The following is a 144,179-nucleotide window of genomic DNA, read 5'->3' as shown; positions in this document are numbered from 1 at the left end:
GTCTTACAGTAGGGGAGAGCGGGGTATGTTGAGAATTTTTTACATTTAGCATCACTACGTCAAATTAAATATAGTTTTCTTTCTAATAAAGATATATGCATATATTTCCGGATGTTGTGACATAATCAGAATTCACGTAACCATAATAATTTTGAAAACATAGTTTGTCCTAAAACAGTGTTCTCTTGGCACAACTGGCGTAAATGGCGTAAATTGAGCATAGGAACAGGGTAAGCATAGGAACAGGGTAAGCATAGGGACAGGGTAAGCATAGGAACAGGGTAAGCATAGGGACAGGGTAAGCATAGGAACAGGGTAAGCATAGGAACAGGGTAAGCATAGGAACAGGGTAAGCATAGGGACAGGGTAAGCATAGGAACAGGGTAAGCATAGGGACAGGGGAAGCATAGGAACAGGGTAAGCATAGGAACAGGGTAAGCATAGGAACAGGGTAAGCATAGGGACAGGGTAAGCATAGGAACAGGGTAAGCATAGGAACAGGGTAAGCATAGGAACAGGGTAAGCATAGGAACAGGGTAAGCATAGGAACAGGGTAAGCATAGGGACAGGGTAAGCATAGGAACAGGGTAAGCATAGGAACAGGGTAAGCATAGGAACAGGGTAAGCATAGGGACAGGGTAAGCATAGGAACAGGGTAAGCATAGGAACAGGGTAAGCATAGGGACAGGGTAAGCATAGGAACAGGGTAAGCATAGGAACAGGGTAAGCATAGGGACATATTTCTTGGTACGACACTTGGTACTTTTTAAAGCACTTTTAACATAGGCTCAGACCCTGGTGTAACCTCATACGCCTTGCATTACGCCTGAGAAGAAAACACTTCAATTGTGGCCTAGAGGTGGCCGAACCCAACTGATGAAGGCATTTTTCATCATTTGAAAATCACATGAATATGAAGTGTCTTCAAAATACTATGCATATTATGCATAAAACTTACAAAATGTAATCATCATTTGTATTCGCTCAACTTGCCCCTGGTAAAATGGAACAATGTACCCCAAAGCAACACTTTTTACTATATTGGCTCACATTGCTAGCACTTTCATGCTAAATATAGGACCACATATTGTAGCTTCTTTAGACCCCAACTGATGTATAAAACAGTCTTAAAATGATCTACTTTGGTTTAGATACAAGCATCATGAAACCTGTAGGACAATACATTTGACTTTGTGAAAATCAGTTTTTTTGGGGGACCTAACTTGCTTACCACTTTTTCCATGTGGTTTCTTCCTTCACAGACTTCCTACATATTTAGTAACATGATTTATTTTGTGTATGGTTTCCTAGAAACAAGGGGTGGCATGACATACCCCACTCTCCCCTACAGTGCAGCTTCCTGAGAATTGGCTGCCACCTAATAACATAGGCATTTAGCTTCTCAATTTACAACAACTCTGTCCAGTGTAGCAAGGATTATGGACAAGTACACGTGTAGTTCTTCACTAGATGCCTTTTTTTTTTTTTTTAAGTTGGTAGAAATTCTGCCTCTACATAGATGATGATTTTTCCCAGTATTCTTTCCCCATTGTGGGGTTAACAGGTTAAATCCACACAGGCCCAGTGCGTGTTGGTCACTGCAATGTGCAGTAGAAAGCCTGTTAGGATGGTGTGGTGGAGACGTGGAGACCTGTGGCCCCAGTATCTCGGTGCTGAGGGACCTGAGGGGAATGCAGCATACAGGGCTTCCTTCTGAGAGGACTAATATCTCAAATATATTTTCCTGACATCTACTGTATCTAGTGTACCAGATCATTTATTTAGCTTACCCTGTTTCAGATGAATCATTTATTTAGTCTACCGTGTTTTAGGTTAATCATTTATGACACTACCCTGTTTCAGGTGAATCATTTATTTAGTCTACCCTGTTTCAGGTGAATCATGTATTTAGTCTACCCTGTTTCAGGTGAATCATTTATTTAGTCTACCATGTTTCAGGTGAATCATTTCTTTAGCTTACCCTGTTTCAGGTGAATCATTTATTACACTACCCTGTTTCAGGTGAATCATTTATTTAGTCTACCCTGTTTCTTAAGTATACCCTGTTTCAGATGAATCATTTCTTTAGTCTAACCTGTTTCAGGTGAATCATTTCTTTTAGCCTACCCTGTTTCAGGTGAATAATTTATTTAGTCTACCCTGTTTCTTTAGTCTACCCCGTTTCTTTCGTCTACCCTGTTTCAGATTAATAATTTATTTAGCCTACCCTGTTTCAGATGAATCATATCTTTAGCCTACCCTGTTTCAGATGAATCATTTCAGAAAATATTCTCTACTTTTAATTGATTGACAGTAAATACCTTAAAAAAGACTCCAAACGCTTCAGTTTTATGGGATCTATTAAATGTTTACCAAATATTTGTTTTGTTCTGCTTTATTCTACTTTTCGTACTCAAATCATTATGCAAAGGGTAGAAATACACTGAACAACATTTCCATTGAAGGGTTATATTGTTTGCTGCTCATTGTACCGTTCCAAATATATACATTGCCTTGTATGTACAGTATCTACATTCCCAGAGAGGTCTATTTCTGTAAAGCTGCAAAGTATAGTTCCATTTGGACACATTTTATTTACAAATATTGTCTCTTTTTTTTTAAAGTATTTTTAATGCACTTTACAACATAATACTATGTAAAATATAGTTTCTCCCAGTTTTATATTACAGAATGCTGTACATGTGGTCTGCGCATGGAGCCAGGTTGGATATTAGCCTGATGACTGGATGAGAGGGAGTAGAGGAGAGGGGTGTCATCCAAGGCAAGGATCCCCTCAGAGGGGGGTCAACCAAGGCAGCAATCCTCTAAGAGGGGGGTCAATCAAAGCAGGGATCCTCTAAGAGGGGGGTCAATCAAAGCAGGGATCCTCTAAGAGGGGGGTAATCCAAGGCAAGGAACCTCTAAGAGGGGGGTCATCCAAGGCAAGGATCCGCTCAGAGGGGGGTCATCCAAGGCAAGGATCCGCTCAGAGGGGGGTCATCCAAGGCAAGGATCTGCTCAGAGGGGGTTCATCCAAGGCAAGGATCCGCTCCGAGGGGGGTCATCCAAGGCAAGGATCCGCTCAGAGGGGGGTCATCCAAGGCAAGGATCCGCTCAGAGGGGGGTCATCCAAGGCAAGGAGCTCCTCAGTGGAACCTCTGGACTGCAACATACCTTGGGTCGCGTCTTCTGTCCCGGACCTCAATCTAAAGGCAAGAAAAAAGTATCCCAGCAGTACATCATGTAAGGATATTGAAATAATACACATTATATATAAACCTTTTACAATAAACAACGAGACAGTGCTTGTAGCTTATTCTGACAAACATATATTGTAGAAGATGGGAGTAACGGGGCTAAGACACTTATCCATAGAGACAAACACTGCCAAGGATGCCTCAACAACACTACAAAACAGCCCTGCACAACAACCACAGACCACGGTGCACAAAGTCATGACACTGTTAACTGTTCACTTACAAAGTCACTTACCCTGGACACAGCGAAATCTGCAAGAACAAAGTCAAATATTATTGTATGCAGGATGTAATTAATTGTACAGAACTCAAAAATATTACACATGGTATAATATCTATCAGTGAGTTAGTGCAAGGTTAATCAGATGAGCGGTGAGAGAGACACGGCAGAGTAGGCTATATCCCACTGGAATCTGGTGAGTAACCATGGAAACCACTATAGAGAGTATGGTACAAAGAAATCCTATTTTCCAACCAAACGATGTAATCCTCTGATCTGACAGTTGACAACATCATGAGGGGTCTAGTACATTTCTGTAAGAATGAGTTAGAAGACTTCTAACAATGTTCTGACGTCAGTCTCTTCAAAAGTCCCCTGAATGAAAATCCCTATTCCGATCAGTCAATATGGACAGCGATCCAGTCTGATGCAATCCTGTGCAAACAGTGAGAACAGACTTTGGTGGACATTCCTTACCTCTTTCATGCAGTTCCATGGTGAGTGCAATAGGCTACACTAACTGAATTACAATACCAGATCCTATTTTATCATTATCATCATTATCATTTATCACGAAAATATGTCAACTACGAGGGCCGATTGTGCAATCTATCTCTTGTCTATATAGAGGAAAACACATTTGACTTTGGAAATCACCGTCCATCTAGTGTTGATTAATTATAGATGGGTTTTGGTGATTGCTTGTGTGCGTCTGAAACGACACCATATTCCTGAGTGCACTGCTTTTGACCAGAAACCAATGTATAGAGAAAAGAGAGCCATTTCACATACAGACTTGGTCTAAACCATCCCTTACCTTTATTGTTGTCAGCCTTGAGTTCCTTCAGGAACATGTCGTTCTGTCTGTTCCCCAAAACGAAGGCCAGGAAGGACAGGATCAGGGCGTCCAGGATGCCCATAATAGCCAGGATGTAAGCCCAGCGGACAGAGCAGTTACCCAGCGTATACTTCCCCGTCTCCTCCCCACACAGGTCCCGCACCACCTCCGCATCCCAGCCGTTCGGAAAGATTATACAGCCCAACACCAAGCATACAGCTGGGGGAGACAGAAGAGAGAGAGTACGTTGGAAGCTGTAGTCTATGAAAAACAAAGATGCATGATTCAAATGAAGGTAAGTTAAACTTTATTCTATAATTGAAATCAAAAGGCCAGTCACAGCAAGTACAAATACAGTGTAGGCAATGGGTGTTGGATAACAAAATGCAACTGTAATTGCAATAAATGTTTTATAACAGACATGGTGGAGACATAGTAGAGACATGGTGGAGACATGGTGGAGACATGGTGGAGACATGGTGGAGACATGGTGGAGACGGTGGAGACATGGTGGAGACATGGTGGAGACATGGTGGAGACGGTGGAGACATGGTGGAGACATGGTGGAGGTGGAGACATGGTGGAGACATAGTAGAGACATGGTGGAGACATAGTAGAGACATGGTGGAGACATGGTGGAGGCATGGTGGAGACATGGTGGAGACATGGTGGAGACGGTGGAGACATGGTGGAGACATGGTGGAGACATGGTGGAGACATGGTGGAGACATGGTGGAGACATGGTGGAGGTGGAGACATGGTGGAGACATGGTGGAGATGGTGGAGACATGGTGGAGACATGGTGGAGACATGGTGGAGGTGGAGACATGGTGGAGACATGGTGGAGGTGGAGACATGGTGGAGACATGGTGGAGGTGGAGACATGGTGGAGACATGGTGGAGACATGGTGGAGACATGGTGGAGGTGGAGACATGGTGGAGACATGGTGGAGGTGGAGACATGGTGGAGACATGGTGGAGACGGTGGAGACATGGTGGAGACATGGTGGAGACATGGTGGAGACGGTGGTGACATGGTGGAGACATGGTGGAGGTGGAGACATGGTGGAGACATGGTGGAGGTGGAGACATGGTGGAGACATGGTGGAGACATGGTGGAGACGGAGACATGGTGGAGACATGGTGGAGGTGGAGACATGGTAGAGACATGGTGGAGACATGGTGGAGACATGGTAGAGACATGGTGGAGACATGGTGGAGACATGGTGGAGACATGGTGGAGACATGGTGGAGACATGGTGGAGACGGTGGAGACATGGTGGAGACATGGTGGAGACATGGTGGAGGTGGAGACATGGTGGAGACATGGTGGAGATGGAGACATGGTGGAGACATGGTGGAGACGGAGACATGGTGGAGACATGGTGGAGACGGAGACATGGTGGAGACATGGTGGAGACATGGTGGAGGTGGAGACGGTGGAGACATAGTAGAGACATGGTGGAGACGGTGGAGACATGGTGGAGACATGGTGGAGACATGGTGGAGACGGAGACATGGTAGAGACATGGTGGAGACATGGTAGAGACATGGTATAGACATGGTGGAGGTGGAGACATGGTGGAGACGGTGGAGACATGGTGGAGACGGTGGAGACATGGTGTAGACATGGTGGAGGTGGAGACATGGTGGAGGTGGAGACATGGTGGAGACATGGTAGAGACATGGTGGAGACATGGTGGAGGTGGAAATGGTGGAGACATGACCATCCACATCGCTCCAGCCAAATGCCAAGCCCACTAACATTTCTTCTCCACCATGATTCTGGATTTGCCTCCTTCCCTGACGACTTCTAGAATCCGAACACATTCTGACCATTCTGATTGGTCCCAGAAACCGATGACGTTATCAGATTCAAAACTCTGATTGGTTAGATTTGTTAGAGACAATCCAATCGCTGATTAATTTGTGTTGTACAACGCCCGTTAGTTTGATGTCACGCAAATGACTTCTAAGAAAACAGATTTAGACTGAATGTATGCACCTATCGATAGAGCAGCGGATTCAGGATGAGTCGTCAGAAAATAAGACATAAGCCTTGCCATTATGAAGTCCTGAGTCACTATTCCTTGAGTGAGAGAGTAAATAAGATCCCTGTTCCTGGCTCTCAGGGAGTTGGTAGGGGTGGAACAGAATATTTTCTGCTGATGTTACTACTGCTTCTTATCTTTCAGCTCTGGGCCTCTGTGTCTCTCTGAGTCCCCACCTCTCTCTCATTCTCCTATCCCTCAGTCCCTGAATCGCCCGCCCCTGCCTTGCTGCTGCTTCCACTGCTGAGCTCACTCCAATCTCTCTGCTGATGTCATAGTAGTGAGCCTGTAAGACAGCCTCCCATATGCACAATACTGCTGAGCAGAGCCAAACACTGGGCCTCCCATCATTACCAAACACACGGCCTCCCGTCATTACCAAACACACGGCCTCCCGTCATTACCAAACACACGGCCTCCCGTCATTACCAAACACATGGCCTCCCATCATTACCAAACACACGGCCTCCCGTCATTACCAAACACACGGCCTCCCGTCATTACCAAACACATGGCCTCCCATCATTACCAAACACACGGCCTCCCGTCATTACCAAACACATGGCCTCCCATCATTACCAAACACACGGCCTCCCGTCATTACCAAACACTGGGCCTCCCGTCATTACCAAACACATGGCCTCCCATCATTACCAAACACACGGCCTCCCGTCATTAGCTCCCGAGTGGCGCAGTGGTCTAAGACACTGCATCTCAGTGCAAGAGGCGTCACTGCAGTACCTGGTTTGAATCCAGGCTGCATCAAATCTGGCTGTGATTGGGAGTCCCATAGGGTGGCGCACAATTGGCCCAGTGTCGTCTGGGTTTGACCGAGGTAGGCCGTCATTGTGAATAAGAATTTGTTCTTAACTGACTTGCCTGGTTAAATAAAATGACCAAACAGCTCATCCATCAATGGAAAATTCTGGTTGATAAAGATGGCATTATGCAACCGCAGACAAATGCACAGAAAGACAAACAGACAGTGAGATGAAAAGACACACGACTGAAACTCTCCAATAATAACTTTGCTAAATGTAGACAAGCCTGTCCTAAATTTTGACTATAATAGATATTCTAATTTACACCCCCTCCCCTCTCCCGGTGTGCATCCTCAAGGGCTCTTGTTTTCCCAACATGTTTGGATAACAGTCATTTGTTGCCTGTAGAGAGGATGCCATTGAGGTGAAACGATACCCTTTTTCTCTGATGCTGTTGTGTTACTAGGGCTTGGTGTGTTGCTAGGGCTTGGTGTGTTGCCAGGGCTTGGTGTGTTACTAGGGCTTGGTGTGTTACTAGGGCTTGGTGTGTTACTAGGGCTTGGTGTGTTTCTAGGGCTTGGTGTGTTACTAGGACTTGGTGTGTTACTAGGGCTTGGTGTGTTTCCAGGGCTTGGTGTGTTACTAGGGCTTCATGTGTTTCTAGGACATGGTGTGTTTTGGGGGCTTGGTGTGTTACTAGGGCTTGGTGTGTTACTAGAGCTTGGTGTGTTACTAGGACATGGTGTGTTTATAGGGCTGGTGTGTTACTCGGACATGGTGTGTTTCTAGGGCTTGGTGTGTTACTAGGGCTTGGTGTGTTTCTAGGGCTTGGTGTGTTTCTAGGGCTTGGTGTGTTTCTAGGGCTTGGTGTGTTTCTAGGGCTTGGTGTGTTACTAGGGCTTCATGTGTTTCTAGGACATGGTGTGTTTTGGGGGCTTGGTGTGTTACTAGGGCTTGGTGTGTTACTAGAGCTTGGTGTGTTACTAGGACATGGTGTGTTTATAGGGCTGGTGTGTTACTCGGACATGGTGTGTTTATAGGGCTGGTGTGTTACTAGGACATGGTGTGTTACTAGGACATGGTGTGTTTTGGGGGCTTGGTGTGTTACTAGGGCTTGGTGTGTTTCTAGAGCTTGGTGTGTTACTAGAGCTTGGTGTGTTACTAGGGCCTGGTGTGTTACTAGGGCTTGGTGTGTTACAAGGGTCTCTGGCTCCCAAGCCTGGCTCCCTGGCCTCCCCAGCCCCCCCCGGCCACTCTGGCCTCCCCAGCCCCCCCGGCCACTCTGGCCTCCCCAGCCCCCCCCCCCCCCCCCCCCTCCCCCAGCCTCCATGGCCCGCTGGTCTCCCCAGCCTCCCTGGGAAATGTTGAGTGATTTGAATGTTAAGTAAATGAGCTAGTTTGGACTTAAATCAACTTGAAAATCAAATGGCAAGACTTTAAAATGGCTTGTATAATTTGCAAGTATTGAACAATCCAGATGTGCAAAGCTCTTAGAGACTTACCCAGAAAGATTCACAACTGTAATCACTGCCAAAGGTGATTCTAACAGGTATTGACTCAGGGGTGAGATATGAGATATTTCTGTGTTTCATTTTCAATAAATATGCTAACATTTCTAAAAACATGTTTTCACTTTGTCATTATGGGGTATTGTGTGTAGAGGGGTATTAATCATTTCTAAATGCATTGTAAAATGCTCTGGATAAGAGTGTCTGCTAAATGACTCAAATTTAAATGTTATCCCCCGGCATAAACTCTCCTCTTTATTTCTATGTAAACCCACTCTTACAACAACTCCCTTTGCAACCTTATGGAAAACACTTTCACCTGCATGCACTTATACAGAGCAAACCTTCCATAACAAAACCATCAGCTAAAGAGAGATTAACCTGGAGAAGAGTCCCCTAAGCAAGCTGGTGCTGTGGCTCTGTTCACAAACACAAACAGACCGCCGTAGGCAGACTTGGCTCTCAAGAGAAGACGGGCTATGTGCACACTGCCCACAAAATGCGGTGGAAACTGAGCTGCACTTCCACACCTCCTGCCAAATGTATGACCATATTAGAAACACACATTTCCTCAGATTACACAGACCCACAAAGAATTAGAAAACAAATCACATTTTGAGAAACTCCTATACTTATTGGGTGAAATACCTTCACAGCAGCAAGACTGGTGACCTGTTGCCACAAGAAAAGAGCAACCAGTATTTATTTTCCCTTTTGCACTTTAACTATTAGCACATATGACATTTGAAATGTCTTTATTCTTTTGGAACTTCTGTGAGTGTAATGCTTACTGTTAATTGTTTTATTCTTTATTTCACTTTGTTTATTATCTACTTCACTTGCTTTGCCAATGTAAAATATGTTTCCCATGCTAATAGAGCCCTTAAATTGAAATTGAAAGACAGCAAGAGAGAGGATAAGAAAAAGAGAGATAGATGGGGAGAGAAAGAGAGAGAGAGCGGGAGAGAGAGGATAAGAAAAAGAGAGATAGATGGGGAGAGAAAGAGAGAGAGAGCGGGAGAGAGAGGATAAGAAAAAGAGAGATAGATGGGGAGAGAAAGAGAGAGAGCGGGAGAGAGAGGATAAGAAAAAGAGAGATAGATGGGGAGAGAAAGAGAGAGAGAGCGGGAGAGAGAAGATAAGAAAAAGAGAGATAGATGGGGAGAGAAAGAGAGAGAGAGCGGGAGAGAGGATAAGAAAAAGAGAGATAGATGGGGAGAGAAAGAGAGAGAGAGCGAGAGAGAGAGGATAAGAAAAAGAGAGATAGATGGGGAGAGAAAGAGAGAGCGAGCGAGAGAGAGAGGATAAGAAAAAGAGAGATAAATGGGGAGAGAAAGAGAGAGCGAGCGAGAGAGAGAGGTTAAGAAAAAGAGAGATAGATGGGGAGAGAAAGAGAGAGAGAGCGGGAGAGAGAGGATAAGAAAAAGAGAGATAGATGGGGAGAGAAAGAGAGAGAGAGCAGGAGAGAGAGGATAAGAAAAAGAGAGATAGATGGGGAGAGAAAGAGAGAGAGCGGGAGAGAGAGGATAAGAAAAAGAGAGCGATGGGAGAGAAAGAGAGAGAGCGGGAGAGAGAGGCTAAGAAAAAGAGAGAGATGGGGATAGAAAGAGAGAGAGTGGGAGAGAGAGGAACAGGCGGAACGGGAGATACACGTGGACCATGTTGCTAACGCAGTGGCACAGCGTCATTCTCAAACACACACCCCTTGGGAGCATACAGCTCTTGTCCGTGAAGAAAGGGTCCACGGGTGAAGGGAATCCCATTGTACAGCAAGCTATGTTGGTTCAGAGCTTCTCCTCTCATCCAGGGTATGTGAAAGCTGATCCACATTTAGTTTCATTTTGTTCCATTCTCCATTGTGTCAACTTGGACTTGTTTTCTATCTGATTAGAGGTCAACCCAAACATGAAACTATTTTCACAGCTCTGCCATCTTCGCCTTAAAGTTTGATAATCCCCTGTCTATTGTCAGGCCTTGTGTGATCAATAAAATACACGTCATGCAGAAACTGCTGCTTCCTTTTCTCTTCTCTCTCTGAAGGCCATGATATATTGGCAACTTTGAGAGGCAATATTGCTGAGCAATGTTGCCAGCAATGGTCAATAGTGTGCAACTGCAGCCCACAATTCGTGGCGTTCCTGCATGTGGGTATTCCTGCATCTTCAGGAACACACCCCCCTAAAGCATCCCATTGGTTCCTTCACGAACAATCCCTCCTCGAGAATCCCATTGGTTCCTGCATGAACGACCCCTCGAGCACCCCATTGGTTCCTATATATGAACGCTAGTTAGTGACTCCGTGTGCTAACTTGCTAGTTAGCTAGCACACGGTGTCGACCCCCGCCTGCCGTCTGTTGTGTCCCAGAGAACTCCTCAGGACTAGACGGCTAAGCTAGCACACAGTGTGCTTTGCTCCCACCTTATCCCTTGTATACGTCTAACAATAATCACTCTGTGTGATCCTGATTTAGCCCACTGCAGTAAAATGTTATTTACTGCCGAAATTATCCGTGGTGGTGCGCATGTTAATCTATTAGCATGCTAGCCGCAACCTATGCTAAGTCAATGGGACAAACAGGCTAATTCGCTAGATAGCTAGCCATGTAGATTTTACATTAGGTTTTAGATTGTTTTTGTATGTTTAACTAGCTGGCTAGCTTGATGAATACCATTTATACTTCCTAGATTAGATTTGTGATGTAAAACGTTTTCTAAATCTAGTTATCTTTATGTCTGCGTTGCCATTGACTTGACTGGCAGTAGGTTGAGTGGATGCCCAGGGCAGCGGCAACACCTCTTTGTTGCTTGTTTGTTAGCTGATAAATCTCAGTACAGATGTGTCAGTCAACTGGCAACAACAAGCTATAGTAGATTAGTAAATAAATAGGGGAATTGATATGTGCTTCTTCATGTGAAATCTATTATTCATGTCCATGTGCTCATTGCTCATCATTGCTACAGTGTCTCACCCCACTCCGTTGCCAGCAACATTGCTCATAAATATTACCTCAATGAATTGCCAGTGTATCATGGCCTTAGATGTCAGTTTCAGGACCTTGTTCAGTGCCAGAAACAGTAGTAAAACCCTGAGGTAACTGAACGGGCATATGGTATGCTGCTACATGAATAGCTAGTAGTACACCGAGCAGAGTTGAATTTTTTAGAGAAACAGGGTCAGGAAATCAGTGGAGAGATGAGTTGGAGGACATGTGGGAGATGGGGAATAGAGTTGGAAACCACCGGCCCATAGAAATCAGGCTATTCTTTTGTAATTATGTACTGTAGTAGAAATGTTATTTCTACTACACAAATGTTTTACTACACTTTCATGGCCCTATGACTTTGTCTGTTTCTATTTCTGTCAGTATGCTCTCCATCCCTCTCTCGATGTGTTTGGAATGGAATGTGTGATTTCTCCTGCTGCCGTCTAATACAGTTGCAGGGCACCAGTGAAAAGACTTAAGGGAGCGGTCGCCGGGTCTGCTGTCTAGAAGCACTGCTAGGAGAGCGAGAGAGTGGAGCAGGACAAACAGTGCAGAGATCATGTCATATCAACTCACTGAGAAAGAGAGAAAGAAAAGCTGCGTCATTATGTTCTGTCTTGTCATCTAACTTCTCTGTCCATGATGTAGCTGCAAAGGGAGAATGGGAGAACAGTACAGTTTATGGTTTTGTATAAACAGTACAACATTGACCTCTCCTGACTAAAGAGGAGAATCATGGGGTATGATGGTCGTCCCCATGGACACCGGGAGGAGAATCATGGGGTATGATGGTCGTCCCCATGGACACTGGGAGGAGCAGGTGGTCCTCTTAGTCCGCTGCCCAGCTCCAGCCCGCTGTTGGCACCACACACTGCCACGGCTCTCCGCCACGGCCCAGGATACAGCAGCTTATTAAACTAGCATCTCCTCAGTAGTGAGAGAGCATTAGGCCCATAGCCAACATCATCAGGCCTCTCATAGCCAACACTATGAGGGCTCTCATAGCCAACACCATCAGGCCTCCCATAGCCAACACCATCAGGCCTCCCATAGCCAACACTATCAGGCCTCCCATAGCCAACACTATCAGGCTTCCAAAAGCCAACACTATCAGGCCTCTTAGCTGTACACAAGGCAGCCTCATCACAAGGCCTGTACCGAAATGGAGTTGATCCATCAGCAACTGGGAAAGGGACTCAATCGCAAACACAGAGATGGTCAGATAAATAGACCCAGGTGTGTGCACTTGCTTTGTGAATACCAGCATTGATATCTTCATGCATGTTTTTTTTGTCTCATTTCATAAGAGTGCATACAGTGTTCCGGCATCCTAAGAGGAAAGAGTATGTCATGGAAACTCTGTTTCTTGCTGATTGATCGTTCCTCCAACCTGTGAAACTGACTCTGCGGATCAGAAAGGAGAGTGGGCAGATAAAGACAACAACAGTAGAAAGTGAATAAACTGCTGATATTTTTCTTCTCTCCGTTTGCTGACTGTTGTGGTAATCTTACTCCCACACGTTGGTGTATATCACCTGCCCTGGAAGCTCCTAGACGTATAGATCTGAGTGGGAGTGAGTGAATTTAGTTCCATATAGACACGCCCAATTTTCATATCCCAGAAAATGAGAACTCTCATTTTGTTTTTTCCCCTTCTATTTATCAGAAGGGCAGCTCTCTGTGTGGTTAGGTTCTCGTTGAAGGAATACATCCACCCCAACACAAGGAGGCCTTTTGTTGTGTGTTGCCTGTTTTTGAGATTGATTTGTTGAGCAAATGAATGCTTCATCTGCAATCTCATGAGCTCAATGTGGGTGATTGTGGCAGCCTATAGGATATCTGTCTTCCTCCCACAGCTCCATGACTCATGACTGCGAGACAATGGTACCACAGACGGATTCTACATGATGAGACAACTTCCACTGCCAGTAAGCCAGCTGAGCCTGGAATCTGTGTAGAAATGTGAAGTAAAAACATTTTTTTGTGGCGAGGTGAATCTAACCTGCCTCTAGATCCAACCCAACATCCTTAGCAATAGTAACAGTACAAGCAGCATGTTTTGACAAGGTTGTTTGCATGTAACATGTAACCAGTGTTGCAGATCCATGTGTTTGCAGTCATCTGGACTGGACATACCAGTGAAAATCATATTCCCAAATATAATTTAAAAACACATGAACACATTGTAATCTCATCAACCCAAATCCCCCACAATCCAATAGGTCACCTGGAGATTTGGCACTACAACACTATCTAACTGATTGAATTGATGAATGAATCAAACATAGCCTACATCTTATCTGCAGATACCGATAATCCTCTTTAGAACGCAACGAAAATGTCATAAATATCCAAGTGCAGGGGCAGTTTATCATCAGGCAATGATATTTCCTTAAATTAAATCAGTGCCTGCATGAATGTCTGTGATTAAATGCGCTGGAACAAGATTTGTAAGTCGCTCTGGATAAGAGCGTCTGCTAAATGACTTAAATGTAAATGTAAATGTAATGTAAATGTTTTATACATACCACATAGGAGCTGCATCCAGGCACAGGTCTTGTAGACGCTGGCGGTGTTGCAGAAGAAGAAGAGCGCCATACAGGCGATGCAGCCCAGAATCAGAATCATGGACAGCAGTACAAAGAACGAGGCCGCTTTGAAGGCACCGGAGGGGATGGAGCTGAACTCAATAAAGCTGCCCGTGCAGTCGAGCTCTCGGTTGGGCGGTCCACTCCCAACGCACTGGTGAAACAAACCGAAGTAACCCACCTGCGGCGTGCTCACGCTGTCCCCGATCCAGTAGGGCTGAATGAAGACAACCACGTTGATGATGGCAAAGCATATGGTGAATATCGCCCAGAGTACTCCGATGGCACGGGAGTTCCGCATGTAGTTGTCATGGTAAATCTTGGCGGCTTCTTGTGAAGGCAACATGTTTTCCACTATAGGTTTCTTAAGTTTATTTCAGTGACTCACTCACAGTTTTTGCTCGTCTCTGGTTGTTTCCACGAGTTGCCAAAGGTGTGCTTGTAATTTGGTAGCAATGTAGCTATTCAGAAGAAATCCATTTCAAAGACGTTGATTTATTATTATTATTGTGGTTGTTATTATTATTAACTAGCCTTTATTTTAATTTACCAAAACATTGTACATTCAACCTGCGAACCTACATGGTTACACATTGTTGAAAAGAGACACGAATAGATACACTGTTAATTAATAATTTATAATGCCTAACATTTCCTTTTTGGAAAAAACAAGTGGAGTCCAAAATACAATATTTCACAGTAAAACGGTCAATGGGTTTGTAATCTACTCAACCAATGCTACCTTCAAAATATGTCCTTTAGTATTCTAACTCAAGCCCACCAGAATTGATAAACCGTTGCCTAGTGCCAGTGGTGGATCCCCCGTTTGCGTGTAGCATTTGCTGCAGCCGTGGAGGGCTTCTTGAGCTAGGTGAGCTAGGCTACTGGAGATATCGGCGCACAGCCCGTTAAGACAGAATGTAGATCCAATTTACAGAAAATGAAAATGTCAAATATGAAGAGTCCGAGCTCTTCCGCCGCCACTCCATTATTGTGATTTCCCCTGTTTGTCTTGCGCCTTCTCCCCGTCTCTCCCCCTCTTCCTCCTCTCTCCCTCGCGCAGCTCTCAGAAGATGCTGAGCACTGTTGATGACGGCGCGTGCACAATATATCGATTTGCATGAAAACATTCCCCACTCCTACTTATTAATTTAATATAATTGTAACGGTTGTTTGTATGTGGAAAGAAGCGTAATTGTATTTTATTTCAGGTTTAGGTTGACCATTTTTGATTAGACATAGGCCGGACTACAGAAGGCAAAATATGTATTTTTCTAATGATGGTAATCAAGACGATCCATTGTCAGGTGTCCATCAGCAAGTAGAATGGGAAGTGGTTGGATTTAATATGTTGTTTGAATCTTGTTAAGTATTGTTAGGGAGATGAGAAAGGGGGATAACCTAGTCAGTTGTACAACTGAATGCATTCAACTGAAATGTGTCATTTAACCCAACCACTGAATCAGAGAGGTGGGGGTGGGGGGGGGGGGCTGCCTTAATGAGATCCACATCATCGGTGCCCTGGGAGCAGTTGTTGTTGGGCTTGTTTCTCCTCTCAAAGCTATTAAGGAAAATTCATCTGGCACTGCCATTTCCATGAATATCTAGGACAAGAGGTCATGCCTCAGTAGGCCTACATATTGTTTTACGAATGTTTTACGAATTCATATATGTTGATAAGAGAATCACAGGAGGATCAGAATGATCAGTGCATTAGGAAAAGCCTAGAACGTCTAAAATCGGTCAGAGGCTTCCACCTGAGACTGCACACACGTTTTATCCACATGGTTTAACAAACAAACAGGACAGGCCAATGGAGCTCCACTGCACCCCCACCATGTTGTCTGACATACACACACACACACACACACACACACACACACACACACACACACACACACACACACACACACACACACACACACACACACACACACACACAGAGAAAGAGAGGCTATACATACACACAGACACATGCACACAGACACTCTCTCATTCTCTCTCTCTCACACACTAAACTTTGATTTGATTTGACACACACCACACACACACACACAAACACACTGGGGAATAGCAGGGGAGTTTCCAGCGTGATGCAGCACAGCCAGTTTGAGAGAGGCATGCAGTGCAGCAGTTGACATAAGGACAGGATACATACAGTGGTGGGATGCCTTCAGCCTTCACAGACACATTCAGTGGTGGGATACCTTCAGCCTTCAGCCTTCACAGATACATACAGTGGTGGGATGCCTTCAGCTTTCAGCCTTCAGCTTTCACAGACACATACAGTGGTGGGATGCCTTCAGTCTTCAGCCTTCACAGATACATACAGTGGTGGGATGCCTTCAGCCTTCACAGATACATACAGTGGTGGGATGCCTTCAGCCTTCAGCTTTCACAGACACATATAGTAGTGGGATACCTTCAGCCTTCACAGACACATTCAGTGGTGGGATGCCTTCAGCCTTCACAGACACATTAAGTGGTGGGATGCCTTCAGCCTTCACAGATACATACAGTGGTGGGGTGCCTTCAGCCTCCAGCCTTCACAGACACATTCAGTGGTGGGATGCCTTCAGCCTTCACAGACATACAGTGGTGGGATGCCTTCAGCCTTCACAGACACATAGAGTGGTGGGATGCATTCAGCTTTCAGACACATAGTGGTGGGATACATTCAGCCTTCACAGACACATAGTGGTGGGATACATTCAGCCTTCACAGAGGCTGTTACTATTTCTGTGCTCAGCATGCACCGAGAGATGCAACTGCAACACCCACTTGTGTTTCTATGCCACAGAGTGTATATCTGTATGTTGTGCTCAGGTTTCTGTCTAGTGTTAGTGTTAAATAATATGTATATGTTAGTGTTAATATGTTAATATGTATGTGTTAGTGTTAATATTTATATGTTAGTGTTAATATGTATGTGTTAGTGTTAATATGTATGTGTTAGTGTTAATATGTTTGTGTTATTGTTAATATGTGTTAATATGTATATGTTAGTGTTAATATGTTAATATGTATGTGTTAGTGTTAATATTTATATGTTAGTGTTAATATGTATGTGTTAGTGTTAATATGTATGTGTTAGTGTTAATATGTTTGTGTTATTGTTAATATGTGTTAATATGTATATGTTAGTGTTAATATGTTAATATGTATGTGTTAGTGTTAATATTTATATGTTAGTGTTAATATGTATGTGTTAGTGTTAATATGTATGTGTTAAATAATATGTATATGTTAGTGTTAATATGTATGTGTTAGTGTTAATATGTTTGTGTTATTGTTAATATGTGTTAATATGTATATGTTAGTGTTAATATGTATGTGTTATTGTTAATATGTGTTAATATGTATATGTTAGTGTTAATATGTATGTGTTAGTGTTAATATGTGTTAATATGTTTGTGTTATTGTTAATATGTGTTAATATGTTTGTGTTAGTGTTAATATGTTTGTGTTATTGTTAATATGTGTTAATATGTTTGTGTTATTGTTAATATGTGTTAATATGTTTGTGTTATTGTTAATATGTGTTAATATGTATATGTTAGTGTTAATATGTATGTGTTAGTGTTAATATGTGTTAATATGTTTGTGTTAGTGTTAATATGTATGTGTTAGTGTTAATATGTGTTAATATGTTTGTGTTAGTGTTAATATGTATGTGTTAGTGTTAATATTGTAATGAAACAGCAGGGAGCAGGTCTCGAACCCTCGACCTTCTAGCCCGAGGTCCGGCGCGCTATCGACTGTGCCGCAAAAGCATGCTCGAGCGGCAGAGTCGATTTCCACGCTTATAAACCCAGGGTCGTTACACTATGTATGTGTAGTGTTAGTGTTAATATGTGTTAATATGTATGTGTTAGTGTTAATATGTGTTAATATGTATGTGTTAGTGTTAATATGTGTTAATATGTATGTGTTAACATGTATGTTAGTGTTAAATAATATGTATATGTTAGTGTTAATATTAATATTTATATGTTAGTGTTAATATTTATTTATATGTTAGTGTTAATATGTGTTAATATGTATATGTTAGTGTTAATATGTATGTGTTAGTGTTAATATGTGTTAATATTTATATGTTAGTGTTAATATGTGTTAATATGTATGTGTTAGTGTTAATATTTATTTATATGTTAGTGTTAATATGTGTTAATATGTATATGTTAGTGTTAATATGTGTTAATATGTATGTGTTAGTGTTAATATGTATATGTTAGTGTTAATATTTATTTATATGTTAGTGTTAATATGTGTTAATATGTATGTGTTAGTGTTAATATGTATGTGCACAGTTATGCTTGACCCTTTTGAGTGGCTTTATGTTTATCTGGTCTGTGGCTACTCTTGGGACTAATTTAACATATTTTCGTTCTAAAACTAGCTACATCTGAAACCACGGTTCCCTCTGTGTGAATTCACACTAGTCTTATCATATGCTTCCACCTGCTGGATAGAGAAGGAACTGCAAGAATATTGTGTCTGCTAGAGATACAAAAAAGGGGCACTTCTGTTTAGTAAAACCAGAGGGCAGTATTTCATTACATCTATTTCAGGCCATGTCTGGAAACAATTTGTCTAATCTCAGCACAAAGAACCAAATCAGCAACTCGGCAGTGGTAGAATAAGTGCCAAATTGTCATACTTGAGTAAAAGTAAGTCTCAAAGTATCTGGTTTTAAATATACTTAGGTATCAAAATTAATATTAAATGTTAAAATATACTTAAGTATCAAAAGTAAATGCTATAAATCCATAAGTACACCAGAAAGCATGATTTCCTTGTTTTTTTATTTATTGACGGGATAGCCATGGGCACACTAACACTAAGACATCAATTACAAACAATGCCTTTGTGTTAAAGACATCCTCCAGCGTTGTTTTTACTTTTAATGTTGGAAAGCGACATCCCAAGTATAAACAGAGTAAAGTACATATTATTTTTTTTGACACAACTGCACACTTCAAGGAGTTGGTTTGATGGGAATTTGTGATGTCATCGTTCTCCCCTCTTGCTTGAGGAGCAACAGAGAACAAAAGAGTAAAGGCCCCTTCCCCACTTGTGCTATGTCATAACATACCTGGACCACCTATTGAGATGTCCGTTTTGTTAAGTAAATCAGGTGTTAAATGAGGTGTAAAGGAGACTGGAGTACCACTTTAAGTGGGTCCACCAGATCAGTAGGGAAGACCACATGTTCTTTTGATAAGTGTGTGAAATGGGCCATTTTCCTGTCCTGCTAAGCATTCAAAATGTAACAAGTACTTTTGGGTGTCAGGGAAAATGTATGGAGTAAAAAGTACATATTTTCTTTAGGAATGTAGTGAAGTAAAAGTAAAATAGTAAAGAAAAGTACAGACACCCCAAAAAAACTACTTAATTCCTTCTTAGACATTAGTCTTAGACATTATTTGATAAAATATTGATTTTGGCCTTTAATACTAAGTCCATAGAAACACATTGAATAACACATTCATAAATAGCAAAATGGAAAGTAAAAAAATGTATCATAAGTTTTGAAGTTTCTGTCCTAAATCTAGGAGCTATTTTTAAAAAATTACACATATTTAACCCCTTTTTTTCGGTAGGCACAAAACTACCTTCATACTTCAATTATTATTATTTTTACCTGTACAGGTTACCTTCAGACGAGGCCCGACACTTGTGGGGGTCGTAACAGTCAAACCGTTTTTGTGAGAAGACCGAATTTCGAGATGTCTTATGGTCTGACAAACACCGCTCTAGCTCTGCCACCTTTCACCGCAGATGCGGAGGTGCGACCCTGGCGGATGTGCTGGATTGAGACGCATCCAATGCATATAGACAGATATCTCTAGCTTAAACTGACGGATGTGGTGGATTGAGACGCATCCAATGCATATAGACAGATATCTCTAGCTTAAACTGGCGGATGTGCTGGATTGAGACACATCCAATGCATATAGACAGATATCTCTAGCTTAAACTGACGGATGTGGTGGGTTGAGACGCATCCAATGCATATAGACAGATATCTCTAGCTTAAACTGACGGATGTGGTGGATTGAGACACATCCAATGCATATAGACAGATATCTCTAGCTTAAACTGACGGATATGGTGGATTGAGACGCATCCAATGCATATAGACAGATATCTCTAGCTTAAACTGACGGATGTGGTGGGTTGAGACGCATCCAATGCATATAGACAGATATCTCTAGCTTAAACTGACGGATTTTGATGGGGATTTTTTTGTTATGTAACATAGATTGACGCACAAGGGCATCAATCGACTTTAGGGGTTAAGTAGTACTTGAAAGGCCCAGTGCAGTATTTATATTTATTTACACACTATGAGGTTGGATTAATATTGTGAAATATTGTGAAACGATGATAATGCCCTTTTAGTGTAAGAGCTGTTTGAAAAGACCAGCTAAATTTCAGCCTGTTTTGGCGGGATGGAGTTTTGGCCTGCCTGGTGACATCAACAGGCAGTACATTAGTTAATAGACCAATAATAAAAAGACTACCAAACCTCTCAGCCAATAACAGCTAGTTTTCAGTTGACGTAGGCAACCGGGAACTCTTGGCTGTTAAGCTGGCTCTTGAGGAGTGGCGTTACTGGTTAGAGGGTTCAGTACTTACCTTCATTGTGTGGACGGATCATAAAAATCTAGCCTACATCCAGACCGCCAAACGTCTCAACTCTCCGGCAGGCCAGGTGGGAATTGTTTTTTGGAAGATTCAACTTCACACTCACTTATCGCCCCCGATCTAAGAATACCAAGCCTGATGCCCTCTCTCGTCAGTTCACCGCAGACAAAAGTTCAGAGCCTGAGACCATTATGCCATCCTCCTGCATCGTTGCTGCTGTCTCCTGGGAGATTGAGTCTTGTGTTCGTCAGGCTCAGCTGAACCAGCCTGATCCTAGAAACGGCCCTTGTAAGGCTCTGTTTGTGCCAGATTCAGTTCGTTCTGATGTTCTTCAATGGGCCCAATCTACTCACCTCACCTGTCACCCTGGCATGAACCGGACAGTCGCCTTCCTGCGTCAGCAATTTTGGTAGCCCACCATGGAGAGAGACACTCGGGAATTCATATCAGCTTGCTCAGTCTGTGCCCGGAATTAAACCTCCACCAAACCTACATCTGGTCGGCTTCATCCTCTTCCCATACCTAGTCGCCCCTGGTCACACATAGCTTTGGACTTCGTCACTGGGCTTCCCCCATCAAATGGTAACTCAGTCATCCTCACTATTATTGACCGATTTTCTAAAGCGGCTCACTTCATTCCCCTCTCCAAGCTTCCGTCCTCCAGGGAGACTGCGGACCTTCTGGTATTCCATGTTTTGCGGCTGCATGGAATCCCCAGTGACATTGTTTCTGACAGAGGACCCCAGTTCACATCCCAGGTATGGAGCGCCTTCTCCACAGCTCTGGGTATTAAGGTCAGCCTTTCGTCTGGATATCACCCCCAGACCAACGGTCAGACCGAGCGGGCCAACCAGGAGTTGGAAACTGCTATACGCTGTGTTATTTCAGTTAACCCTTCCTCCTGGAGTGCCCAGCTATCCTGGGTGGAATATGCCCACAACACCCTCATCAACGCCTCGTCAGGTATGTCTCCCTTTGAGTGTGCTCTGGGTTACCAACCTCCCTTGTTCCCTGTCGTTGTTGTCACACCTGGAGGAGGGCCCGGGCTGCCCTTCTTCGTGCCTCCGCCAGGACCCAATCCAAGGCGAACAGTCATCGTGCTGCAGCTCCAGTCTACACTCCAGGCCAAAGACGATGGCCTTCTTCGAAGGACTTGCCTCTGAAAGTTGTTTCGAAAAAACTAGTAACCCGACTCATTGGCCCCTTTGAGATTGATCATGTCATAAACCCCTCTACTGTTCATCTAAAACTCCCTGACTCTCAAAATTCACCCCACGTTCCATGTATCATTAATCAAACCAGTCTGCTCCAGTCCCTTGTCCCCTCCTGCAGCTCCTCCACCCCCTCGTCTTATCGACGACCATCCTGCCTATACGGCCCGGCGACTTTTGGATGTGCGCCGTCGGGGCCGTGGGTGGCAGCATCTAGTGGACTGGGAAGGATATGGGCCAGAGGAGCGTAGCTGGGTGCCCCGTCACATTCTGGATCCCTCCCTCTTACAGGATTTTTACACCTCACACCCAGACAAGCCGGGTCGTGCGCCAGGTGGCGTCTGTAGAGAGGGGGGGGGGGGGGGGGGGTACTGTCACATCTGCTCCCACTACGCCCTCTGGTGTCCATCCGGTGTCGTCCTAACCTGCAGTTCTCCCCTGTATACACTCTGTGTGATTGGAGACAGGTGTGCTGGAGTCAGAGCAGATCCCTACCAGCTGCAAATCGTCCCATAAATCAAGACCTCTACATATACTCATTCCTGCCACCTCCACTCTGCCAGATCGTAATCTCTGCTCAGTCAGTTGTTATCCTAGCCTTTTGTCAGTCCACAAGATCCTGTTACCCTGCTGTGCTTGTTTCCCTGCCTTACACCGTTTTGTCCTCTCGTTGCAGTACCGCTCTGTCTCTGTCTCCTGTACCACATCTCACCACCAACCACCTTGCTCTGGACTTCTCACCATCACCTTGGATTCCTCTCAGGACCTGTTTACCCTGTTCAACTCAGTCAACTACAACCTTACTCTACACTTCGGGTTTTCCTGCAACTCATCTGAGCTACCCCGGTTCTGCACTCCTTATCTCTGTGTACAATAAACATGTTGGTTCATTCATCCCTGCTTCTGCATCTGAGTCCGCTCTTGGGTTCCCCTGTGTTCGCTCCACGTAACCTACACCACTAACTCGGTTTTGTTAAGACTGTGACCAGAGACTACAATTGTTTAGGTGTCTTTTAGACTCAACTCCTTGATGGGAAAAAAAGTGGGCAACACTATTTGGTTATTCCATCTGTAGTTGCTCTACAAACTATCAGTAACATTTCAACTACAGTTGAAGTCGGAAGTTTACATACATTTCGGTTGGAGTCATTAAAACTTGTTTTTCAACCACTCCACAAATTTCTTGTTAACTATAGTTTTGGCAAGTTGGTTAGAACATCTACTTGGTGCATGACAAGTCAGTGTTCCAACAATTGTTTACAGACAGATTATTTCACTTATTATTCACTGTATCATAATTCCAGTGGGTCAGGAGTTTAAAGGCAATCAACTTAGTGTATGTAAACAGCTTGGAAAATTCCAGAAAATGATGTCATGGCTTTAGAAGCTTCTGATAGTCAATTGGAGGTGTACCTGTGGATGTATTTCAAGGCCTACCGTCGAACTCAGTGCCTCCTTGCTTGACATCATGGGAAAATCAAAAGAAATTAGCCAAGACCTCCCCCCAAAAAATGTAGTCTGGTTCATCTTTGGGAGCAATTTCCAAACGCCCGAAGGTACCACGTTCATCTGTACAAACAATAGTACGCAAGTATAAACACCATGGGACCACGCAGCCGTCATACCGCTCAGGAAGGTGACGCATTCTGTCTCCTAGAGATGAACGTACTTTGGTGCGAAAAGTGCAAATCAATCCCAGAACAACAGCAAAGGACCTTGTGAAGATGCTGGTGGAAACAGTTACAGAAGTATCTATATCCACAGTTAAACGAGTCCTATATCGACATAACCTGAAAGGCCGCTCAGCAAGGAAGAAGCCACTGCTCCAAAACCGCCATAAACTACGGTTTACAACTGCACATGGGGACAAAGATTGTACTTTTTGGAGAAATGTCCTCTCATCTGATGAAACAAAAATAGAACTGTTTGGCCATAATGACCATCGTTATGTTTGGAGGAAAAAGGGGGAGGCTTGCAAGCCGAAGAACACCATCTCAACCGTGAAGCACAAGGGTGGCAGCATCATGTTGTGGGGGTGCTTTGCTGCAGGAGGGACTGGTGCACATCACAAAATAGATGGCATCATGAGGTAGGAAAATTATGTGGATATTGAAGCAACATCTCAAGACATCAGTCAGGAAGTTAAAGCTTGGTCGCAAATGGGTCTTCCAAATGGACAATGACCCCAAGCATACTTCCAAAGTTGTGGTAAAATGGCTTAAGGACAGCAATGTCAAGATATTGGAGTGGCCATCACAAAGCCCTGACCTCATCCTATAGAACATTTGTGGGCAGAAATGAAAAAGCGTGTGTGAGCATGGAGGCCTACATACCTGACTCAGTTACACCAGCTCTGTCAGGAGGAATGGGCCAAAATTAAATGTCAGGAATTGTGAAAAACTGAGTTTAAATGTATTTGGCTAAAGTGTATGTAAACGACCGACTTCAACTGTATCTATTAACCCTAACCCTAACCCTAACTCTAACATTATGTAGTGTAACAAGTTCAATTAAACATTTTTGCAGTAAAAAGTATGTTTGATTTGCGCTACTGTTTGATGGAGCAGTAACCTATTTCCTCATATCTCTTCTGACCTTTAGCTCTGAAACCAGTAAACAGCCATGAAAATATTGCTTCGGGCAGTGTTTGTTTCCATCCTAATAATGTTTCATACAAAGGGCGTAACATTGTGTTTCATATTGGGGTTCTGGGCCAACACCCTTCTAGTGGTGGTCCATGCCTCCCTGGGAGATAAAAAAATAGCTGTGAAATGGTTGTTTGTGGTGAATTTCTAAGAGATAATATATCCAAAACTGTTCTGATGTATTTGATCAATATATCCCAACAACTGAAATACCAATTATTTCCATATTACTTTCAACTGTTGGTCTAACTGTATCAGTTCAGAAAGTAACCATGCTTGCCAATTTTTTTTGTAGCACGACTATGAGAAAGTCAGTTCTGGGGTGCATTCAGTTCGATTGAACGTTTGCTACATTTCATAACGACTTGTACTGAGTGACACTTTTCCCCCCAAAACATTTTTCAACATTCTTGAACAGACTTTGAGGTAGCCTACGTTTGGTGGGTGTGGTTTGAAGCAACGAGTGACAGGGGTTGGGTTGTTTGAAGGGCAGTGGTGCATTTTCAACCCACAACCCCTCCCCGGTTTTAAACTGGTCCTTCAGAACTGTTTCTGTTTAATTGAACATTGCATTACTTTTTGTTGTTGTACTGAGATCAGCTCTTTGTGACATTTCTACTAGAAAATGAATACAATAACAGGGACACCATTAAAATAGAACTTTCCCCTCCAAAAATGAGCCTAACAACATTAGTTCAATATTATCAGTCTGGTGTGTTATTTAGCAATATACATTATTACCGGTAGCCTAACTGATTCTTGCAGAATAGTGGATATAAATAAATAGTCTGGAAGCATGGGGTTTTGCTAATCATTTGCTAGACCAATGCTTCCCAAATCTTTTCTGTCCGGTGCCCCTTTTACCATGGGGGAAAATCATATGCCCCCAAACCTCCCCACAAAAATACTCCTATATGGTATAAGAATACATTTGGTTTCCCTTCTATATTGAAATCAAGACTAAATAAATGATGAAGGAGAAATAAAGCATCTTACTGTTGTGCAACGTCACATGCCTGCGTATATATGAAGACTGGGACAATTTATTTTGTCGATTTTCTAAATTGAAATAAAATATAAAGGTGATTCTGGAAGTAGTCTTAGGGGATGATTATTAGGTTGCATAAACATGAGGAGTACTCCCCCCCCCCCCCCCCTACTGCCTGAGATTCAGAGAAACAGCCTTTCTCTAATTCCTTGGCCTGCCTGAAATCAGTTGGTGCAAAGTTTATATACTACCAAAGTTGTCTTTGAACTCACAAAATTGAGCCCGGTATAACCGTTACCGTTATCACTCGTTTTGAGAGATACCACTCACCACTCCTGCGAGATGCAGGTAACACTTTACTTGACACCCCACGGTCATAACCATGTCATAATATGACAACCTGTCATAATATGGTCGTAACACTGTCATGACATATATTTAGACCTGTAGTGACATATATTGTGTTATTTTATGGATGGTTATGACACCTACATAAGGGTGTCAAAACCCCCAAAACCTACCACACAAGGCAAAACATTCCATTACACCGTAACCTCTGTCAACAGTATGTTTATGTTATAAAACATTTTGTTTATTGACCATATTCAATTATCATTGTAATTGCGCACACATTGATGTCAGTCATGCACCTACCCCAATGTTCTGTTTCTGATCACTAGGATGAATGAGGAGCAGACTTCAGGAGCAGGACAAGACACCCTCTTTTTGCCTGATGACTGACATAAGGGTACTGTATGTACGTGATGGTTATGATGGTCATAATGCTTCTTGACAGTGTCATAAAGTCTATTTTCCTTAAGTTATTTGAAATATGATGAAAAAAAAGGTGTAAATCATTCATTACAACAGCAAAAGATTTAAGAAACAAACTTTCAAACGAAAGGAAACTTCTTGTGGGTTTTGACACTTATGTAGGTGTCATAAACAGCTATAACATAACACAATATATGTCACAACAGGTGTAAACATAAGGGTCATGACAGTGTTATGACCATATTATGACAGGTTATGACAAGAATGTCAGATGTTATGACATGGTTATGACATGGTTATGACATGGTTATGACATGGTTATGACATGGTTATGACATGTTATGACATGGTTATGACATGGTTATGACTGTGTCATAACAGGGTGTCGAGTAAAGTGTTACCGAGATGCGCATATCCTCACTTTGAAAAACATAAATTTCTATATAATTCTTATTCGTTGATGAATTGACCATGTTAAATGTGACTACTTCTTTATTTGTTACAAGTTAGCTCACAGAATGAAGGGTTTATTATGAAGAGAGAGGAGAGAAAGACAGAAGATATTGCTCCGTTCTCCTTACAAGCCCTGCACAACTTTTTTTCCCTTCACAAACCACGGCCTCTGAGGACCGGGCCAAACAAAAGCATAATTGGCAGCGGGTGGATCAAATCATAAAATGAGGAATTTAATAGACCTGTGTAGTTTAAAGCCACATGAAGCCAGTAGCTACGGTTGGAAAATAATTTCTAATCCCACAAATTCATCATGGTATATTATTGAGGGGGTAAAATTGGCCTGTCTCTTCCACTGTAAGTTACACGCCTGCATCATACACTGCCAACTTTCCTCAATATCACAGTGAATTTTTAAAGTTTGCCCTAAAGGAGCCATGGTAATTCTTTGTTATCCCTGTGTTTGACTTTGCCAGTCCAGGGCACGTATTCACAAGGCATAACAGAGTAGGAGTTCTGATCTAGAATCAGTTTAGTCTTTTAAAACATAATGAATAAGATTATATGGACAGATCCTAGATCAGCAATCCTACTCTGAGAGGCTTTGTGGATATGAGCCCAGGTGTTGTCTGCGAGGATGTTAATACTGGTGATACAGAATCTGAAGATGTAAGCACACTATCAGAGACGTATTTTGTTTTTTTATGTATTATTTCTTACATTGTTAGCCTAGAAAATCTTAAGTGTTACTACAAACAGCTGGGAAGAACTATTGGATATCAGAGCGACATAAATTTACCAGCACTACATCCAGGAATACGACTTTCCCGAAGCGGATCCTTTGTCCGCACCACCCAGGGCATTTGAACTGATCCCAGAGGCAGACCCAAAACAACGCCGCCGGTGAAGAGGTAGACGGAGCGGTCTTCTGGTCAGGCTTTGGCGGCTCGCACACCACCCACTTCTGCTTCTGAGTATATTACTCGCTAATGTCCAGTCCCTAGATAACAAGGTTGACGAAATTAGGGCAAGGGAGACATCAGGGATTGTAACATACTCTGATTCACAGAAACATGGCTCTCTCGGGATATGCTGTCGGAGTCGATAAAGCCACCTGGAATCTTGGTGCGTCGCACCGACAGGAATACACATCTCTCCGGGAAGAAGGGCGGGGGTGTATGTTTCATGATTAATGACTCATGTTGTAATTGTAACATACAGGAACTCAAGTTCTTTTGTTCACCTGACCTAGAGGTCCTCACAATCAAATGCCAACCATATTATATTCTAAGAGAATTCTCTTCCCATATTGTCACAGCCGTGTATATCTCCCCTCAAAGCGATACCACAACGGCCCTCAAGGAACTTCACTGGACTTTATGCAAACTGGAAACCATATATCCTGAGGTTGCATTTATTGTAGCTGGAGACTTTAACAAAGCTAATTTGAGAACAAGGCTACCTAAATTCTATCAGCATATCGTCTGTAGCACTCACACTGGACCACTATTACCTCCCCCGCCCTCCTTTCGGCAAATCTGACCACGACTCCATTTTGCTCCTCCCTTCCTATAGGCAGAAACTCACAGGTAGCACCCATTCTAAGGACTATTCAACGCTGGTCTGACCAATCAGAATCCACACTTCAAGATTGTTTTGATCACACGTATTGGGATATGTTCTGGGTAGCCTCAAGGAATAATATCGACGTATATGCTGATTCGGTGGGTGAGTTTATAAGGAAGTCTATAAGAGATGTTGCACCCACTGTGACTATTAAAACCTACCCTAACCAGAAACAGTGGATAGATGGCGGCATTCGCGCAAAACTGAAAGCATGAACCACCGCATTTAACCATGGAAAGGCGACTAGGAATATGGCCGAATACAAACAAGCAAAATGTGAGTATAGAGACAAAGTGGAGTCACAATTCAACGGCTCAGACACGAGATGCATGTGGCAGGATTTACAGACAATCACGGACTACAAAACGAAAACCAGTCACTTCACGGACACCGACGTCTTGCTCCAAGACAAACTAAACACCTTCTTTAACCGCTTTGAGGATAATACAGTGCCACCGACGTGGCCCGCTACCAAGGACTGTGGGCTCTCCTTCTCCGTGGCCGGGGTGAGTAAGACATTGAAACGTGTTAACCCTCGCAAAGCTGCCGGCCCAGATGGCATCCCTAGCTGCATCTTCAGAGCATGTGCAGACCAGCTGGCTGGTGTGTTTACGGATATATTCAATCTTTCCTTATCCCAGTCTGTTGTCCCCACATGCTTCAATATGGCCACAATTGATCCTGTACCCAAGAATGCAAAGATAACTGAACTAAATGACTATCGCCAAGTGCTTTGAGAGACTAGTCAAGGATCATATCACCTCCACCTTACCTGTCACCCTAGACCCACTTCAATTTGCTTACCGCCCCAATAGATCCACAGACGATGCAATCGCCATCACACTTCCCTATCCCATCTGGACAAGAGGATTACCTATGTAAGAATGCTGCTCATTGACTACAGCTCAGCAGTCAACATCATAGTACCCTCTGTTAGATTCTGGGTTAAACTTGGAACATTGTTATACTAGTGACATGATACATCAGGAGTAATACTATAGTATAAAGAGTGATAGAGACTGGTTTTTACATCAGAAGTTAATGGTTATCTGTAGGAGCCAGATGGCTTTGGAATGTGCTGGGTAGAGGTGAGGCAGTCATGGGAGTGCTATAGCTGATACAGGTGGAGAGCTTTTGATTAGGCACCTTAAGGGAGGAGGAGCAGTTTATTACCCCATCACTTCATCTCGGAGTGTGGTGTCAGGAATTTAACCTCTCACTCAACAAATCAAAGAAGACGATTGTGGACTTCAGGAAACAGCAAAGGGAGCATTTTTTTACATTATAGCCTTATTCTAAATTGGATTACAATTTTAAAAAATCATAAATCTGCACTCAATACCCCATAAAGACAAAGCAAAAACAGGTTTTTAGAAACATTTTGTAAAATGAATAAAAACCTTTACTCAGTACTTTGTTGAAGCACCTTTGGCAGTGATTACAGCCTTGAGTCTTCTTGGGTATGATGCTACAAGCTTGGCACACCTGTAATGGGAGAATTTCTCCCATTCTTCTCTGCAGATCCTCTCAAGCTCTGTCAGGTTGGTTGGGGAGCATCGCTGCACAGCTATTTTCAGGCCTCCCCAGGTTCATGTCTGGGCTCTGGCTGGACCAACTCAAGGAAATTCAGAGACTTGTCCCAAAGCCACTCCTGCATTGTCTTGGCTGTGTGGTTAAGGTCGTTGTCCTGTTGGAGGACCCCAGTCTGAGGTCCTGAGCACTCCGGAGCAGGTTATCAAAATATTTCTGTACTTTGCTCCGTTCCTCTTTCCTTCAATCCTGACTAGTCTCCCAGTCCCTGCCGCTGAAAAGCATTCGTACAGAATGATGCTGGCACCACCATGCTTCACCGTAGAGATGGTGCCAGGTTTCCTCCAGACGTGACGCTTGGCATTCGGGCCAAAGCGTTCAATCTTGGTTTCATCTGACCAGAGAATCTTGTTTTTCTTGGTCTGAGAGTTCTTTAGGTGCCTTTTGGCAAATTCCAAGCGGGCTGTCACGTGCCTTTCACTGAGAAGTGGCTTCCGTCTGGCCACTACCATAAATGCTTGATTGGTGGAGTGCTCCAGAGATGGTTGTCCTTCTGTAAGGTTCTCCCATCTCCACAGAGGAACTCTGGAGCTCTGTCAGAGTGATCATCGGGGTCTTGGACACCTCCCTGACCAAGGCCCTTCTCCCCCAATTGCTCAGTTTGGCCGGGCGGCCAGCTGTAGGAAGAGTCTTGGTGGTTCCAAACTTCTTCCATTTAAGAATGATGGAGGTCATCGTGTTCTTTGGGACATTCAATGCTGCAGCCATTTTTTGGTACACTTCCCCAGATCTGTGCCTCAGCATAATCCTATTTCGGAGTTCTACGGACAATTCCTTCAACCTCATGGCTTGGTTTTTGCTCTGACGTGCACTGTCAACTGTGGGACCTTATATAGACAGGTGTGTGCCTTTCCAAATCATGTCCAATCAATTGAATTTACCACAGGTGGACTTCAAACAAGTTGCAGAAACATCTCAAGGATGATGAATGGAAACACCCGAGCTCAATTTCGAGTTTCATAGCAAATGGTCTGAATACTTATGTAAATAAGGTATTTCTGTTTTTAATACATTTGTAAACATGTCTAAAAACCTCTTTTCACTTTGTCATTATGTGGTATTGTGTGTAGATTGATGAGGATTTTTTCAAATGTAATCCATTTCAGAATAAGGCTGTAACAAAATGTGGAAAAAGATAAGAGGTCTGAATACTTTCTGAATGCACTGTAGATAGATATACCATCAAAGGTTTCCCACTCCAGTATCATGCTGTGAATGGCATCAAATCATTCTATAATGCAATAAATTGCTAACTTATTTCAGCATAGAATACTTGAAAATGTGGGTGTGTGTGTGGGATTGACACTTGATTTAGGAATCGGCGCTAGTTTTCCTTTGCTAAACGCACACAATGTTGTCAGTGATGGGGGTGGGGGGGTTGAGACGGTTCTTAGAGGATTATGGAATCTAGGTTCTGTGTGGGAGTGCCTGTCCCTCTGGGCACAGATGTAATTTCAACGTCTAATTTAGGTTTACATTTGGTTGAGATGTCAACTAACGTGAATTCAACCGACAAATGTCACTGCGTCATTGGATTTCGGTTAGCAGATGGGTGAAAAGCGTAATATTTGTTGTTGAAATGATGTGGAAACTATGATGCAACCAGTTTTTGCCTAGTGGGGTGGCACTGTCTTATGAATAACTAGAGTAAGCCAGAAAGGCCCCCGCCCACCAATAGAACTCAGTGCAGCCAATATAACCCAGTGTAGCCAACAGGACCCAGTGTAGCCAACAGAACCCAGTGCAGCCAACAGAACCCAGTGCAGCCAACAGAACTTTGCATTTGTACATTGCTTCATTAATTCTGACTCACAAGCCCCACTCTCAGTCCTGCTCATTATATACTTCATGCCTGATTGCACCTTACCTTGTTGTGTGGGTGTGTGTGTGTGTGGGGGGTGGGGGGGGTGTGGGTGTGTGTGTGTGTGTACTTCAGTATCTACCCTGTGGAGATTGTAGTGGAGTGCCCTATTTTGAGCATCCAAACTGGCATAATCGGTACTAGACATTTAGCTGGATTGAAGCCCTAAAACATCTGTGGGTTGGTGTTTGGGAACAGATATATGATATAACGTGATGAATAGTGACTTTAACTGATGAGCGCTCCAGGCTATTCTCTGAGCTGACAACTGCCCATGTAGCCAGTATGATATAATTTGACTCCAGCAAGACTTCTGTTATGGACACGGTTGCATTGCAAGAGTGCACAGGATGATGAGGACAATAAGGGCCAGGGATAGTCTTTCTCCCTGCAGTGTTGATGGGGTATTAGGCCACTGTGGAACATTGTTTACCTCCTCTGTCAGGGCTAAGAAGTAGCTGGTGCACTGGCATCTCAGGGGTATAAGAACCCCACCAGCCCTTTGTTTGCAGGTGTACTGACAATAACTTTCAACTCCTGGGTTCTCTTCCCTTGCTAGCCCCTGGTCTGTGAGAGGTCCTGGGTTCTCTTTCCTTGCTAGCCCCTGGTCTGTGAGAGGTCCTGGGTTCTCTTCCCTTGCTAGCCCCTGGTCTGTGAGAGGTCCTGGGTTCTCTTCCCTTGCTAGCCCCTGGTCTGTGAGAGGTCCTGGGTTCTCTTCCCTTGCTAGCCCCTGGTCTGTGAGAGGAAAACTAAACAGGAATCCACCCGGAGGACAATTAAATCTCCCAGCAGACAGATGTAGCCAGTGAGGCCAAAGCAGAGTTTATCATTCTGTCACCCTGCAAGATATAGAGGCTCCCAAAAAAAGAGAAAAAGTGGAAAATGGGCAGGTAACTATGTCCTCTCCCTCTTTTACTACCCTACCCTAATCTGTCATTCTCTCTCTCTCTCTTTCGCTCTCTCCCTCAGTTAATTTTTTTGGCGTGAAGAATTTCAATTTTTGCATGATCAGCTGCCAAATTGAGTGTGCCTCCAGAAAAATGCACACAGCCAGCAGGTATAAATAACATCTATCCGTCTTCATTTGCTCACGTCAGCGACCGGAGCAAAGATACCATCACATTCACTGTCAATTAGAGCTGAAGTGGACTAAGGATGAGGGAGTGTATTATTATTCTATTGAATACAACAATATGTCCTCTTGTTTGTGTATGTCATTAAATGGGTCCGGGTGGTCAGAGGTTTATCTTCAGTCTCTTATTTTCCTATTTTAGTGAGGTCTAATTGATTATGTCTGTCTGATTGCTTGTAGCAGTGAATCATCTCAACAACACTGCTCACTACATCTCTCTGTAATTGATTAAGTGAGAACTAAATTGTTTTCGTGTTCCTTGTTTGAACACTCGGCTACTTCAAAAATAAATAACTCATACAGGGAAACGCATCATCTCTAATGATGGATGTGATTCGTTTTGTCCCCCTCCTGCAGCCAGTGCTTCTGGAAAACCTTATTTTCATCCTCAAACCTTACCTTTATCCTTATCTTTGGGGTGGCAGGTAGCCTAGTGGTTAGAGCTTTGGGCCGGTAACCAAAAGAGTTGCTGCATTGAATCCCCGAGCTGACACAGATAGAAATCTGTCGTTCTGCCCCTGAACAAGGCAGTTAATCCACTGTTCCCCAGTAAGCAGTCATTGTAAATAAGAATTTGTTCTTAACTGACTTTCCTAGTTTAAAAACATTATCCTGAGACTTACCATATATTTTCATCCTCAAACCTTCCCTTTACCTTCATCCTCAAAACCCACTTTAGCTGGGGCGGCAGGTATTCTAGTGGTTAGAGCATTGGACTAATAACCAAAAGTTTGCAAGGTCAAATCCCTGAACTGCCAAGGTAAAAATATGTTAGTTAAATAAAAGGTTAAAAAAACTTCATCCTTTAACTTCATCCTCAGACTTACCCTTTATTTTCACCCTCAAACCTTCCCTTTATCTTCACCCTCAAACCTTCCCTTTATTTTCACCCTCAAACCTTCCCTTTATTTTCATCCTCAAACCTTCCCTTTATTTTCATCCTCAAACCTTCCCTTTATCTTCATCCTCAAACCTTCCCTTTATCTTCATCCTCAAACCTTCCCTTTATTTTCATCCTCAAACCTTCCCTTTGGGTTCCCTTGGGGCAAAGGATTTGGTAAGAACAGAACACACACAACTGGGCCTTCTCTCTGCCAGTCATCCTCTCTCAGTTCAAGCTCCATCCCCTCCCAGTGTCAGTTTACTTAGCATAATGCAACCCAAGTCAAGTAGGGTGGGTTTACATTCTAACGTTTGCTGTCCCTGAGGCAATCTTACCCGATTATAAAAACAACCTACTGTCAAAAAAGTGGCTGGATTCAATTAAACCCATCTTACTGAGACATGTTTATGTATTTGTTTATCAAGGATTTGGTGTGAGCAGCAAAAAGGCAAACATGATTATAGTGAATTCCACTGATCCATAACTCTAACTACCTCTGAGACTAGGTTGCCTTAGCCCAAGAATGTACTCTTAAGGAATGTAGGCAAGCCTTCTGTTAATCCTCAAGGTCCAATGACTTTATATCCCACTGGGCACAGACGTCAATTCAACGTCTATTCCACGTTGGTTCAACTAAAATCTGTTGAAATGACGTGGAAACAACATTGATTCAACCAGTGTGTGCCCAGTGGAATGTTATTTTCAGAGGTAGACTGGCTCTGGGACTCAAAACAGCCAAATACTCCATCTAAACGCGAATCGATTCTCAATTGTGATATGGTTCTAGAAACATACTTTCATATCACATCAAAATAATTTCACAAATGCAAAATAAACATTTACTGTAGACTGTTTTAACAGGTGTTTGGAGCATGCTAGATAGCTAATTAGCACAGGTAGTCAGTCGCCTCTGTCTTTCGTGTGTCTTCTGTCTGTCTTCGGTAAACACGCACTGTATCATGGAGATATGGCCGTGAGTGAACACTAACCCTATACAAACAACCCACTGGGAAAACGCACAGTCTGCATTACTGGGGCTACATTTACACAGGCAGCCTAATTCAGATTTTTTTCTCTCTCACTAGTTGGTCTTTTGACCAACCAGATCAGCTCTGTAAAGGATCTCATGTGAAAAGATCTGATGTGATTGGTCAAAAGACCAATTAGTGGTAAAAAGATCAGAACCGGGCTGCCTGTATAAACACAGACTAGGTGGCCTGTTTTGGTGGAGGGAAATTATAAATAATTCAAGCTACTAAATAATAAGTTCTCAGATGAACAAATGTGTTTCAGAATTAGACTTATTTTAGTTCTGTTTCCAGGACAAAAATAACCAAAATTTTAATATGCCTTTGTTGCTTAATTATACAGGATACAATGACGACTGTCTGTTCGTGTCAATCAATGCAATAATATTAAAATGTGTGAAACAATAAATATATAAAATAAACAAACGCATTCAAGCTTGAAATGATATCGGCGAAAGAAACAAATAATACAATATTTTCCAAAGAAATACCTTCAGCAAAAGTGCATACCGTGCTTCTAACACCACCTGTCGAAAGCACTGGAAGAATATAAATTGAAGGGAATCCATCGGTACCGAGAGGCACGCGCTTCAGTCTTCCTCTAAGCTACACCGTGGCGTAAAGGATAAATTGCTTTTCTCTCCAATGCAATGTATTTTAATCTACGACGCGTTTCTTTCCAAAACTCAATGAAGACAGATATGTCTCTACCGCTAACTTGTGGTCTGATTTAAGTTTTTAATGGTCGATAATATTCTTGAGATATTTCACCAGAATAGCTTGACACGTGCAAATTTAAAGAGAAACTTCAGAGTCGCGATGATGGCATCAATAGGGGATTTCGATCCGCTGAACAACATCGTTCCTGCTACTAAAATAGAAGTTACCGTGTCATGCAGGTAAGGTCATGAATGTATGATGAAATGTAAAATTACAGGACGATGTCTTCTATAAAGTGAAAGGTCTTGTATTGAAATTATTTCACAACATGCAGATGAGATGTGTGCTAATATTTGATTATCATTATTTAGAGCACATTTTATGTGTTAACAAGTTACTTAAGTTTCCATACCAAGTTAGATATCTCTTAATTTAGTCAACATTCTAACATTTTTTGAATCTCAAGCATCCAGTAGAAATATGATAACTATTGTTTCACCTCTTGCATACTTATTATTCTCTTTCCTGATACACCTTCGAAGGTGTGCCAAGATGTGACTGACTGTACATCAGCCCTGTGTAGTCAGTGATAGAGGTGCCAGGCACCAAGACTGGATAATGTTGTGGTGTGGCCATTGATTAATCACCTCAAGCAGGTATAGCCTAAACACAATAGAGCTTGGCTACTCTACATGTGTGGAGTGTATATACCCACATTTTGCACCTAATCGTCTTCATGAACATTTCTGCCATTATGTCCTTCACTAAATACAGTACTTCAATAATAAGCAAGCTCCTCTACGTACCTCTGCACGCAGCCCGCAATAGCACATTTGCCTCTTGTTGCCCCCTTGGCATCCTTTTCACAGTCAAATGTTTAATCACATCAGTTTGCAGTGTGCATAAATGCCCTGGCACTGTATATAATCTGAAATCAGTGGGTTATTTAACATGGCAATCGATGTAGAAATAAATTCATACAACGGCAGGTCCAATATGATCTATACAGGTCAGTACAGTATGTTATAGCTCAGGAAACAAAATGGACTAACTGTTTTTGGGAGACAAAATGTGACAAATGTTCAGCTCTCTAGTTCTCAGCCCATTCCAGTGTTTTCCACAGCAGTATGTGTTTGTTTTCAGACATGTTATTTCCCGGAAAGGTCAGTGGCGAATCACACTGAGACAGATAAATGTTGACGTTGCGTAACCTACGGTACTACTATACAAAACCAACAGCACATATAGAGGTTTCACAAGGCATCTGACAAACTAACTTGAGTTTACAAGGGGCCTCTAACACTTTGACCAGTGATGTGTGTTCATGAACTGTCAAGTAAGTCTATATCCTACATGAAAAAGGGATGTAGACTGTTAGCAGTATTGTCCCTTCAGTCTGTTCAATGGTCCCTGAGACCCCTGTCACTAACCTGTAGCAACTCATCCTACTGGCCAGGTTACAGTCCTCATATCTGATACAGACAGAGAATGTCATACTGCGGTTGTATTTCAAGTCTCACATTTGTTGATCAAAATTGAGAATGTGGATCTGGGATTGTGGTGGCTGTCAGTGTCTCTGTTGAAGAGCGAATTAAGAACATTTCCTCATGCTGTGCAATTATACACTATTGGCTGAGTGGCCTTTGTGTTATCTGTCCTAAAAGAAAATATCTGATGGTCAGAAATCCATGGTCACAACCCCAGCCACCAAACAATAATCCTCCCTGACCCTGAATAATGAATGGATCGGCTGCTGGTGCCTCCTAGGAGATTACTAAGCCTTAATTTTGGATTTCCTCAATGCTTAGAAACAAGAGGATCGTTCTCTGTGAGACACATCTGCAACGTCTCCTCTTATCATATCTAATAGAACATTGCTAGGAGAATACACAATCAGGCACAGCATTGATTTAATTTGTCTGCCTCTCAACAACCCATTTCCTTTATGTGTTTTTTGCACCTGGCAAACTGCCAACCTAAAAGGAAGACCTTTGGAAAACATCCCAGCTGTGGGACAAATGTACCTTAGCTCACTGGTCCAGAGCTCGACAGAGACCCAGTGTCTTTGCCATTTCTTTCATGGGGAATAGTTGTTTCCCCTTTGATATAATATGAACCATGAACCCAATGGCAGTCACTCAAATACTGACAATATAGAAATGATCCCAGGAGACTGTTCTCATCAGCGGAGGAAAGAGTTGGATGTGACAATGTGACAATGTTACAAAACACCAAATGATGGATTTTCTCGTGGGAGAATGGTGTCGCATACCTCCAATAGAGTTCCAGACACTTGGAGAATCTACGATGCCAAGGTGCATTGAGGCTGTTCTGGCAGCACGTGGTGGTCCAATGTCCTATTAAGACACTTTGTTGGTTTTTCCATTCTTTTGGCAGTTACCTGTATGTAATACATTTTGTTTTGATGAGGGAAAATAACAAGTGTTTAATGTCAAGGTGTTTTCCATGAGAAATTATGTACTAACAAGCAAACAAAGACTTCATAGAAAAATATTCAAGTGGGTGCTGCACTGCTGCAGTGACATTGAATTGATGTTGAGAAAAGAAAAGTCTGATTTAAAATAGTTCTCCCCCCCCTTTCTTTCCCCTGTATGTTATTTCCATAGGGATCTTCTGCACGTGGACACATTCTCCAAGTCTGATCCTGGTATGTGTCCATCTCCTGCATCTTTTTCAGTCAATGATAAGAATGTGTGGGATTCCATGCATGCATATGTCCCGTCTTTCCAGAATATACTCCAGTAAATTGATTGGTTTTGTTCAGAGTTCTGTCATTTCTTTCAAAAAAATTCAGGGACTGGATGTTATGAACATTCCATTAAGCACATTCTTTTATAAAGCCGTTTGTTTTATCCAGATACACAGAAATAGGGCTTGTACAGTTACTGTATAACTGTGTAACCAACAGTTATGGATGAAGACTGTCATGAAAATAAAACTTCCATAACCATTTTTAAAAACAGCTGATTGAAGACTGAGGAGCGTCTTTTGCTATTCGAATGGTTACAAACATTTGTCATTTCTGAGATTTGAAATATGATGACATTGGAAAAATTACAGAGATTACACGTCACAGGTTCATAGTCAGTTTTAACATCTGTTTTACTCAGCATTTACTCCTATCTGTTGGTCTTCAAAGTCAGATAGGTTACCTGTAACGGGTGCGTGTTGGTGGCAGGGAAGTCAGGCGCAGAAGAATCGAACTTGGTGTAAACGGAGTTGTTTTAATCAGTGCTTCACAAAACTCCAAAACCAAAATAATAAAAAGTGGGTACAAAACCCGTCGCGCACCAACACATAATACACAAACATACAATCTCCGACAAGGACATGAGGGGAAACGGAGGGTTAAATAAATACACAACATGTAAATGATGGGATTGGAACCAGGTGTGAAGGAAGACCAGACAAAACCAATGAAAAATGGATCAGTGGTCCACGGTCTGTGACGTCGACCGCCAAAACACCGGCCGAACAAGGAGAGGGACCGACTCGGCGGAAGTCGTGACATTATCTTATCTGCTCTCTACATCTTAGTTTTTCACTAGGTTCTGCTTGACTTAAAGATTTGGTCTAAGAAATACAACCACAGTTGCGGTGTTATCTGTTTGACTGAAGAGTTTCTGATCTGATCAAGAGCCATGTATTTAGAGAGTTGGGACCATAGCGATCCCATTGAATTACAATTATTATCGGTAGGACATTGGTGTTTCTGCATTATGATGGATTTACATGACACTACAACAGTCTATGGCCGCCATGTTAGCTCCACTAACATTGCATGGGGGATAGTTAAACAATGCTATGTAACTAAATGTCTAAAATTAGAACAATATTAAAAATTCTACAAGTTGGCCCAACTCTACAATTACATGGCTGTGATCTATTTCATGTTTAGACATTTGTTTTTACTCCTGTTCATGGCCTCTCATTTCACTTTGTTTTGAGTGTCGGATTGCTCTTTGCGGTGGGACTCGACTTATAAACTGTACAGGTCCCTTTGGAACTCAGGAATGAAATAACCCTCTACTTGGGCTATATCTTGTTCCGTTCTTCAAATGCTTGATACAATGCAGAAATGGTTCCTGCTCTAGTGTTGCTTGGTGAACGCTACTACAGGTTGGGGTCAGAACAGAGTGACAGCTTTGAGCTGACAGGACAGGGCTCAGGGGGCTGGATGTCACAACAGCAATCCCACAGAAACAGAGACACCATGGGGCTCTGATGAAGGTGCACATTAGCAACAGGAACAGCCCCGCCAAGGTACTCAGAGATTGGGGTCTTTGATTATGAGTTTAGTGGTCCTTAATTGATTTAGGCCGCTGGTGCAGGTGCACTGCCTAATCTACAACTAGTTGAGAATGTGAAATGTGATATGGATGTTTTTCCTCTTCTAGTTTGTGCTATCAACTAACCAATCACATAGATTACACTTGCTTTGTGTTTGTGTGCATGTGTGTTTGTGCATGTGTGTTTGTGTGCATGTTTTGTGTAAATAGAAGAATATGCTCTGAACTCATAGTAATAGATGGTTCAGACATAATAACTTTGTTCTTGTACCAATTCTTTGCCGGGGCTCTCTTTGCTATGAGAAGTTAAATAGATTGTTGCCTGCGTGTGTCCATGATTGAATTACCTTATGCTTTGTCTATGTACCTGTGCAATTACCCATGTGTGTCTAAGTGCTTTATGTTGTGTGGTGTGTGTGCGTGTGTGTGTGTGTGTTTTTATGCTATTTAAATGTTATGTTCATTAGGGCTGACCCCAATTATTCGACTGGTCGATTGTTTGGTCGACAGGCTGTTGATCGATCAAGTTTTCTTTTAGTCGAGCAGTAGCATATCTACAGTGCATTCGGAAAGTATTCAGACCCCTTGACATTTTGTTACGTTGCAGCCTTATTCTAAAATGGATTAAATAAATAAAACATCCTCATCAATCAATACGCAACACCCCATAATGACAAAGCAAAACAAAGTTTTGGGAAATTTTTGCAAAAGTATATAAAAAACATAAATATCTTTATTTACTTAAGTATTCAGACCCTTTGCTATGAGACTCGAAATTGAGCTCAGGTGCATCTTGTTTCCATTGATCATCCTTGAAATGTTTCTACAACTTGGAGTCCACCTGTGGTAAATTCAATTGATTGGACATGATTTAGACACACCTGTCTATATAAGGTCCCACAGTTGACAGTGCATGTCAGAGCAAAAGCCATGATGTCGAAGGAATTGTCTGTAGAGCTCCGAAATAGGATTATGCTGAGGCACAGATCTGGGGAAGGGTAACTGACAGTTCTTAACTATGTTGACACCATTTACCAGAGTGCAGCAGCCACTACTCTCTTGATGCCATCTCCCATAGTTTTATTACAGGTACAAATATTTGTATTTTATTTTTGTTCGTACTTTCTACCCCTTTTTTCCCCAATATCCAATTGGTAGTTAGTCTTGTCCTAACACTGCAACTCCTGTACGGACTTAGGAGAGGCAGAGGTCGAGATCCATGCATCCTCCGAAACACGACCCTGCCAAGCCGCACTGCTTCTTGACACACTGCTCACTTAACCCGGAAGCCACCCACACCAATGTGTCGGACGAAACACCATATAATTGGCGACCGAAGTCAGCGTGCGTGTGCCCAGACACCGGCCAAACCCTAACCTGGACGATGCGCCGCCTCATGGGTCTCCCGGTCACGGCCAGCTGCGACACAGCCTGGGATCGAACCTGGGTCTGTAGTGTATCCTCTAGCATTGCGATGCAGTGCTTTAGACTGCTGCACCACTCGGGGGGCCTGTGCAGATGTTTTTCATCGGCAGGGACTGGGAGACTAGTCAGGATTGAAGGAAAGATGAATGGAGCAAAGTACAGGGATCCTTGATGAAAACCTGCTCCAGAGCGCCCAGGAACTCGGACTTGGGCGAAGGTTCACCTTCCAACAGAGCAACGACCTTAAGCACACAGCCATGACAACACAGGAGTGGCTTCGGGACAAATCTCTGAATGTCCTTGAGTGGCCCAGCCAAACCCCAGACTTGAACCCAATTGAACATCTCTGGATAGACCTGATGAAAGCTGTGCAGCAATGCACCCCATCCAACCTGACAGAGCTTGAGAGGATCTGTAAAGAAGAATAGGAGAAACTTCCCAAATACAGGTGTACCAAGCTTGTAGCGTCATACAAGAAGACTTGAGGTTGTAATCACTACCAAAGGTGCTTCAACAAAGTACTAAGTAAAGGGTCTGAATACTTATGTAAATGTGATATTTCAGTTTTTTATTTTTAATGCATTTAATAAACCTGTTTTTTGTTTTGTCATTAGGGGTATTGTGTGTAGATTGATGAGGATAAAAAATATATATATATAGAATAAGGCTGTAACGTAGCAAAATGTGGAAAAAGTCAAGGGGTCTGAATACTTTCCGAAAGCCCTGTAAATTGGCGCTCCACACGAGAAAGATTGCCAAATCCTCGCCTATTACCGGTAACTTCAGGAGAGTAACGGTAGAATCTGCTAAAGCCAGCAGGAGCGAGAGGAGGACGGTCAGGTCAGGTTAAGGTTTTTCTCTTCTGATAATCTTAATCTCTGGCTTCCTCTTGAGTCATTTGCGTCTTATTTCATCAAACGGTGTGCTTTAAGCATCAGACAAGCTCATAGTTGATTCTATTATAACACATATGGTGTGTTTTTAAAAAAAACACACCTTATGGGAAAAAAATACACATTTAAAAATGTTGACCAATCGATTGGTCGAAAGAATAGACGACTTTCGGTTGACCAACATTTTTTTGTTGTTGTCGGGGACAGCCCTAGTGTTCATGAGTCTATTTTAGAAACCAGAAACTGTTTCAGTTATTCAGAGTACAGTATGTTATTGGCCATGGCCTTTTGTCTGTCATGGACAGTGCTGTCAAAGTGTTGTATGAATTCCACCAAGATGCACATGAATTTGTATGGAGGTTGATTAACTTAACTAGGGGTTTGGTGGAGAGGACGTTTCCCATTGACTCATAGTCACTCCTTATATCCGTATGATCCAGGCTAACCTAAATATATTCTAGGCATGTGTGACCTTTAACCCAAGCATGGACTACCCTTGAGGAGATGAAAACTGCTCTCACAAATTCCTCTCACTGAAATCCATTCCGTATTGTGATTGCTTCTTAGAATTGGATCCTGAAAAGAAAATTTGAGTTCCGAGCATAATCTCTTTGATTGGCATGCGATATACATAATGTGATGTATGAGATATGTCCTTTGTTTTAGAGCGTACACTGTTCTGTATACTGCACTTCTTTGCATTTTGGAGGTCCCTGTGTGGCTGTTGGTAGAGCATGTTGCTTGCAACTCTAGAGTTGTGGTTTCGATTCCAATGGGGGACTAGTACAAAAATGTAAGCACTCATTACTCTAAGTCGCTCTAGATAAGAGTGTCTACTAAATGTAAAAATTATAGTGCTTTAATCTCTCTCCAAAATAGTTAAACATGACATCAGTCTCATTTTGCATAATAGTAAATTGTCCAGAATGAGACAATTGCTTTCCATAGCTTACAATAGCTGATCTGTATGACTCAAGTAGTTGAACCCCCACACCGATGCAGAACCACCAGACTCCTGAATATGAAGTAGTAAGCGGTTAAGAGCATTGGGCAATAACCGAACGGTCGTTGGTTCGAATCCCCGATTAGTTAACTAATCTGTCAATGTGCCCTTGAGCAAGGCACGTTACTGTAATTTGTACTGTAAGTCGCTCTGGATAAGAGACAAATGTAGGCAGTGTGAAAAACCTATTTCCTCCAATGTGCATAACCTTCTCAGTCCATTTTAGAAAGGAAGCTACCCAAGGACTACTTCCCTGCTGAGATCATTCCCCGAAAAGTAATTTAAGCAGGTCCAATACCTACCACAAACCCATTATTCCATCCATTAAGTTATACTCTCTGATTGAGGCTTGGAAACGCCAGTCCCTGCCGTGGGTGTAATTAAGATCGTAATTTTGTACGTTCATTTATTAAATCTTATTAAGCCACTCAAGGAGCTTTTCAAAAAGGTCATATTTGAATAGGAGTTGTATAGGTCTCCCCAGCAGATGAATATAAAAGCTGCAATTTCACCCACACTAACTATCATTAATCATTGTTAACCATGGCTCTTTTAGGTAAGAATTTCTCCTCTCTTTTAGAATCATGACACAGCTAAAATGTACCCTTTCAAGCCACCTAAGCCACCCTCTCATTGGCAGCCGTATATATGCATACTACACTTAGAACTACCTTACAGGTGACACATAACATTACTGCCATCAGCAATGTGGTTTATGATTTAAAAGAAGTTGGGCTACTGGTTATTTTACTGGTCCTTTACGACAAATGTTATCTAACTGAGGTTTTAAAGAACTGACTGTCCATTGACTGTAGACCAAGATATCCGTCTATACTCCCAGTCCATTTCCAACACAATGCCTTAACCTGGATATTGACCTGTATGTATCTTCTCAGTTGCGCATTTGTTATAAAATTATATAATTTGTATTAATGTTTATTGTTTACGTAATATAACCATATACAATTTCAGTAGCAAATGTCTTAGACTGATGCCATACCCACAGCCTCCACAATGGATCAGTCCACTCAGACAGGCCTCCACAGTGGATCAGATCACTCAGACAGGCCTCCACAGTGGATCAGTCCACTCAGACAGGCCTCCACAATGGATCAGTCCACTCAGACAGGCCTCCACAGTGGATCAGTCCACTCAGACAGGCCTCCACAGGGGATCAGTCCACTCAGACAGGCCTCCACAGTGGATCAATCCACTCAGACAGGCCTCCACAGGGGATCAGTCCACTCAGACAGGCCTCCACAGTGGATCAATCCACTCAGACAGGCCTCCACAGTGGATCAGTCCACTCAGACAGGCCTCCACAATGGATCAGTCCACTCAGACAGGCCTCCACAGTGGATCAGTCCACTCAGACAGGCCTCCACAATGGATCAGTCCACTCAGACAGGCCTCCACAGTGGATCAATCCACTCAGACAGGCCTCCACAGTGGATCAGTCCACTCAGACAGGCCTCCACAGTGGATCAGTCCACTCAGACAGGCCTCCACAGTGGATCAGTCCACTCAGACAGGCCTCCACAATGGATCAGTCCACTCAGACAGGCCTCCACAGTGGATCAATCCACTCAGACAGGCCTCCACAGTGGATCAGTCCACTCAGACAGGCCTCCACAGTGGATCAGTCCACTCAGACAGGCCTCCACAGTGGATCAATCCACTCAGACAGACCTCCACAGTGGATCAGTCCACTCAGACAGGCCTCCACAGTGGATCAGTCCACTCAGACAGGCCTCCACAGTGGATCAGTCCACTCAGACAGGCCTCCACAATGGATCAGTCCACTCAGACAGGCCTCCACAGTGGATCAGTCCACTCAGACAGGCCTCCACAGTGGATCAGTCCACTCAGACAGGAGCCACATCAGACAGGTCTTGTACACCGTGATTTCTATTTTATGCTACTGCCCGACTAAAGAAATCTCAGTCGACCAACAGCCTATCGAACAAACAATGGACCAGTCAACTAAATGGGGTCAGCCCTAGTGTGTGTCTCCTCTGTTTCAAGGTTGCGATGTGTCAACTATAAGGACTCAGAAGTGTCACTCATAGCTGCCATTGTCCCTATGTGTGCAGACTGGTGGTGTTTCTATGTGACCTTGTTAAACCAGATCCCTGCTAGGGTTTAGGGTGTTCCAGACTTATGATTCATTCAGGGTCAGGCCCCCCCCCCCCCCCAATAGATTAGCCGGGATCTAAACCCTATCCTCCCTCTCCTAAATTGCTGTGAGAGAGATTTAGGGGGGATTTCTGCCAGTTGAGTCCTGAAACCTGCAGCGTAGCCCTCAATCCGTGACCGGCTTGATGTGTTTGTGGGTGAATAATTTCTCCCTCTGTATGCCAAGCAAACATATTCCTCCTCTCTTTGGTTCCTCATTCCATCTTCCTGTGTTCCTCATAGCAAGCAGCTTTTATGCAATGCCCACAAGCAAGGAGGTTTTAGGCCTGATCCAGTGTGATTATTTTTGCAATGCAAATCCAAAACCCAGCCTATGGCAATCAACAGTGTAATAAACATCCATGTGACTATGTAAGATCATTCATCATAGACCACAAAAGTACCCTCGACTTATTTCAACTTGATTCTCTGATAAATTAACAGTGTGAAGAATATTGTCTGGTATTTTGCCCTTTTGCATGCATTTTAGACAGGATGCTGTAATGCACTGTCAGCCTAATTAAGCTAGACTTGTGATGGGTGTCTTTTCAGATCTAATAGGAAGTCTGCATGTCTGCATGTATTTTTGTATTACTTTGCCAACCTATTTTATGCACGACAATAAGCTCTGTTGTACAATAGATAGAATTGTGAACTTTTTAAATTTTTATTGGCTACCTCAACACTCAGCATAATGAATTCGATAGTAAGGCTGATTGAATTGAAGTTCTGTTCACCTGGTTACCTGATCCTGAAGCCAAAGGAGAAAAGTTGGCATGCAGCTCCTTTGGATTTGGCTCTGCTGTATCCCACCAGATGGGCTGTCCTCTCACAGTTACCTTCCATAAACCAAACAATCAATCTGCTGCTGGGAGTTAGGTTAAGGGTTGGGCGATATCCAGATGTTCATACTGTTTCTGTACCTACCGGCGGATACGGTATTACCGAATGTGCACACAAGGGGGCACTATTTCTATTTTGTGGAAGCACAAAACAATTTAGTCAACAGGGACCTTGATCCAGGAGGGGGTTTGAATGTCTCTGCTGTAACCAAGAAGCTTCATGTTAACATCTAGCCACTTAGCTGGCAAGTTAACCACATTTTGAAATTATACGGTATAAACGATATATCGTCCAAGCCTACTTATGCTGTGGGTTTCTCATCTTTCCTCAAATGTAGGTTAATCTAAAGGAGTACTAGTTTCTGTCTCATCCTGGAGGAATCCTACGGTATACCACAGGTCAAGGAAGCACTTATTATCTCCTTTGAATGATTCGTTCCATACTGTTGTTCAAAGGCTGTTTCTGCAAGGCACCCACGATAGCTGTTTACTTTGTTGACTGACCAGAGTTATATATTTTAATGGGCTGCACTGCTAGGAGCAAACTATGGCTCCAGCAGATCCTGTTAGCTTTTAGAATTAGACTACAGGGCACTACTGTGAGCTCTCATAGCTCTGCCTTGACTAAGTCTGTCTCAATCTTACTGTCCTCTGACATGCTTACAAACACAGAGGCAACTTGGGTAGACAAATTATTCTTTGCATCTTGACTGGCTGGATCATCCCTTGGTATGGCAAATGCACCGCCCTCGGCCACAAAGCGCTACAGAGGGTGGTGCGGACGGCACAGTACATCACTGGGGCAGAGCTCCCTGCCATCCAGGACCTCTATATATCAGGCGGTGTTAAAGGAAGGCTAAAAAAAATCGCCAAAGACTCCAGCCACCCAAGCCATAGACTGTTCACTCTGCCACGGTCTGACAAACCGTACCGGCGCATAGGCTCTCAGACCAACAGGCTCTGAGACAGCTTCGACCCCCAAGCCATAAGACTGCTAAATAGCCAGACCGTTACCATCTGTACCCAAACCATCTGTACCAACTATCTTGCACTGACCCTACGCACACTCACTAGACTTTATAGACACCATATACTCATACATACATACATACATACATACATACATACATACATACATACATACATACATACATACATACATACATACACACACACACTGACAGTCCCATACAAACAAAACCCACACACATTCACATTTACTACATACACACACACCGACATGACACACACACTTTTACACTCATCATATGCTGCTGCTACTCTGTTCTTTTACTCTTATTATTATCTAGCCTGATGTCTAGTTATTTTACCCTGCCTTCATGTACATACAGTTGAAGTCGGAAGTTTACATACACCTTAGCCAAATACATTTAAACTCAGTTTTTCACAATTCCTGAAATGTAATCCTAGTAAAAATATTTCCCTGTCTTAGGTCAGCTGGATCAGCACTTTATTTTAAGAATGTGAAATGTCAGAATAATAGTAGAGAGAATGATTTATTTCAGATTTTATTTCTTTCATCACATTCCCAGTGGTTCATAAGTTTACTTACACTCAATTAGTATTTGGTAGCATTGCCTTTAAATTGTTTAACTTGGGTCAAACATTTCAGATAGCCTTCCACAAGCTTCCAACAACAAGTTAGGTGCATTTTGGCCCATTCCTCCTGACAGAGCTGGTGTAACTGATTCAGGTTTGTAGGCCTCCTTGCTCGCACACGCTTTTTCAGTTCTGCCCACAAATTGTCTATAGGATGAGGTCAGGGCTTTGTGATGGCCACTCCAATACCTTGACATTGTTGTCCTTAAGCCATTTTGCCACAACTTTGGAAGTATGCTTGGGGTCATTGTCCATTTGGAAGACCCATTTGCGACCAAGCTTTAACCTGACTGATGTCTTGAGATGTTGCTTCAATATATCCATGTAATTGTCCTGCCTCAGGATGCCATCTATTTTGTGAAGTGCACCAGTCCCTCCTGCAGCAAAGCACCCACACAACATGATGCTGCCACCCCCGTGCTTCACGGTTTGATGATGTTCTTTGGCTTGCAAGCCTCCCCCTTTTTCCTCCAAACATAATGATGGTCATTATGGCCAAACAGTTCTATTTTTGTTTCATCAGACCAGAGGACATTTCTCCAAAAAGTATGATCTTTGTCCCCATGTGCAGTTGCAAACCGCAGTCTGGCTTTTTTATGGCAGTTTTGGAGCAGTGGCTTCTTCCTTGCTGAGGGGCCTTTCAGGTTATGTCGGTTATAGGACTAGTTTTACTGTGGATATAGATACTTTTGTACCCGTTTCCTCCAGCATCTTCACAAGGTCCTTTGCTGTTGTTCTGGAATTGATTTGCACTTTTTGCACAAGTATGTTCATCTCTAGGAGACAGAACACGTCTCCTTCCTGAGTGGTATGACGGCTGCGTGGTCCCATGGTGTTTATACTTGCGTACTATTGTTTGTACAGATGAACGTGGTACCTTCAGGCATTTGGAAATTGCTCCCAAAGATGAACCAGACTTGTGGAGGTCTACAAAAAAAAATCTGAGGTCTTGGCTGATTTCTTTTGATTTCCCATGATGTCAAGCAAAGAGGCACTGAGTTTGAAGGTAGGCCTTGAAATACATCCACAGGTACACCTCCAATTGACTCAAATTATGTCAATTAGCCTATCAGAAGCTTCTAGAGCCATGACATGCTGTTTAAAGGCACATTCAATTTTGTGTATGTAAACTTTTGACCCACTGGAATTGTGATACAATGAATTATAAGTGAAATAATCTGTCTGTAAACAATTGTTGGAAAAATTACTTATGTCATGCACAAAGTAGATGTCCTAACCGACTTGCCAACACTATAGTTTGTTAACAAGAAATTTGTGGAGTGGTTGAAAAGAGTTTTAATGACTCCAACCTAAGTGTATGTAAACTTCCGACTTCAATTGTATCTACTCACATACCTTATTATCTATTCTGATGCCTAGTCACTTTACCCTGCCTTCATGTGCATATCTACCTCAAATGCCTTGTACCTCTGCACATTGATCTGGTACTGGTACTCCCTGTATATAGCTCCACATTGATCTGGTACTGGTACTTCCTGTATATAGCTCCACATAGATCTGGTACTGGTACTCCCTGTATATAGCTCCACATTGATCTGGTACTGGTACTCCCTGTATATAGCTCCACATTGATCTGGTACTGGTACTCCCTGTATATAGCTCCACATTGATCTGGTACTGGTACTCCCTGTATATAGCTCCACATTGATCTGGTACTGGTACTCCCTGTATATAGCTCCACATTGATCTGGTACTGGTACTCCCTATATATAGCTCCACATTGATCTGGTACTGGTACTCCCTGTATATAGCTCCACATTGATCTGGTACTGGTACTCCCTGTGTATAGCTCCACATTGATCTGGTACTGGTACTCCCTTTATATAGCTCCACATTGATCTGGTACTGGTACTCCCTGTATATAGCTCCACATTGATCTGGTACTGGTACCCCCTGTATATAGCTCCACATTGATCTGGTACTGGTACCCCCTGTATATAGCTCCACATTGATCTGGTACTGGTACTCCCTGTATATAGCTCCACATTGATCTGGTACTGGTACTCCCTGTATATAGCTCCACATTGATCTGGTACTGGTACTCCCTGTATATAGCTCCACATTGATCTGGTACTGGTACTCCCTGTATATAGCTCCACATTGATCTGGTACTGGTACTCCCTGTATATAGCTCCACATTGATCTGGTACTGGTACCCCCTGTATATAGCTCCACATTGATCTGGTACTGGTACCCCCTGTATATAGCTCCACATTGATCTGGTACTGGTACTCCCTGTATATAGCTCCACATTGATCTGGTACTGGTACTCCCTGTATATAGCTCCACATTGATCTGGTACTGGTACTCCCTGTATATAGCTCCACATTGATCTGGTACTGGTACTCCCTGTATATAGCTCCACATTGATCTGGTACTGGACTCCCTGTATATAGCTCCACATTGATCTGGTACTGGTACTCCCTGTATATAGCTCCATTCTTGTGTTACTATTTTAGATCTGCCATGAGCAGCAACTGCCAATGCAGTAACGTTGCCAAGGTGCCCAGACACTTGCCCCGATGCAGTTTTCTCAACGTTCCTAATTGGTCTTTAGAAGAGAGAACATATTTTTAATTGCCTGCACGAAGCCAGCATTACCGCTGATGCCCAACATTCAACCGCTGTGTTTACATGGCTGTGGCAACGGTTGACCAACCTGAACTGAATCAACAAGTGTTTTTTTTCTTCTGAAATGCTTATTAGAGAAATGTTTTTAGGGAGAATTGAATGACTGTCATATACTATGCTACCAAATTAGTTCTCTATTAGTTTCAATGTTTTGACCTTTTTTAAAGCATTTTTATTTTAATGGTTGCTCTACAATGTAGAGAGCTTAGTGATTTTATGTCTGTAAATGAAAAACACTCTACAAATGCAATGCTCTACAAATGCAACTGGCCCCATGTTCTCCAGTTCTATGGCCTTCTGTCTTCTCTCTTTGTCTCTCTGCAGTGGTTGTGCTGTATGTGCAGGGTATTGGCACCAAAGAGTGGAGGGAGGTGAGTTGAAAAGGAAGTTCTATTTTCAGCCTTTTTTCATTTGCGTCTTGACTCGCTGTTCTGTTAAAGGTACTTATTCATACGATTAGGGGAAACGTAAGAACCTTCCAGACTGAGACTCATGTTGTTCCATCTTCTTCTTGGTTTTTGGAGCTTATCCACCATCACTGAAATTAGGGGGCTGTGACGGTCATGGAATTTTGGATGACGGTTGTTGGTCAGCCAAATGACAAATGAAAACGCACATTCTCTCTTCTCCTCCATTGCTGACTGCATGTGCTGGCATAGAAATAGAATGGTCATCCTCATTCACGTTAATGATAGCAGGATGTAAAAGCAGGAAATGTACCCAACAATATGTGCTGTTATTTTTACAATTCAACTCAATTGAGAGGGAACAAGACAGGATAAGATAGGTTCAGGTAGTAAGATAGTAAACAAGATGAGCCAAAGTTTCCCCAGAGGTCTACAGCTCTAGAGGGATTCATTAAATATTCACACCTACACCATAGCTGATGGGGGATCTCTCTCTTTCGCTCTCTCTCTCGGCCTATTGTCCTTTTCTAGTCTGTCGGCTATCGGCCCTTCTCTGTCGGCTATCGGCCTTTCTCTGTCGGCCATCGGCCCTTCTCTGTCGGCCATCGGCCCTTCTCTGTCGGCCATCGGCCCTTCTCTGTCGGCCATCGGCCCTTCTCTGTCGACTTTGCCGATAGTCCCTCTACATAGCAAAACTGTTGCTATGCCAGCCACCAAGCCTTGAGCACTGCACAATGCCGAGGAATGTCTAGCTGGGAATATCAGCAGCAGCAAGCCAGCTCATTCTCAACGTGCTCTCTCTCTTTCTCTCTCAATCTATATCACTCTCCTTTCTCTCTTTCTCTCTCAATCTATATCACGCTCCTTTCTCTCTTTCTCTCTCAATCTGTATCTCTATCTTTCTGTCTTTTTCTCTCTCTCTCTCTCTCTCTCTCTTTCTTCCCCTCTATCTTTATCTCTCTCGATCTCTATCGCTCCCTCTACCTCTCTTGAATTTCCTCTTCTTGCATTTCTCTTGAGAGAACCTTTATCCTAAAGCGCAGATCCAATTTAATCTCTGCCACGGTGCTGACGGTTTTTGTTTGTTTATATATTTAATAAGTCAACACTGCTTGACTAAAGAATGTCATTAAGGGCTTTGTCTGAGTCGATCCCCTTACAGCAAGACGTCTTCCACTAGCTTGTTCATTGCGACAGGGCTAATCAAAGAGAGGGCATAATTATAGGGTGGTAGGTAGCCTAGCGATCAGTGTTGGGCCAGTAACCGCTGGCTCAAATACCCGAGCCGACAAGGTGAAAAATCCATGTGCTCTTGAGCAAGACACTTAACCCTAATTTGCTCCAGGGGCACTGTCCTATGGCTGACCCTGTAAAACAACACATTGCACAGCAGCTATCTGGTGTATGTGCCAAATAAATACAGTATCAGTAAAAAGTTTGGACAGACCTACTCATTCAAGGGTTTCTCTTTATTTTTACTATTTTCCACATTGTAGAAAAATAGTGAAGACATCTATGAAATAACACATATGGAATCATGTAGTAACAAAAAGTGTTAAACAAATCAAAATATGTTTTAAATTGAGATTCTTCAAAGCAGCCACCCTTTGCCTTGATGACAGCTTTGCAGACTCTTGGCATTCTCTCAACCAGCTTCATGAGGTAGTCACATGGAATGCGTTTCAATTAACGGTTGTGTTAATTTGTGAAATTTCTTTCCTTCTTAATGCGTTTGAGCCAATCAGTTGTGTTGGGATAAAGTAGGGGTGGTATACAGAAGAAAGCCCTATTTGGGCTTTGAAAGTTTCTTCAAGTGCAGTTGCAAAAACCATCAAGCGCTATGATGAAACTGGATCTCGTGAGGACCGCCACAGGAAAGGAAGACCCAGAGTTACCTCTGATGCAGAGGATAAGTTCATTAGAGTTACCAGCCTCAGAAGTTGCACCCCAAATAAATGCTTCAGAGTTCAAGTAACCGACACATCCCAACATCAACTGTTCAGAGGAGACTGAGGGTATCAAGCCTTCAAGGTCGAATTGCTGCAAATAAACCACTACTAAAGGACACCAATAAGAAGAGACTTGCTTGGGCCAAGAAACACGAGCAATGGACACATTAGACCGTTGGAAATCTGTCCTTTGGCCCAAATTTGAGATTTTTGGTTCCGTGTCTTTGTGAGACGCAGAGTAGCTGAACGGATGATCTCCGCATGTGTGGTTCCCACAGTGAAGCATGGAGGAGGAGGTGTGGTTCCCACAGTGAAGCATGGAGGAGGAGGTGTGATGGTGTGCGAGTGCTTTTCAGGTGACTTATTTAGAATTCAAGGCTCACTTAACCAGCATGGCTACCACAGCATTCTGCAGCTATACGTCATCCAAACTGGTTTGCGCTTAGTGGACTGTCATTTGTTTTTCAACAGGACAATGACCTAACACACCTCCAGGCTGTGTAAGGGCTATTTGACCAAGAAGAAGAGTGATGGAGTGCTACATCATGCCCTGGCCTCCACAATCACCTGACCTCAACCCAATTGAGATGGGTTGGGATGAGTTGGACCACAGAGTGAAGGAAAAGCAGCTAACAAGTGCTCAGTGTATGTGGGAAATCCTTCAAGACTGTTGGAAAAGCATTCCAAGTGAAGCTGGTTGAGAGAATGCCAAGAGTGTGCAAAGCTCTCATCAAGGCAAAGGGTGGCTACTTTGAAGATTCTATAATATATTTTGATTTGTTTAACAATTTTTTGGGGGGGTTACTACATGATTCCATATATGTTATTTCATAGTTTTGATGTCTTCACTATTATTCTATAATGTAGAAAATAGTAAGAAACCCTTGAATGAGTAAGTGTGTCCCAACTTTTGACTGGTGCTATATTTTATATAATCAGCACAGTTAACTTTCAATCCCCAACTACAGACATGCGTATGTGTACCATTCATTGAGTGAAGACTCACAAGCCAAATCATATTCCCTCACTCCCCATCTCTCTATTTCTGAGCACCACCACATACACTGAGACAAGGGTTGATAAACGATACGCACTTAAGTGTTGGTGTAAACTAAAAGTAAAATGTTAAAGGTAAATCTATTTGTTTCTAGCTAACTGTAGCATTGACACACTATAGTGCTGTGCCCTCTTAGTTTCAGTCACTTCACAGCAATTTCAATCACTTTCCGTTTTATACAAACATTCCCCACAACGCTCCACTACCCATTAACCAATCGTATCTCAGAGAACGATGCCCCAACATAGAACAGGTGGAAGTGTCTCAGGTGACGACGGATGGTTCCTTAGTCGATGGATGCCAGGTAGGTAGGGTTCCAATAAACCCCCCTCCCAGGATAATGGATTGGGAGGGACAGAGTTGATAGCTGGGATTATGTGCGCTGGGCGTTAAGGTCATGAGCCGGGTATTGAAGCAGTGCAGGGATCAATAGCTCATTACTGTGTGCTGTTGGACCATACCAGCCAGGCCCTCTGCCCAATGGGGATTAGTGTCTGGTAGATACAAATGGAGCTCCAGCCCTGGGGCCGGCCGGCTGTGACAGAATCACTCAGACACTCTCACTCTGTTGGTTCTGTTCTGTCTGAGGAGCCAGCCATTAGAACACAACACTCCCTTGGTTCGGTTCTGGCTGAGGAGCCAGCCATTAGAACACAACACTCCCTTGGTTCGGTTCTGATTAGAACACAACACTCCCTTGCTTCTGTTCTGGCTGAGGAGCCAGCCATTAGAACACACCACTCCCTTGTTTCTGTTCTGGCTGAGGAGCCAGCCATTAGAACACAACACTCCCTTGCTTCTGTTCTGGCTGAGGAGCCAGCCATTAGAACACACCACTCCCTTGGTTCTGTTCTGGCTGAGGAGCCAGCCATTAGAACACAACACTCCCTTGCTTCTGTTCTGGCTGAGGAGCCAGCCATTAGAACACAACACTCCCTTGCTTCTGTTCTGGCTGAGGAGCCAGCCATTAGAACACAACACTCCCTTGGTTCTGTTCTGGCTGAGGAGCCAGCCATTAGAACACACCACTCCCTTGGTTCTGTTCTGGCTGAGGAGCCAGCCATTAGAACACACCACTCCCTTGTTTCTGTTCTGGCTGAGGAGCCAGCCATTAGAACACAACACTCTCTTGGTTCTGTTCTGGCTGAGGAGCCAGGCATTAGAACACACCACTCCCTTGTTTCTGTTCTGGCTGAGGAGCCAGCCATTAGAACACAACACTCTCTTGGTTCTGTTCTGGCTGAGGAGCCAGGCATTAGAACACACCACTCCCTTGTTTCTATTCTGGCTGAGGAGCCAGCCATTAGAACACAACACTCCCTTGCTTCTGTTCTGGCTGAGGAGCCAGCCATTAGAACACAACACTCCCTTGGTTCTGTCTGAGGAGCCAGCCATTAGAACACAACACTCCCTTGGTTCTGTCTGAGGAGCCAGCCATTAGAACACAACACTCCCTTGTTTCTGTTCTGGCTGAGGAGCCAGCCATTAGAACACAACACTCCCTTGGTTCTGTTCTGGCTGAGGAGCCAGCCATTAGAACACAACACTCCCTTGGTTCTGTCTGAGGAGCCAGCCATTAGAACACAACACTCCCTTGGTTTAAACCCAGTGGTGATTCTAACTCACTGAGGGTGTAGAGTAGATCACAGGCTGTATTGGTAATGGCTGTGGTTCTGTGCTGTTTATTTCATTCAGAGTACTCAGGATTTGCTGATCATTGTTTGTGAGTTGATCCCAATGTTACGGTTGATGTATGTGGATAATATTGCTAGTGATGTTAAACTTTCTTATACTTAGATTTAGAGTGACATTGTGTCATTGATTATCATATGGGTCATACTGATATCAATTATGGAGTTGATGTTTCCATAGAGGTTCTGTTAGATTAAGTATCACTCTGTAACCTGTGTTTCCTTTTCCTGACTACTGTTTTAGTTTGGCAGAACAGAGGTTATTGACAACACACTGAATCCAAACTTTGTGCGGAAGTTTTTCCTGGACTTCTTCTTCGAAGAGAAGCAGAACCTCCGCTTTGACGTGTAAGTGACCAACCTATCTGTCTCCAACTGGGAAATACCTACTGCTAGGCTAAAAGCCTAAATAAACTTTTTTAGTTTTATACATAGGACCAATTTATAAGTAGTTTCAAAAATGTTCTTTGCTCCCTTGTTAGTCTTTCGGGTCACAGAGCAGGCCTTCTCTCTCAGAAGAGTGAGGGGGCCACCACCAACTTTTTGAAAGTCACTATTGGCCTCATGGTGAAATCCCTGAGTGGTTTCCTTCCTCTCCGGCAACTGAGATAGAAAGGACTCCTGTATCTTTTTAGAAACTGGGTGTATTGGTACACCATCCAAAGTGTAATTAATAACTTCAACATGTTCAAAGGGATATTCAATATGTGCTTTTGACATTTTTACCCATCTACCAATAGATGCCCTTTGCGAGGCATTGGAAAACCTCCTGGCCTTTGTGGGTAAATCTGTGTTTGAAATGCACTGCTCGACTGAGGGACCTGACAGATAATTGTATGTGTGGGGTACAGAGATGAGGTAGTCATTCTAAAATCATGTTAAACACATGCAACTTATTATGTAACTTTTTTACTCCTGAACTTATTTAGGCTTGCCATAACAAAGGGTTGAATACATATTAACTAAAGACATTTCAGCTTTTCATTTGTAATTCATTTGTAAATATTTAGAAAAACATAATTCCACTTTGACATTTGGGTATTGTGTGTAGGCCAGTGACACACAAAATCTATGTTAAATCAATTTTAAATTCAGGCTGTAACACAACAAAATGTGTAAAATGTCAAGGGGTGTGAATACTTTCTGAAGAACAAGCCTTTTCATTTATCACCGTGATTAAGTGCTGTCGCTACGTCCACTTGGTTATTCTGGTCAGCCACCCCACCTCTTATTCCAGATCAATACTAGAGAAAGATCATTATACCTTTTTAATATAGTCAGTGATATACAGTAGGTTTTGTTGAGCAGTCTGTTATTCATTATGGACTGTTCTATCTGCTCTTCAAAGTCAGGTAATATACAACTGCAAAATTCTAGTGTTGAACTGCGAAAAGTATTTTATTTTAATAACTATTTGTGGCTACATGTTAAACATTTGTATCATAGGGATGTGGGGAGAAAATAACGTTTTACATAACTACTGTTAAAGATTGAATTATGCCCTTTAAATGGTTGTTATCAATCTATTACTGTGTAGAGCCCTTGTTCCGACTGTTTCAGGTGCTATTATTTAAGCTCTGGAAAATCAATCAAGAATCAATTGCAATGGTTTTGCACTGTGACAAAGCTCTTAGACACAATCAGTGTGGTTCAGGTGTTAGCAAGGTCAATATTCATTTTTAACAAACTGCAAATAATCAATCAGTCTACTCCAGCATAACAGGCACCCTACAGACAGACAGAACTCCCAAATGATGGGATAAAATAAATGTTATGAACCAATGAGCTATTGAGTTTGACCAAGGGAAGAGTTAAGCAAGCATCACAGCCCTGAGGCCCGATGTAGAGGATTGGCTTCATATCCAGGGTGAATAGGATTCAGAGACAGTCTGTCAGCGGTATAGTCAGTGGATGTTCTAATGTTAGCAAACAGGAAGTATATTCTCAACCCTTCTACTCTGTTTCCCTCCTCCCTCCTGCAGAAACATCCCTGTTAAATTCAAGGTTAATTTAGAGATAATTAGATTTACTCATTTAGTTCGCAAAGAGGAAACTTATCTAATACCTGAACTGGCTATTCACACTGATATAGTTGGTCATTTGGAGTGATTTATACCTATATAACTATGTTTGGTTTCTTGCAGATACAATGTGGACTCCAGAAGTTCAAATATTTCCAAATTTGTAAGTGTCTCTCATCAGTATATAATGCATCATGTTGTTAATGTTATGTTGTTAATTATGCAATTTTATCCCAATACTGACAGTACAGAGGAAGGATAATTATCAGAAGGAAGCTTGTTGTCTTTGGATGAATGCAATATTGTATTCTAGATTTGACCTCAGACTGTGTTCTATTCCCTTTGTGATCAACAAAATACGGGAGCGCAGAAGGTTAGTATCGATGCACCTAGTAAAGACATTTATTAATTTATGTAATGTCATTATGGCATGTCAACGTCTACTGATTTGTATTTCACAACACCCATTCATGATGTGAGATGTGTTTTTTTTTGCACTCCTGTTTTCACTTGTCCAATGTGATGTCTGTGGGGGGGGGGGGGGGGGGGGGGGTTCTGTTCCAATCAAGGACAAACGTTGGTTCAAAACCAAGCAGTCATGTCAACCATAGTCTCATTCAGCCATTCCCACTATATCAAAATCTCAGGTAAAGCACTTTGAGAGGAGTCTTCAAAGCCAGAGCTACAGTAGGCTAGTTGTTTTTTGAAACAGAATAATGTAGTTCCTGGAGAGCTACCGTCCAGTAGGTTTTCACTCCTACGCTGTTCCGGAAGAGCTACCGTCCAGTAGGTTTTCACTCCTACGCTGTTCCGGAAGAGCTACCGTCCTGTAGGTTTTCACTCCAACCCTCACTATACTGAGAGTATAAAAGGACGTATTTTAATGTTTTTGGAGCATGTGCTAATATTGTATCATTGCCCCGATACTGCAGAATGAGCCTGAGGAAGTCTATTTCTGGTATGTTTCTCACAACTAAGTGAAATCGAGAAAAAGTGTCTGGACACTTCTATAAGATGGCATTTACATAAAAAAATATAGATTTGGTTTAAAAAAAAATAAGTGAACTTGTTCTTTTAGCCTTTTTGATAACGTACCGTATGTCCAGATTTTATAAAATGCAAAGTTTTCATTGTCACAGTGGCTCCCAATGTCTTCAGCCACTTTGAATAACTTTAGGTTTCAATCTGGCATGTGGGATGTCCTAGCTGTATTACACCTTACTCACCACCATCTGAAAGCACTGCACGTACTGTAGTACTGTGAACTGCCTTGCTGTTAGAAACAGGGTTGGGGTCAATTCCATTTCCACTCAGGAAGAACACTGAAATTCTACCTCAAATTCCAATTCTCTTCAATGCTTTTCAATTAGGAAAATTTGGAATTGGAATTTGGTTTACTTCATGAATTGAAATGGATTTGACCCCAACCCTGATCAGACGGGTCATAAGACTGACCCCTGCTCTCTCCACCAGGACTTCCTGGGTCAGACCTTCTGCACTCTGGGGGAGATCATTGGATCCACTGGCGGGCGGCTGGAGAACAGCTTATCGTAAGTCAAACCCTCTCTCTCCCATTATCCATCACACCATTACAGGCCTAATGAAGGGACAACTCTGGAATGAGTCTGACCCATAGGGGACTCTCAATCTAGAGCAATGGTACCTCTCTGGCTGGCTGTATGTGATGAGTCATGTGAATGGTAAAAGGACCTCGCACTTGAGGAGGACTATCTGTTTGTGGATTGGAAATGGAGCACAGCGATGTAGATTAACTGTAAATGAAACAGCGTTGCGATTTTAATATGCTAATCATCCGAGCCTATAGCATCACTAAGAGACAGAAGCATCGATTCCCGAAGTTCCCCTCGTGCTCAACATCAAATCATCTTGTAATCAACTTCTTGATAGGGTAATTTGGCATTTTCTAATGCTTTCAGCAATCAACAATAAGGTGCCGTTTGTGCAGAGTGCATTTATTTTATGAGTTAATCAGATGTAAAAATGGTAATTGCAGATTAGAAGCTGAGTTGTTCACTGCAAATGTCTTTCAGACTGAGCGTTTCTCAGCTCTCTGTCTGTGTAGTCATGTAGAGGTTCTGTATTTTTGGAGGCATTTGGAGAGACGCATACACAACATGTGTAAATACCAATCATGTTTTCTTCATCAGGAACAGACCTCTTAAAAACAGAGGCCAGTTATTGACTTTACTCCATCACAATGAAAGGTCCCTCTGGCCATCTTCACCCAATTCTCTATGTATTTGTTTCAAGCTGATCATCCCTTACAAAAAGAACAAACCACTGTTTTCACATGTTGAGTTTAAATTTAGCACGTGAAACAATTTTTTCACATATGTTCAATTCAGTAGCGGTGCGTGGATAAAATCCCTGAGGAAGACCAGCCAAGCCAGTAAAAAAAAGCCATATTACAACCTATGTTGTGATAATTGTGTTGTTTGCTCTATAACCTGTTAGTTCATACACCACCGTGATGAACAGTCGTGGCCAAAAGTTTTGAGAATGACACAAATATTAATTTTCACAAAGTCTGCTGCCCCAGTTTGTATGATGGCAATTTACATATACTCCAGAATGTTATGAAGAGTGATCAGATAAATTGCAAAGTCCCTCTTTGCCATGCAAATGAACTGAATCCCCCAAAAACATTTCCACTGCATTTCAGCCCTGCCACAAAAGGACCAGCTGACATCATGTCAGTGATTCTCTCGTTAACACAGGTGTGAGTGTTGACGAGGACAAGGCTGGAGATCAATCTGTCATGCTGATTGAGTTTGAATAACAGACTGGAAGCTTCAAAAGGAGGCTGGTGCTTGAAATCATTGTTCTTCCTTTGTCAACCATGGTTACCTGCAAGGAAACACGTGCTGTCATCATTGCTTTGCACAAAAAGGGCTTCACAGGCAAGGATATTGCTGCCAGTAAGATTTCACCTAAATCAACCATTTATCGGATCATCAAGAACTTCAAGGAGAGCGGTTCAATTGTTGTGAAGAAGGCTTCAGGGCGCCCAAGAAAGTCCAGAAAGCGCCAGGACCGTCTCCTAAAGTTGATTCAGCTGCGGGATCGGGGCACCACCAGTACAGAGCTTGCTCAGGAATGGCAGCAGGCAGGTGTGAGTGCATCTGCATGCACAGCGAGGCGAAGACTTTTGGAGGATGGCCTGGTGTCAAGAAGGGCAGTAAAGAAACCACTTCTCTCCAGGAAAAACATCAGGGACAGACTGATATTCTGCAAAAGGTACAGGGATTGGACTGCTGAGGACTGGGGTATTTTCTCTGAATCCCTTTTCCGATTGTTTGGGGCATCCAGAAAAAAGCTTGTCCGGAGAAGACAAGGTGAGCATCCTGAGACCATTCGTGTAGGGAGTGGGCTCACTCACAATTTTGCCTAAGAACACAGCCATGAATAAAGAATGGTACCAACACATCCTCCGAGAGCAACTTCTCCCAACCATCCAGGAACAGTTTGGTGACGAACAATGCCTTTTCCAGCATGATGGAGCACCTTGCCATAAGGCAAAAGTGATAGCTAAGTGGCTCGGGGAGCAAAACATCGATTTTTTGGGGTACATGGCAAGGAAACTCCCCAGACCTTAATCCCATTGAGAACTTGTGGTCAATCCTCAAGAGGCGGGTGGACAAACAAAACCCCACAAATTCTGACAAACTCCAAGCATTGATTATGCAAGAATGGGCTGCCATCAGTCAGGATGTGGCCCAGAAGTTAATTGACAGCATGCCAGTGCGGATTGCAGAGGTCTTGAAAAAGAAGGGTCAACACTGCAAATATTGACTCTTTGCATCAACTTCATGTAATTGTCATAAAAGCCTTTGACACTTATGAAATGCTTGTAATTATACTTCAGTATTCCATAGTAACATTTGACAAAAATATCTAAAGACACTGAAGCAGCAAACTTTGTGGAAATTAATATTTGTGTCATTCTCAAAACTTTTGCCCACGACTGTACAATAAGGCCATGACAACAAAAAGACAACAGTCACACAGTGGCAGAGTAAATTTAACTACACATGCATTTGTTTCATAGAAGAAAACTGAGAGCAACATCTGTCCGGTGAAGTCCACGAAGCAAATATTGCAAGTAAAATAAGAAATGTTGACTTGCGCTACTTGTAGACTAGTTGAATGCCAATGCCATCCTCCTCTCTTTCATTTTGGCAAACCAGTCCATGGCTCTGTCATACAGTACTAGGCTACATATTGAACTTCAGTCATCTCAGGCCAGAGGCACAATATATACATTTATGGCTAGAACAAATCACCATCATAATCCTTGGCCTGTACCAGAGAATTAAGTCAAAACCACAAGTCCAAATCCCCATCTCCGTCCATGTCTTAGGAAAAGTCAGATTTAGCAAGCTATTGATTGGTGTGAAGCCAAAATCCAAACTGGCCTTCCTTGAGGCATTTTGTTGCAACAGGACAAGCCACAGTTGAGCTAAGCTCAACGCTGATTGGCTAATTATTTTATAATTTTGTTTATCATGGGAGGCCAATGCTTGCTGGCATCAATCAGTCAAATGCAACATGCCATACTCTTTTGGTCCAGACATGTTCCAGTACATGGGCAACACGTACTGAGACAGCTCTGATACGTGGGCTACAAGTACTGAGACAGCTCTGATACGTGGGCAACACGTACTGAGACAGCTCTGATACGTGGGCAACACGTACTGAGACAGCTCTGATACGTGGGCAACACGTACTGAGACAGCTCTGATTATTTCTCCGGTGAGATTCAGCCACTTGCGAATTGATGGAAATTATGAAAACACAGAGATAGATGAAAGAAACTATTTGATCATTATTATTGGTAAAATATTTGGCGAACACTGGCTTCCTTTGGCACAATGAATACACACCACTGATTAAATTTAGAGTTCACATGATAACACATCCTTTTGCAAGTTCACATGTGAAAGTCAAATTTGCGGGTTCACATAAGTAAGAACTGCAAATGTGGAAATGGAATTGCAATTTCACATGTGAAAAACCTTTTAAATGTGAAACTTCCACATGTGATTGTTACCTTGTACTTGATTGATGAATTTAGGTCAGCAATTAGTAAGGAACTCTCCTCAACTGGTTGTCTATGTCTTAATCGAAGCCACTAGGCCCTCTGTGGAATGAATATGGTTTTTAATATACTTTTTGCATGAAGTTTCCTTTCCAGCAATGTAGCACCCTGCATCCCACTGCTGGTGTACCTCTGAAGCTAAGCAGGGTTGGCCCTGGATGGGAGACCAGATGTAGCTGAAAGTAGTGAACAAAAAACATGTGAAACTTCATGTGTCCAAAAACCATGTCTGTATGTCTTAAATAAGGGATTCCCATACAGCCATCTGTGTGTGTGAGAGAGAGAGACACACACTCCTGTATGTGTTTTACATGTCTGTTAAAACAGCCTCAAACACACATCCTCCCAGTGTTGCCTTTATGCCATACACTCCCCTCAGTGAGAGGAGGAGAGCCGAAGAGCCTGGCCATGGCCTCTGCGCGGCAGTGGGCGTACTTTTGTAGGTCACTGTTTTTAGAACGGGGTAGCATGCTGTGGAGGAAGAAGCACTTCTCTACCACTTACCTGTTGGTTTCTATGGTAACCGAGGGTGACTGTTAGCTTCCCTAAAAGGATGATTGGACAAATACACCTCATTTTCCCATTTTAGAAGATAAGTGCTTTACAGGTCAATGCAAACTGGTCGTATTTTTATTTGTAAAAAGTGGTGTGGAGAGCAGCATACCCCATGCTTCACACCTGCTGTGAGTTTGCATCGACATGATCACTCGCTCTCGCACACACAATTTTGGAGATAATTGCATGCCAATGCAGACGCATTAGATTAGTGGATATGATGCAGTCCATTTATAGCTAAATAATAATATCCTAATCATGTAGGTGCAGACCTGACCACTGTGATTTGAGGTATCGCTGTGGATTATTATTTATATATTTTACACTTTACTTTGCACCAAGAATAACACTACCCTATGTATTCATTTGGACAGTGAAACTAAAATTTATAATTTGCCTCTAAACTTCAGCATTTGCGATTGAGATTATTAAAATGTTTCATATGAGGCAACAGTACAGAATGTCACCGTTTTTATTTGAGGGTATTTTCCTACATATCTGTTTTACCGTTTAGCACTTTATGTATCTAGTCACCCCATGTGATGGTGTCATAACTATTTTGACAAATTCACTTATTTGTATTAATGTAGTCAAAAGTTTAGTATTTGGTCCCATATTCCTAGCATGCAATGACCACATCAAGCGTGTGACACTACAAACTTGTTGGTTGCATTTGCAGTTTGTTTTGATTGTGTTTCAGATTATTTTGTGCCCAATAGAAATTAATGGTAAATATTGTTTTGTGTCATTTTGGAGTCACTGTTATTGTAAATAAGAATAGAATATGTTTCTGAACACTTACATGAATGTGGATGCTACCATGATTACAGATAATCACGCATTGTGGACGTGTGGAGGGGGTATTGGACGTGTGGAGGGGGTATTGGACGTGTGGAGGGGGTATTGGAAGTGTGGAGGGGGTATTGGAAGTGTGGAGGGGGTATTGGAAGTGTGGAGGGGATAGGAGGTATTGGATGATAAGGGACACCACTTGTTACTAAGAGGACACCACCTGTCTGTCTCATGCACAAACATGCTGAGTCATGCCAGCCAAGTTATTATGTCTACAGCAGATCTTTGTGGCGTACTTTAACTACAGCTCGTCTTTGTCTAATTACTTTGAACATTTTGGGGGATTTCATTTTCAACATTTATGTGGCAGACTTTTCAGGACCGTAAGTCCAGTCTATAAATGCAGACCGTACAATAGTGCCAGGTAAAGTTGGATTGACTTTTCTCATAAATCATTCCTCAGTTGTTAATTGTGTCACGTACTTGGAAGTTAGGGAACTCTGTTCTCCCTAAGTGCGTCAGACATCCCACTGTCTCCTTGTCAGCCACAGAATGCAGGGACCATCTCTGATTCAGTTGGCAGAGAAAAAAGCGGTCTCATAAAGTTGTTCCAGTATTCCGCTTCATCACACCGTCTGAATCTGGGCCATGGTCCTGAAATATTGAGGACTGTTGACTCTAGACGGGCTCACACATCCTAAAGTTTGTATTAGACTCCTTTGGGTAAGGCCAGCTGCAAAGATGGAACAAGGCAGGCAAATACATGCATAATGAACAAGGTGTTCTTTCATCTTTTAATGGCTACCTTGTAATGCGTCCACATCTGTCGTTCTCTACTTCTTCTGGAATGCAATTCAAAATACATAAGGTTTTGTTTTGCCATAATTAGAAGTGTATTGTTAATACAAATACATGTTTTGGACTTTGATCTGCGTAGGACAGTATAGACAACACGTTGCAATAGAAACAGCTCAGAAATAGAAATCTATGGGATCAGTATGAGTATACAGAAGTCCAGAGAGGACATATGAATAAAAAAAAGAATTCCCTTGTTATGTCGATCACAACTTTTTACCTCATGATCACGACATAACAAAATATGTTTTGTCGAGATCACAAGATAAACTCTATAAATAGGAGTGTACGTATTGATGGTAGATTGGCAGTATGGCCCACCATGGATCGGCTCCCACGTTCTTATTGATTGTTACACTAAGGGATGGTACATTTCATGCTGACATAATTAATTCATTCATTTGTGTTTGGAGCTCATTATCCGTTAATAAATTAGAATGTAAGCAAGTTAAATGTCCTTTACCTTGAGCTAAGAGCTCTTGGGAGAGCTAAGAGCTCTTGGGAGAGCTAAGCCCTCGTGGAGCATTTAAGCCCTAAACGATGCCTGACAGGCAGCTCTGTCTCCCAGGCTGTGTGCCACCCCCAAGACCACAGCCAATGACATGCACGCCACAACACAGCTAACTTGTCTGGTCTTGTGAGCGAATGAGCTAGCTAGTTAGCTAGGTAGTCTTGTTAGCTAGCTAGCTTGTTGGCTATGCTGTTTGTTATCTTGCATAACTGATAAATACAGTATAATTGTATGGGACACTTTGTTTTATGGATAATATTTCCATTTACAGAGTGGGTGAGCTCCATTCCTGACAGGGTGATAAGATTCAGTTTTAGCCTCAGACCTGGATCAGATTCAATAGCAGCCTCAGAGGCTGATAAGTAAGGATTGTTTTATAGGAAAAGCTCCTTGCAGGCTGCTAAAGCAGTCAGTGAAGTTTTAAGAAAGTTAAAGCTCATTTACGGGCATTTCTATACTATTAAAAAGCTCTAAAATTGTATTTGTAGAACAGCAAAAACAAGCAAAACTGACCCCAGACATTATCACATTGGTTGCTGTAGCTTCATTCACCTCAGTCGATCTATAAACACATAGCCTATTAGCTATACAATTAGCCACTACACATTTACTCACATTAAATAAGCATTGGAAATTAAAAACTATAATTTAAATCGTGCAGAGGGATCTGTTAGCAGAAAAAGTATTGTAATTAAGGTCCAATGCAGCTGTTTTTATCTCCAATATCAAATCATTTAAATGTTGCTAAGACTGTCTGTGAGTGGTCTGAAAACTAGCTGTTATTGGAAGAGAGGTTTGGAACTCTTTTTCTTATTGGTCTATTGACTAATTTACTGCCTGGTAATGTCACAAGGCAGGCCAAAACTCCATCCCACCAAACAGGTTGAAATTTCAGGCAGCCTTTTCAAACAGCTCTTACACTACAAGAGCATTATCATAAAAACATGAGTTTGCTTTACATAACTTTTGGGGGGTTGCAGTTTAAAACCTCTCTGGGATATGTGGGACTAGCGTCCCACTTGGCCAAACACAAAACGCAGAAATAAAGATATAATTCATGCCTTACCTTTGACGAGCTTCTTCTGTTGGCACTCCAATATGTCCCATAAACATCACAAATGGTCCTTTTGTTCGATTAATTCCGTCGATATATATCCAAAATGTCCATTTATTTGGCGCGTTTGATCCAGAAAAACACTGGTTCCAACTCACGCAAAATGACTACAAAAGTTACCTGTAAGCTTTGTCCAAACATTTCAAACTACTTTTGTAATACAACTTTAGGTACTTTGTAACGTAAATAATCAATAAAATTGAAGACGGGATGTTCTGTGTTCAATACCGGAAGAAAACAAAGTGTATCTAGCTTTCAGGTCACGCGCCTCTGACAAAGAGTACACTTCCCTCGAGCCTCATTCTGAACAGTGCTACTTCTTCATTTTTCAAAGGAAAAACCTCAACCAATTTCTAAAGACTGTTGACATCCAGTGGAAGCGATAGGAACTGCAAGAAGGTCCCTTAGAAATCTGGATTCCCAATGAAATCCCATTGAAAAGAGAGTGACCTCAAAAAAAAAAAAAATCTGAATGGTTTGTCCTCGGGGTTTCGCCTGCCAAATAAGTTATGTTATACTCACAGACATGATTCAAACAGTTTTAAAAACTTCAGAGTGTTTTCTATCCAAATCTACTAATGATATGCATATCTTAGCTTCTGGGCCTGAGTAGCAGGCAGTTTACTTTGGACACGCTTTTCATCCGGACGTGAAAATACTACCCAGAGAAGTTAACAGCTAATTTGCTGCTATTCTACATGTTTTGCCATGGGGTGGGTATGCTAATTTAATGCAATTGTACACATTTTCCTTGCCATGTTAATATAATATCTGAGTAAGAGTGACTAACAAAATCAATGGGGGCCCCCTGGAGGTCAGGGCTCTCGGACATGCCCTGTGTGTCCGGTCGGTAATTCAGCCAAGATTACAACAAGTTGAGATAGCTGGCTAGATTAACTAGACTAATTTTCCAATCTAAAATGTTTTTACTGATATGGGCTAATTGAGTGACAAGAGGAAAACTACTGATGTACAACTATACTCATCATGGTATCTCTGCGCATTTAATCTGCCATCAATAAAATCAGTGGTGTAAAAAGTACCTAGTGTCATACTTGAGTAAATGTAAAGATGCCTTAATAGAAAATGACTCGAGTAAAAGTGAAAATCACACATAAAATATTACTTGAGTAAAAGTATTTGGTTTAAAACATACTTAAGTATCAAAAGTAAAAGTACAACTCTTTTTTTATTTAATTTTTTATTTAAGGATAGCCAGGGGCACACTCCAATACTCAGATTACATTTACAAACAAAGTATGTATCTTTACTGAGTCCTCCAGATCAGAGTCAGTAGGGATGACCAGGGATGTTCTCTTGATAAGTGTGTGAATTGGATAACTTTTCTGTCCTGCTTAGTACTTTTGGGTGTCAGGGAAAATGTATGGAGTAAAAAGTACATTATTTTCTTTAGGAATGTAGTGGAGTAAAAGTAAAAGTTGTACAAAAAAATGTACATATACACCAAATAACTACTTAAGTAGTACTTTAAAGTATTTTTACTTAAGTACTTTACACCACTGGATAAAATGCAATTGTGTTCGTTGTCTGTAGATTATGCCTGCCCAGACCATAACCCCACCGCCACCACGGGGCACTCTGTTCACAACGTTGATATCAGCAAACCGCTCGCCCATACAACGCCATGCACGTGGGGGTAGAGCTTGAGGTAGAGAAATGAACATTAAATTCTCTAGCAACAGCTCTGGTGGACATTCCTGCAGTCAGCATGCCAATTGAATGCTCCCTCAAAACTTGAGACATCCGTGTTATGTGACAAAATTGCACATTTTAGAGTGGCCTTTTATTGTCCCCAGCACAAGGTCCACCTGTGTAATGATCATGCTGTTTAATCAGCTTCTTGATATGCAACACCTGTCAGGTGGATGGGTTATCTTGGCAAAGGAGAAATGCTCACTAACAAGGATGTAAATAAATTTGTGTACACAATTTCAAAGAAAAAAGCTTTTTGTGCATATGGACGTTTTCTGGGATCTTATATTTCAGCTCATGAAACATGGGACTAACACTTGACATGTTGCGTTTGTATTTTTGTTCAGTGTACGTTTCAAAATTGCACCTTGTGTATTTCATTTTTATTTTTTATCACTGATGTCCAGACCTGTGTCCTCATATGTAGTTATGGCGTCTGCCATTAAGGCACTTGAGGCTTGTTAATCTGCCTATAAGGAGCCTTACCTATGAAACAGCATACAAGGCAGTATCCTGATTTTTCAACCTCTGAGGCTGCTATTGAATCTGATTGGCCTGTCAGGAATGGAGCCTCTGTAGATTTAAATATTATCCACAAAACATGAAGTATCCCTTATAATTATACACATACAGTACCAGTCAAAAGTTTGGACACACCTACTCATTCCAGGGTTTTTCTTTATTTGAGTTAACTGCACCTCAGATTGCAGCCCACATAAATGCTTTACAGAGTTAAAGTAACAGACACATCTCAACATCAACTGTTCAGAGGAGACTGCGTGAATCAGGCCCTTATGGTCGAATTGCTGCAAAGAAACCACTACTAAAGGACACCAAGAAGAAGAGACTTGCTTGTGCCAAGAAACAAGAGCAATGGACATTAGACCGGTGGACATCTGTCCTTTGGTCTGATGAGTCCTAATTTGAGATGTTTGGTTCCAACCGCCGTGTCTTGGTGAGACGCAGAGTAGGTGAACGGATTATCTCTGCATGTGTGGTTCGCACTGTGAAGCATGGAGGAGGAGGTGTGATGGTGTGGGGGTGCTTTGCTGTTGGCAGTGTCTGTGATTTATTTAGAATTCAAGGCACACTTAATGAGCATGGCTACCACAGTATTCTGCATCGATACGCCATCCCATCTGGTTTGCGCTTAGTGGGACATCATTTGTTTTTCAACAGGACAATGACCCAAAACACACCTCCAGGCTGTGCAATGGCTATCCACAATCAAACCAATTGAGAGGGTTTGGGATGAGTTGGACCGCAGAGTGAAGGAAAAGCAGCCAACAAGTGCTAAGCATATGAGGGAACTCCTTCAAGCCTGTTGGAAAAGCATTCCGGGTGAAGCTGGTTAAGAGAATGCCAAGAGTGCATAGCTGTCATCAAGGCAAAGTGTGGCTACTTTGAAGAATATAAAATATATTTTGATTTAACACTTTTTTGTTTACTACATGATTCCATGTGTTATTTCATAGTTTTTAATGTCTTCACTATTATTCTACAATGTATAAAATAGTAAAAAATAAAGAAAAACCCTTGATTTAGTATGTGTGTCCAAACTTTTGACTGGTACTGTATCTGTTATGCTAGTTAACAACCAGCATATATAGCAAGCTACACTACATGACTAAAAGTATGTGGACAACTGCTCATTGAACATCTCATTCCAAAATTATGGGCATTAATATGGAGTTGTTTCCCCCTTTGCTGGTATAACAGCCTCCACTCTTCTGGGAAGGCTTTCCGCTTGATGTTGGAACAATGCTGTGGGGACTTGCTTCCATTCTGCCACAAGAGCATTAGTGAGGTTGGGCACTGATGTTGGGCGATTAGCCTTGGCTCGCAGTCGGCGTTCCAATTGATCCCAAAGGTGTTCGATGGGGTTGAGGTCAGGGCTCTGTGCAGGCCAGTCAAGTTCTTCCACATTGATCTCAACAAACCATTTCTGAATGGACTTCGCTTTGTTAACAGGGGCATTGTCATGCTGAAACAGGATCTTCCCCAAACTGTTGCCACAATGTTGGAAGCCTATAATCGTCTAGAACGTCATTGTATGCTGTACCATGACGATTTCCCTTCAATGGAACTAAGGGGCTTAGCCCATGAAAACAGCCCCAGCCTCCTCCACCGAACTTTACAGTTGGCACTATGCATTCGGGCAGGTAGCGTTCTCCTGGCATCCGCTAAACCCAGATTCGTCCGTCGTACTGCCAGATGGCGAAGCGTGATTCATCACTCCTGAGAATGTGTTTCCACTTCTCCATAGTCCAATGGCGGCGAGCTTTACACCACTCCAGCCGATGCTTGGTATTGCGCAAGGTGATCTTAGGCTTGTTTGTGGCTGCTTGGCCATGAAAACCCATTTCATGAAGCTCCCGGTGAACAGTTCTTGTGCTGACGTTGCTTCCAGAGGCAGTTTGTAACTCGGTAGTGAGTATTGCAACCGACAGACAATTATTACTCTTTACGCGCTTCAGCATTCGGCGGTCCCGTTCTGAGAGCTTGTGTGGCTTACCACTTTGCGGCTGAGCCGTTGTTGCTCCTAGACGTTTCCACTTCATAATAACAGCACTTACAGTTGACCGGGGAAGTTCTTGCAGGACAGAAATTTGACAAACTGACTTGTTGGAAAGGTGGCATCCTATGACGATGCCACGTTGAAAGTCACTGAGCTCTTCTGTGAGGTCATTCTACTGCCAATGTTTGTCAATGAAGATTGCATGGCTGTGTGCTCAATTGTATACACCTGTCAGCAATGGGTGTGACTGAAATAGCCGAATCCACTAATTTTGTATAGTGTAGCTTGCTAGCTCATAAGACTAGCCAAGTTAGCTGCGTTTTTCCTTGCATGCGATTGGCTGTGTTCTTTGGGGCGGCACACCGCCTGGGAGACAGAACTGCCTGTCAGCCATCGTTCAGGGCTTAAATGCCCCACGAGGGCATTGCGATCACATGGCTCCTTGATGATGTGGTTATCGTGCATCTGAACAAATGAATGGATTGTACTTTTGACCAAACAACTATTGTTATGTAGTGATCATGAGAAATACTGTAAGTCGTGATCTCGACATAGCGATGCATTTGTATTTATTCATATGTCCTCTCTGGTCTTCCATAATAATAGGTTGCCTACCTGTTGCTACTCTTGTCATTCCATTTGCCTTCAGACTGGGGATGGGAGTGACAGGGAGGAGATTGTTTCTGAAGGACATTCTCTCCCAGGTCTAATCACATTGAGACGTGGTGGGCCTTTAGCTAACAGGATTTCTGCCCCGGGGTTCTGTTGTCTGCTATGACATAGTTAGACGATGTGTCCTGTTTTCTGCTGCTGCTGCTATGACTTCCGTTACCAAGGAAACTTACGGTCATTTGTTATTTCCTCTCCATATCCAGACACCATCAGGATGGTGGAGACAGAACGTTCTGTTTTCCACTAACTGTTCTATTTCTTCCACAATTTACTGCCATTACTCACCATGTGTTATACAGTGCCTTCAGAAATTATGTATACCTCTTGACTTATTCTACATTTTGTTTTGTTACAGTCTAAATTCTAAATGGATTAAATAGATGTTTTTGCTCACCCATCTACACACAATAAATGTTTACAAATACATAGAAAATTAAATACAGAAATATATTTTTTGCACACCTGGATTATACAGTATTTTCCCATTATTCTTTTTTAAATTCTTCAAACTCTGTCATGTTGATTGTTGATCATTCCTAGACAGCCATTTTCAAGTCTTGCCATAGATTTTCAAGCCGATTTAAGTCAAACTGTAACTAGGCCACTCAGGAACATTCAATATCATCTTGGTAAGCAACTCCAGTATAGATTTGGCCTTGTGTTTTTAGGTTATTGTTCTGCTGAAAGGTACATTTTGTCTCCCAGTGTCTTTTGGAAAGCAGACTGAACCAGGCTTCCTCTAAGATTTTGCTTGTGCCTCAGTGGTGTGGATGCCTAGGGAAGCCAGGCTTACCCAAAATATGTTCCAAAAAATGAAAAATACATAATTTCATTACTCTCTCTGTGTTTTATAATTTTCCTGCAATTCGCAAGAGGTTGCATGTAGCTCACCAGAGAAAGCATCAGAGAGAGTGAAACAGCGCCCCTCAGGCCTAGATGGGTTACACATACAGAGACTATCTGATGCTGTCTGGTCAAAAAGAGTATGACATTGTTGCCGCCCGTCTTATTGAATGCAAGGGAAGCCAGCGAGCATTTGGCCTCCCTTGATTAAAAAAAGTATAAAATAATAGCTAATCTGCGTTGAGCTGAACTGGGATTATTTTAGCCAGGTAGCCTATTACAACAAAAAAATAGATCGTTTCGTCAACATGAAGGAGAGGAGGATGGCATTGCTGTTTCCCTACAAGTAGGGTGAGTCAATATGTTTTCTATAGTACTTGCACAAACGCACACAGACACACACACACACACACACACACACACACACACACACACACACACACACACACACACACACACACACACAAAGACACACAAAGACACACAAAGACAGACACAGAGAAATCAGAACCATGGACAGCCAAATCATATTTAGCTTACGTTGGTTGGACTAAATTGTTTTTGGTATCTTTTAGTTTTCAGTGAATTAGACTAAGCAGAGGTGATTTGATGGTGTTGAAATAGTGGAGGCAGCGCCTGTTGTCTTTGTGACTTGTGGTAACTCTCCCTGGTTCTAAATCATAGTTGATAATTAGTCCCAAAAATGTGAAAACATTAACTTGCTTGACCATGATGTAGGTCATGTAACTTTTTGTTACATGCAATATGCTTTGTGGACTACACTGGACAGAGGTTGCTCTCTGGTTTAGGCCCATATATCACGGTCACAAGGCATATGAACTAACAGGTTATAGAGCAAACAATGCAATTATCACATAGGTTGTAATATGGCTTTTTTTTTCTGGCTTGACTTCCCCACTGATAATACCCACACACCGCTGCTGCTATGTTTATAGCGATATTCCGTTTCATTTTATCCTAAAAAACTCCCTCATCCTTGCCAATGACAAGCATACCCATACATGATGCAGCCACCACCATGCTTGAAAATATGAAGAGTGGTACTCAGTGTTTTGGATTTGCCCCAAACATAACACTTTGTATTCAGGACAAAAAGTTAATTTCTTTGCCACATTTCTTGCATTATTCCTTTAAGTGCCTTGTTGCAAACAGGATGCATGTTTTTGAATATTTTGAATCTGTGTTTGAAATTCACTACTCGATTGAGGGACCTTACAGATAATTTCATCTGTGGGGTACAAAGATGGGGTAGTCATTCTAAAATCATGTTAACCACTATTGTTGAACACGGAATGAGTCCATGCAACTTATTATTCGATTTGTCAAGCACATTGTTACTGTTGAACTTATTTAAGCGTACCATAATAAAGGGGTTGAATACTTATTCACTCAAGATATTTCAGCTTTACATTTTTTATTAATAAAAAAAAAAATGTGCTAACAAAATTCCACTTTGACATTTTGGAATATTGTGTGTAGATCAGTAACACAAAATTTCAATTTGATACATTTGAAGTTCAGGCTGTAACACAACATTTGGAAAAATTCTAAAGAGGTGTGAATACTTTCTGAAGGCACTATATAACACCTCATAGTTAAAACAGAGGTTTGTAATTATAATGAGGGGTGTCCATTCTCGGTCAGAATTGCACACTGGAATAGTATTGCACTGTGTCACCTCTTTAACTCAGTGAGGACTCTCTGAGATTGTACATGGTTTGATTGGACAGCGATGTGGTGAGAGGATGAGCTGCACCAGGGGAGAGTCTCAATAGCATGTCCTTAATTCCTCTCATCCTTCTCAAAATCCATTTGATGAGAAAGTCAGAGGTCCCTACTAATGACTGGAGGAGAGGAGTGGAGAGCTGTGGAGTGGAGAGCTGTGGAGTGAGATGCAGCTAGCCCAGAGTGACTCAGGTTTACTCAGCAGTCCACCTCCACTGCACAGTAATTGACCAGCTTGCAGGGTTGACCTTGCAAGCCCCTAACTGTCGCATAAGCCTCTCGCTTATCTTCTCTCACACTCGTTCACGCTTCATCCCATTCTTACACCTCTCTCCTCTCGTCTGCTCTGGCTTTCATTATCCTCGCTCTCATTCACTTTGTGAATCCACTAAGTTGAATGGAAGTAAAAAACAAAGCATTAACCTTGATGTGATGGCAACTGCATTAAAGCAGAACAAAAAAAGAAAATACAGCTGTGTGAATGTGCTATGCAGTATGGGTTGAATGCAGTCAGACTTTTCATCCCAGCCTATGGAATTAAAGTCTGAAGGAGTTCCTTCTAAACTCCTCTGTGGTATTCATGCTCCATACTGTCAACAAACAGTTTCGTTTAAGAAGACCACGAGTCGGGCTTTTATTGCTCAATCTAATTCATACTGATAAAAAAGATCATCCATCGGCACTTTTGATAGACTTAAAACAGCTGCAAATTATTGAGATATTAAACTGTCACCAACACAAACTTAAACAATAGGCCTATAGCAAATGCAGCAAATGGCATTCATTTTCACATGCAAATAGCACAGTATAGTGCTCAAAGCATGCCATTCCATGAGAGCAGCATTTATTTTCCAACTCAACCAATGAGCTCAATCAATGCTCCGTGACCACAAAATGATAAACAACAGCGTAGGCTAATAAGTCTTTCGATTTTGGGTTATGCTCAGGTAAAACAATTTGTCTAATCTATGCTGAACAAAAATATAAACTCCATGTAAAGTGTTAGTCCCATGTTTCATGACCTGAAATAAAATCTCCCAGAAACGTGCTACCTTGTCCCAGACCTGCTGTTTTCAACTCTCTCTCTACCGCACCTGCTGTTTTCAACTCTCTCTCTCTACCGCACCTGCTGTTTTCAACTCTCTCTCTACCGCACCTGCTGTTTTCAACTCTCTCTCTCTACCGCACCTGCTGTTTTCAACTCTCTCTCTCTACCGCACCTGCTGTTTTCAACTCTCTCTCTCTACCGCACCTGCTGTTTTCAACTCTCTCTCTCTACCGCACCTGCTGTTTTCAACTCTCTCTCTCTACCGCACCTGCTGTTTTCAACTCTCTCTCTCTACCGCACCTGCTGTTTTCAACTCTCTCTCTCTACCGCACCTGCTGTTTTCAACTCTCTCTCTCTACCGCACCTGCTGTTTTCAACTCTCTCTCTCTACCGCACCTGCTGTTTTCAACTCTCTCTCTCTACCGCACCTGCTGTTTTCAACTCTCTCTCTCTACCGCACCTGCTGTTTTCAACTCTCTCTCTCTACCGCACCTGCTGTTTTCAACTCTCTCTCTCTACCGCACCTGCTGTTTTCAACTCTCTCTCTCTACCGCACCTGCTGTTTTCAACTCTCTCTCTCTACCGCACCTGCTGTTTTCAACTCTCTCTCTCTACCGCACCTGCTGTTTTCAACTCTCTCTCTCTACCGCACCTGCTGTTTTCAACTCTCTCTCTCTACCGCACCTGCTGTTTTCAACTCTGAATGCTCGACTATGAAAAGCCAACTGACATTTACTCCTGAGGTGCTGACCTGTTGCACCCTCTACAACCACTGTGATTATTATTATTTGACCCTGCTGGTCATCTATAAACATTTGAACACCTTTTGCCACTGTTATAATCTACACCCGACACAGCCAGAAGAGGACTCAGCGTGTTCCAGTTCTTGCCAATATCCAGCAACTTCGCACAGCCATTGAAGAGGAGTGGGACAACATTCCACAGGCCACAATCAACAGCCTGATCAGCTCTTTGCAAAGGAGATGTCACGCTGCATGAGACAAATGGTGGTCACACCAGACACTGGTTTTCGGATCCACGCCCCTACCTTTTTTTAAAGTTACTGTATCTGTGACCAACAGATGCATATCAGTATTCCCAGTCATGTGAAATCCATAGATTAGGGCCTAATGAGTTTATTTAAATTGACTAATTTCCTTATGAACTGTACCTCAATAAAATCTTGCATTATTGCATGTTGCATTTATATTTTTGTTCAGTGTATATTTCCATTTTTCCAAGTCCTATTCTTGAAGATCGAGGGTTATTAAATGCATTGGAATGAGTGAAAATCTGCCAGACTTATATTTTATTTTATGTAAAGATATAGCCTAATCATATTATTATCTGTAGTAGAAAGCAATGGGTTAGAATAAGCCTACCATAGCCTACCATAACCAACCCATAAAATAAAATGAAACATCCATTTATGGCCGGCTATGTAAACTGTAACATTGATTTACCTGCAATAGATGTTGTTCAAATGGTAATATAAATGTTTGTCTTCTAATGCCTCTTAGGGGGAAGTAATCTAAAAATAACTGCAAGTTATCCGATTATGTTACTGAGTTTGGGCAATACAAAAGTTACATTACTGATTACAATTTTGGACAGGTAACTAGTAACTGTAAAGGATTAGATTTATAAAGTAACCTGCCCAACCTGGTTACATTGTTAATGAATGTTGCCTCAGTATTCAGACAAAGAGCGGGCCTGTGACTATGTATGGTAATGTGATTCGTATTAAAACATCTTTCTGTCTCTTTCTCCCTCTCTGTCTTTCACAGCGGGATTCCTGGGAAGAAGTTAGGGGCCATTATCTTCACGGCGGAGGAGCTCAGTAACTGTAGGGTCAGTATCTGTCATGTCACCTATTCCCCTCTGAGCCGGAGGACACGAGTCAGCCATTGTTGTGGAGAAGTGTGCCAGTAAACCCTACCTCAAGAAGCATTATCTGGATCCATAATGTCTAAGATACTTCTTCTTCTGTATCTCTTTGCCATTCACATACTGTAGTTGACTTTCAGGAGGGTGGCAACCTCTTTTTATTTTTTTCCATTTTTTTTTATCCCATCTGTTTATATTTTCTATATTTTCAAAATTGGCTGACGTTCCCTTGTCCCTCTTCTGTTAAAAGTTTCACTTCGTCATTTGAACATTTCCCTTTGTAGTGCTCCCCTCGACCAACACATACACACACACACACACACACACACACACACACACACACACACACACACACACACACACACACACACACACACACATGCGCAACTACCCCCAACTCCCCTGTCAAACCCTCCAGTATTAATAAGATTCCTTCATTCCAACTCTGAGCATCTCATCCATTTGGTGACAAGTTTTAGATTTTTATTTGTATACCCATTAGCTGACACCAATGGCGAAAGCAAATCTTACCGGCGTCCGACACCTAATGAAAAATACGTTACAGACAAAATACTTCACAATGAATTCACATACATTTAAAAACATTAATGTGTGCGTATGTGTGTCATCAGTTACACACACTGTACCAGTCAAAAGTTTGGACACACCTACTCATTCAAGGGTTTTTCTTTATTTTTACTATTTTCTACATTGTAGAATAATAGTGGACATCAAAACTATGAAATATATTTTAACATTTGAGATTTGAAAATAAGGAAACATACATATTTTCAAACATACATTTGAAAATAAAGAAAAACCTTTGAATGAGTAAGTGTGTCCAAACTTTTGACTGGTACTATACATGTCAGTACATACACACAACAAGTAGGTCACATGGAGAAGAGGCGGTGTGCCATGAGGCATCGCTTTTTGTTTTTTGAAACCAGGTTTGCTGTTTACTTGAGCAGTATGAGATGGAAGGGAGTTCCGTGCAATCATGGCTCTGTATAATACTGTACGGTTCCTTGAATTTGTTCTGGACCTGGGGACTTTGGGGGGGGAAACCCTGCTGTCATGTCTGGTGGGGTAATTGTGTGTTTCAGTGCTGTGTGTAATTTGGCTATGAAAATCATTTGGAATTTCCTATACATTGTTGCTTATAAAAACAAGAAGTGATGCAGTCATTCTTTCCTCAACTCTTAGCCAAGAGAGACTGGCATGCACAGTATTGATATTAGCCCTCTGATTACAATGAAGAGCAAGATGCGCCGCTCTGTTCTGGGCCAGCTGCATCTTAACTAGGTCTTTTTTTGCAGCACCTGACCATATCACTGGACAATAATCAAGATAAGATACAATTATAGCCTGCAAGACTTGCTTTGTGGAGTGTGGTGTGAAAAAAGCAGAGCATCTCTTTATCACGGACAGCACTCTCCCCATCTTTACAACCATTGAATCTATATATTTTGACCGTGACAGTTTACAACCTAAGGTAACACCAAGTAATTTAGTCTCCTCAATTTGCTCAAGAGTCACACCATTCACAGATTCAGCTGAGGTCTAGGACTTAGGGAATGATTTGTACCAAATACAAATCTCTTCGTTTTTGAGATTTTCAGGACCAGCTTATTACTGGCCACCCATTCCAAAACTGACTCCAACTCCTTCTTACGAGTTTCAGTGACTTCATTATCTGTGGTTGCTGACCTGTATTGTGTTGACTCATCAGCATACATGGACACACAGGCTTTGTTTAATGCCAGTGGCAGGTCATTTGTAAAAAAATATATATAAAAGAGTAGAGGGCCTAGAGAGCTGCCCTGCGGTACATCAGACTTTAAATGTTTAACATTAGAGAAATTTCCATTAAAGAAAAATGTTCTATTAGATAATTGCCATATCGTGGATTCACGGCTGAAGTTGAAAGCCATAACACTTAAGTTTTATCAACAGTAAGTTATGGTCAATAATATCAAGGGCTGCACTGAAATCTAACAGTACAGCTCCCACAATCTTCTTAGTATACATTTATTTTAACCAATCATCAGTCATTTGTGTCAATGCAGTACATGTTGAGTGCCCTTCTCTATAAGCATGCTGAAAGTCTGTTCATTTGTTTACAGAGAAATAGCATTGTATTTGGTCAAACACAATTTTTTCCAACAGTTTCCTAAGAGCTAGCAGCCAGTTGATTGGTCGGCTGTTAGAACCAATAAAGGCTGCTTTACCATTCTTGGGTTGCGGAATGACTTTGGCTTCCCTCCAGGCCTGAGGACTTACACATTCCTTTAGACTTAGATTAAAGATATGACAGATAGGAGTGGCCATAGTCAGCTACCATCCTCAGTAGATTTCCATCTAAGTTGTCAATGCCAGGAGATTTGTCATTATCGATCGATAACAATAATCGACTCACTGCTCATTGTTGGTATTTCCTGCCTAAGTTTGACCTTGGCTTCATAATACAGTTTCTTCTTGTTTTTGTTGAGTTTAGTCATATCATTTCAAAATTTGCAAAGAGAGACAGAGACAGACTTCTTAGAAATGTAGAGGAGCGTGGGCGGAGCTCACTACTCTGTCACTGAGAAACTGGCTGCTAAGGGATTTCCCACGATGCCCTCTCTTGCTGTCAGGCCCCTCTGCCTCTGCTCATTACGGTGGCTCCACACGTCATGCTTCAGTAGCGTTGCATCTCCCCAGGGACCTGTCCTACTCCCCAAAACAGAGCATTGTACCGATCAACGGATGCACCACCACCGACAGACCATAAACAGCCATACATATTGATGAGCCTCAAGCTAAATAAATAGTCCCCATGCAACGTGATTACTTCTGTACACTCTTAGAAGAAAAGGTTGTTTATAGAAACAAATAAGGGTTCCATCGCTTGTTTCATATATGGAACCCCTAAAGATTCTATATAGATCCCTTTTATACCTAGGGGTTGTTCTTGACTGAACTTGAATGGTTCCATATAGAACCCTGCATGGTGCCATTTATGAATTGTGGCTACTACTATTAAATATTAATACTTTGAACTAATTAAATAATGAACAAAATAATACCAGCATGGTTTTTAGAATGTATTATTATATTATGCAAACATACAGTAATTTAGAAAAATGAACTGGTGGCCAGGGAGGCATCTCCTTGTTTGAATGATAACCCACGTCAACACTGGCTGACTTCTTTACAATACAATCTACTGTCCATTAGTTACAGTGAACAACAAAAGTGTGTCTTCTGCTCTCAACCCCTCCTGACAGCAGACCTCTCACAAACAGTTGGATTCGAACCTGCCACCTTTTGGCCATAGGTCCAACTCCTGCTACAGGTCCAACTGCTAAGCTGTTGGACTACCTGCTTGACTGGTTCCAGATAATAAGAAAAAAGAAGCGATAGATAGCATGAGTTAATCTGCCATAATAAAGACAAAATGCTATGCAGACATTTAATTATTATGTTTAGAAGAACAACTTACATGTAGTCGTTGTCAGCAGCAGCCGAAAGAGATCCTCTGATAGTTACTATAGATAGTGTGTTAAAAGTCATGTAATGATTAACTAGGTTATTGGATCAGACTTATTATACGTAATTTATTATGTCATATATACAAACCTCTCAGTCAGAAACAGTCTTCAAATGGCTTCATGAAACATAGGCTAGTCCCCTCACTTGACTCCACAGTGAAATATTGAAATTAAAGGAAAAATTAGCTAATTTGCAATGTCAGGCTGGGTCTGTAACTCTATTTGCCATATCACATAATAAAAAAAAAAAGTATTTGATAGAGTTAGCTGGCTAGCTTGTAAAGTGGCAAATTAAAGTAGCCTTTTCTGTTTAGCTATCTAAGTTATTCTAATAATGTTTAAACTTTATTTATCTAGCCTATAGTTTATCATATGATTTTGGCTTCGTATATTTGAATAAAATAATCATCTTTGCTGACCTTAAAGTGGAAATGACAGCATTTTAGCAACATGAAATCTTATTCAAATCTGTTCATAAACACCCCCAGGATGAATATCACCCTTTTTTTGTAGACATTTTCTCAGAAGTGAGCGCTTAGATGTGGTCATTTTCACATTTTCATAAATTCATAGAATGTTTGGGAATGACAAAGGAATTTGTGAAAATTCTATAGCAATTTAGAATGGTAAAGCTGCTGTGCGTTTGGACAATTAATAGACACTGCCATAAATAAAACCTAATAAAAACCTCTGTCTTGTCCAAGACACGGGCCAGTGTGCTACAGCCAATCAGAGCTACAATAGGCCTATGTGCACACACGGGCCTGCCATCATTTCTTCATTTTTTACAATTTATTTTACCTTTATTTAACCAGGTAGGCTAGTTGAGAACAAGTTCTCATCATTCACTTTGAACTGGACTGTGTATTTACTGGCAGTAGCCACAGCGCGACTTTAGATCATTACAACACATTCACCAAAAGCCACAACACCTGAATGGATTTCTGTAAGTACCACAGGAGTCCACTTACATTTGGGAACTTCACATTCCTATTGATCAAACAACCATGAAAAGGTAGGTTCTCTCACAGTTGCCTATGCACATCAACAACAACAACATCAACAACTAATGCTAGCCAGAGCAAGATGAGCTAAAATCTAATGAGGGAACATTAGATAGACCCTCTCAAACTTTTTAAGCTAGTTTGCCGTTCAAATTGCACTGAAACAAAAGGGAATAGTAGGCTGCTTGTCCTTCTGCAGCTTGCCTGCCAATGTATGCTTGTCCCCCCCCACTTTTTAACAACTGCATGGGAACTCGCCTGCCCTCCCATGCCAAATACGCAAGCCAAGGGGTGTCAAACTCAATCAACGCACAGACCATTCAACGCCAGACATAGACTATTTAACACATTTTAAAGGGGCAACTGCGACCCAAACTGGTAATTGTTTTATTTTAAAAAATATGGCCCTTTTATAAAGTCCGCTGATGTACATAAGATGCTGTATATAGCATTTTAACATATTAAAACAAAAGATAAGATAAATAATATTTGTCCAGCCTTTGCTGCTATGCTTGCAGATGTGCATAATATGCTGCAACCCCAATCAAAAAGTATTTAGTAACTAACAAACGTAGCTGTAGGTTGTTGTAACATTTAAACGTAAAACATGTTTACATTTGTTTTGCACTGCATGGATTTTTAATTTAATTTATTTCACCTTTATTTAACCAGGTAGGCTAGTTGTGTTACGCCCTGACCTTAGAGATCCTTTTAGTTCTCTATTTGGTTAGGTCAGGGTGTGACTAGGGGGGGCAATCTATGTTTTCTATTTCTTTGTTGGCCGGGTATCAATCGTTGTCTCTGATTGGGGATTATACTTAGGCCTTTTTTCCACCTTAGTTTGTGGGATCTTGTTTTTGTATAGTTGCTGTGTTAGCGCTACAAAACTTTACATTTCGTTTATCTTTCTTGTTTTTTTGGTGTTCATTTATTCAATTAAAAATGTACGCCTACCACGCTGCACCTTGGTCCGATCCTTCCATCAACGGACGTAACAAGTTGAGAACAAGTTCTCATTTGCAACTGCGACCTGGCCAAGATAAAGCATAGCAATTCGACGCATACAACAGCACAGAGTTACACATGGAATAAACAAAACATACAGTCAATATTACAGTAGAAAAAAAGTCTATATACAGTCAGTGCAAATGAGGTAAGATAAGGGAGTTAAGGCAATACATAGGCCATGGTGGCGAAGTAATTACAATATAGCAATTAAACACTGGAATGGTAGATGTGCAGAAGATGAATGTGCAAGTATAGATACTGGGGTGCAAAGGAGCAAGATAAATAAATTAATACAGTGTGGGGATGAGGTAGATAGATGGGCTATTTACAGATGGGCTATGTACAGGTGCAGTGATCTCTGAGCTGCTCTGACAGCTGGTGCTTAAAGCTAGTGAGGGAGATATGAGTCTCCAGCTTCAGTGATTTTTGCAGTTCGTTCCAGTCATTGGCAGCAGAGAACTGGAAGGAAAGGCGGCTGAAGGAGGAATTGGCTTTGGGGGTGACCAGTGAGATATACCTGCTGGAGCACGTGCTACGAGCAGGTGCTGCTATGGTGACCAGTGAGCTGAGATAAGGCGGGGCTTTACCTAACAGAGACTTGTAGATAACTTGTAGCCAGTGGGTTTGGCGACGAGTATGAAGGGAGGGCCAACCAACGAGAGCGTACAGGTCGCAGTGGTGGGTAGTGTATGGGGCTTTGGTGACAAAACGGATGGCACTGTGATAGACTGCATCCAATTTGTTGAGTAGAGTGTTGAAGGCTATTTTATAGATGACATCGCCGAAGTCGAGGATCGGTAGGATGGTCAGTTTTACGAGGGTATGTTTGGCAGCATGAGTGAAGGATGCTTTGTTGCGATATAGGAAGTCGATTCTAGATTTAATTTTGAATTTGAGATGCTTAATGTGAGTCTGGAAGGAGAGTTTACAGTCTAACCAGACACCTAGGTATTTGTAGTTGTCCACGTATTCTAAGTCAGAGCCGTCCAGAGTAGTGATGCTGGACGGGCGGCCAGGTGCGGGCAGTGATCTATTGAAAAGCATGCATTTCGTTTTACTTGCATTTAAGAGCAGTTGGAGGCCCCGGTAGGAGAGTTGTATGGCATTGAAGCTCGTCTGGAGGTTAGTTAACACAGTGTCCAAAGAGGGGCCAGTATACAGAATGGTGTCATCTGCATAGAGGTGGATCAGAGAATCACCAGCAGCAAGAGCGACATCATTGATGTATACAGAGAAAAGAGTCGGCCCGAGAATTGAACCTTGTGGCACCCCCATAGAAACTGCCAGAGGTCCTAACAACAGGCCCTCCGATTTGACACACTGAACTCTATCAGAGAAGTAGTTGGTAAACCAGGTGAGGCAATCATTTGAGAAACTTATTGGCTGTCGAGTCTGCCAATAAGAATGTGGTGATTGACAGAGTCGAAAGCCTTGGCCAGGTCGATGAATATGGCTGCACAGTAATGTCTCTTATCGATGCCGGTTATGATAACGTTTAGAACCTTGAGCGTGGCTGAGGTGCACCCATGACCAGCTCTGAAACCAGATTGCATAGCGGAGAAGGTACGGTGGGATTCGAAATGGTCGGTAATCTGTTTGTTAACTTGGCTTTCGAAGACAGAGAGACAGGGTAGGATAGATATAGGTCTGTAGCAGTTTGGGTCTAGAGTGTCTCCCCCTTTGAAGAGGGGGATGACCGCGGCAGCTTTCCAATCTTTGGGAATCTCAGACGATACGTAAGAGAGGTTGAACAGGCTAGTAATAGGGGTTGCAACAATTTCGGCAGATCATTTTAGAAAGAGAGGGTCCAGATTGTCTAGCCGGCTGATTTGTAGGGGTCACCGGTGCCGTTGAATTCAGCATTGCTGTATGGTGCACTCAAAATATTTTGTAGTTGAGTAGCCAGCCTAGGCTACTGCTCAAATGTTGCTGTAATTGGCCTACATGTTTCTGCTTTGCATGGCGTTTTGTTGCAGATTTAGTCATTTGGTTATTCATTGTCAAGCTTTACAAACTGAAGCCAGACTGCAACATTATAGTAGCCTTTCCCTCGAACACGCAAAAGCAGCGCAATTGAAGTTGAATTCAATGCATTTTTTGTCAATTGTAACATTTTTAACCTCTTATAAAGTTGGTTTTGAAGCGTAAACTGGGAATGTGATATTTTTTACAGATATTATGATTGTCTGTTTGTTTCATATCTGCAAAGTAGATAAAACGCTGTCAGTTCCACTTTAATAGCTTGAAAAATAATGTGCTTATTGGTAGGCTACTTGCAAGTTGGTTCAACCACCGTAATTTTTCCTGCTTCTAGCATTTATTAATTTGCAACAGCACAGGTTTTTATGAACCTTGCTGTTTTCCACTCAGACCATGGCAACAATGTTGAAAAATATGAATTTGATCTTCCCCTGCCATAGAGCGCTAACGGTGTCGGACGTCAGCTAGCTATTTTTATGACCAGGCGAAATCATGCAGCAGCATCATTAATATGGATATAAATATCAAACAAATTAAAAGGGAACGTTAGCTGTCATTTGAGTTTGATGTGACTGGGTTAGCTTTTGTTTGCTGTTGATTTCTAAAATCCCCATTACACTCTGGGGTACACTCTTAGAAAAAAGGGTTCCAAAGAGTGCTTTGGCTGTCCCTATAGGAGAACCCTTTTTGGTTCCAGGTAGAACCCTTTTTGTTTCCATGTAGATCCCTCTGTAAAAATGATTCTACATGGAACCCAAAAGGGTTGTACCTGCAACCAGAAAGGGTTCTTCAAAGGGTTCTCCTATGGGGACAGCCAAAAACCCTTTAAGGTTCTAGATAGAACATTTTTTTTCTAAGAATGTAGGGATTGAACCCTCAAGGTTATTTGGCTTCACTGGGTATGTATACAGTATATACTGTATAAAACCTGTTTTAGTAAAGGGTTCTTTAATCTCACCCAAAGAACCAAAAGGTTCTATATAGAACCCCAAATTAATATTTTTTTCTAAGAGTGTATGGTGTTGCTTTTTCATTTCCACTTAAAGTGGAGGTTGGATCGGAGTCACAATTAAAGCTAAACGTGTTTCCTGTGGTTATTATGCTGTCCGACTAGCTTTAAATGTTGAAGATCAGAACATTTGTTGTACTTTAGAGCTGTTGTCCAGAAGACTATTCTTTAGGGTTATACTTGACCCATGAGTAATATCCCAACGGGCACAGACGTCAATTCAATGTACAGTTGAAGTCGGAAGTTTACATACACTTTGGTTGGAGTCATTAAAACTCGTTTTTCAACCACTCCACAAATGTCTTGTTAACAAACTATAGTTTTGTCAAGGTTAGGGCATCTACTTTGTGCATGACAAGTAATTTTTCCAACAATTGTTTACAGACAGATTATTTCACTTATCATTCACTGTATCACAATTCCACTGGGTCAGAAGTGTACATACACTAAGTTGACCTTTAAACAGCTTGGAAAATTCCAGAAAATTATGTTATGGCTTTAAAAGCTTCAAATAGGCTAATTTACATAATTTGAGTCAATTGGAGGTGTACCTGAGGCATTGAAATACATCCAATCTTCAAACGCAGTGCCTCTTTGCTTGACATCATGGGAAAATCAAAAGAAATCAGCCAAGACCTCCACAAGTCTGGTTCATCCTTGGGAGCAATTTCCAAACGCCTGAAGGTACCACATTCATCTTTACAAACAATAGTACGTAAGTATAAACACCATGGGACCATGCAGCCGTCATACCGCTCAGGAAGGAGAAGTCTCTGTCTCCTAGAGATGAACGTACTTTAATGTGAAAAGTGCAAATCAATCCCAGAACAACAGCAAAGGACCTCGTGAAGATGCTGGAGGAAACAGGTACAAAAGTATCTATATCCACAATAAAACAAGTCCTATATCAACATAACCTGAAAGGCCGCTCAGCAAGGAAGAAGCCACTGCTCCAAAACCGCCATAAAAAAGCCAGACTACGGTTTGCAACTGCACATGGGGACAAAGATCGTACTTTTTGGAGAAATGTCCTTTGGTCTGATGAAACAAAAATAGAACTGTTCATAATGACCATTGTCATGATTGAAGGAAAAAGGGGTAGGCTTGCATGCCGATGAACACCATCCCAACCGTGGAGCATGGGGGTAACAGCATCATGTTGTGGGGGTGCTTTGCTGCAGGAGGGACTGGTGCACTTCACAAAATAGGTGGCATCATGAGGCAGGAAAATTATGTGGATATATTGAAGCAACATCTCAAGACATCAGTCAAGAAGTTAAAGCTTGGTCGTGAATGGGTCTTCCAAATGGACAATGACCCCAAGCATACTTCTAAAGTTGTGGCAACATGGCTTAAGGACAACAATGTCAAGGTATTGTAGTGGCCATCACAAAGCCCTGACCTCAATCCTATAGAACATTTGTGGGCAGAACTGAAAAAGAGTGTGCGAGCAAGGAGGCCTACAAACCTGACTCAGGTACACCAGCTCTGTCAGGAGGAATTGGCCAACATTCACCCAACTTATTGTGGGAAACTTGTGGAAGGCTACCCGTAACATTTGACCCAAGTTAAACAATCTGTAAACTTCTGACCCACTGGGAATGTGATGAAAGAAATAAAAGCTGAAATAAATCATTCTCTCTACTATTATTCTGACATTTCACATTCTTAAAATAAATTGGTGATCCTAACTGACCTAAGACAGGGGATTTTTACTAGGATTAAATGTCAGGAATTGTGAAAAACTAAGTTTAAATGTATTTGGCTAAAGTGTATGTAAACTTCCGACTTCAACTGTATATACAGTGTATGTAAACTTCTGACCCACTGGAATTGTGATTAAGTGAAATAGTCTGTCTGTAAACAATTGTTGTAAAAATGACTTGTGTCATGTACAAAGTAGATGTCCTAACCGACTTGCCAAAACTATAGTTTGTTAACAAGAAATTTGTGGAGTGGTTTTAATGACTCCAACCTAAGTGTATGTAAAACCTGCGGGCTCTCCTTCACTGCAGCCGAGGTGAGTAAAACATTTAAACGTGTTAACCCTCGCAAGGCTGCAGGCCCAGACGGCATTCCCAGCCGCGTCCTCAGAGCATGCGCAGACCAGCTGGCTGGTGTGTTTACGGACATATTCAATCAATCCTTATCCCAGTCTGCTGTTCCCACATGCTTCAAGAGGGCCACCATTGTTCCTGTTCCCAAGAAAGCTAAGGTAACTGAGCTAAACGACTACCGCCCCGTAGCACTCACTTCCGTCATCATGAAGTGCTTTGAGAGACTAGTCAAGGACCATATCACCTCCACCCTACCGGACACCCTAGACCCACTCCAATTTGCTTACCGACCCAATAGGTCCACAGACGACGCAATCGCAACCAGACTGCACACTGCCCTAACCCATCTGGACAAGAGGAATACCCATGTGAGAATGCTGTTCATCGATTACAGCTCAGCATTTAACACCATAGTACCCTCCAAACTCGTCATCAAGCTCGAGACCCTGGGTCTCGACCCCGCCCTGTGCAACTGGGTCCTGGACTTCCTGACGGGCCGCCCCCAGGTGGTGAGGGTAGGTAACAACATCTCCACCCCGCTGATCCTCAACACTGGGGCCCCACAAGGGTGCGTTCTGAGCCCTCTCCTGTACTCCCTGTTCACCCACGACTGCGTGGCCATGCACGCCTCCAACTCAATCATCAAGTTTGCGGATGACACTACAGTGGTAGGCTTGATTACCAACAACGACGAGACGGCCTACAGGGAGGAGGTGAGGGCCCTCGGAGTGTGGTGTCAGGAAAATAACCTCACACTCAACGTCAACAAAACAAAGGAGATGATTGTGGACTTCAGGAAACAGCAGAGGGAGCACCCCCCTATCCACATCGACGGGTCAGTAGTGGAGAAGGTGGAAAGTTTTAAGTTCCTCGGTGTACACATCACGGACAAACTGAATTGGTCCACCCACACAGACAGCGTTGTGAAGAAGGCGCAGCAGCGCCTCTTCAACCTCAGGAGGCTGAAGAAATTCGGCTTGTCACCAAAAGCACTCACAAACTTCTACAGATGCACAATCGAGAGCATCCTGTCGGGCTGTATCACCGCCTGGTACGGCAACTGCTCCGCCCACAACCGTAAGGCTCTCCAGAGGGTAGTGAGGTCTGCAGAACGCATCACCAGGGGCAAACTACCTGCCCTCCAGGACACCTACACCACCCGATGTCACAGGAAGGCCATAAAAATCATCAAGGACAACAACCACCCAAGCCACTGCCTGTTCACCCCGCTATCATCCAGAAGGCGAGGTCAGTACAGGTGCATCAAAGCAGGGACCGAGAGACTGAAAAACAGCTTCTATCTCAAGGCCATCAGACTGTTAAACAGCCACCACTAACATTTAGCGGCCGCTGCCAACATACTGACTCAACTCCAGCCACTTTAAAAATGGGAATTGATGGAAATTATGTAAAAATGTACCACTAGCCACTTTAAACAATGCCACTTAATACAATGTTTACATACCCTACATTACCCATCTCATATGTATATACTGTACTCTATATCATCTACTGCATCTTGCCATCTTTATGTAATACATGTACCACTAGCCACTTTAAACTATGCCACTTTATGTTTACATACCCTACAGTACTCATCTCATATGTATATACCGTACTCTATACCATCTACTGCATCTGCCATGCCGTTCTGTACCACCACTCATTCATATATCTTTATGTACATATTCTTTATCCCTTTACACTTGTGTGTGTGTGTAAGGTAGTAGTTGTGGAATTGTTAGGTTAGATTACTGTTGGTTATTACTGCATTGTCGGAACTAGAAGCACAAGCATTTCGCTACACTCGCATTAACATCTGCTAACCATGTGTATGTGACTAATAAAATTTGATTTGATTTGATTTGATTTGATGTAAACTTCCAACTTCAACTGTAGCCACATTGTTATTTTAATATAGACCATTTTTTACTTTAGTTTATTTAGTAAATATTTTCTTAACTGCATTGTTGGTTAACGTCTTGTAAGTAAGCATTTCACAGTAAGGTCTACACCTGATGTCTTCGGCGCATGTGACAAATCAAATTGTATTTTATTTGATATTCCACGTTGGTTCAATGTAATTTAATTGAAATGACGTGGAAACAACATTGATTCAACAAGTACAGTATGTGCCCAGTTGGCTGTTTATGGTGTGCTACGGTGAGATGCTATGCAAAGGTTCTCTGTTGATGTTCTTCTCCAGGACATTGCTACCATGCAGCTGTGTGCCAACAAGCTGGACAAGAAAGACTTTTTTGGGAAGTCTGACCCCTTCCTGGTCTTCTACAGAAGTAACGAGGATGGAACGTGAGTGTAGCTTCCGAGGAAATGTCCTAGTTTCCTAGTAACGTCTAGTTTCATCTACATCTTCATATTTCCTATGCTTTACCACAGTATGCAATGTAGGTCTGTGGGTTCGGTTCTAGCTCTGGGTATTATATGTCCTCATCTTGGGATTGTCTCTAGTGATTGCTGGTGATTTCACCAAAATACATTGTGAGTTCCTCTCTGTAACTTTCTCTACAACTCTGTTCCAGGTTCACTATCTGTCATAAGACGGAGGTGGTTAAGAACACACTGAATCCTGTGTGGCAGCCCTTCACCATCCCAGTGAGGGCCCTCTGTAATGGGGACTATGACAGGTTAGAGTGGAGAGGACAGAGGGACAGTATGCTTTGGGTTGCATGACCAATGATTGTCCTTCAGGCTGGGGGTGTGACTATCTATGACTATGTTGTGTGAAAGGATTGTGGTCATACGCACGTCCACTAAAAACTTAGGTGCTGGGTTGATGAAGTATACTAGAACAGACAGACAGGCCTGCACACTGACTATGCTCCCAGTTACCTTTATTGACAGCGTTTCGATACGCAAGGACCTTCGTCAGGTATGTTGTATGATCAATAGCGTTGAAACATTGGGACACTGTCTGGGGGAACCAATGGGGAACCTCTACAGTACGAGCAGCAGAATGATGTCTTCCACTGTGAGTCACTGGGGCGATCAGAATAATGCCAGCAGTCGGCCCTGGTTTCCTAGGGGCCAGCACTGGTGTTATTGGGATTGACTCAGAGTATTCACACCACGTTAGCACACCATTCACTGTCAACGATGCTGATGGAGTCTCTGTGAGTCAGTGTTGTGTTGACAGGACAGACAGGACCTCTCATGAACATGTATCAGCATGTCACCTTTTTCTTTAGAAGGAATAGGTCTATGGTGGTTGTGTCCAAGGTCATGTTGAACACATGAAATACTGAGAGCTCTGAAAGTATTGGGACAGTGACACATTTTGTTGTTGTTTTGGCTCTGTACTCCAGCACTTTGGATTTGAAATGATACAATGACTATGAGGTCAAAGTGCAGACTCTCAGCTTTAATTTTAGGGTATTTCCAATCGTTTTTTTTCTGTTTCCCCTCCTAGAACAGTGAAGGTGGATGTGTATGACTGGGACAGAGATGGAAGGTATTTTTTTGTGCGCTTTTTGATTTACACATGAATGTCTAATGCGTTGTGAATGTGACTCATGCCGTCAGTTATTCTTCCCTGCAGCCATGATTTCATTGGTGAGTTCACCACAAGTTACAGAGATTTCTCGCGTGGACAAAACCAGTTTAATGTCTATGAGGTGAGCAACAAATGTTTGTTCATTTTCAGTAGCATACAGTGCATTCGGAAAGTATTCAGACCCCTTGACTTTTCCCACATTGTGTTACATTAGACTTTTTCTAAAATTGATTAAATAAAACAATTTCCTCATCAATCGACACACAATACCCCATAATGACAAATCGAAAACAGGCTTTTTGAATGTTTGGCAAATGTATTAACTTTTAAACAGAAATAACTTATTTACATAAGTATTCAGACCCTTTGCTATGAGACTCGAAATTGTGCTCAGGTGCATCATGTTTCCATTGATCATCCCTGATGTTTCTACAACTTGATTGGAGTCCACCTATTGTAAATTCAATTGATTGGACAAGATTTGGAAAGGCACACTCCTGTATATATAAGGTCCCACAGTTGACAGTGCATGTCAGAGCAAAATCCAAGGCATGAGGTTGAAGGAATTGTGCTCCGAGACAGGATTGTGTTGAGGCACAGATCTGGCGAAGGGTACCAAAAAATGTCTGTAGCATTGACGGTCCCCAAGAACACTGACCTCCATCATTCTTAAATGGAAGAAGTTTGGAACCACCAAGACTCTTCCTAGAGCTGTCTGCCCGGCCAAACTGAGCAATTGGGGGAGAAGGGCCTTGGTCAGGGTGGTGACCAACAATCCGATGGTCACTTTAACGGAGCTCCAGATTTCCTCAGTGGAGCTGGTTGTCCTTCTGGAAGGTTCTCCCATCTCTGCAGCACTCCACCAATCAGGCCTTTATGGTAGAGTGGCCAGACAGAAACCACTCCTCAGTAAAAGGCACATGATAGCCCGCATGGAGTTTGCCAAAAGGTAGCTAAAGACTCTGACCATGAGAAACAAGATTCTCTGGTCTGATGAAACCAAGATTGAACTCTTTGACCTGAATGCCAAGTGTCACGTCTGGAGGAAACCTGGCACCATCCCTACAGTGAAGCATGGTGGTGGCAGCATCATGCTGTGGGGATGTTTTTTAGCAGCAGGGACTGGGAGACTTGTCAGGATTGAGGGAAAGATAAACGGAGCAAAATAGAATGAGATCATTGATGAAAACCTGTTCCAGAGCGCTCAGGACCTCAGACTGGGGCGAAGGTTCACCTACCAACAGGACAACGACTCCAAGCAAACAGCCAAGACAGCGCAGGAGTGGCTTTGGGACAAGTCTCTGAATGTCCTTAACTGGCCCAGCCAGAGCCTGGACTTGACCCCGATCGAACATCTCTGGAGAGACCTGAAAAGCTCTGTCATCCAAACTGACAGAGCTTTGGAGGATCAACAGAGAAAAATGGGAGAAACTCCCCAAATACAGGTGGCCCGAGCTTGTTGCGTCATACCCAAGAAGACTTGAGGCTTTAATCGCTGCCAAAGGTGCTTCAATAAAGTACTGAGAAAAGGGTCTGAATACATATGGAAATGTTATATTTTATTGGAATATTTAAAAATAAATTAGCAAAAATTCATAACCTGTTTTTGCTTTGTCATTATGAGGTATTTTGTGTAGATTGAGGGACAAATACTTTTTAATACATTTTAGAATAAGGCTGTAACGTAAAAAAAAATTTGGAAAAAGTCGAGGGGTCTGATTACTTTTCGAATATGCTGTATACCAGTATATGCATATGTGGTTACTATTGTCATGAATATCCTTTCAGTTTTGTTTATGTTATGGTGTACCTTGAATTTATGTGTACATCCATGTACACATTATGAAAAATATCTACCACAAGCATTTTAAGTTCATATTGCTTTTGAAATAACTACTTACTGTAATTGTTTTCTTATCCATGCTTTTATTTTTCATAAACCAGGTTCTAAATCCGAAAAAGAAGGGCAAGAAGAAGAAATACATCAACTCTGGCACAGTAAGTACCTTCCCCTTCTCTGCCTGTCACCGTTGTATTGATTTATATGGGTCACTATTGTCATCATACTACCCCCCCTGCCCCCATCACTAGGTAACACTGCTGTCCTTCAAAGTGGAGTCGGAATATACGTTTGTGGATTTCATCCGAGGCGGGTGAGTGGAATGTTAATTAGGCCAGGGTCAATTAAGCCTATGCCTGTGTGGATAAACAGCTTGGGAACCCCCGTGATTACAGGCCTTGGACTTACATTGCTTCATCTAACCAGTTAGTCAATTAGGGCCATGGCAAGAGTAATATAACAACTACTCAATAAACTATTGATCAACGTCCTGGTTGAAGAGGTTTGGTCCTCGGAGGGCAGTATTCTAATTTGGATCAAGTTGATCTTTTTAATGTTTTTCAACCCCTTCTTTCCCAACAGGACACAACTCAACTTCACAGTAGCCATCGACTTCACTGCTTCTAATGGTAAGTGGAGCTCAGGGCAGTCATTGGCCATATAAAACATTTACACACACAGTAGAGGAATTTCAAATGCAAATGCATACTAATTACACTACATGACCAAAAGTATGTGGACACCTGCTTGTCAAACATCTCATCCCAAAATCATGGGCATTAATATGGAGTTGGTCCCACCTTTGCTGCTATAACAGCCTCCACTCTTCTGTGAAGGCTTTCCACTAGATGTTGGAACGTTTCTGCAGGGACTTGCTTCCATTGAGCCACAAGAGCATTAGTGAGGTTGGGCACTGATGTTGGACGATTAGTTGGCGTTCATATTCATCCCAAAGGTGTTTGATGGAGTTGAAGTCAGGGCTCTGTGCAGGTCAGTCAAGTTCTTCCACACCAATCTCGACAAACCATTTTTGTATGGACATCGCTTTGTGCACTGGGCATTGTCATGCTGAAACAGGATAGGGCCTTCCCCAAACTGTTGCCACAAAGTTGGAAGCACATATTCGTCTAGAATGTCTGTATGCTGTAGCGTTAAGATTTCCCTTCACTAGAACTAAGGGGCCTGAACCATGAAAAACAGCCCCAGACCTTTATTTCTTCTCCACCAAACTTTACACTATGCATTGGGGCAGGTAATGTCCGTCGCACTGCCAGATGGTAAAGAGTGATTCATCACTCCAGAGAATGCATTTCCACTGCTACAATGACAGTTCTTAGCTTCCAGAGGCAGTTTGGAACTCGATAGTGAGCGTTGCAACATAGGACAGACGATTTTTACGCACTTCAGCACTCGGCGGTCCCGTTCTGTGAGCTTAAAGTGGCCTACCACTTTGCGGCTGAGCCGTTGTTGCTCCAAGATGTTTCCACTTCACAATAACAGCACTTACAGTTGACTGGGACAGTTCTAGCTGGGCAGAAATTTGATGAACTGACTTGTTGGGAAGTTGGCATCCTATGATGGTGCCATGTTGAAAGTCACTGAGCTCTTCAGTAAGGCCATTCTACTGCCAATGTTTGTCAATGGAGATTGCATGGCTGTGTGCTCGAATGTATATGCCTGTCAGTAACGGGTGTGGCTGAAATAGCAGGATCTACTAACTTTAAGTGGTCTCCACATAAGTTTGTGTATACTGTGTATTTAGGTCATTTATGCACATATTAAATAACAGGGGTTTACTGTAGGTCACTACATGCATCAGCAGGGATCAGACATGGATCTAGCTTCATTTCAGTTGTAGCTATGTGTGTGTCTGTTTTACCTAGCCACTGTGGCTTTGTACTGCTTGCTCTTTGGGGTTTTAGCTGGGTATCTGTAAAGCACTATGACAATTGCTGGTGGTAAAAAATGGCTTTATAAAATAATTTTGATTAATTGGAATTTGTGCTGTGTGCCAGGTGACCCGTCTCAGCCCACCTCCCTCCACTACATGAACCCGTACCAGATGAATGCGTATGCTATGGCCCTGAAGGCTGTAGGGGACATCATCCAGGACTATGACAGTGACAAGCTCTTTCCTGCCTACGGCTTCGGAGCCAAGCTACCTCCCGATGGAAAGATTTCCCACGCCTTCCCTCTGGTTAGACACACACACACACTGCTATGATTAGACACACTGTCAGTCCCAAACCCAGAAGGGCGTACACATCATGTATCACATTACAGTAAAACACCTCTAGTATCATGTATCACATTACAGTAAAACACCTCTAGTATCATGTATCACATTGGAGTAAAACACCTCTAGTACCATGTATCAGATTAGAGTAAAACACCTCTAGTATCATGTATCACATTACAGTAAAACACCTCTAGTATCATGTATCACATTACAGTGAAACACCTCTAGTATCATGTATCACATTGGAGTAAAACACCTCTAGTACCATGTATCAGATTAGAGTAAAACACCTCTAGTATCATGTATCAGATTAGAGTAAAACACCTCTAGTATCATGTATCAGATTAGAGTAAAACACCTCTAGTATCATGTATCAGATTAGAGTAAAACACCTCTAGTATCAGATTAGAGTAAAACACCTCTAGTATCATGTATCAGATTAGAGTAAAACACCTCTAGTATCATGAATCATATTAGAGTAAAACACCTCTAGTATCATGTATCAGATTAGAGTAAAACACCTCTAGTATCATATATCCGATTCTAGTATCATATATGGCACCATTTGCGCAGAACTGAAAGCACGAACCACTGCTTTTAATCAGGGCAAGGGGACCGGAAACATGACCGAATACAAACAGTGTAGCTATTCCCTCCACAAGGCAATCAAACAAGCTCAGCGTCAGTATAGAGACAAAGTAGAGTCGTAATTCAACGGCTCAGACACGAGAGGTATGTGGCAGGGTCTACAGTCAATCATGGACTACAAAAGGAAAACCAGCTCCGTCGCGGACCACAATGTCTTGCTCCCAGACAAACTAAACTTTGCTCGCTTTGAGGACAATACAGTACCACTGACACGGCGCGCTACCAAAACATGCGGGCTCTCCTTCACTACAGCCAACGTGAGTAAAACATTTAAATGTGTTAACCCTCGCAAGGCTGCCAGCCCAGACGGCATCCCTAGCCGTGTCCTCATAGCATGCGCAGACCAGCTGGCTGGTGTGTTTACGGACATATTCAATCAATCCTTATCCCAGTCTGCTGTTCCCACATGCTTCAAGAGGGCCACCATTGTTCCTGTTCCCAAGAAAGCGAAGGTAGCTGAGCTAAATGACTACCGCCCCGTAGCACTCACTTCCGTCATCATGAAGTGCTTTGAGAGTCTAGTCAAGGACCATATCACCTCCACCCTACCTAACACCCTAGACCCACTCCAATTTGCTTACTGCCCCAATAGGTCCACAGACGACGCGATCACACTGCACACTGCCCTAACCCATCTGAACAAGAGTAATACCTATGTAAGAATGCTGTTCATCGACTACAGCTCAGCATTTAACGCCATAGTACCCTCCAAACTCGTCATTAAGCTCGAGACCCTGGACTTCAGGTGGTGAGGGTAGGTAACAACATCTCCACCCTGCTGATCCTCAACACTGGGGCCCCACAAGGGTGCGTTCTCAGCCCTCTCCTGTACTCCCTGTTCATCCATGACTGCGTGGCCATGCATGCCTCCAACTCAATCATCAAGTTTGCAGACGACACTACAGTGGTAGGCTTGATTACCAACAACGACGAGACGGCCTACAGGGAGGAGGTGAGGGCCCTGGGAGTGTTGTGTCAGGAAAATAACCTCTCCCTCAATGTCAACAAAACAAAGGAGATGATCGTGGACTTCAGGAAACAGCAGAGGGAGCACCCCCCTATCCACATCGACGGGACAGTAGTGGAGAAGGTGGAAAGTTAAGTTCCTCGGCGTACACATCACAGGCAAACTGAAATGGTCCACCCCCACAGACAGTGTGGTGAAGAAGGCGTAGCAGCTCCTCTTCAACGTCCGGAGGCTGAAGAAATTTGGCTTGTCACCAAAAACACTCACAAACTTTTACAGATGCACAATCGAGAGCATCCTGTCGGGCTGTATCACCGCCTGGTACGGCAACTGCTCCGCCCACAACCGTAAGGCTCTCCAGAGGGTAGTAAGGTCTGCACAACGCATCACCGGGGGCAAACTACCTGCCCTCCAGGACACCTACACCACCCGATGTCACAGGAAGGCCAAAAAGATCATCAAGGACAACAACCACCCGAGCCACTGCCTGTTCACCCCACTATCATCCAGAAGGTCAGTACAGGTGCATCAGAGCGGGGACCGAGAGACAGAAGCTGTTTTTCAATCTCAAGGCCATCAGACTGTTAAACAGCCATCACTAACATTGAGTGGCTGCTGCCAACATACTGACTCATCTCTAGCCACTTTAATAATGAAAAAATTGATGTAATAAATATATCACTAGCCACTTTAAACAATGCCACTTTATATAATGTTTACATACCCTACATTACTCATCTCATATGATGCCATGTACTCTATACCATCTACTGCATCTTGCCTATGCCGTTCGGCCATCGCTCATTCATATATTTTTATGTACATATTCTTATTCATTCCTTTACACTTGTGTGTGTGTATAAGGTAGTTGTTGTGAAATTGTTAGGTTAGATTACTTGTTAGATATTACTGTATGGTCGGAACTAGAAGCACAAGCATTTCACTACACTCGCATTAACATCTGCTAACCATGTATGTGTATGTGACAAATAAAATTTGATTTGATATCAGATTAGAGTAAAACACCTCTAGTATCATGAATCATATTAGAGTAAAACACCTCTAGTATCATGTATCATATTACAGTAAAACACCTCTAGTATCATGAATCATATTAGAGTAAAACACCTCTAGTATCATGTATCATATTAGAGTAAAACACCTCTAGTATCATGTATCACATTAGAGTAAAACACCTCTAGTATCATGTATCATATTAGAGTAAAACACCTCTAGTATCATGTATCATATTAGAGTAAAACACCTCTAGTATCATGTATCAGATTAGAGTAAAACACCTCTAGTATCATGTATCATATTAGAGTAAAACACCTCTAGTATCATGTATCATATTAGAGTAAAACACCTCTAGTATCATGTATCATATTAGAGTAAAACACCTCTAGTATCATGTATCAGATTAGAGTAAAACACCTCTAGTATCATGTATCATATTAGAGTAAAACACCTCTAGTATCATGTATCATATTAGAGTAAAACACCTCTAGTATCATGTATCATAGTAGAGTAAAACACCTCTAGTATCATGTATCAGATTAGAGTAAAACACCTCTAGTATCATGTATCATATTAGAGTAAAACACCTCTAGTATCATGTATCACATTAGAGTAAAACACCTCTAGTATCATGTATCATATTAGAGTAAAACACCTCTAGTATCATGTATCAGATTAGAGTAAAACACCTCTAGTATCATGTATCAGATTAGAGTAAAACACCTCTAGTATCATGTATCACATTAGAGTAAACCACCTCTAGTATCAGATTAGAGTAAAACACCTCTAGTATCATGTATCACATTAGAGTAAACCACCTCTAGTATCAGATTAGAGTAAAACACCTCTGTTATCATGTATCAGATTAGAGTAAAACACCTCTAGTATCATGTATCAGATTAGAGTAAACCACCTCTAGTATCAGATTAGAGTAAAACACCTCTAGTATCATGTATCAGATTAGAGTAAAACACCTCTGTTATCATGTATCAGATTAGAGTAAAACACCTCTTGTATCGTGTATCAGATTCTCATACTGTACTTCTTCTATTAGCACCTTCAATACACCTATAGTAGTAGGTAGGTGTTTGTGTTTTAGTGTCTCTAGGTGTGTGTGTGTGTGGGGGGGGGGCGGGGGTGAGTCAGTGTGTGTGAGTGTGTTAATGTGTGTAGTTGTGAGTGTGTACTATAATCTATGTTTCATGTGTGGGAGAGGCAGGAAAAGGAGGCAGGAAAAGGAGGCAGGAAAAGGAGGCAGGGGAGGAAAGTGGGAGGAAATGCCAGAGAGAACACTGTCTCAGGGCCATATTCAATCAAATTGGCTACTCGGTTTCAGGATAAGAGTGGCGTTTTAAAGGGATGGGGCTGATTGTGCTGCCAATCATGCCCTTGTTTGGCCTAAGAGCCTCAGCTGGGTTCAGTCACGGGCTGGGAAGGTGCTGGAATGTGTCTGTCAGGGCGCAGAGAGGTTTTTGGCCATTGCAGCGCACAGTGAAGTATATGGAGAGAAAAAAGAATGGAGAAAAAACAAATAGAGAGAGACTGGCTGTCACGTTCCTGACCTGTTTTCCTTTGTTTTGTATTTGTTTTAGTTGGTCAGGGCGTGAGTTGGGTGGGTTGGTCTAGGTTTGATTTTCTATGTTGGGATTTTGTGTTCGGCCTGGTATGATTCTCAATCAGAGACAGCTGTCAATCGTTGTCCCTGATTGAGAATCATACTTAGGCAGCCTGGGTTTCACCTGTGTTTTGTGGGTGTTTGTTCCTGTGTCAGCGTTTGGGCCACACAGGACTGTTTCAGGTTAGTCACGTTTGTTGGTTGTTGTATTTTGTAGTGTTTGTTGTTTTCCCATTAAAATATGAATACTTACCAATCCGCATCTTGGTCCGATCCATGCTCCTCCTCGTCTGAGGAGGAGAACGACTACGACAGCCGTTACACTGGCAGACAAATAAAAGTTACTTTGTGCATTTCCGATGTTTGGCTTCAAATACTTTCTCTCCACTTAAACGTTTACATAAAATAAATGATTTCTAAGATGATTCAGAAGAAAAGGACATAGTGACAATATATACTGAACAAAAATCTAAACGCCACATGTAAAGTGCTGCTCCCATGTTTCATGAGCCGAAATAAAAGATCCCAGAAATGTTCCATACGTACAAAAAGCTTATTTCTCTCAAAATTTGTGCACACATTTGTTTACATCCCTGTTAGTGAGCGTTTCTCCTTTGCCAAGATAATCCATCCACCTGACAGGGGTGGAATATCAAGAACCTGATTAAACGGCATGATCATTACACAGGTGCAACTTGTGCTGTGGACAATAAACGGCCACTCTAAAGTGCGTCCCACAACACAAAGCCACAGATGTCTCATGCTTTGAAGCAGCGTGCAATTGGCATGCTGACTGCAGGAATGTCCACCAGAGGTGTTGCCATAGAATTGAATGTTCATTTCTCTATCATAAATTGCCTCCAATTTCATTTTATTTTATTTATAAAAATAAAAAAAATGTTTACCTCTTTTTCTCCCCAATTTCGTGGTATCCAATTGGTAGTTACAGTCTTGTCTCATTGCTGCAACTCCCGGACGGACTCGGGAGAGGCGAAGGTCGAGAGTCATGCGTCCTCCGAAACACAACCCAACCAAGCTGTACTGCTTCTTAACACAGCGCGCATCCAACCCGGAAGCCAGCCGCACCAATGTGTCGGAGGAAACACCGTACACCTGGCGACCGTGTCAGCGTGCACTGTGCCCGGCCCGCCACAGGAGTCACTAGTGCGCGATGGGACAAGGACATCCCTGCCGGCCAAACCCTCTCCTAACCCGGACGACGCTGGGCCAATTGTGCGCCGTCCCATGGGTCTCCCGGTCGCGGTCGGCTGTGACAGAACCTGGACCCAGAATCTCTAGTGGCACAGCTAGCACAGCGATGCAGTGCCTTAGACCACTGTGCCACTCTGGAGGCCCCCTCCAATGTCATTTTAGAGCATTTGGCAGTACGTCCAACCGGTGAGCGGTTTGCTGATGTCAACATTGTGAACAGAGTGCCCCATGGTGGCGGTGGGGTTATGGTATGGGCAGGCATAAGCTATGGACAACAAACACAATTGCATCTTATCAATGGCAATTTTAATGCACAAAAATACCATGACGAGATCCTAAGGCCCATTATGAGGGTATCTGTTACCATGTGGCGTTTATATTTTTGTTCAGTGTACATTGTCACAATGTCTTTTTCTTCTGAAACTGAATTATCTGAGAAATCATTTATTTTAGGTAAACGTTTAAGATGAGGCCCTAATGAATTTATTTCAATGGACTGATTTCCTCATATGAACATTAACCCAGTAAAATCTTTGAAATTGTTGTATGTTGCGTTTATATTTCTGTTCGGTGTATATACTGTAAGTGAACGTCTCAAGGTCACCCCTGAGGGTGTCTGTCTGTAGGATCAGATATCTTCCACAACCAGCGGTAAGCGTGCCCAGACATTGTCTCAATGCAGCTGTGAGAGCGCTCAGCTCGCTGAGAGAGGACCTGAGTGAGGACAGGGTGTGGCGCAGGGGCCGAGCCTCATCGCCTCGGTGACAGCTGGCCACTCGCGCTCAGCAGCCGGCTCATCTCCCAGCCCTGCGGGGGACTCCCAGCATCCTCTCACTTCCTCCTGAGGAGCCTCTCCAATCACAGGCTCTGTTCCGCTGGCTGCTGTTGTCAAGCCAACAGCTTTCTGTCTCGCTCTGACCTGCAGAATTACTTCCCAAACAACAACAATAACAACAACAACAAGCAGAGGAGCTCCGTGAACAGGGCTGGTCGCTCTCCAGTGGCTAGTGGAACATTAACGTCCCATATTAATTATAAATAGAACCTTATTTATTATTTACACATTTTTTTGTGGCAGGCACTTGACTTTTTATTGTTATTACCACATTGCACATTTAGATCTTACTTTTCCTGAGCCTTGTCTTTGAAAGGAGTGGATGTGTAAAAAGTGGGTTGATGGTTGAGGTTTGGATCACCGGTGAAACAATTTACCATAGCGTTATTGATTACTGAATGTCTTGAAGTACGTAAAGGCTGACATGGTGACATGCATCTCTTCCTGTCCCTTGCAGAGTGGTGACAATGAAAACCCTAACTGTGTGGGGATAGAGGGAGTGTTGGAGGCGTACTTCCAGAGCCTCAGGACGGTCCAACTCTACGGACCCACCAACTTCTCTCCAGTCATCAACCAGGTGGCACGGTAAGGAGATTACAATGGGCTAGACCTCTGGTGATCTCTGACCCACTATATATGTTCATTATGATCTCAGGAGACAATACAGAATACATTAGATATAAATGCAAGGTGCAACACTGCTGCCTAATGGTTCACATAGAAGCACATTCATACATGCTAGAGTAGAAACACACATCCCCTGGAGTTGCAAGGCTACACTATGTACTAGAAGCTGTGTTCTGTGCCAGACTCTTTCACCCCTAGTCAACAATGCTCTCCCTCTCTGACTAGCAGACTACCGCTCTCCCTAGCAGCCTGATGTTTTCCCCTCTCTCGCAAGACTGCTGCTCTCCCTCTAGCAGACTGCTGCTCTCCCTCTAGCAGACTGCTGCTCTCCCTCTAGCAGACTGCTGCTCTCCCTCTCTAGCAGACTGCTGCTCTCCCTCTAGCAGACTGCTGCGCTCCCTCTCTGACTAGCAGACTGCTGCTCTCCCTCTCTGACTAGCAGACCGCTGCTCTCTCCCTCTCTGACTAGCAGACCGCTGCTCTCTCCCTCTCTGACTAGCAGACCGCTGCTCTCCCTCTCTGACTAGCAGACTGCTGCTCTCCCTCTCTGACTAGCAGACCGCTGCTCTCCCTCTCTGACTAGCAGACTGCTGCTCTCCCTCTAGCAGACTGCTGCACCAAAAGTACAATGTGGAGACTAGTGATGTTATTCTGTAGCTTCTGCTCAGAGTAGTCTTCATGTGTGCTGAGAGCATTTGATTCCTCATATGTCATTAAGAAGTTTCTGGTAGTTCTGAAACAGGGAGGCAGGGAGTAATTTTATGGGATCTTTTTGGGGGAATAAACAAAACAACTGGTTTAGAAGTTTTTGGTGCTTCTCAAGTCGTGGAAGCAGTCATTTCAAGAAAGCTCTGGCTAAGATTTTTTTTTTTTTATTGCATTCAGGGTACTGACCATGTGATGGGAAATTGAAGACGACATGGCATTGGAAGGCCATTCTAGCAGATGTGTAAATTTACCAGAATAATTACAATTAACCTTTTAGTCATTTGGCTCTGACTTACCAGAGTAACTTACAGCTAGTGCATTCATCTTAAAGGGGCAATCAGCAGTTGCTAAATCCATTTCTGGACTTAGAAATGAAAGGTTCTGAACAGTCATTCTGCAAAATACTTTTTATCTCATGGCTAACTACCAGGACATTTGTAAAGCCAGGCTGAAAGGGTGGGGAGCTTACATTCATGAGCACACTTTGACTGACAGCTGATGATGTCAAGCAACTTGGATGCAGTGAGCAGTGTTGCAGTAACATCATCTCAAGCTCATTTGGTGAAACACAAAGCAACTCAAACATTGACATTTGCGTCAGTGATATCATTTTTTTTTATACAAGCCAATACTTATTTAAATTAGATAAGAGAATATCATGTTACCGTTGGTGTATTAAAATGAGAGGTAAGGTGATGTCACCTTGTCCCCTTAATAATGAATCCAAGTGTTTGACATGGGGGAGATAACCAGACTTGATCAATGTAGAAGCAACAGTCATTTTTCATGCTTTGGTCATCATACTTTGATCTAGGTTTCCTTCATTCAAATATCATCCAATTTCATGAAAAACATGATTTTGATTGTTCATGACCTTTAATGATCTGTACCCATTGATTCTTGAAGATTATAACTTATAAATGCCTCATGAACTTTATTCAACCCAATCAGAACCCAAAATATACGCTTGTTTTACTCCAATGTTTGTTAACAAAGAATATATGGTTAGAACTAACTTATATTGAACCTTTATTTAAGGAGACAAGTCAGTTAAGAACACATTCTATATTTACAATGACGGCCTACCCAGACCAAACCTGGACGACGCTGGGCCAGTTGTGCGCCGCCCTATGGGACTCCCAATCACGGCCAGATGTGAAACAGCCTGGATTTGAACCAGGGACTGTAGTGACGCCTCTTGCACTCTGATGCATTGCCTTAGACCGCTGCGCTACTCAGAAGTCCCCTGAGTTATACTGTGTCATGGATGGTCAGTCCTTGCATCCATCCATAGCTATGTCTATGAATTTGACAGTGGTTACATTTCTCCAGCCCCATCCATCAGCTGTTTACCAAACAGGTGAAGGGATAATGCCTTGTTATTATTTATACTGCTGATTGACGCTTTAAGATAGCTAGGTGAGTCCACCACATAGTAAAATAAATAATCCCCTCAATAAAGCAGCTATCAGCAAAGTCAAGACATTTTTGACATTTGAGTAATATAGCAGACGCTCCTATACAGAGCGACTTACAGTAGTGAGTGCATACATTTTCATACTTCTAATTTTTTTTATACTGGTCCCCCGTAGGAATCAAACCCACAACCCTGGCATTGCAAGCCCCATGCTGTACCAACTGAGCCACAGTTAGTATGAAAAGACAAGTAGGACCTCAATGTAGTTGAATGTGATTGCTTAAATATGTTTATTTTGTAATTGTGTGCAGAATTATAATGTTTTGTACACGTGTGTATGTTTTATTATTCCGTTTTTATTGTAATGTAACAGGGCTCTCTTGTAAAAGAGATTTTGAATCCCTGTTTTAAATAAAAGTTCAATATAAAAGTGCAAGAAAGGCAAGGGGTTTGTTTTTTCTTCTTCTGTGTGCTGTAATAACCAGCCCTGTGTCACAGCCCCTGTGTCTCATCCCTAGACCCTTACAGCACTGCTACCTGGCTCTTAGATATGTCAGAGCACTGTAAAGCCCTCATTCAGCCCAGGTCTCAGACAAGGATCCATGCTACACTCAGTTAAGTGGAACACTTTAATTACCTTTTTATTAGGGGTGTATTTTGAGAGCCTAAACCAGGTGAAGGAAAGTCCAGGGAGGACATTGTCGATAGCCTACAGACAGACAACTGTGACACATCATATTATATAGCCCTTCTTGCATCAGCTGATATCTCAAAGTGCTGTACAGAAACCCAGCCTAAAACCCCAAACAGCAAGCAATGCAGGTGTAGAAGCACGTGTCTTGGAGCTTGTCTAACATAATAACAGATTGGACCTGAAATGTATCTAGTCTCTCTGTTGTTCATTTCATTTCTTGCAGTGCCTATGGCTCTCTTGATGAAATTGTTTTGGAAAAAAACTACCACGTGACATTTTTCTCTTGTATTTTTTTATATTTTTTGGGGGGGGGGGGGGGGGGGTCGATTCTCTCGTTCCGAGATGAGAGGTGACTGCTAGGTAATGACAGAGGTCAAAGGGTCAAGGCTCACTGGAAAACGGTCCTTCGTTTAGTCTCTAGTGAGAGGCTGTAAACATTTGCCATGACATAAATTGACGTTAACACACATACTCTCAATCCCATTTAGGCACACAGTCCTCCCTGAGTTTGAATTCTCCAGTGTGTGCGTGCGTGTTCCCCTCAGGTCTGCGCAGGATGTGACGGATGGCTCTCAGTATTTTGTGTTGTTGATGATCACAGACGGAGTTATCTCTGACATGGTGCAGACCAAGGAGGCTGTAGTCAATGTGAGTACAGTACAGTTCATCTTATCTGCGGACAGTGCATTGTTCTGAGTTGCGTCTGTCTGCAAACCAAGCATAGCCTACTACTGTCTGTCTGTAACTCCTAGTTTGTTCTCTCCCTACAGGCAGCTGCTCTCCCCATGTCCATCATCATCATCGGGGTCGGACCTGCAGAGTTTGACGGTGAGCATGGCGCCCCTAGAGGTAGAACAGAGGAGCAAACTCTCCTGTCAGCTGTTATTGGACTACTTATAAGGAGCTTTTCTCCTTTTGAGGGTTCCTTTAGAAAATCAGTGTTGCAGAGTCAAGTATCCTGGTCCTCTTCAGATCAATGTCTCCTTAACGAAGGGAGGGAGGGGAGTCTCCGTTCCAGCCCAGCGAGGCGTAACCCTAGGCATCATCTGCGCTCGATTTGGCTAAATGTTCCCCTTGGTTAGGCAATCGAAAGCATTGAAGTCAGCCAAGAATTGCTCAGGTCACACGGTCAGACTCTTCACCAGTAGCTTTTTGAGAAAATGTGTGTCTGTGTGCTTCAAGGCTTGTCTGGTTTATTTGTCCGATCCTGTGTGTATCTGGGAGTTGTGTGCGGTTATGAATGCTTCTTTATGACAGGGTTGATCTGTCTCAGTATCAGACTCAATGAGATGTTCTGTAAGACTTTTAGAATTACCCTTCTATTCATTTTACATTTTAGTCTTATCCAGACGCTCTTATCCAGAGCAACTTAGTGAGTGTATACGTTTTTATATTTATTCATACTGGTCCTCCATGGGAGTCGAACACACAACCCTGGCGTTATGCTCCACCGACTGAGCCACGCAGTATCAACGGGTCGACGGTCCTTTAACAGTGGTCTGGTTTTAAATAACTGTTAGCACCACTTCACAGTCCCGTTCTAGTATCTGCAGACGTTTTGACTTGAGCTGTTCCCAGGAGTGCTAGTCTGAAAACGTCTCATGTATCGTGTCAAACTGACTTGTGTTCCCTATCTTTGTTTTTCTATTATCCCCCCTCTCTGTCTAGCCATGGAGGAGCTTGATGGTGATGAGGTCAGAGTGTCCTTCAGGGGGCACTTTGCTGAAAGAGACATTGTGCAGGTAGGTTGTGGCCAGACAACCGAGAAATGTTAAACATTTAGTCTATGTGCACTAACGTTATATTTGACACAAGGAAAACCGCACGCTGTAGTAGTTCTGATACAGTCATGTATTTATTCACAAGAACCAAGAAGTTTATTCTCCCAGACGTTAGGGAAGACTTCCAGTGCTCTACTACAGTGTGTCCTGTCCCTGTCATCGTCCCCCCCCCAACCCCCCTACAGTTCGTTCCTTTCCGGGACTACATGGACCGGTCGGGGAACCAGGTCCTGAGCATGGCCCGGCTGGCTAAGGACGTGCTGGCTGAGATCCCTGAGCAGCTGCTGGGGTTCATGAAGACCAGAGGCATCGAGCCCCGGCCCGCCCTCACCTCCTCAGACCTGCCCGACCTCCACCGTCACATCTGACACCCCCACTGTAGTGGGACAGCACCCCCCCCCTTTGGGTCTACACATATTTGATGCTCACACACACACACTTGACATCTCTCTCATCTCTTTAAACCCTATGCCACTGCCATTTCATTGCAAGCCGATGACGCCTCCCCCTACAACTGTGCATGCTTAACACAGTTTATATCTACACATAGAATGAATGTATTCATACATTGTGCCATTGAACACGTAGGGGTGGGTAGATTGAGCACCCAATGCAATAGCCACAAGCACCGTCACTTCTGAAGAGAAGGGAGAAATATAACTGACTATGCCATGATGTATCAACACAATGCTGTACACTTAGAACGTTCACATGCATATGCAGAGGGAGGAGTTACAGTCTGTGAAAGTTATTGATGTAGAAAATATACCGAACAAAAATATAAATGCAACATGCAACAATTTCAAAGATTTTACTGAGTTACAGTTCAAATGAGGAAATCAGTCAATTGAAATAAATTAATTAGGCCCTAATCTATGGATTTCTATGGTAACACAGAATACAGTTGGTCACAGATACCTTAAAAAAATGGGCCTCACAATGAGCCTCAGGATCTCGTCACGGTATTTCTGTGTATTCCAATTGCCATTGATAAAATGCAATTGGGTTCATTGTCCGTAGCTTATGCCTGCCCATACAATAACCCCACCGCCATCATGAGGCCCTCTGTTCATCAGCAAACCGCTCGCTCGCTTTTTCTTCCGCTTTGACATTACAGAGTATTTTGTGTAGATTGTTGACAAAAAATTACAATTAAATCAATTTTAACCCCACTTTGTAACACAACAAAATGTGGAAAAATAATTTCTGAGGGCCCTGTATATGCAAAGCAGCTTAGCCATCAACTGGAGAGAACAGGTAAACAAACTTCAATCAATGATCATCGCTGATTGATTGATTTGGTAAACAAACTTGACATATTGTTTTCAGCCCACACCTCCACACAAAATCTTCAATTACTGTATCCACTCCCTCTCTCTGAGTGTCATGTTATAATGCAACAATGGGTTTTTTCTGTTGCCTTTCATTTGATTTTCTGAAACTAAATGACTCAAAGAGTGATTTATAAAAACCAAGGACCAAAACACTTGAGTGCAGTTGACTGTCTTTGGGGAGGTGAATGAAGAGGTTATCCTGGGCAAACTGTATTATGGGTTTGTTTTGTTGATGATTGATCTGAAGCGGGTCTTGTGTCATGAACTAGGGGTCGGTTCAGCAGGACGCAGCGTTTTGGAACGTTCAGATAGAAATATGTTATGTAGAACAAGCATGCCTTTCCGACATGTAAAACAAGCAATCATGTCGGCTCTATTCAAGGCATTTCTATCTGCAACGTTTGGCAACTGAACATGTGGCCCTGGAGAGTGTTGACACGGCTGGCATGGGGCCCAGGTCACATGTTCGTTAGCGCCAGTCATTCTCACCCCCCTGTCTATCAGACCATCCTGCCCAGCATGGGATGATGCTGGGCGCAGATTACACCCTGCTGGAACAGAAATGCCAGTCTCAGTGCCCTCCTGCAGTGAGGGAGAGGGAGACCGAGGAGGTAGGGGGAGGTTGAGGAGAGATAGGGAGGGAGGGGAGGTTAAGGAGAGATAGGGAGGTAGGGGGAGGTTGAGGAGAGATAGGGAGGGAGGGGAGGTTAAGGAGAGATAGGGAGGGAGGGGAGGTTGAGGGGAGATAGGGAGGGAGGGGGAGGTTGAGGAGAGATAGGGAGGTAGGGGGAGGTTGAGGAGAGATAGGGAGGTAGGGGGAGGTTGAGGAGAGATAGGGAGGGAGGGGAGGTTAAGGAGAGATAGGGAGGGAGGGGGAGGTTGAGGAGAGATAGGGAGGTAGGGGGAGGTTGAGGAGAGATAGGGAGGGAGGGGGAGGTTGAGGAGAGATAGGGAGGGAGGGGGAGGTTGCGGAGAGATAGGGAGGGAGGGGGAGGTTGAGGAGAGATAGGGAGGGAGGGGGAGGTTGAGGAGAGATAGGGAGGTAGGGGGAGGTTGAGGAGAGATAGGGAGGGAGGGAGGGGGAGGTTGAGGAGAGATGGGGAGGGAGGGGGAGGTTGAGGAGAGATAGGGAGGGAGGGGAGGTTGAGGAGAGATAGGGAGGTAGGGGGAGGTTGAGGAGAGATAGGGAGGGGGAGGTTGAGGAGAGATGGGGAGGGAGGGGGAGGTTGAGGAGAGATAGGGAGGGAGGGGGAGGTTGAGGAGAGATAGGGAGGGAGGGGAGGTTGAGGAGAGATAGGGAGGGAGGGGGAAGTTGAGGAGAGATAGGGAGGGAGGGGAGGTTGAGGAGAGATAGGGAGGTAGGGGGAGGTTGAGGAGAGATAGGGAGGGAGGGGAGGTTGAGGAGAGATAGGGAGGTAGGGGGAGGTTGAGGAGAGATAGGGAGGTAGGGGGAGGTTGAGGAGAGATAGGGAGGGAGGGGAGGTTGAGGAGAGATAGGGAGGGAGGGGAGGTTGAGGAGAGATAGGGAGGGAGGGGGAGGTTGAGGAGAGATAGGGAGGGAGGGGGAGGTTGAGGAGAGATAGGGAGGGAGGGGGAGGTTGAGGAGAGATAGGGAGGTAGGGGGAGGTTGAGGAGAGATAGGGAGGGAGGGGGAGGTTGAGGAGAGATAGGGAGGGGGGGGGGTTGAGGAGAGATAGGGAGGTAGGGGGAGGTTGAGGAGAGATAGGGAGGTAGGGGGAGGTTGAGGAGAGATAGGGAGGGAGGGGGAGGTTGAGGAGAGATAGGGAGGGAGGGGAGGTTGAGGAGAGATAGGGAGGGAGGGGGAGGTTGAGGAGAGATAGGGAGGGAGGGGAGGTTGAGGAGAGATAGGGAGGGAGGGGAGGTAGGGAGGGAGGGGAGGTTGAGGAGAGATAGGGAGGGAGGGGAGGTTGAGGAGAGATAGGGAGGGAGGGGGAGGTTGAGGAGAGATAGGGAGGGAGGGGAGGTTGAGGAGAGATAGGGAGGGAGGGGAGGTTGAGGAGAGATAGGGAGGGAGGGGAGGTTGAGGAGAGATAGGGAGGGAGGGGAGGTTGAGGAGAGATAGGGAGGGAGGGGGAGGTTGAGGAGAGATAGGGAGGGAGGGGAGGTTGAGGAGAGATAGGGAGGTAGGGGGAGGTTGAGGAGAGATAGGGAGGGAGGGGAGGTTGAGGAGAGATAGGGAGGGAGGGAGGGGAGGTTGAGGAGAGATAGGGAGGTAGGGGGAGGTTGAGGAGAGATAGGGAGGGAGGGGAGGTTGAGGAGAGATAGGGAGGGAGGGGAGGTTGAGGAGAGATAGGGAGGGAGGGGAGGTTGAGGAGAGATAGGGAGGTAGGGGGAGGTTGAGGAGAGATAGGGAGGTAGGGGAGGTTGAGGAGAGATAGGGAGGGAGGGGAGGTTGAGGAGAGATAGGGAGGGAGGGGGAGGTTGAGGAGAGATAGGGAGGGAGGGGAGGTTGAGGAGAGATAGGGAGGGAGGGGGAGGTTGAGGAGAGATAGGGAGGGAGGGGAGGTTAAGGGCTGTGACAGTAGGGCTCCAGCGGTTTGGTTGATGTTTTTATTTTTTGTGTGTTTGTCAGAAATGAAAGGAGAAAGAGAGAGGAAAGATTTCCTGGATTTCTTGTTGTCATAATACATTGGAGAAATCAGGCTAGCAACCCTGTTGCCACCTGAAGCTCCAGGCTTAGTTCTGATCATAGTTTCTATGGTTCTGATTCTGACATCAAAGCATTACAATCAATTATACACTGTCAATAAATCTCCTTTTTGTGACATCATTAAAAAGCATCTCAGAAAAAACTCGCAGGATACTAGAATGCCCATCTCAAAATGTTCACCAACCTAAAATGTATACAGCAAAGCATTTTTTACACCAGTAGGAGTTGACCACAGCACTTGACGTTGCCAATGTTGAGTTAACACTGTACATCCTACTTTCAATGTTATTTGCACAGTATCAGATGGAATGGAAACTGAGTTAACCACTAAGATACAGCAATAATTCAAGAATGTTTTCAACTGACTGTTCTGTAGAGTGGCTCAGCTCTACCACCTAGCGGCCACTGCTAATTGAGGCTCCTCTGAGCTCAGAACAGTATGAGGATGCTACAGACTGACATGGTTTCCTGGTAGATGTGTTGAGCTGATAACGCTCCTGTATGGTGAGGTGAGGTTGGGTTGACCCTGGCTTCTGTACGGGGAGGTGAGGTTGGGTTGGCCCTGGCTCCTGTATGGTGAGGTGAGGTGAGGTTGACCCTGGCTCCTGTACGGGGAGGTGAGGTTGGGTTGGCCCTGGCTCCTGTATGGTGAGGTGAGGTTGGGTTGACCCTGGCTTCTGTACGGGGAGGTGAGGTTGGGTTGGCCCTGGCTCCTGTATGGTGAGGTGAGGTTGACCCTGGCTCCTGTATGGTGAGGTGAGGTGAGGTTGACCCTGGCTCCTGTATGGTGAGGTGAGGTGAGGTTGACCCTGGCTCCTGTACGGTGAGGTGAGGTGAGGTTGACCCTGGCTCCTGTACGGTGAGGTGAGGTTGGGTTGACCCTGGCTTCTGTACGGGGAGGTGAGGTTGGGTTGGCCCTGGCTCCTGTATGGTGAGGTGAGGTTGACCCTGGCTCCTGTATGGTGAGGTGAGGTGAGGTTGACCCTGGCTCCTGTATGGTGAGGTGAGGTGAGGTTGACCCTGGCTCCTGTACGGTGAGGTGAGGTGAGATTGACCCTGGCTCCTGTACGGTGAGGTGAGGTGAGGTTGACCCTGGCTCCTGTACGGTGAGGTGAGGTGAGGTTGACCCTGGCTCCTGTATGGTGAGGTGAGGTTGGGTTGACCCTGGCTCCTGTACAGTGAGGTGAGGTTAGGTTGACCCTGGCTCCTGTACGGTGAGGTGAGGTTGACCCTGGCTCCTGTACGGTGAGGTGAGGTGAGATTGGCCCTGGCTCCTGTATGGTGAGGTGAGGTTAGGTTGACCCTGGCTCCTGTATGGTGAGGTGAGGTTAGGTTGACCCTGGCTCCTGTACGGTGAGGTGAGGTGAGGTTGACCCTGGCTCCTGTATGGTGAGGTTAGGTTGACCCTGGCTCCTGTATGGTGAGGTGAGGTTGACCCTGGATCCTGTATGGTGAGGTGAGGTTGACCCTGGCTCCTGTATGGTGAGGTTGGGTTGACCCTGGCTCCTGTATGGTGAGGTGAGGTTAGGTTGACCCTGGCTCCTGTATGGTGAGGTGAGGTTGACCCTGGCTCCTGTATGGTGAGGTGAGGTTGACCCTGGCTCCTGTACGGTGAGGTGAGGTTGACCCTGGCTCCTGTATGGTGAGGTGAGGTTGACCCTGGCTCCTGTATGGTGAGGTGAGGTTGACCCTGGCTCCTGTACGGTGAGGTGAGGTTGACCCTGGCTCCTGTATGGTGAGGTGAGGTTGACCCTGGCTGCTGTACGGTGAGGTGAGGTGAGGTTGACCTTGGCTCCTGTATGGTGAGGTGAGGTTGACCCTGGCTCCTGTACGGTGAGGTGAGGTTGGGTTGACCCTGGATCCTGTATGGTGAGGTTGGGTTGACCCTGGCTCCTGTACGGTGAGGTGAGGTTGACCCTGGCTCCTGTACGGTGGGGTGAGGTTGACCCTGGCTCCTGTACGGTGGGGTGAGGTTGGGTTGACCCTGGCTCCTGTACGGTGAGGTGAGGTTGACCCTGGCTCCTGTACGGTGAGGTGAGGTTGGGTTGACCCTGGATCCTGTATGGTGAGGTTGGGTTGACCCTGGCTCCTGTACGGTGAGGTGAGGTTGACCCTGGCTCCTGTACGGTGGTAAGGTTAGTTTGACCCTGGCTCCTGTGAGGTGAGGTTGACCCTGGCTCCTGTACAGTGAGGTGAGGTTGGGTTGACCCTGGCTCATGCTATACTGGTTAACTGAATATGTGGACTGTTGTGTGGCCTTACAATCCCTCACTTTGCAAAGCCATGTCTTGTCAGTGTGGCTAGGGATGTATGTGTGTGTGCCACAGTTAGTCGTGCGTCTCTTGATCATACCTCGTCTTGTGCAGTGAAGAGGAGAGTTCGCATGCTGTGACTTATACTAAACAATCCTTGTTCTTGGTGTTTGATGATGATGTTGGGTCACTGTCCACTACAACTGAAAATATATATATCTTAATATGCATTTCACTTTGTGTTACTTAACATTCTCATTTTGATCAACTTAATTTCCTTCAAACAGATAATGCTAAATGTTTTACGCCATGGGATTGAGTTAGTGTTTAGAACAACGCGTGTGAATAGATAAATTCATGTAAATACTATGTTGTTTCTCTATGCAGATGTATAATGCAACGGATATGATTTGAATGTCCATCCATTGTAAATATGAACATCAAAGGACGAGTTTGTGACAGTAGTATGCTAGGAGGTAGAAGGTTACTTTGAATGTAAAGGTAAACCTATAGTAATCCGTTGTTATTTGTGTCAAATGGATCGTGCATTTATCCATTTCCGGTATGTATTTCACCCAAGGACAGCCAACTCATGTATTTCAACCAAGGACAGCCAACTCATTTTAATAACTTTAGTTTATCATATTGGATATGATTCAATAATCTTGATTTTAATTTGAGCGATTATTATACATTTATAGGCTACAGAAGATGGGAGGGAGCTCCATCAAAAGACAGCCCTTAGTCATGTAAGATGCTAAATTAATGCACATAAAATAAACCTTTTTGTAAACCTATCATGTCTGTGAGTTGGTGGTCGGGTTAAGATGTTGAAATTCACACAGTATGCATGCCTTGAGACCCATTCCAGTGTTCTTCAGATACCTACGGCTGGGATTCAAACCGATCTTGGGATTTTAGGCATTGTGGGTTTTTAAAGGCAATGTTCCCACGTTCGTAGAGATCCCATTCACAGTAAACGCTGCATATGTCGGCTCAATCGGAAATTGCCTTTAAAGGAAGAACCATTGTCTATAACATATGTCATGGATTGTAATGCCCATAACATATGTCTTGGATTGTAATGCCCATAACATATGTCTTGGATTGTAATACCCATAACATATGTCTTGGATTGTAATACCCATAACATATGTCTTGGATTGTAATGCCCATAACATATGTCTTGGATTGTAATGCCCATAACATATGTCTTGGATTGTAATGCCCATAACATATGTCTTGGATTGTAATGTCTATAACATATGTCTTGGATTGTAATGCCCATAACATATGTCTTGGATTGTAATGCCCATAACATATGTCTTGGATTGTAATGCCCATAACATATGTCTTGGATTGTAATGCCTATAACATATGTCTTGGATTGTAATGCCCATAACATATGTCTTGGATTGTAATGCCCATAACATATGTCTTGGATTGAATCCTGGCCCAACTCAGCTTTATGTGAACGCATCAGGTGACATTAAAGCACTTTAAAACAGCGTTCCAAAGTGTGTGGTAGTATTTGTGTTCAGTATTTCTGGAGGTCTGTACTTTCAGTTTACAGGACCGTTCATGACGTCTTCTTCCTTAGCCTCTACACATACGCCTGATCTCGGGATCTTGATGCCATCTTGTGGCAGTGAAAATGTACTGGCAAAGTATCAACTCTCCAAAGTATAATCTACACATACCGACAATTGAATTTGGATTTAACATTATTAACATACAGAACACATCAACTACTGAAGATCCATCAGGGCCCATGGTCTAGGCTGGAGGGGTTCAGGTGAAGAAGTAGAGCTGCTTCTCCTTCTCCATGTCAGTGTCTCCGTCATCATTGTTCACTAACTGCTCAGTCACCGGAGGTAGTGAGCGAGGCATCAGCTTCTTCCCCGTCTGAAATCACAAAATTCATATTAGTGTCTGTGTCTATGTCTATACACTGACATCTGTCTGGTAAGGCTTGTCATGTATGATGCTTTCTTTTGTAAAGTCTGTCACCAACATTTAGTGTGTTGTCGGTCACCAACATTTAGTGTGTTGTCTGTCACCAACATTTAGTGTGTTGTCTGTCACCAACATTTAGTGTGTTGTCTGTCACCAACATTTAGTGTGTTGTCTGTCACCAACATTTAGTGTGTTGTCTGTCACCAACATTTAGTGTGTTGTCTGTGACCAACATTTAGTGTGTTGTCTGTGACCAACATTTAGTGTGTTGTCTGTCACCAACATTTAGTGTGTTGTCTGTGACCAACATTTAGTGTGTTGTCTGTGACCAACATTTAGTGTGTTGTCTGTGACCAACATTTAGTGTGTTGTCTGTGACCAACATTTAGTGTGTTGTCTGTCACCAACATTTAGTGTGTTGTCTGTGACCAACATTTAGTGTGTTGTCTGTCACCAACATTTAGTGTGTTGTCTGTCACCAACATTTAGTGTGTTGTCTGTCACCAACATTTAGTGTGTTGTCTGTCACCAACATTTAGTGTGTTGTCTGTGACCAACATTTAGTGTGTTGTCTGTCACCAACATTTAGTGTGTTGTCTGTCACCAACATTTAGTGTGTTGTCTGTGACCAACATTTAGTGTGTTGTCTGTGACCAACATTTAGTGTGTTGTCTGTGACCAACATTTAGTGTGTTGTCTGTGACCAACATTTAGTGTGTTGTCTGTCACCAACATTTAGTGTGTTGTCTGTCACCAACATTTAGTGTGTTGTCTGTGACCAACATTTAGTGTGTTGTCTGTGAACAACATTTAGTGTGTTGTCTGTGACCAACATTTAGTGTGTTGTGTGTCACCAACATTTAGTGTGTTGTGTGTCACCAACATTTAGTGTGTTGTCTGTGACCAACATTTAGTGTGTTGTCTGTCACCAACATTTAGTGTGTTGTCTGTGACCAACATTTAGTGTGTTGTCTGTGACCAACATTTAGTGTGTTGTCTGTGACCAACATTTAGTGTGTTGTCTGTCACCAACATTTAGTGTGTTGTCTGTCACCAACATTTAGTGTGTTGTCTGTCACCAACATTTAGTGTGTTGTCTGTGACCAACATTTAGTGTGTTGTCTGTGACCAACATTTAGTGTGTTGTCTGTCACCAACATTTAGTGTGTTGTCTGTCACCAACATTTAGTGTGTTGTCTGTCACCAACATTTAGTGGGTTGTCTGTGACCAACATTTAGTGTGTTGTCGGTCACCAACATTTAGTGTGTTGTCGGTCACCAACATTTAGTGTGTTGTCTGTGACCAACATTTAGTGTGTTGTCTGTCACCAACATTGAGTGTGTTGTCTGTGACCAACATTTAGTGTGTTGTCTGTGACCAACATTTAGTGTGTTGTCTGTGACCAACATTTAGTGTGTTGTCTGTCACCAACATTTAGTGTGTTGTCTGTCACCAACATTTAGTGTGTTGTCTGTCACCAACATTTAGTGTGTTGTCTGTCACCAACATTTAGTGTGTTGTCTGTCACCAACATTGAGTGTGTTGTCTGTCACCAACATTGAGTGTGTTGTCTGTCACCAACATTTAGTGTGTTGTCTGTCACCAACATTTAGTGTGTTGTCTGTCACCAACATTTAGTGTGTTGTCTGTCACCAACATTTAGTGTGTTGTCTGTCACCAACATTTAGTGTGTTGTCTGTCACCAACATTTAGTGTGTTGTCTGTCACCAACATTTAGTGTGTTGTCTGTCACCAACATTTAGTGTGTTGTCTGTCACCAACATTTAGTGTGTTGTCTGTCACCAACATTTAGTGTGTTGTCTGTCACCAACATTTAGTGTGTTGTGTGTCACCAACATTTAGTGTGTTGTGTGTCACCAACATTTAGTGTGTTGTCTGTGACCAACATTTAGTGTGTTGTCTGTGACCAACATTTAGTGTGTTGTCTGTGACCAACATTTAGTGTGTTGTCTGTGACCAACATTTAGTGTGTTGTCTGTGACCAACATTTAGTGTGTTGTCTGTGACCAACATTTAGTGTGTTGTCTGTCACCAACATTTAGTGTGTTGTCTGTCACCAACATTTAGTGTGTTGTCTGTCACCAACATTTAGTGTGTTGTCTGTCACCAACATTTAGTGTGTTGTCTGTCACCAACATTTAGTGTGTTGTCTGTCACCAACATTTAGTGGGTTGTCTGTGACCAACATTTAGTGTGTTGTCGGTCACCAACATTTAGTGTGTTGTCGGTCACCAACATTTAGTGTGTTGTCTGTGACCAACATTTAGTGTGTTGTCTGTCACCAACATTGAGTGTGTTGTCTGTCACCAACATTGAGTGTGTTGTCTGTCACCAACATTTAGTGTGTTGTCTGTGACCAACATTTAGTGTGTTGTCTGTGACCAACATTTAGTGTGTTGTCTGTGAACAACATTTAGTGTGTTGTCTGTCACCAACATTTAGTGTGTTGTCTGTCACCAACATTTAGTGTGTTGTCTGTCACCAACATTTAGTGTGTTGTCTGTCACCAACATTTAGTGTGTTGTCTGTCACCAACATTTAGTGTGTTGTCTGTCACCAACATTTAGTGTGTTGTCTGTCACCAACATTTAGTGTGTTGTCTGTCACCAACATTTAGTGTGTTGTCTGTCACCAACATTTAGTGTGTTGTCTGTCACCAACATTTAGTGTGTTGTCTGTGACCAACATTTAGTGTGTTGTCTGTCACCAACATTTAGTGTGTTGTCTGTCACCAACATTTAGTGTGTTGTCTGTCACCAACATTTAGTGTGTTGTCTGTGACCAACATTTAGTGTGTTGTCTGTCACCAACATTTAGTGTGTTGTGTGTCACCAACATTTAGTGTGTTGTCTGTGACCAACATTTAGTGTGTTGTCTGTGACCAACATTTAGTGTGTTGTCTGTGACCAACATTTAGTGTGTTGTCTGTGACCAACATTTAGTGTGTTGTCTGTCACCAACATTTAGTGTGTTGTCTGTCACCAACATTTAGTGTGTTGTCTGTCACCAACATTTAGTGTGTTGTCTGTCACCAACATTTAGTGTGTTGTCTGTCACCAACATTTAGTGTGTTGTCTGTCACCAACATTTAGTGTGTTGTCTGTCACCAACATTTAGTGTGTTGTCTGTCACCAACATTTAGTGGGTTGTCTGTGACCAACATTTAGTGTGTTGTCGGTCACCAACATTTAGTGTGTTGTCGGTCACCAACATTTAGTGTGTTGTCGGTCACCAACATTTAGTGTGTTGTCTGTGACCAACATTTAGTGTGTTGTCTGTCACCAACATTGAGTGTGTTGTCTGTCACCAACATTTAGTGTGTTGTCTGTGACCAACATTTAGTGTGTTGTCTGTGACCAACATTTAGTGTGTTGTCTGTCACCAACATTTAGTGTGTTGTCTGTCACCAACATTTAGTGTGTTGTCTGTCACCAACATTTAGTGTGTTGTCTGTCACCAACATTGAGTGTGTTGTCTGTCACCAACATTGAGTGTGTTGTCTGTCACCAACATTTAGTGTGTTGTCTGTCACCAACATTTAGTGTGTTGTCTGTCACCAACATTTAGTGTGTTGTCTGTGACCAACATTTAGTGTGTTGTCTGTCACCAACATTTAGTGTGTTGTCTGTCACCAACATTTAGTGTGTTGTCTGTCACCAACATTTAGTGTGTTGTCTGTGACCAACATTTAGTGTGTTGTCTGTCACCAACATTTAGTGTGTTGTCTGTGACCAACATTTAGTGTGTTGTCTGTGACCAACATTTAGTGTGTTGTCTGTGACCAACATTTAGTGTGTTGTCTGTGACCAACATTTAGTGTGTTGTCTGTGACCAACATTTAGTGTGTTGTCTGTCACCAACATTTAGTGTGTTGTCTGTCACCAACATTTAGTGTGTTGTCTGTCACCAACATTTAGTGTGTTGTCTGTCACCAACATTTAGTGTGTTGTCTGTCACCAACATTTAGTGGGTTGTCTGTGAACAACATTTAGTGGGTTGTCTGTCACCAACATTTAGTGGGTTGTCTGTCACCAACATTTAGTGTGTTGTCTGTCACCAACATTTAGTGGGTTGTCTGTCACCAACATTTAGTGTGTTGTCTGTGACCAACATTTAGTGTGTTGTCTGTGACCAACATTTAGTGTGTTGTCTGTGACCAACATTTAGTGTGTTGTCTGTCACCAACATTTAGTGTGTTGTCTGTCACCAACATTTAGTGTGTTGTCTGTCACCAACATTTAGTGTGTTGTCTGTCACCAACATTTAGTGTGTTGTCTGTGACCAACATTTAGTGTGTTGTCTGTGACCAACATTTAGTGTGTTGTCTGTGACCAACATTTAGTGTGTTGTCTGTCACCAACATTTAGTGTGTTGTCTGTGACCAACATTTAGTGTGTTGTCTGTGAACAACATTTAGTGTGTTGTCTGTGAACAACATTTAGTGTGTTGTCTGTGACCAACATTTAGTGTGTTGTGTGTCACCAACATTTAGTGTGTTGTCTGTGACCAACATTTAGTGTGTTGTCTGTGACCAACATTTAGTGTGTTGTCTGTGACCAACATTTAGTGTGTTGTCTGTGACCAACATTTAGTGTGTTGTCTGTCACCAACATTTAGTGTGTTGTCTGTCACCAACATTTAGTGTGTTGTCTGTCACCAACATTTAGTGTGTTGTCTGTCACCAACATTTAGTGTGTTGTCTGTCACCAACATTTAGTGTGTTGTCTGTGACCAACATTTAGTGTGTTGTCTGTCACCAACATTTAGTGTGTTGTCTGTCACCAACATTTAGTGTGTTGTCTGTCACCAACATTTAGTGGGTTGTCTGTGACCAACATTTAGTGGGTTGTCGGTCACCAACATTTAGTGGGTTGTCGGTCACCAACATTGAGTGTGTTGTCGGTCACCAACATTGAGTGTGTTGTCTGTCACCAACATTTAGTGTGTTGTCTGTGACCAACATTTAGTGTGTTGTCTGTGACCAACATTTAGTGTGTTGTCTGTCACCAACATTTAGTGTGTTGTCTGTCACCAACATTGAGTGTGTTGTCTGTCACCAACATTTAGTGTGTTGTCTGTCACCAACATTTAGTGTGTTGTCTGTCACCAACATTTAGTGTGTTGTCTGTGACCAACATTTAGTGTGTTGTCTGTCACCAACATTTAGTGTGTTGTCTGTGACCAACATTTAGTGTGTTGTCTGTCACCAACATTTAGTGTGTTGTCTGTCACCAACATTTAGTGTGTTGTCTGTCACCAACATTTAGTGTGTTGTCTGTCACCAACATTTAGTGTGTTGTCTGTCACCAACATTTAGTGTGTTGTCTGTCACCAACATTTAGTGTGTTGTCTGTCACCAACATTTAGTGTGTTGTCTGTCACCAACATTTAGTGTGTTGTCTGTGACCAACATTTAGTGTGTTGTCTGTCACCAACATTTAGTGTGTTGTCTGTCACCAACATTTAGTGTGTTGTCTGTCACCAACATTTAGTGTGTTGTCTGTCACCAACATTTAGTGGGTTGTCTGTGACCAACATTTAGTGTGTTGTCGGTCACCAACATTTAGTGTGTTGTCGGTCACCAACATTTAGTGTGTTGTCTGTGACCAACATTTAGTGTGTTGTCTGTCACCAACATTGAGTGTGTTGTCTGTCACCAACATTTAGTGTGTTGTCTGTGACCAACATTTAGTGTGTTGTCTGTGACCAACATTTAGTGTGTTGTCTGTGACCAACATTTAGTGTGTTGTCTGTGACCAACATTTAGTGTGTTGTCTGTGAACAACATTTAGTGTGTTGTCTGTCACCAACATTTAGTGTGTTGTCTGTCACCAACATTTAGTGTGTTGTCTGTCACCAACATTTAGTGTGTTGTCTGTCACCAACATTTAGTGTGTTGTCTGTGACCAACAATTAGTGTGTTGTCTGTCACCAACATTTAGTGTGTTGTCTGTGACCAACATTTAGTGTGTTGTCTGTGACCAACATTTAGTGTGTTGTCTGTGACCAACATTTAGTGTGTTGTCTGTGACCAACATTTAGTGTGTTGTCTGTGACCAACATTTAGTGTGTTGTCTGTGACCAACATTTAGTGTGTTGTCTGTGAACAACATTTAGTGTGTTGTCTGTCACCAACATTTAGTGTGTTGTCTGTCACCAACATTTAGTGTGTTGTCTGTCACCAACATTTAGTGTGTTGTCTGTCACCAACATTTAGTGTGTTGTCTGTCACCAACATTTAGTGTGTTGTCTGTCACCAACATTTAGTGTGTTGTCTGTGACCAACATTTAGTGTGTTGTCTGTGACCAACATTTAGTGTGTTGTCTGTGACCAACATTTAGTGTGTTGTCTGTCACCAACATTTAGTGTGTTGTCTGTGACCAACATTTAGTGTGTTGTCTGTGAACAACATTTAGTGTGTTGTCTGTGAACAACATTTAGTGTGTTGTCTGTGACCAACATTTAGTGTGTTGTGTGTCACCAACATTTAGTGTGTTGTCTGTGACCAACATTTAGTGTGTTGTCTGTGACCAACATTTAGTGTGTTGTCTGTGACCAACATTTAGTGTGTTGTCTGTGACCAACATTTAGTGTGTTGTCTGTCACCAACATTTAGTGTGTTGTCTGTCACCAACATTTAGTGTGTTGTCTGTCACCAACATTTAGTGTGTTGTCTGTCACCAACATTTAGTGTGTTGTCTGTCACCAACATTTAGTGTGTTGTCTGTGACCAACATTTAGTGTGTTGTCTGTCACCAACATTTAGTGTGTTGTCTGTCACCAACATTTAGTGTGTTGTCTGTCACCAACATTTAGTGGGTTGTCTGTGACCAACATTTAGTGGGTTGTCGGTCACCAACATTGAGTGGGTTGTCGGTCACCAACATTGAGTGTGTTGTCGGTCACCAACATTGAGTGTGTTGTCTGTCACCAACATTTAGTGTGTTGTCTGTGACCAACATTTAGTGTGTTGTCTGTGACCAACATTTAGTGTGTTGTCTGTCACCAACATTTAGTGTGTTGTCTGTCACCAACATTTAGTGTGTTGTCTGTCACCAACATTTAGTGTGTTGTCTGTCACCAACATTGAGTGTGTTGTCTGTCACCAACATTTAGTGTGTTGTCTGTGACCAACATTTAGTGTGTTGTCTGTGACCAACATTTAGTGTGTTGTCTGTGACCAACATTTAGTGTGTTGTCTGTCACCAACATTTAGTGTGTTGTCTGTGACCAACATTTAGTGTGTTGTCTGTGACCAACATTTAGTGTGTTGTCTGTCACCAACATTTAGTGTGTTGTCTGTGACCAACATTTAGTGTGTTGTCTGTGACCAACATTTAGTGTGTTGTCTGTCACCAACATTTAGTGTGTTGTCTGTGACCAACATTTAGTGTGTTGTCTGTGACCAACATTTAGTGTGTTGTCTGTGACCAACATTTAGTGTGTTGTCTGTGACCAACATTTAGTGTGTTGTCTGTCACCAACATTTAGTGTGTTGTCTGTCACCAACATTTAGTGTGTTGTCTGTCACCAACATTTAGTGTGTTGTCTGTCACCAACATTTAGTGTGTTGTCTGTCACCAACATTTAGTGTGTTGTCTGTCACCAACATTTAGTGTGTTGTCTGTCACCAACATTTAGTGTGTTGTCTGTGACCAACATTTAGTGTGTTGTCTGTCACCAACATTTAGTGTGTTGTCTGTCACCAACATTTAGTGTGTTGTCTGTCACCAACATTTAGTGTGTTGTCTGTCACCAACATTTAGTGGGTTGTCTGTGACCAACATTTAGTGTGTTGTCGGTCACCAACATTTAGTGTGTTGTCGGTCACCAACATTTAGTGTGTTGTCTGTGACCAACATTTAGTGTGTTGTCTGTCACCAACATTGAGTGTGTTGTCTGTCACCAACATTTAGTGTGTTGTCTGTGACCAACATTTAGTGTGTTGTCTGTGACCAACATTTAGTGTGTTGTCTGTGACCAACATTTAGTGTGTTGTCTGTGAACAACATTTAGTGTGTTGTCTGTCACCAACATTTAGTGTGTTGTCTGTCACCAACATTTAGTGTGTTGTCTGTCACCAACATTTAGTGTGTTGTCTGTCACCAACATTTAGTGTGTTGTCTGTGACCAACATTTAGTGTGTTGTCTGTCACCAACATTTAGTGTGTTGTCTGTGACCAACATTTAGTGTGTTGTCTGTGACCAACATTTAGTGTGTTGTCTGTGACCAACATTTAGTGTGTTGTCTGTGACCAACATTTAGTGTGTTGTCTGTCACCAACATTTAGTGTGTTGTCTGTGACCAACATTTAGTGTGTTGTCTGTGAACAACATTTAGTGTGTTGTCTGTGACCAACATTTAGTGTGTTGTGTGTCACCAACATTTAGTGTGTTGTCTGTCACCAACATTTAGTGTGTTGTCTGTGACCAACATTTAGTGTGTTGTCTGTGACCAACATTTAGTGTGTTGTCTGTGACCAACATTTAGTGTGTTGTCTGTGACCAACATTTAGTGTGTTGTCTGTCACCAACATTTAGTGTGTTGTCTGTGACCAACATTTAGTGTGTTGTCTGTCACCAACATTTAGTGTGTTGTCTGTCACCAACATTTAGTGTGTTGTCTGTCACCAACATTTAGTGGGTTGTCTGTGACCAACATTTAGTGTGTTGTCGGTCACCAACATTTAGTGTGTTGTCGGTCACCAACATTTAGTGTGTTGTCGGTCACCAACATTTAGTGTGTTGTCGGTCACCAACATTTAGTGTGTTGTCGGTCACCAACATTGAGTGTGTTGTCTGTCACCAACATTGAGTGTGTTGTCTGTGACCAACATTTAGTGTGTTGTCTGTGACCAACATTTAGTGTGTTGTCTGTCACCAACATTTAGTGTGTTGTCTGTCACCAACATTTAGTGTGTTGTCTGTCACCAACATTTAGTGTGTTGTCTGTCACCAACATTGAGTGTGTTGTCTGTCACCAACATTGAGTGTGTTGTCTGTCACCAACATTGAGTGTGTTGTCTGTCACCAACATTGAGTGTGTTGTCTGTGACCAACATTTAGTGTGTTGTCTGTGACCAACATTTAGTGTGTTGTCTGTCACCAACATTTAGTGTGTTGTCTGTGACCAACATTTAGTGTGTTGTCTGTGACCAACATTTAGTGTGTTGTCTGTCACCAACATTTAGTGTGTTGTCTGTCACCAACATTTAGTGTGTTGTCTGTCACCAACATTTAGTGTGTTGTCTGTGACCAACATTTAGTGTGTTGTGTGTCACCAACATTTAGTGTGTTGTGTGTCACCAACATTTAGTGTGTTGTCTGTGACCAACATTTAGTGTGTTGTCTGTGACCAACATTTAGTGTGTTGTCTGTGACCAACATTTAGTGTGTTGTCTGTCACCAACATTTAGTGTGTTGTCTGTCACCAACATTTAGTGTGTTGTCTGTCACCAACATTTAGTGTGTTGTCTGTCACCAACATTTAGTGTGTTGTCTGTGACCAACATTTAGTGTGTTGTCTGTCACCAACGTTTAGTGTGTTGTCTGTCACCAACATTTAGTGTGTTGTCTGTCACCAACATTTAGTGGGTTGTCTGTGACCAACATTTAGTGTGTTGTCGGTCACCAACATTTAGTGTGTTGTCGGTCACCAACATTTAGTGTGTTGTCTGTGACCAACATTTAGTGTGTTGTCTGTGACCAACATTTAGTGTGTTGTCTGTCACCAACATTGAGTGTGTTGTCTGTCACCAACATTTAGTGTGTTGTCTGTGACCAACATTTAGTGTGTTGTCTGTCACCAACATTTAGTGTGTTGTCTGTCACCAACATTTAGTGTGTTGTCTGTGACCAACATTTAGTGTGTTGTCTGTCACCAACATTTAGTGTGTTGTCTGTCACCAACATTGAGTGTGTTGTCTGTCACCAACATTGAGTGTGTTGTCTGTCACCAACATTTAGTGTGTTGTCTGTCACCAACATTTAGTGTGTTGTCTGTGACCAACATTTAGTGTGTTGTCTGTGACCAACATTTAGTGTGTTGTCTGTCACCAACATTTAGTGTGTTGTCTGTGACCAACATTTAGTGTGTTGTCTGTGACCAACATTTAGTGTGTTGTCTGTCACCAACATTTAGTGTGTTGTCTGTCACCAACATTTAGTGTGTTGTCTGTCACCAACATTTAGTGTGTTGTCTGTCACCAACATTTAGTGTGTTGTGTTTTGTATTGTTGTGTGTTTCATTCACAGGTCTCTTGGTGTCAGCCTGAGCTCTCTGCAGGGTTTTACGCAGGCGCTCCTCTTGCTGCATCTTCTGCACACGAACCTTCTCCACCCTTAGCCTGGAAACACAGACACATACAGTTTATTAGGTACACCCCCCCCATTCATTCCTACAGACAGTGAATCAAGTGGCCGTGGATTGCTATATAAAGCAGGTAGCCAGGCATCGAGGCATTCAGGTACTGTTCAATTGAACGTTAGAATGGGCAAAACTAGTGACCTAAGCAACTTTGAGCTTGGTATGATCGTCGTGATCATCAATGACTCTGGAGCAGTGGAAACGCACACTCTGGAGTGATGAATCATCACGCTTCACCATCTGGAAGTCCGACGGACTAATCTGGGTTTGGCAGAGACCCGGAGAACGCTACCTGCCCCAATGCATAGTGCCAACTGTAAAGTTTGGTGGAGGAGGAATAATGGTCTGAGGCTGTTTTTCATGGTTCGGGCCCCTTAGTTCCAGTGAAGGGACATCTTAATGCTACAGCATACTATGACATGCTAGACAAATATGTGCTTCCAACTTTGTGGCAACAGTTTGGGGAAAGCCCTTTCCTGTTTCAGCATGACAATGCTCCCGTGCACAAAGCAATGTTCATACAGAAATGTTTTGCCGAGATCGGTGTGGAAGAACTTGACTGGCTTGCACAGAGCCCTGACCTCAACACCAAGTACCCGCAGCAATGTTCCAACATCTAGTGGAAAGCCTTCCCAGAATAGCAGCAAAGGGGGGACCAGTTCCATATTAATGCCCATGATTTTGGAATGAGATGTTCGATGAGCAGGTGTCCACATACTTTTTGTAATGTAGTATATGTTAGCTAACTGACTGACTAGTGATATGTTAGCTAACTGACTGACTACTGATATGTCAGCTAACTGACTGACTACTGATATGTCAGCTAACTAACTGACTACTGATATGTTAGCTAACTGACTGACTACTGATATGTCAGCTAACTAACTGACTACTGATATGTTAGCTAACTGACTGACTACTGATATGTTAGCTAACTGACTGACTACTGATATGTTAGCTAACTGACTGACTACTGATATGTTAGCTAACTGACTGACTACTGATATGTTAACTAACTGACTGACTACTGATATGTCAGCTAACTGATTGACTACTGATGTCAGCTAACTGACTGACTACTGACATGTTAGCTAACTGACTGACTACTGATATGTTAACTAACTGACTGACTACTGATATGTTAGCTAACTGACTGACTACTGATATGTTAACTAACTGACTGACTACTGATATGTTAGCTAACTGACTGACTACTGATATGTTAACTAACTGACTGACTACTGATATGTTAGCTAACTGACTGACTACTGATATGTTAACTAACTGACTGACTACTGATATGTTAACTAACTGACTGACTGACTACTGATATGTTAGCTAACTGACTGACTAGTGATATGTTAGCTAACTGACTGACTACTGATATGTTAACTAACTGACATGTCAGCTAACTGACTGACTACTGATATGTCAGCTAACTAACTGACTACTGATATGTTAACTAACTGACTGACTACTGATATGTTAACTAACTGACTGACTACTGATATGTTAACTAACTGACTGACTGACTACTGATATGTCAGCTAACTGACTGACTACTGATATGTTAACTAACTGACTGACTACTGATATGTTAACTAACTGACTGACTACTGATATGTTAACTAACTGACTGACTACTGATATGTTAACTAACTGACTGACTACTGATATGTTAACTAACTGACTGACTACTGATATGTCAGCTAACTGACTGACTACTGATATGTTAGCTAACTGACTGACTACTGATATGTTAGCTAACTGACTGACTACTGATATGTTAACTAACTGACTGACTGACTACTGATATGTTAGCTAACTGACTGACTAGTGATATGTTAGCTAACTGACTGACTACTGATATGTCAGCTAACTGACTGACTACTGATATGTCAGCTAACTGACTGACTACTGATATGTTAACTAACTGACTGACTACTGATATGTTAACTAACTGACTGACTACTGATATGTTAGCTAACTGACTGACTACTGATATGTTAGCTAACTGACTGACTACTGATATGTTTGCTAACTGACTGACTAGTGATATGTTAGCTAACTGACTGACTACTGACATGTTAGCTAACTGACTGACTACTGATATGTTAGCTAACTGACTGACTACTGATATGTCAGCTAACTGACTGACTACTGATATGTTAGCTAACTGACTGACTACTGATATGTTAGCTAACTGACTGACTACTGATATGTTAACTAACTGACTGACTGACTACTGATATGTTAGCTAACTGACTGACTAGTGATATGTTAGCTAACTGACTGACTACTGATATGTTAACTAACTGACTGACTGACTACTGATATGTTAGCTAACTGACTGACTACTGATATGTTAACTAACTGACTGACTACTGATATGTTAACTAACTGACTGACTACTGATATGTTAACTAACTGACTGACTACTGATATGTCAGCTAACTGATTGACTACTGATATGTCAGCTAACTGACTGACTACTGACATGTTAGCTAACTGACTGACTACTGATATGTTAACTAACTGACTGACTACTGATATGTTAGCTAACTTACTGACTGACTACTGATATGTTAGCTAACTGACTGACTAGTGATATGTTAGCTAACTGACTGACTACTGATATGTTAACTAACTGACTGCTGATATGTCAGCTAACTGACTGACTACTGATATGTCAGCTAACTAACTGACTACTGATATGTTAACTAACTGACTGACTACTGATATGTTAACTAACTGACTGACTACTAATATGTTAACTAACTGACTGACTGACTACTGATATGTCAGCTAACTGACTGACTACTGATATGTTAACTAACTGACTGACTACTGATATGTCAGCTAACTGACTGACTACTGATATGTTAACTAACTGACTGACTACTGATATGTTAACTAACTGACTGACTACTGATATGTTAGCTAACTGACTGACTACTGATATGTTAGCTAACTGACTGACTGACTACTGATATGTTAGCTAACTGACTGACTGACTACTGATATGTTAGCTAACTGACTGACTGACTACTGATATGTTAGCTAACTGACTGACTGACTACTGATATGTTAGCTAACTGACTTACTGACTACTGATATGTTAGCTAACTGACTGACTGACTACTGATATGTTAGCTAACTGACTGACTGACTACTGATATGTTAGCTAACTGACTGACTGACTACTGATATGTTAACTAACTGACTGACTACTGATATGTCAGCTAACTGACTGACTACTGATATGTCAGCTAACTGACTGACTGACTGACTACTGATATGTTAGCTAACTGACTGACTGACTACTGATATGTTAGCTAACTGACTGACTGACTACTGATATGTTAACTAACTGACTGACTACTGATATGTTAGCTAACTGACTGACTACTGATATGTTAGCTAACTGACTGACTACTGATATGTTAACTAACTGACTGACTACTGATATGTCAGCTAACTGACTGACTACTGATATGTCAGCTAACTGACTACTGATATGTTAACTAACTGACTGACTACTGATATGTTAGCTAACTGACTGACTACTGATATGTCAGCTAACTGACTGACTACTGATATGTTAACTAACTGACTGACTGACTACTGATATGTTAACTAACTGACTGACTGACTACTGATATGTTAGCTAACTGACTGACTGACTACTGATATGTTAACTAACTGACTGACTACTGATATGTTAACTAACTGACTGACTACTGATATGTTAGCTAACTGACTGTACTCTTGATGACCCACCTGAGTCTCCTCTCCTTCTCCTTGGCCCTCTCGGCCATGAGCATGCGGTCCTTGGGAACCAGCTCCACCTTCTCCAGCAACTCCCCCAGGCTGCCCTCGATGTTGGTCAGCATCTGCAGCGTGGTCAGGTTGGCCCCACTCTCCCCTGCATAGCTCCTGTACACCTCAGCCACTTTCCTGCCCAGGGCCTCCAGCATCATATCCTGTACAGAGGGATAATGGGAGTCAGTCAGTCAGTGTAAGAGCCATGTGAGGGTGATCAAGTTCAACTTCACTGCTTCACACTCCCACTGTAGTTCATTTGCCCTAGATTAGGCCTGTATGGTGACTTTGCCCAAGTAGGGTTCACTCTGTGTACTGTATGCGTGTATACATATGAATGCAAGCAGTTGTGTGTGTGCTGTCTGTCTGTCTGTCTGTCTGTCTGTCTGTCTGTCTGTCTGTCTGTCTGTCTGTCAACAGTTCATGTTTACCTGGTCCTCTGCCATGTATTTCCCAAGGGAGAAGAGTCGTGATTTGAGCTCCAGCTCAGCAGCAGTGTCCTTCTCTCTCTGGATGGCATGGCCAATTATGTCAATCTGCTGGGTCAAATGCTCTGTCTCCTGGTCCCTGGATACACACACAATGTTTAACATTTGACCAATTTTGAATGATTTGCATTCATGCATTCTTGACAGTATGCTCCTTCAGGTGTTCTTGGAAGATCGTTCTTGTAAGAACAGGAGAAAGCACAATGTCTTTAATAAACGCCAACAGGTTATGCTACTCCGAGGTAATGGCAGTTTGAATACAGGTAGTTCAATCACTATCGCCACTACAATGGTTCTTCCTTTAAAAGTTGCGGCGTACTGCAGCACAGCTTGCGGGGTGCAGCAGAATGATATGGCACGTTATACGTTGTGTCAGACACTGTGGTAAATTGCGTAATTCTGGCAACAATCTGCCACCATCTACCACAAACGATCGTGGCATAAGATCCAACATTTTAAAGGAAGAACCACTGTATGTAGATGTGAGGACATAAAGTTGCTGGGCTCTCTAACATCTTGTTGCGGGTGTTGTCCATAGTGTGTTTGAACTCCTCCATGGTCTCCTCTGTCTCTCTGGAGTTCTGGATCAGAGTCAGGTTCTGCTTCTCCAGGTCTGTCAGCAGGTCCAACAGCTGCTGTGGGTCAGTGAAGAACAGCTCCGGCTCCTGTGGGGTAATACATACACACAGTGAACCTTTACTTAGGTCAACGTTAAGGCTACTTTGACACCAGGTGAATGATATAGCATAAAACATATCTGACCTCATATTCAGGCAGTTTGCTCTCATCCACCGGTACTGTAACCTCCTTCCTAAAACACAACCAACATTTTATTATTTATTTTTTATTTCACCTTTATTTAACCAGGTAGGCCAGTTGAGAACAAGTTCTCATTTACAACTGCGACCTGGCCAAGATAAAGCAAAGCAGTTCGACACAAACAACAACACAGAGTTACACATGGAATTAACAAACATACAGTCAATAATACAATAGAGAAAGTCTATATACAGTGTGTGCAAATGAGGTAGGATAAGGGGGGTGAGGCAATAAATAGGCCATAGTGGCGAAATTATTACAGTATGGCAAATTAAACACTGGGGTGATAGATGTGCAGAAGATGAGTGTGCAAGTAGCAAAATAAATAAAATAAATAACAATATGGTGATGAGGTAGTTGGATGGGCTATTTACAGATTGGCTATGTACAGGTGCAGTGATCTGTGAGCTGCTCTGACAGCTGGTGCTTAAAGCTAGTGAGGGAGATATGAGTCTCCAGCTTCAGGGATTTTTGCAGTTCGTTCCAGTCATTGGCAGCAAAGAACTGGAAGGAAAGGCGGCCGAAGGAGGAATTGGCTTTGGGGGTGACCAGTGAAATATACCTGCTGGAGTGCGTGCTGCGGGTGGATGCTGCTATGGTGAACAGTGAGCTGAGAAAAGGCGGGGCTTTACCTAGCAACGACTTATAGATGACCTGGAGCCAGTGGGTTTGGCGACGGATATGAAGCGAGAGCCAGCCAACGAGAGCATACAGGTCGCAGTGGTGGGCAGTATATGGGGCTTTGGCTACAAAACGGATGGCACTGTGATAGACTGCATCCAATTTGCTGAGTAGAGTGTTGGAGGCTATTTTGTAAATGACATCGCCGAAGTCGAGGATAGTCAGTTTTACGAGGGTATGTTTGGCAGCATGAGTGAAGGATGCTTTGTTGCGAAATAGGAAGCCGATTCTAGATTTAATTTTGGATTGGAGATGCTTAATGTGAGTCTGGAAGGAGAGTTTACAGTCTAACCAGACACCTAGGTATTTATAGTTTTCCACATATTCTAAGTCCGAACCATCCAGAGTAGTGATGCTGGACGGGGGGGTAGGTGTGGGCAGCGATCGGTTGAAGAGCATGCATTTAGTTTTGCTTGCATTTAAGAGCAGTTGGAGGCCACGGAAGGAGAGTTGCATTGAAGCTTGTCTGGAGGTTAGTTAATGGTAAGAGGTAAGGTTAGTTAACGGTAAGAGACTTGTTTCTGGAGAGGTGGATTTTTAAAAGTAGAAGCTCAAATTGTTTGGGCACAGACCTGGATAGTAAGACAGAACTCTGCAGGCTATCTCTGCAGTAGATTGCAACTCCGCCCCCTTTGGCAGTTCTATCTTGTCGGAAAATGTTATAGTTAGGGGTGGAAATTTCAGGGTTTTTGGTGGTCTTCCTAAACCAGGATTCAGACACGGCTAGGACATCCGGGTTGGCAGTGTGCTAGGGCAGTGAATAAAACAAACTTAGGGAGGAGGCTTCTAATGTTAACATGCATGAAACCAAGGCTGTTACGGTTACAGAAGTCAACAAATGAGAGCGCCTGGGGAATGGGAGTGGAGCTAGGCACTGCAGGGCCTGGATTAACCTTAACATCACCAGAGGAACAGAGGAGGAGTAGGATAAGGGTACGGCTAAAGGCTAAAGGCTAAAAGAACTGGCCGTCTAGTACGTTCAGAACAGAGAGTAAAAGGAGCAGATTTCTGGGCACGGTAGAATAGATTCAAGGCATAATGTACAGGCAAAGGTATGGTAGGATGTGAATACAGTGGGGATAAACCTGTGCATAGAGTGACGATGAAAGAGATATTGTCTCTAGAAATATAATTTAAACCAGGTGATGTCACCGCATGTATGGGAGGTGGAACTAAAGTGTTAACTAAGGCGTATTGAGCAGGGCTAGAGGCTCTGCAGTGAAATGAGGCAATAATTACTACAAAAAAGCAATGGACACGGCATATTGACGTTAGGGAGAGGCATGCGTAGCCCAGTGATCATAGGAGTCCAGTGAGTGGCTGCAGGCAGCTAGCGGGCCGGGGCTAGCAAGCTAGCAGAAGGGCCTTTGAGGGACGTCGCGACGGAAGAAAGTCTGTTGTGTCCCCCTCGTGCTGTGACGTCGGCAGACGGATCAATAGGGCGCCGTGTGGTAAACCAGGCCAATTGGCAAAATAGGTATAGTGGCCAAAGAATTTGTACGATGGGCCTCTTAAAGGAACAGTCCGATGTGCTCTAGACAGCTAGCGGGCCGCGGCTAGCAGGCTAGCGGGTGGGCATACAGGGGACGTCGCGACGGAGGAGTCAGTTGAAAAAAAACCTCAGGCAGAATTACGTTGGTAGTCCAGTCGGGATGGGTCGGCGGGGGTCCATGTATTGTAGCCCAAGCAGTGGCTGATGGGCCTCTTTGGCTAGCCGGGAGATGCGCCTAGCAGATGGGCCTAGCAATGGCTAACTGACTACTAGCTAGTAGCTTTTGATAGGGGTTCCGGTTCATAAGTATAAAAAATTAGCAGATCCCTACCACATTGGGTGAGGCGGGTTGCAGGAGAATTTATTCAGTCCGTAGATGGAAAGTGATATTAAAATATATACGAAATACTTACGGAAAAAAACAAGGAAAAACCATATTTACACGGGACAAGACAAAACACACGTCCGACTGCTATGGCATCTTGGTTAGAGACATAAGGACATAGGGATCAGTGGAGGCTGCTGAGTGGAGGATGGCTCATAATAATGGCTGGAACAGAGTTAATGGAATGGCATCAAACATATGGAAGCCATGTGTTTGATGTTTGATACCATTAGACCTATTACGCTCCAGCCATTCCCACGAGCCCGTCCTCCCCAATTAAGGTGCTACCAACCTCCTGTGACGGGGATACAGTTAAACGATGCAACAGAGACATCTCATCTCAACAACACTCTTGAACAGGGTTCTCCAACCCTGTTCCTGGAGAGCTACCATCCTGTAGGTTCACTCCAACCCTGTTCCTGGAGAGCTACCGCCCAGTAGGTTCAGTCCAACCCTGTTCCTGGAGAGCTACCATCCTGTAGGTTCACTCCAACCCTGTTCCTGGAGAGCTACCGCCCAGTAGGTTCAGTCCAACCCTGTTCCTGGAGAGCTACCGCCCAGTAGGTTCAGTCCAACCCTGTTCCTGGAGAGCTACCATCCTGTAGGTTCACTCCAACCCTGTTCCTGGAGAGCTACCGCCCAGTAGGTTCAGTCCAACCCTGTTCCTGGAGAGCTACCGCCCAGTAGGTTCAGTCCAACCCTGTTCCTGGAGAGCTACCATCCTGTAGGTTCACTCCAACCCTGTTCCTGGAGAGCTACCGCCCAGTAGGTTCAGTCCAACCCTGTTCCTGGAGAGCTACCGCCCAGTAGGTTCAGTCCAACCCTGTTCCTGGAGAGATACCATCCTGTAGGTTCACTCCAACCCTGTTCCTGGAGAGCTACCATCCTGTAGGTTCACTCCAACCCTGTTCCTGGAGAGCTACTGTCCTGTAGGTTCACTCCAACCCTGTTCCTGGAGAGCTACCATCCTGTAGGTTCACTCCAACCCTGTTCCTGGAGAGCTACTGTCCTGTAGGTTCACTCCAACCCTGTTTCTGGAGAGCTACCGTCCTGTAGGTTCACTCCAACCCTGTTCCTGGAGAGCTACCGTCTTGTAGGTTCACTCCAACCCTGTTCCTGGAGAGCTACTGTCCTGTAGGTTCACTCCAACCCTGTTTCTGGAGAGCTACTGTTCTGTAGGTTTTCACTCCAACCCTAATCTAGCGCACCTGATTCTAATAATTAGCTGGTTGACAAGCTGAATTAGGTTAGTTACAACTGGGGTTGTAGGGAACAGGGAGGTATCTCTCCAGGAACAAGGTTGGCGAGCCCTGCTCTGGAGTAATGATCCTGTACTGGGGCTCCACTCACGGCTTGATGCTCTCTCTGGTTCCCATCATAGTCTGTCTCTGGAGAGTCCTGGGGTCACATACAGGAGGCAGGTCCCTGGCCATACTCTCTCTATCTGAACAGAGAGAACGTAGATCTCTAATGAACCAGACCCATAATCACAGTCTGTCAAATGTGACTGGTGTGATATGATGTGACAACTACTGTAATTAACATACGTCTGCCGGGTTTGGCTGGCTTGGCTAGCTGAGCCTCCCTCTCCTTGATGGCAGCTTTGATCTTGTCCACCATGGCCCTGCGAGCCTGCTGTCTCTCCTGCCACTCTGTAGGGGACAGCTTCAGCAGGAAGCCATTGTACAGGGTGTACTCCTTCAGGATCTCCTCGTTCTTGGAGATGTCACTGTGGACACGTATGAACATGTGCCAACATGCTCAATTGCATGTACGCAATAACATTTGTAAAGCTTACACCCACCACAAACAATGGCACACATCCAGAAGCCAACTTATGCATAACTCATGCACAGTACATAGTAAAAGATAGGACCCTTTACTCTCTGCCATACTACCTTTTCACTGCCACCATTTTGCCTGAGATCCTCTTGATCTTTGCAACCTTCTCCAGTTTGGCTTTGGTCTCGTGTTCAGCACTACAACAGTCAACACGAATGATGATTTAAAGGAAGCACATGGAGGGAAATACAGTCATCTTGTTGGTTCAGTCATTCAAAAAAGTGTCTCATTGTTATTATTCATAATAATCATTATACCCATAAAACAAACACTGTGAAATCACACAATATGAAAACTGTTTTGTAGAGACAGTGGACTGTAGTCTGGTACATTTTGATTGCCTCCACTGAGTTCTTGTCATTCTCCTCGAGGAACTCGTCAAACATGGCCGTGTCCTCGTCCAGAAATGTCTCCGCCTGCTGCAGCCTGTTCTCTTCCTTGGTGGCCACCTCGGCCAGCTTGTGAATCACCTCCCTCTTCACAGCCAGGGAGTACTGGGGAGAAAGGGTTAAAGGTCAGTGACCACAGGAAGGAAGGAGAGGAGAGACTGCGTTCAAAACAGAGAACAGGTCCAAGTAAGAACGGAGACGCAGAGTGTTTATTGTTTTGTTGGTATAGCAATGGAAAGACACAACAGGAAAGAGATAATTTGTGTGTTCTCCATGCTGTGATATGCTAATACTGTACATGTAATAAGTTAAAGAGCTGTCTCTCCCTTGAGGCAAACAGACTCCTCAGTGAAGGAAGTAACTGGAGGTTTGTACGGTCTGGAGAGTGAGTAATCTCAGGAAATGTAAATGTCTGCGGCTCTGGGATTTAAGAGGGTGAAATGTGATGCCATGGGACCTATTAGACATGCAGCCCAAGACCTGGGGATTGATGCCTTTCAAGTAAGCTACTGCCTCAGTGTTTTCATATTCATGTAGTGATTTACTTTCTCTGAAACGGTTAGGACTGGACAACAACAAGCATATCCTGATGTAATTGTGCCCTTTTTTCTTATTTAGTTTTTTTCTTATTTTGCTTTTTATGAGGCTGTGGAAAGAATTAAGTGATGAAAATGTGTGTTTTTAAAGGAACAATGCAGGTTTTGTCAGAGCTTGGGTAATAGGTCAGACAAGCTTAGCTCAGGGAAACTTTGGGCAAATATAAACGGAGCCTTCAAGCAAAAAGGGGACGCACACGAAGCTGAACCAAGCCATGCGCTGTGTTACCAATAACAGCAATCGCGCCTTTCTGTTTTTCCACTTACCTCATCTCTGAACTGATTTACGTATTAAACAGCTTTTGTTGTTGTTATTAACTCTGAAGCTAAGAAGCCTTGTGGTTTGAAGGATTAGAAAATATATACTCCAGTGGTGAAAACAATAATGCCATGTTAACTTCTGTAAGTGCATTGATGTGTCTTTTGGGTTTTGTGAGTGTGAGACAGTAATCATTCATAACTGGACAGTGACTGGTTTGGTGTACTAAGCATCATGTCATTTCTTACCTCAATGAGAAACATCTCTCTCTTCTTAGTGATGTACTCACTAATATTCTCCCTGTCATTGGAGTCTGAGGGAACAAACTCTCATTGATTACTGCCTGTCCTTTAGCAAACTTTTATGCTAACTCAAATACTTTAACGCTAACTCAAATACTTTAACGCTAACTCAAATGCTTTTATGCTAACTCAAATGCTTTAATGCTAACTCAAATACTTTGAGGCAAAGACAGGAGAGGGAATACATATGAAATCCCTTTGACTTTGGATACAGGACCGTCTTTGTTCTCTTCTCTAAATGGTTAGGATTAGAATTAGGAGACCAGTTCCAATATGAGAGGACACGTTCTCTCTGGAGCATCATCACTACAGTAACACAAAACACTTTTTGTCTTGGAAAACAGCAATAGCTAAGTAATCCTGAGTGAGGAAACGTATCAATTAAAGAGAAATTTGCAGAAAGGCAGAATGGAAGTGGAGAAAGTCAAAGTTGCACATCCATTATGATATTCTGAGAGAGCAACTTGGCATATATAAGGCAATTAGAAATGCCAGACGGGCTTAGTTAAAGTGGTAAATGATCTTAGAGCCAACACAGATGCCAAACAGCTCTCTGTCCTTGTACTCTTGGATTTAAGTGCTGCATTCGACACTGTTGACCGTGATGTCCTTCTGGACAGACTGGAGAGGAGGGTTGGCCTCTCTGCTCAAATTCTAAATTGGTTTAGGACCTATTTTACCAGTCAAGAGTTTTTTGTCACCCTTGCTGAACACAATTCCGAGAAAATATATATCACATGTGGCGTTCCACAAGGTTCGATTTTGGGTCCGGCTCTGTTCAGTTTATACTGTATATGTTAGCCCTTGGCAGTGTTATCAGAAAGCACAGCATTGATTTTCATTGTTATGCAGACAATACACAACTTTACATTTCTGTGTCCCCAGAGGATTTTAGTTCCACAGATAAATTATTAGACTGTATTAGTGATTTAAATACTTGGATGGCTCACAACTTCCTCCAGCTAAATCAAGACAAGACCAGGGTATTTATTGTTGGAGCCAAAGCACAGAGAGAGAATTTGGCTTCACATTTTACTTCACTGGCAATAAAGATAAAACACCAGGTAAAAAACCTAGGTGTCATTTTAGATTCTGAACTCAATTTCAAATCACACATTAGGAATGTGAGCAAAATTGTTTTTTACCACCTGAGAAACATTGCAAATGTGAGGACGTTTCTCTCTCAGGCTGATACAGAGAGACTCATCCATGCTTTTATTACAAGCAGGCTTGACTACTGTAATGGTCTCATGTCTGGTCTACTCAAGAGAGCCATTGGTCAACTGCAAAACATACAGAATGCTGCAGCACGGGTACTGACCAAGACCAGATGGAGAGCACACATTAAACCAGTTTTAAGATCTCTGCACTGGCTGCCAGTGAGTTTTAGAATTAGTTTTAAGATTCTAATTTTGGCTTTTAAATCAATCCACGATTGTGTTCCCCAATGCATGTCAGATATGCTTTTGAGTTATCTACCCAGTAGGTTCCTCAGGTCCTCTGGCACTGGCCTTTTTAACTATCCCAAAGCCTTGGACCAAGAGTCATGAAGAGACAGCCTTTAGTTATTATGCCCTCAGCCTCTGGAATAGGCTGCCAGAGAACCCGAGGGGGGCCAAAACTATGGACATATTTAAAAGAGATCTTGAAACAAATCTTTTTAGGTTTGCTTCTCCTTAGGGTGCTTTTTAATCTCTCAGTTTTTATTGTTATTCTTTTGTTTTTTATCCTCTTCTGTTTGCTGTGTAGTAAATAGCTCCGTTTTTATTTTCATCGTTTTTTTGTTTGTTTTTCGTGTGAAGCACATTGCGTTGCTTTCTGAAATGTGCTGTATAAATAAAGCTTGATTTGATTTGATGATTTGATTTGGTCTTGGAAAACAACAGAGCGTACATCATTTCATTATGTGTCAATAGTCAGATTCAGTAACTTGTCAAGTTATCAACTTATCCTCAATGTCTCTGGGGATAATCCTAGCTTCCACTTAGTTATGCACTGATGTCAATTGGAGAATAAGTGAAGATTTGACTTCAGTGGAAGTTAGGATTCACCCCCCTGAGACTACAGTAAAAAGACCCAGAGAAGCATCATAATATACTGGTCATCAGAGCCATGTATTAGAGAGTTAGGACTTTGAGGTCCCTGCATTATGATGCATTTATATTACCTACATTCCTTGGCAGCCATGTTAGCTCCCCATGGGCAATATTGACCAATAGCAGTTCACAGAATGTTCTAAATTTCAAACAATGCTATGTACAAGATTCCAAATACTGATAATGAATGGAGGAATGAATGGAAATGCTCAAAGGTGCTAACATGACCTCTGTTCTAAAAGTTGGTCGAACTCTCTAAATAAATGGCTCTGGTGGTCATGAAAGGCCTGATGGGCACTCACTTAGGATGGCAGCTTTCCTCCATGCCGGATCATCCCTGAGGGTGGACACAGCCTTGCTGCAGGAGGTGGGGTACACCTCATTCTGCCCCTGCCTCAGCTCCTGCCTCAGGTTAGCCTGCTTGGCTTGTATCCTCCCAGCATAGGTGGACTTCTCATGGACCTTCAGCGTCTGCTGTCGCTGGCGCTCCTATAGTTCATCACACAAATGAGCATGGTCAAGATGGCATGTTGAAAGATGGCACTGAGGATCAGAGTTTGATCAAATATTATGGTCAGGTCCACAGTCACAGTGGAAAAGGATCATGACTGCAATGAAACCCTGATGGAGTCAAACAGAGAATGTTCAAACACTACAGACGACACAACATGGCTTCTTCACCAGCTTCCTTTGTTCATTTTCCTTGTTTCTCAGGAGGAAGATGTTGTCTGCAGGCAGTTTGAAGGGATTCCTCCTCGCTGTCCTCACTTCTCTCTGTCTCTCTGCATAAACATACATAAACATTTCCATACTTTACACAACCGTACTGAACACTGGTTGTTGCCAGGTAAATACCAGAGAGCTGCGTCTCCATATACAGTATCTCTAGTTGTCTATAGACACTAATGCACCAGGATGTCAGGTCACCTGAGACTGGAGGCTTGGTGTCACTGCAGGAGATGAGAGGACCTGCTAGTCTGAAGGCTGTCTGTTTCTCTATAGATAGTGTGGGTTAGAGTGGGGGTTAGAATGGGGGTTAGAGTGGGGGTTAGAGTGGGGGTTAGAATGGGGGTTAGAATGGGGGTTAGAGTGGGGGTTAGAGTGGGGGTTAGAGTGGGGGTTAGAATGGGGGTTACAGTGGGGGTTAGAAACAAAAATAATTGTAATTGTCACATGCGCCGAGTACAACTGGTGTAGACTTTACCGTGAAATTCTTGCTAAAATAAAATAGTAACATGAGGAATTCAATAAAATACACAAAAATGAAGCTATATACAGGGAGTACCAGTACCAGATCAATGTGGAGCTATATACAGGGAGTACCAGTACCAGATCAATGTGGAGCTATACACAGGGAGTACCAGTACCAGATCAATGTGGAGCTATATACAGGGAGTACCAGTACCAGATCAATGTGGAGCTATACACAGGGAATACCAGTACCAGATCAATGTGCAGAGGTACCAGGTGTTTGAGGTAGATATGTACATGAAGGCAGGGTAAAGTGACTAGGCATCAGGATAGATCATAAGGTATTTGAGGTAGATATGTACATGAAGGCAGGGTAAAGTGACTAGGCATCAGGATAGATAATAATAAGGTATTTGAGGTAGATATGTACATGAAGGCAGGGTAAAGTGACTAGGCATCAGGAGAGATCATAAGGTATTTGAGGTAGATATGGACATGAAGGCAGGGTAAAGTGACTAGGCATCAGGATAGATCATAAAGTATTTGAGGTAGATATGGACATGAAGGCAGGGTAAAGTGACTAGGCATCAGGATAGATCATAAGGTATTTGAGGTAGATATGGACATGAAGGCAGGGTAAAGTGACTAGACATCAGGATAGATAATAATAAGGTATTTGAGGTAGATATGGACATGAAGGCGGGGTAAAGTGACTAGACATCAGGATAGATAATAATAAGGTATTTGAGGTAGATATGGACATGAAGGCGGGGTAAAGTGACTAGGCATCAGGATAGATCATAAGGTATTTGAGGTAGATATGGACATGAAGGCAGGGTAAAGTGACTAGGCATCGGGATAGATAATAAGGTATTTGAGGTAGATATGGACATGAAGGCGGGGTAAAGTGACTAGACATCAGGATAGATAATAATAAGGTATTTGAGGTAGATATGGACATGAAGGCGGGGTAAAGTGACTAGGCATCAGGATAGATCATAAGGTATTTGAGGTAGATATGGACATGAAGGCAGGGTAAAGTGACTAGGCATCGGGATAGATCATAATAAGAAGAATAATAAAGAGTAGCAGCATGTAATGAGTCTACAAGTGTGTGTGAGTGTCTGTAAGTGAGGTTTTGGTTGATCAATAGCAGCATCGGGAATAGTGTAATTTCAGTGTTACAAAGTAGCTTACCATTGTACCTGCCTGTTTGTGCAAACTGAAATGTAAACAATAACAAAGCTGCCACCCTCTAATGTTTGGGTAAAAAGCTCAGGGATGGTGCTGGAGAAATGTAGCCACGTTCATAGAGATCCATGAGATCACTTCAGTTAGTGCTATATACGGCTGCTAGAATCCTGACTAGAACCAAAAAATGTGATCATATTATTCCAGTGCTAGCCTCCCTACACTGGCTTCCTGTTAAGCCAAGGGCTGATTTCAAGTTTTACTGCTAACCTAAAAAGCATTACATGGGCTTGCTCCTACCTATCTTTACAATTTGGTCCTGCCGTACATACCTACACGTACGCTACGGTCACAAGACGCAGGCCTCCTAATTGTCCCTAGAATTTCTAAGCAAACCGCTGGAGGCAGGGCTTTCTCCTATAGAGCTCCATTTTTATGGAATGGTCTGCCTACGCCATGTGAGAGACGCAGACTCGGTCTCAACCTTTAAGTCTTTACTGAAGACTCGTCTCTTCAGTAGGTCATATGATTGAGTGTAGTCTGGCCCAGGAGTGTGAAGGTGAACGGAAAGGCTCTGGAGCAACGAACCGCCCTTGCTGTCTCTACCTGGCCGTTTCCCCTCTCTCCACTGCGATTCTCTGCCTCAAACCCTATTACAGGGGCTGAGTCACTGGCTTACTGGTGCTCTTCCATGCCGTCCCTAGGAGGGGTGCATCACTTGAGTGGGTTGAGTCACTGACGTGGTCTTCCTGTCTAGGTTGGCGCCCCCCCTTGGGTTGTGCCGTGGCGGAGATCTTTGTGGGCTATACTCGGCCTTGTCGCAGGATGGTAAGTTGGTGGTTGAAGATATCCCTCTAGTGGTGTGGGGGCTGTGCTTTGGCAAAGTGGGTGGGGTTATATCATACCTGTTTGTCCCTGCCCGGGGGTATCATCGGATGGGGCCACAGTGTCTCCTGACCCCTCCTGTCTCAGCCTCCAGTATTTATGCTGCAGTGGTTTATGTGTCGGGGGGCTAGGGTCAGTCTGTTATATCTGGAGTATTTCTCCTGTCTTATCCGGTGTCCTGTGTGAATTTAAGTATGCTTTCTCTAATTCTCTCTTTCTCTCTTTCTTTCTTTCTTTCTTTCTTTCTTTCTCTCTCTCGGAAGACCTGAGCCCTAGGACCATGCCTCAGGACTACCTGGCATGATGACTCCTTGCTGTCCCCAGTCCAGCTGGCTGTGCTGCTGCTCCAATTTCAACTGTTCTGCCTGCGGCTATGGAACCCTGACCTGTTCACCGGACGTGCTACCTGTCCCAGACCTGCTGTTTTCAACTCTCTAGAGACAGCAGGAGCGGTAGAGATACTCTCAATGATCGGCTATGAAAAGCCAACTGACATTTACTCCTGAGGTGCTGACTTGTTGCACCCTCGACAACTACTGTGATTATTATTATTTGACCATGCTGGTCATTTATGAACATTTGAACATCTTGGCCATGTTCTGTTATAATCTCTACCCGACACAGCCAGAAGAGGACTGGCCACCCTTCATAGCCTGGTTCCTCTCTAGGTTTCTTCATAGGTTTTGGCCTTTCTAGGGAGTTTTCCCTAGCCACTGTGCTTCTACACCTGCATTGCTTGCTGTTTGGGGTTTTAAGCTGGGTTTCTGTACAGCACTTTGATATATCAGCTGATGTAAGAAGGATGTAAGAAGGACTATATAAATACATTTGATTTGATTTGATCAAAATTATGGTTTTAACCATGTTTTGAAGGTAGGCCTACTGTACACATTGTTTGTTTACAAGAGAGTTGGACTGCACTATCTAGACCTCTCTTCACCCTAGAATCCCTTCACCAGCATTTGCCCTGGTTTTAGATTATATTGTATTCTACAGTCATCGCGCACATTGCCTACTGTAGTGACACTGAGCGTCAAACCCAGTAGACGGCTTTCTCACTTACTATAAATTGCTGGGGGTCTGTCTTCGATGCTGTCCGGGGACTCAGCTCCCGCGGTATCCTTCACAGACATCTCTTCTTGAGCATCCATGAAGAAAAGTCAATTACATTGGCCAGTATGGATTTTAATCGTTCGAGTCCAATTATGCAAATATTCTACTGCTCGGCTGTCATCCTATGCCTCAATTGTGGCATTTTTCTTTAAATAGGCTAATACAAATAATTTATTTAAAATGATAGCCTACCTTACTTTGTGAAGTTGTTGTTATAGCTATGCTCATATAAACAATATATATATTTTTTTAAATACACTATTTAGAAAATATCTTCATGGACTACGGCTATCTGTAGGGTATTGATTATGACACATCTCACCGGCGACCTGCCATATATGTAAACATTTTGATTACGGATTTGGCAATCGGCGTGACATGGCTGGAGCGTCACAATTGATCAAGATGTAGAGCTACGTGAGCTAACCCGACAACAACCGATCCGATAGATGGCAGTGAACCTGTCTGGCATATGTCTACAATGAATAAATTGGATGTTGGCTACCTATTGAATGATAATTGGGTCTAAAATCAAATGTTATTTATCACATGCGCCGAATACAACAGGTACACCTTACAGTGAAATGCTTAGTTTACAGTGAAATGCTTAGTTTACAGTGAAATGTTTACAAAGCAATAAAAAAATATATACAATTTACTACATATAATATTGAGGTATAACTGTTTGCAACAGCGGGATAGGATTAGCCCTAAGCATAGGGCTACAGTGGAGAAGGAATTATGAAAATTGACGATTCAATAATGCAGTCGCACTTTATCGAACGTTAGGCTATAGTTCAATACATAATGGTTGTCAAAAATTGTTTATTTTTCCCATGATAATGTTTTTGAATATTCACTCAAGCCATCCCTGGTATGAAATATTTCCCCCCAGTTTTGTGTTGCCCACAACATCGAATTCTAGGGTTGCCTTCCTCGTTTCAAATGGCAATTCTAGAACGTTCTGCATTATTGAATCGTCAATTTTCATAATTCCTTCTCCACTGTAGCCCTATGCTTAGGGCTAATCCTATCCCGCTGTTGCAAACAGTTGTATCTCAATATTATATGTAGTAAATATTTTTTTTAAATGTAAACAGTTGTATCTCAATATTATATGTAGTAAATATTTTTTTTAAATGTAATCGCATTTGTACTATTTTCACAAGTAGGCCTACTGTATGTGGTACATTTTCA

The 144,179-nt window shown here is 42.9% G+C and overlaps 3 protein-coding genes across 6 annotated transcripts in view; 1 reads left to right on the top strand and 2 right to left on the bottom strand.

Annotated features, from left to right (window-relative positions):
• The window catches only part of LOC139557781 (LHFPL tetraspan subfamily member 4 protein-like), an 18,353-nt gene extending 3,082 nt beyond the window's left edge, over positions 1-15,271 (bottom strand). Inside the window, exons 1-5 of one of the 4 annotated variants that reach the window (XM_071372958.1) lie at positions 14,148-15,271; positions 12,196-12,267; positions 4,295-4,534; positions 3,481-3,509; positions 1-3,206 (exon numbers count right to left, since the gene is read on the bottom strand). The exon at positions 1-3,206 is cut by the window's left edge and continues 3,082 nt beyond it. In XM_071372958.1, the coding sequence (XP_071229059.1) occupies positions 3,147-3,206; positions 3,481-3,509; positions 4,295-4,534; positions 12,196-12,267; positions 14,148-14,553 (807 nt within the window). In that variant the 5' untranslated portion in view covers positions 14,554-15,271 and the 3' untranslated portion in view covers positions 1-3,146. The remainder of the gene's footprint in view (positions 3,207-3,480; positions 3,510-4,294; positions 4,535-12,195; positions 12,268-14,147) is intronic. The other 3 variants (XM_071372959.1, XM_071372960.1, XM_071372961.1) reach the window with 3 other exon arrangements.
• Positions 15,272-35,605: 20,334 nt separating this feature from the next.
• LOC139557780 (copine-9-like) lies at positions 35,606-107,331 on the top strand. The gene is made up of 20 exons (XM_071372956.1): positions 35,606-35,948; positions 38,337-38,377; positions 50,954-51,000; positions 55,978-56,081; positions 57,878-57,917; positions 59,204-59,304; positions 77,028-77,091; positions 89,925-90,028; positions 90,259-90,363; positions 91,146-91,187; positions 91,275-91,350; positions 93,174-93,227; positions 93,321-93,382; positions 93,652-93,698; positions 95,085-95,266; positions 102,060-102,187; positions 105,594-105,696; positions 105,819-105,876; positions 106,717-106,790; positions 107,015-107,331. Exons 1-20 carry the CDS (start codon positions 35,791-35,793, stop codon positions 107,195-107,197), a joined length of 1,773 nt encoding a protein of 590 aa, XP_071229057.1. The 5' UTR covers positions 35,606-35,790; the 3' UTR covers positions 107,198-107,331.
• A 7,546-nt stretch (positions 107,332-114,877) lies between these two features.
• Positions 114,878-141,916, bottom strand: LOC139556881 (cilia- and flagella-associated protein 100-like). Its single transcript, XM_071370978.1, has 14 exons — positions 141,890-141,916; positions 138,905-139,091; positions 136,453-136,517; positions 135,291-135,454; positions 135,017-135,097; positions 134,666-134,847; positions 134,469-134,562; positions 134,327-134,332; positions 130,480-130,552; positions 130,255-130,445; positions 129,685-129,820; positions 129,212-129,414; positions 125,318-125,411; positions 114,878-114,991 (listed from the first exon to the last, which is right to left on the bottom strand). The coding sequence occupies exons 1-14, from the start codon at positions 141,914-141,916 to the stop codon at positions 114,878-114,880; spliced, it is 1,617 nt and encodes a 538-aa protein (XP_071227079.1).
• Positions 141,917-144,179: the final 2,263 nt, after the last annotated feature.

Source organism: Salvelinus alpinus, chromosome 28 (genome assembly GCF_045679555.1).
Source record: "Salvelinus alpinus chromosome 28, SLU_Salpinus.1, whole genome shotgun sequence".
NCBI classification, from domain to species: Eukaryota; Metazoa; Chordata; class Actinopteri; order Salmoniformes; family Salmonidae; genus Salvelinus; species Salvelinus alpinus.
The sequence above is the reverse complement of the archived record's forward strand: the minus strand, read 5'-3'. Positions and strand labels throughout refer to the sequence as shown.

Bases quoted from the DNA above. Each gene is read 5' to 3' on its own strand.
- LOC139557780 (XM_071372956.1), top strand. From the start codon at position 35,791: ATGGTCGATAATATTCTTGAGATATTTCACCAGAATAGCTTGACACGT. The intron at 90,364-91,145 runs GTTAGAGTGGAG...TTCCCCTCCTAG, and splicing joins TGTAATGGGGACTATGACAG to AACAGTGAAGGTGGATGTGT. The intron at 105,697-105,818 runs GTGAGTACAGTA...CTCTCCCTACAG, and splicing joins CCAAGGAGGCTGTAGTCAAT to GCAGCTGCTCTCCCCATGTC.
- LOC139556881 (XM_071370978.1), bottom strand. From the start codon at position 141,916: ATGATACCCCCGGGCAGGGACAAACAG. The intron at 135,455-136,452 runs GTAAGAAATGAC...CTTTCTCCCCAG, and splicing joins GAGAGATGTTTCTCATTGAG to TACTCCCTGGCTGTGAAGAG. The intron at 135,098-135,290 runs GTACCAGACTAC...TGACTGTTGTAG, and splicing joins TCAGTGGAGGCAATCAAAAT to TGCTGAACACGAGACCAAAG.